This window comes from Rhododendron vialii, chromosome 10a (assembly GCF_030253575.1).
Source record: "Rhododendron vialii isolate Sample 1 chromosome 10a, ASM3025357v1".
In the NCBI taxonomy this organism is placed as follows: domain Eukaryota; kingdom Viridiplantae; phylum Streptophyta; class Magnoliopsida; order Ericales; family Ericaceae; genus Rhododendron; species Rhododendron vialii.
Window position 1 is genome coordinate 7037322 of NC_080566.1, and position 141495 is coordinate 7178816.

The 141495-nt window shown below is 38.2% G+C and overlaps 17 protein-coding genes, 2 long non-coding RNA genes and 1 other non-coding gene across 31 annotated transcripts in view; 11 read left to right on the forward strand and 9 right to left on the reverse strand.

Moving 5' to 3' along the window:
- The window catches only part of LOC131304565 (putative F-box protein At3g24700), a 13373-nt gene extending 7811 nt beyond the window's left edge, over positions 1–5562 (forward strand). The window contains exon 3 of the transcript XR_009192427.1: positions 4912–5562. The gene's annotated coding sequence lies outside the window, so the exon portion shown is untranslated. The remainder of the gene's footprint in view (positions 1–4911) is intronic.
- On the forward strand, positions 3516–4898 carry LOC131304566 (F-box/kelch-repeat protein At3g17530-like). Its single transcript, XM_058331836.1, has one exon. The coding sequence runs from the start codon at positions 3620–3622 to the stop codon at positions 4772–4774; it is 1155 nt and encodes a 384-aa protein (XP_058187819.1). The 5' UTR covers positions 3516–3619; the 3' UTR covers positions 4775–4898.
- Positions 5563–7538: 1976 nt separating the features above from the next.
- Positions 7539–10464, forward strand: LOC131304567 (putative F-box protein At3g16210). Of its 2 annotated transcripts, XR_009192428.1 has the most exons (3): positions 7539–7684; positions 8310–9822; positions 9940–10464. XR_009192428.1 is itself a non-coding variant. In XM_058331837.1 (2 exons), exon 2 carries the CDS (start codon positions 8326–8328, stop codon positions 9535–9537), a length of 1212 nt encoding a protein of 403 aa, XP_058187820.1. In that variant the 5' UTR covers positions 7539–7684; positions 8310–8325; the 3' UTR covers positions 9538–10464. The 2 variants fall into 2 exon arrangements, 1 of the variants encoding a protein (XP_058187820.1); XM_058331837.1 differs by having other exon boundaries at positions 8310–10464.
- Positions 10465–12602: 2138 nt separating this feature from the next.
- LOC131302822 (F-box protein At3g07870-like) lies at positions 12603–14636 on the reverse strand. The gene is made up of 2 exons (XM_058329616.1): positions 14630–14636; positions 12603–14065 (listed from the first exon to the last, which is right to left on the reverse strand). The coding sequence occupies exons 1-2, from the start codon at positions 14634–14636 to the stop codon at positions 12978–12980; spliced, it is 1095 nt and encodes a 364-aa protein (XP_058185599.1). The 3' UTR covers positions 12603–12977.
- Positions 14637–14713: 77 nt separating this feature from the next.
- LOC131302823 (uncharacterized) lies at positions 14714–15556 on the forward strand. Its single transcript, XM_058329617.1, has 2 exons — positions 14714–14803; positions 14966–15556. Exons 1-2 carry the CDS (start codon positions 14714–14716, stop codon positions 15554–15556), a joined length of 681 nt encoding a protein of 226 aa, XP_058185600.1.
- An 8504-nt stretch (positions 15557–24060) lies between these two features.
- On the forward strand, positions 24061–26377 carry LOC131304568 (putative F-box protein At3g24700). Its single transcript, XM_058331838.1, has 2 exons — positions 24061–24177; positions 24329–26377. The coding sequence occupies exon 2, from the start codon at positions 24364–24366 to the stop codon at positions 25531–25533; it is 1170 nt and encodes a 389-aa protein (XP_058187821.1). The 5' UTR covers positions 24061–24177; positions 24329–24363; the 3' UTR covers positions 25534–26377.
- A 1527-nt stretch (positions 26378–27904) lies between these two features.
- On the forward strand, positions 27905–29111 carry LOC131302824 (putative F-box/kelch-repeat protein At1g12870). The gene has a single exon (XM_058329618.1). It carries the CDS (start codon positions 28017–28019, stop codon positions 29109–29111), a length of 1095 nt encoding a protein of 364 aa, XP_058185601.1. The 5' UTR covers positions 27905–28016.
- A 6302-nt stretch (positions 29112–35413) lies between these two features.
- LOC131304569 (pentatricopeptide repeat-containing protein At3g02330, mitochondrial) lies at positions 35414–38535 on the reverse strand. The gene has a single exon (XM_058331839.1). The coding sequence runs from the start codon at positions 38378–38380 to the stop codon at positions 35711–35713; it is 2670 nt and encodes an 889-aa protein (XP_058187822.1). The 5' UTR covers positions 38381–38535; the 3' UTR covers positions 35414–35710.
- A 3500-nt stretch (positions 38536–42035) lies between these two features.
- Positions 42036–55498, reverse strand: LOC131304571 (uncharacterized). 4 transcript variants are annotated; one of them, XR_009192429.1, is made up of 4 exons: positions 54746–55494; positions 53478–53606; positions 52489–52565; positions 42036–42185 (listed from the first exon to the last, which is right to left on the reverse strand). It is a non-coding gene; the product is annotated as an uncharacterized LOC131304571 (long non-coding RNA). The 4 variants fall into 4 exon arrangements; XR_009192430.1 differs by having other exon boundaries at positions 55390–55491; XR_009192432.1 differs by lacking the exon at positions 42036–42185 and adding an exon at positions 44655–44781 and having other exon boundaries at positions 54746–55498.
- Positions 51130–52359, forward strand: LOC131304570 (basic leucine zipper 43-like). Its single transcript, XM_058331840.1, has one exon. The coding sequence runs from the start codon at positions 51634–51636 to the stop codon at positions 52225–52227; it is 594 nt and encodes a 197-aa protein (XP_058187823.1). The 5' UTR covers positions 51130–51633; the 3' UTR covers positions 52228–52359.
- A 3236-nt stretch (positions 55499–58734) lies between the features above and the next one.
- LOC131304572 (probable galacturonosyltransferase 9) lies at positions 58735–63126 on the forward strand. Of its 2 annotated transcripts, XM_058331842.1 has the most exons (5): positions 58746–59135; positions 60608–61852; positions 62304–62579; positions 62895–62912; positions 62944–63126. In XM_058331842.1, the coding sequence occupies exons 1-3, from the start codon at positions 58971–58973 to the stop codon at positions 62577–62579; spliced, it is 1686 nt and encodes a 561-aa protein (XP_058187825.1). In that variant the 5' UTR covers positions 58746–58970; the 3' UTR covers positions 62895–62912; positions 62944–63126. The 2 variants fall into 2 exon arrangements, with proteins under 2 accessions (XP_058187826.1, XP_058187825.1); XM_058331843.1 differs by having other exon boundaries at positions 58735–59135; positions 62304–63126.
- Positions 63127–68180: 5054 nt separating this feature from the next.
- Positions 68181–74764, forward strand: LOC131304573 (uncharacterized). Its single transcript, XM_058331844.1, has 5 exons — positions 68181–68397; positions 72492–72605; positions 73803–73882; positions 74132–74256; positions 74510–74764. The coding sequence occupies exons 1-5, from the start codon at positions 68345–68347 to the stop codon at positions 74579–74581; spliced, it is 444 nt and encodes a 147-aa protein (XP_058187827.1). The 5' UTR covers positions 68181–68344; the 3' UTR covers positions 74582–74764.
- Positions 74765–75553: 789 nt separating this feature from the next.
- On the reverse strand, positions 75554–80126 carry LOC131304574 (protein NSP-INTERACTING KINASE 1-like). The gene is made up of 11 exons (XM_058331845.1): positions 79755–80126; positions 79512–79644; positions 79313–79384; positions 79037–79180; positions 78842–78913; positions 78679–78738; positions 78479–78576; positions 78093–78242; positions 77636–77977; positions 76601–76980; positions 75554–76089 (listed from the first exon to the last, which is right to left on the reverse strand). The coding sequence occupies exons 1-11, from the start codon at positions 79855–79857 to the stop codon at positions 75769–75771; spliced, it is 1875 nt and encodes a 624-aa protein (XP_058187828.1). The 5' UTR covers positions 79858–80126; the 3' UTR covers positions 75554–75768.
- A 21525-nt stretch (positions 80127–101651) lies between these two features.
- Positions 101652–101759, reverse strand: LOC131305839 (small nucleolar RNA snoR100). The gene has a single exon (XR_009193396.1). It is a non-coding gene; the product is annotated as a small nucleolar RNA snoR100 (small nucleolar RNA).
- Positions 101760–110909: 9150 nt separating this feature from the next.
- Positions 110910–113307, reverse strand: LOC131304575 (pentatricopeptide repeat-containing protein At3g02490, mitochondrial-like). Its single transcript, XM_058331846.1, has one exon. It carries the CDS (start codon positions 113129–113131, stop codon positions 111218–111220), a length of 1914 nt encoding a protein of 637 aa, XP_058187829.1. The 5' UTR covers positions 113132–113307; the 3' UTR covers positions 110910–111217.
- Positions 113308–116591: 3284 nt separating this feature from the next.
- On the reverse strand, positions 116592–117867 carry LOC131304577 (late embryogenesis abundant protein 2-like). Its single transcript, XM_058331848.1, has 3 exons — positions 117489–117867; positions 117054–117122; positions 116592–116908 (listed from the first exon to the last, which is right to left on the reverse strand). The coding sequence occupies exons 1-3, from the start codon at positions 117543–117545 to the stop codon at positions 116834–116836; spliced, it is 201 nt and encodes a 66-aa protein (XP_058187831.1). The 5' UTR covers positions 117546–117867; the 3' UTR covers positions 116592–116833.
- Positions 117868–119646: 1779 nt separating this feature from the next.
- LOC131304576 (pentatricopeptide repeat-containing protein At5g38730) lies at positions 119647–123689 on the reverse strand. Its single transcript, XM_058331847.1, has 2 exons — positions 121297–123689; positions 119647–120010 (listed from the first exon to the last, which is right to left on the reverse strand). The coding sequence occupies exon 1, from the start codon at positions 123480–123482 to the stop codon at positions 121710–121712; it is 1773 nt and encodes a 590-aa protein (XP_058187830.1). The 5' UTR covers positions 123483–123689; the 3' UTR covers positions 119647–120010; positions 121297–121709.
- Positions 123690–125767: 2078 nt separating this feature from the next.
- Positions 125768–126555, forward strand: LOC131304579 (uncharacterized). Its single transcript, XR_009192434.1, has 2 exons — positions 125768–125978; positions 126014–126555. It is a non-coding gene; the product is annotated as an uncharacterized LOC131304579 (long non-coding RNA).
- Positions 126090–130114, reverse strand: LOC131304578 (S-adenosylmethionine decarboxylase proenzyme-like). Of its 2 annotated transcripts, XM_058331849.1 has the most exons (4): positions 129964–130114; positions 128869–128945; positions 127735–127886; positions 126090–127614 (listed from the first exon to the last, which is right to left on the reverse strand). In XM_058331849.1, exon 4 carries the CDS (start codon positions 127456–127458, stop codon positions 126376–126378), a length of 1083 nt encoding a protein of 360 aa, XP_058187832.1. In that variant the 5' UTR covers positions 127459–127614; positions 127735–127886; positions 128869–128945; positions 129964–130114; the 3' UTR covers positions 126090–126375. The 2 variants fall into 2 exon arrangements, with proteins under 2 accessions (XP_058187832.1, XP_058187833.1); XM_058331850.1 differs by lacking the exon at positions 128869–128945 and having other exon boundaries at positions 129964–130097.
- Positions 130115–136375: 6261 nt separating this feature from the next.
- Positions 136376–141495, forward strand: part of LOC131304580 (uncharacterized) — a 7430-nt gene continuing 2310 nt past the window's right edge. Inside the window, exons 1-4 of one of the 6 annotated variants that reach the window (XR_009192436.1) lie at positions 136376–138407; positions 138646–138699; positions 139714–139834; positions 141481–141495. The exon at positions 141481–141495 is cut by the window's right edge and continues 745 nt beyond it. Coding sequence is in view for 4 of the 6 variants with exons in the window: in XM_058331853.1 (XP_058187836.1) it covers positions 136829–136915; positions 138646–138699; positions 139714–139824; positions 141168–141224 (309 nt within the window). In the remaining 2 variants the exon portion in view is untranslated. Of the gene's footprint in view, positions 138700–139713; positions 139835–141167; positions 141225–141480 lie in introns of all 6 variants that reach the window. The other 5 variants (XM_058331852.1, XM_058331853.1, XM_058331854.1 and 2 more) reach the window with 5 other exon arrangements.

The following is a 141495-nucleotide window of genomic DNA, read 5'->3' on the forward strand; positions in this document are numbered from 1 at the left end:
ATTTCTACGGCTTGGGTATTTGACTATTTGGTGGTGAAGTGATTTTGTCGCTCTGGGCCATGGAAATTAGAAACCATGGAAGCAATTTCGTGGTCCAGATTTTTGAAATATTGCGTACGGGAGTTGTATCACCTTTGTGCAGGTTCGGAGATTGGTGGTGGTGCATGGTGGCGGCAAGAGGAAGATGAGAGTGCGTAGTGAGAAAATAAAGGGTAATTTTGAGATTTCGACCCTTGAAATGTCGAAGTCTTTTTTTTTTTTTAAATTTTTCTGAAGGCTCCAATGAGTAAGCCCACCTAACCAAGAGAAGAAATACCTGAGGCTAAAAGAAACCTCTCACAGTCTGACAATCTAGGCCAACAAATGTTTTACTTAACACTGATCTAAAAAGGAGAGAAGAGAACCTAATGACACATCACCTTGCGTTTCTTAGAAGCCAAGGCAGATTTCGCAGGCTTGATATACGTGTTTTAGGTGTTTTATTCTCTTAGTTAGGCGGGCTTATTACTCCGCCATTTTCTTGTTTTCTACTGTATTTGGGAACATGTATCGAGCACAGTATCTCTCTTTTAGATTTTTGTTAATTACCTACCTCGTGAAGGTATCTTAAGTTTTTGGTTAATTACCCATACGATGGATAAGCAAACGACTTGAGCCCGTAAGTAGTAACCAAAAAAATATAGATTCCCGTTCCATCATCAGCTACAGCTTCTAATCTAAGCGAATTCTAGAGAACATAAGATATTCTCTATTTTATCCTTTTCTAATAATAAGAATAAGAGATGTTTCTCGATAAATCCCTTTGCCCTCATTCTTCGAAGCAGGGATGGAGCCAAGCCGGGGCGGTCGCCCCTGCAAGAAGAAAAAGAAACATTACTATTATATGTCAAAAAGAAAAACTCCTATGAAAGTAAATAGGTTCGCCCCTGTGTAGAATTTTTAAAAATATATATAATTGTAACCTTTGAACTACGAGGATACCAACATTAATTACTAAAGGCCGGTAAAATATAACAAAAAATAAGACTATAGGGTTAATATTATAAATATTCATGTAATAAACTTTCACCTTTCGTTAGATGAGTTTAGTGTTTTACAGTTTTATTTATTTTTGTCCTAAAATCTCAATGGCACACCAAACCCTCTCTCTCTCTCTCTTGGCACAAACATCTCCAATTGTTAAGACTTCAAAGGCAATTTCGAGAATATAGAGACAGAGGAGAAGAGATTTTGAAAACCCTAAGTAATTTTGGTGAAATTTAAATTGTAGGTATGTCTTTCCCCAATTGTTGTTCTAGACTTCTCCTAAGCCGATTTATGTATTTATGTTATTTTGAGTTTTAATGTATTTACATGATTATGCATGTGTATTTATATATTTTTTTTCTTACATGCACGGTCGCCCCTGCTTGGTGAAATTCCTGGCTCCGTCCCTGCTTCAAAGTGTAGGCCTGTGATACCTATATAGGAGGTGTCGGCTACATAGGTGTCGGCCAATGTGTGTAACTTGCATTGTTTCTACGATACAGTACATGAAATACTGATTTTCCTTACCATAGATCAGTAGTGTTTTCTGCACAAGATGCACTACTATTTACTTAATTTGTGCATTGGTGTGTCGCACTGTAAATATAGGTCACAATTTTCGGGACCTAGATACCACAATATGGAAAAACCTGTCTCGCGACACTAAATTTAGCAACGCAAAGACTACTTCTAATTCTCTATTAGTACATTTAAATGATAAATATATAGCTAATCTGAAAAAACTTTCGAATTTATTTGAAGACAAACGCGTACGATGACATAACTACAGAGAAATTACTGTTTCTTTTCATTTTCATTAAGCTTCAATTTTTTTTTTTTGTGCAAAGAATAACAAAATTTTCTAAAATAAATGGCTTTAACTTAAGGTTATATGTCATCCAAAAGTTTGGAAAAAAATCGATTGGTGTAAAAAAATATATTTTGGCTAAAACTCTTACACAGTTTCTTAGTCAAACCATCTTTTTTCTCCAACCAAATTTTTTTCTGAACTTTTGGATCTTGTAAAACAAATTTGTGATTAAAATATTAAAAGTTTCATGGTATTAAAAAATTCTATGGTATAAAGAATATAGTTGCTAATCGAGGCCCGTCAAAATTACTCCTCTATTTTCAGAAAAGGACCTTACGGCTACATGATTTATCCATATGTTTTTTTTCCGATAATGATGTTTAAGATAGGATGTTCAAATAAAATTCAATTTAATTTATAAAGCAACAAAATCATAATTGGAAAAAAGGTAATGGGTTCCCAATACCTTCAATGAAACTAGAAATTTAAGTCTTTGAAAAAATAGGCAAAAAATTATACTTTATTTTCACAAGAAAATGAAGTAAAATTTTATTTTGTGAATTCTAGACTAGATAACTCAAATATCTTAATTAAATTACAACTTAAATTATATAGCGCAGAGAGAAACCTAGGGGAAGTACCTGCAATTGTTAGAAACCTCATGGGAGGTCAATAAAAGGGTAAAACTGTACATTCACGTGATCCGTTAACATTTGTTAGCCAACAAGTCTGACAGGGAAGGTAAGTGCAATTTTAGAAATATGAGGGGAGGTATTTGTCATTATCAAAAACCTCTGGGGAGGTAAGGGAAATTTACCATTTTTTTCTTACAATCTAAAGTGTTCATGTCAGCTTACTCCTCTCTCAATTGATTTTTGGAGATCAATCACATCATCCATTATTGTAAGCCGAATTGAAATCAAAGGAATGCCCATATGGATTTTCTAAGACTTTCTTAAGAATATTAACGAGAGGCCGAGGCACATATAATGCGTCTGCAAGTTGAATTCTTGGAAATTTTAGTTATCCGTTTTCAATTTGATATCCTTATTTTGTTTCACTATAACTAGACCAAATCCTTATTTTGTTTTACTAACTAGATTCACAAAAAAGCTACGTGCACAACATCTGTGCACAGACCCTTTTTTCTCTCGCCTCGGGTCGCACAAAGATAATCGGAGCCGCTCATTTTGTTCAAAATATGTCGTTTAAGGTCTCTGTAAAAAATGAGCTTCGTTTGATATCGTTAGAGGCGTTAACAAAACACCCAAAATCACTTCAGAATATTTTGAACAAAATAAGCGGCTCCGATCATCTTTGTAGGCGGGAGAAAAAGGGGTCTGTACATAGCTTGCTGTGCACGTAGCACATCTCTTAGATTCACAGGTCTTCTTTAATTTATTGTGGGTTTTTTCTGTTCAAGAAGAGTGATTTTTGAGTGCCGAGCGGATATATCCTACGTGTTATCCGTTCGGTGCATCCGAGCCGTCCGATATACTTTTGGACGGCTCGGATTGAAACTCTCTCTCTTCTCATCCTAACACTTTTTCGCTTTTATTTTCTCTCCAAATTTGAGTCGTTCAAATACGTTATAGACGACTCGGATGTAAGAGCGGGTACAACTCAGGACTGAAATTTTTTCCTTACGATGGTCTTTCTTGAACGGAAAATTTTTCAGTGCCGTGCGGGTAGGGGAAAAGTTGTTATCCGTAATCACTCCGTCTCAGATTTCTGTAATGTTATTCCAGCTAGAGGAACAGCGGTGTCTACCGCCACCATCAAATGGCGAACGGAAGGCTGCCTGAAGAGTTGCTCATCGAGATTCTGTGTAGGCTTCCGGTGAAATCCCTGCTTCGATCCAAATTCGTCTGCAAAAACTGGTACTCTCTTATCCACTCACTTATCCAAAACCCTAGCTTCATTTCTCTCCACGACAAACACTCCGCCAAAAACACCGACTACCTCCTCGTTAAGCGATCCCTCAATGGCGGCGTCGGCTTGTCCTTTGTCCCAAACGAAACCACAGTTGAGGATATTGATATATCTTCCACCGGTCTAGAGTCTCTAGACATTAGAGATCTCCAGCTATTGGGTCCTTGCAACGGCGTCGTTTGCCTCACTAAACGCTCGTTTAACTCGACCATGGTGATATGCAACCCCTCAATGAGAGAATTCAGGGTACTTCCTCGACCTTCCCAGAAAAAAGACTACGAAACTAATATGGGATTTGGGTTTGATCCCTCTACGAATGATTATAAAGTGGTTAAGTTCGGCTGTTTGGATCCATATTCTATAAATAATCCTTATTCCGAAACAGTTGAAATATACGATTTGAGTACAGATTGTTGGAGGGAAGTTGATGTGAACCCCAATAATATTGGATTCGATTTGGATTTCAATTTTTTCTCTTGCACATCGTGGAAAGGGGGTTGTTACTGGTACATTTCCTGCTCTGATGGTACTGATGCAATTATTGTCTTTCGGTTGACGGACGAGGTGTTCGATGAAATCCCTGCTCCTGAAGTCTGCTCGTTAGCCAATACCACGAAAAGGGTACTTTTCATTCTGGATGATTCCCTTGCCGTGGTTCATTATCCATCTGAGTGGTTACATCCATCGTTGTTAACAAGGGGGAAGTGCTTTGACGTATGGGTTATAGATGAGGGTGGGGTTGAGGTGTCTTGGACTAAAAAACTTACTATCGGACCTCTACAGGGGCCCGACTTTCCATTGGGATTTCGGCGAAATGGCGAGTTCCTCTGTGAGACCGGTGGTGGACAAATGATGTCCTATCACATTGATACCCAACACATTAAGGAATATCAAGTGTACGGTGATCCTCCCCCACAATGTCTACAAGTTATTGTATACACTGAGAGCTTGGTTTCAGTCAAGAGAAACAATATGCATGATGGACATAATGGTTTGAATATGTAACTCGATTAGGGCTTTCCTATCCTCTACAAATTAACTGGTGGTTAGTACATCATGGGGCATAAATTAGTATTTCCTATCCTCTATTGTCGAAGTCCTTTGGCGGTCGCTGCAATTTCCCTTGCTTAAAGACGAAAAAGATGGTAAATGAGTGGCTGCCATTAGCTGTTTAGAGGTCTTCTTGGCACTTGATTGTCTTCTACTCAAAAGGCATTGACAATGAAGGCTATTATGATGAAAACCAACTGATCTGTTTGTCTTGGCATATTCCACTGGTGGTTTTCTCTTGTACTTGCTTTGTTTTGATGCAGTCGCAGCTTGTAGTTGCTTAGTCTGTCGTTGCATTTGTAGTTGTGTTTGCAGCTTAGGGTCTGTTGTAGTTCTGTTTGTTTGGTTTTGTAGGTGTATGTTTGCTTGGCTTTTCAATGGAAATTATGTTACCAAAAAAAGAATGAAAGCTTATCTAACTCCATGCAGAGAAAGGGAAGGTTGGATTTTCCATGGCTTGGACACAGAATAGCCTCTCTTTCTTTCATTGTACCTGTAGTTTACTTTGGGTTTTCTTCATATTTTTCCATAATCAAGTTTGTTTGTACCCAAATTGGGTCTTGTATTGAGAAAAAACATTGAAGTGGTTGCTCATTCACAAGTCAATTTTTTGTGAGCATCTGATGCAATGCGGTCAGCTTATCAAAACTGGTCTGCGAGTTTCCTGTTTCTGCAGAAGGCGGATAGCCAAGAGAAGTTTGTCTTTGGATTTTTGCTGAGATGGGGTTATGATGCAAGATGTAGAAAGGAACTGTAGTTTACTTGGGTTTTCTTCAAGTTTCATGGCTTGGCCAGGGATAGCCTTTTTTGCTTAATTGTAATTTACTTGGTTTTCTCTATTACTATAATTCATAGTCAAGTTTGACCGTCTCCAAATTGGGTCGTAATCATAACTCTTACGTTGAGAATCACATTGAAGTGGTTTCTCATCCTGTCATTCACTACTCACAAGTCAATTTCCATGAGAATCTGATGCAGCGCACCCATCTTAGTACATCAGTCTGAGTTGATGCTGGTCAAAGTTTTTGAAGTCATTCAAGGTCATTAAGTTGATCGAAGAGTCTTTTTAAGTTTTTAAAGTCAAAAACATATTTCAATTAGTCTACGATCAAGTGTTTTTTTTTTTAATTTTTGTCTTGAAAATGCAAGTGTTTTTTCCTATCCTTGGAGATTTGTTTCAAGTGACCTATGAAGTAGTATTTGCTATCAATGAAATTGGTAGATGTGTGTTTGAATTAAAATGGATCTGGGGTGGGTGTTGTGCAGTGTGCCAACACGACGTCGTTTTGGCGCACTGTTGGGTTCTCCCTTTCAGCCCCATTTGGTTCCCCGCCTTTCTCTCTCAAATGGAAATAATTTTTGGAACCTTATAGAGCAGAAACTTAATTATGAGAGTTTTAAAGAAAAAAAAAATAATTATGACCCTTTAGAATATTATGATCAAAATACTAAAATATTCGTACCGATTTAAACAGATTGAAAATTGGAGCCCATTATTTTTTTGGAGTTGGTTCCCCCATGCAGGGGTCTCTTCTCTGGTTTTGGATAAATGGGAGCTCATCCAAGAGGGGAATTTCAGGATGTCGTCGGTGAAAAGAACTGCTAACTAGGTGGCCCATCATGTTACTGCGCTGGCGAGTGGCGGCCGAAGGAAGAATTCCTCCATGATGGTTTACTTTACCTCCTAATTGCTTGGCTTGCTTGTTGATTGTTGATGTAGTTTCTTCTTTGTAGCCTTTTTGGCAGTTTTCCCGGATCAGGAAAACAAAACTAGAATTTTCTTTTGTAATCCGAAAATAGTTATATGTTCCAACAACTATATTTAGTTCAATTACTGCTAGGTTTATTTTCTTCGTCGGGATCGTGTAACGCGAGATTTATTGCTGCAAATGTTGTTTGATGGTATTAGTAGGTGTCATTTTCCAAGAACTTACACAATCATGAGAGGATGCCAAAAGCTACTATTTCTTTGTCTCTTTCTTGTGGTCAATTACCTTAAGAGAAAATCTTTTATACGGAGCGTCCCTTGCACTCGTCCAAAAGTGTTTTGGACAGTCCGGATTGAAAACCACATCTCAGCTATTGATTGCGCTAATGGACAGCTGAGATTTTGCGGAACCGTGAATAAGTTCCTCTCTTAGCTTAAGCATGTGATTTGGTAAGTTGTATGACCATGAGAAAGATCACTGTGTACTCTTTCAGGTTGGAAAATATGTTCCAAGCTATTTCTATTTGGTTGTGCCCTTTCATGTTGAAAAATGTTTTAAGTTTTCAATTATAATCTTCGAAAAAGAATCCCACAGGTAGAGCACAACCAAATAATACCAAAACTTAAACTTAAAAAACAATTTTCGACACATAAAAAGTGTAATGATTTTTACTCCCTTTTTTATGACTGCACTCCATTTTTTGTACTTTATTGAAATTTTTATGTGTAATTTTTTCACTAAAAGACAAGCAGTAGAGTGCATTAACAAAAAAAAGAATGACAAAATCAGCAGCTTAAAAAATTCTAGTGCACTTTTGTTTAAAAACCTTTCAAACACGAGCACGAAAATTACAATATTCCACACTTGATATTTGACAGCTCTGATCCAAACACTTGATATTTGATCACCTTAAATACTCAATTATTTAGCTTTAGTCCCGACGTAGATGCGGTAGAATTCCCTACAGATAGTGATATATTGTGACGGGTCAAATGAGATTTGCCAGCGAACCAAACACATCCTTGATGGTTTAACTTTTAACATTCTCAACGACCGATCATGTGTTTAGAAATTCCCATTGAACAGTAATGTTTCGGCAGTTGGGCAATTTCGTCATTCTCAGTTTCTGACCATCATCGTTCTTCTCCCTCCTCTGGTATGAATTGCTCTCTCTCTCTCTCTCTCTCTCTCTCTCTCTCTCTCACAACTTCAATTTAGCTTTTGAAAATTTTGGGAAAGTAGAGGCATATCATTTGATCAATTTGGAGGCATATCATTTGATATATATTGAATTTAGTTGAATTTTTTCCCCCTTCGGATTTCAAGTACAACTTGCTGCCCACATATTTGATCTACTCAAGTTGGATTGTTCCATCTCTCTCGTCTTTCATATATCTACTCAACCAGGGTTCCGCCCCGATTTAATCCTGTCTGGAAAAATCGGAGACTAGTATGTGGTTATTCTGCTTCGAATTTTGGAAATTTATTTCTTTGTTTCGAATTTGATAATTCCATTTCGGAGTATGGGATTGTTGGATTGGCCTTATCGAAATCGGATCCAGTTTATTGACATGCCTAGTTTAACTATGTCTGAACTCATGTACATGTGTCTGAACTAGATTTACCTCTTCTACACCCCTCCTAGTTGGGGAAAAAGAAAAGGAGAAATGTTATCAATGTTACTTTCTAAATCCAGTTACATATCTCTGTCTAGAGTATATATCCGAATTTCCTATATCATATGATTCTTAACTCACCCTTCATCAACATTGATTCGACAGCAATCGGTCTTCTCTCATGACTTCGCAAAGGAACATCCATCTCTATACGCACCATCAAATGGTGATCGAAAAGCTGCCCGAAGATTTGCTCATGGAGATTCTGTGCAGGCTTCCGGTGAAGTCATTGCTTCGATCCAAGTCCGTCTGCAAAAACTGGTACTCTCTCATCCAAAACCCTAGCTTCATTTCCCTCCACCACAATCGTGCCACCTCTATCGCGGTCGCTGAAAACACCCACTGCCTCCTCATTAAGCGATCCCTCAACGGCGGCGATGGTGGCATTGTCTTGTCCTTTGTTCCCAATGAAACCCCGATTGAAGATATTGATATATCGTCCACTGGTCTAGATATTGAAGGTCTCCAACTTTTGGGTCCTTGTAACGGTGTTGTTTGTCTCACCAAACTTGGGTTTAACTCCACCATCGCGCTATGCAACCCTTCAATGAGAGAATTCAGGGTACTTCCTCAACCTTCTTATAAAAAAGACTACATAATCAACTTGGGATTTGGGTTTGACCCCTTTATGAATGAGTACAAGGTGGTTAAGTTTGGTTACCGGGATCCAGATTTTAGGACCCGGGGCATTGATGAAAGAGTTGAAATATACGACTTAAGTACAGATTCTTGGAGGGAAGTTGATGCAGTGTCCCCTGTTGAGTTCGGTTTCCGCTGCTGTTATGATTCTTGCACATCATGGAAAGGGGATTTTTACTGGTATGCGCACTGCTCCGGTGGGGATGGGGCAATTATTGTGTTTCGTATGACTGAGGAGGTGTTCGATGACATGCCCCTACCAGAAGTTTGCTTGTCAGACTATTCCTGCGAAAGGGAACTTTTCATTATGAATGATTCCCTTGCCCTGGTTCTTTATCCAACAGGGTGGACACCTCCATTGTTGCTTCCAATGGAGGATTTTTCATTGGAGAAGTGCTTTGACATATGGGTTATGGATGAACATGGTGGTGAGGTGTCTTGGACTAAAACATTTACTATCGGACCCCTCCAGGCACCCAACTTTGCGTTGGGATTCCGGCAAAATGGTGAGTTCCTTCTGGAGAGCGGCGGTGGACAGATGATGTCATATCACCTTGATACCCGACAAATAAAGGAGTATCAAGTGTACGGTCGTTCTCCTCCACAATGTTTACAAGTTCTTCCGTACACAGAGAGCTTGGTCTCAGTCAAGAGACACGATGTGCATGACGGACACGATGATTTCCATCTGTAACTTGATTATGGGCTTCCTATCCTCGTGATTAAGATGTTTTTGGTGCTGCACAACGGCCTTATAAAGCCTTCTAGCCGGTTGTCGCTGTTTACTTTCTGCAATAGAAAAATTAAGAAGGTAAATGACTGCATGGTTGCCATCAGCTATTGAGAGGTCTCCTTGATGCTTGACAGTATGCTACCCAAAGGCATTGAAAACAAATTGATATTTGTTTAGGACTGCGACTGCATGGAGAGAAAGGAGAGTTTGGATTTCCATTGCTTGGAACGTTGGACAAGGATAGTGGTTTATATTATACCTGTAGTTTACTTGGTTTCTTGGCTATGTTTCATAATCAAGTTAGTCTTTGTCTACAAATTTGGTATTTATCGTATTCCTGACTTAGCAACTCTTAATGTTTAGAAACAAGTGGTGGCTCACTAACCACTCACAAGTTGATTCCGTGAGAATCTGATGAATGCGAAAGTGGCCAAAGTGACCCGAAGCTCACCCCTGCCCCCAGTTCGTGCTAGGCGAGTTCGCAATGGGATGGATCAAGTAGTGTATTGGCTTGTCTTCCTCTGAATCGATTTCGTGGTTTGGTATTAAATCCCGTGTGAGCCAATATCATATCCTCCAAGTGCAAAGCCCTCAGTACTTGGTGGTTAGTAGCGCCCTGGGAACATCCTAATAGTAATCACCACGTATTTTTAGCGTGGTATGTGTTACCCACTCAAACAAATTCGGGCGGATTAAACTGAAAGTATTCTCTAGCCTTTATTAAGTTTTGTTAATGGGTCCAGTATAGTTTCTTGTAGTTTTATTTTCCTCTTGGGAATTGTGTAACATGAGATTTGTTTTGGGCTTCTGTTTGATTGTATTAATCGCAGCCATTCTTTAACTTTGTACATTGATGCGAGAATGCCAAATGCAATCTCTATTTTCATCTTGTGGTTCAATTCGTCTGCTGTGTCTTCTCCTCGATGCATTTCCACCTCTTATCGCCAATTAGCCAGTGAGGATTGACTTTTGTGCAAAAGGGTCACACAAATTTTTTCCACCAGCCGAATGTTGTGACAAGGCGATAATTTGGGTGCCAAAGTAGAAAGAAATGGATATTTGTTGGTACAAGTGTTTGTGGCTCTCGCAAACCTGTTCATGATCTAGACTAAATTATTTCCTTTGGATTTCAAGTACGACTTGCTGCTCACTAACTTGATCAACTCAGATTGCTTTTTTCCATTTCTATACTCCGCATTCGTAACGCCAACTAGGGTTTCACCACGATTAATCCTTGTCTCAAATGATCGGAGACTAGTGTGTGGTTCTGTTCTTCGTTTGTGGGAAATTTGATTATTTGTTGATTATTCTGCCTCATCAATCTCTCCTTCTCATACCTTTATATGTTCTAGTTTTAACTATGTTTGAACTGGCTAGACACATGAGTCATGTTTAGTATGATTTCAATCCTTTTAACTTTAAAGGGTAACTTCCATACTGATATAGCCATATGTTTGTATCTCTTTTACTCCCCTCCTAGTTGGAAAACAGTTTCTTGGGGAAACCTTTAAAGCTGCACATTTTCGAAGAAGGCAACTCAAACACCTGAACATCTTGTTCAATCCCCATTTTAGCTAATCTATCTGGAACTCGTTTCACTTCACGAAAGGTGTGTCCAATCGAAGTTTCAGTCTTTGCCATCATCTCTCTGCATTCCTCCACTGACACTTCATGGGGAGAGTTCGCTGGTGGGGCCAGCTTGATCATGTAGATAGCAGGAATTACTTCTTAGTTTATCAAATGATGTAAAATGGCTATGTTAGCTATTTTACCAAAGGAAAACTGAAAAAACAACTTACAACAGAAGAGGTATAAAGAGAGGTAAAATAGCTTTGAAAAATTGGTTAGGTATTAATACCTAACAACAGTTCATCAGGAATTTCATTTGTTTGATTATTTAATTCTCTTTATCTCCCTCTCCTTTCCCCCCCTCTCATATAATAGTAATAGGCTAAAGGAAAAGGTTGAAAAAATATGTATTTTAATAGAAAATAGGTTAAATAGATAGTATTGGTGTAGTGTTGAAAGAAATATGAGTAGGTAAAATAAAAAATGTGCACTGTTCACAAGTTATTTTTAACTAAGTATTGGTAAACTTGCTCTTAGTTCTCTATCTGTGGCCTGTGAAGCACTCTGTATCCTTGCGAGGAAACAAGAGTCTTCTTCAAGAGCTCCACACTTATGTGAATGTGTCCTTGGTCCGCAACTTCCGTAACCAGCTTCACAGCATCTACAGAGTCGGATTTGATGATACGTAGAGTACCACCATAATAGCTAATGATTGGCAAACATTTTAGAATCCACAAACCTCATGTTACGCATGCACATCCCCGGCAAAGAAATTGAAACTAGGAGAAATCATGTTGACCCCATACAGTACCACCCCAGTACTGATGGAAGTAGTACGAGGTATGTTTCCTAAAGGTTGACATCGTGTCTTCTTCCCATCTTGCTCTTCATCTTGAGCAAAATCATTAGAGATTATTTCGCAGCTATTAGTAACCACATGCTCAGACATCTTCAATAGTAGACAACTTTACTAATCATTTGGTCACCAATTCTTCGGTTTCCACACAGACTCCCCAACGGTGTCTGCATTATGCAGAAACAAGAAACTCTTACTGGCTTACTAAGATGATGCATCAGGTGCTCACAGAAATTTGCTTGTGAGTTGTGAATGAGCAGCCACTTGAATATGATTCTCAACACAAGAGTTATGATTAGGAACCAATTTGGAGACAAACAAACTTGACTCTGAAACATATTGAACAAAACCCGAGTAAACTAAAGGTACAATTAATCGAAAAGGCTATCTGTGTCCAAGTCATGAAACATATTGAAGAAAACCCAAGTAAACTACGGGTACAGTTTACATATTGCATCATTACCCCGTCTCAGCAAAAATCCGAAGACAAACTTCTCTGGGGTGTCTGCCTTCAGCCTTTTGCAGAAACAGGAAACGGCAACGCGCAAACATGTTTTGATAAGCTGACTCATTGCATCAGATGCTCACAAAAATTCACTTGTGAATGAGCAACCACTTCAATATTTTTCTCGATATAAGACCCACTTTGGATACATACAAATTTGTTTATGGAACATATGAAAAAAAGCCAACGTAAACTATATGAACAATGAAAAAGAGAGGGCTATCTGTTTCCTAAGCCATGGACAATCCAACCTACCCTTTCTCTTCAAGGAGTTGTAGGCCCGAAAGAATAGCTTTCATTGTCAATGCCTTTGCGTCGATATCTAAATAGCTGATGGGAACTGCTCACTTACCATCTTTGTCCTACGGAAATAAGGTAAATGGCAGAGACAGACCAAAGGACTCCAAAAGCCCCGGGTGCTGTACGAAATAAATGTCATTCGGCAGAGGATAGGAAAGGCCCATAATTGAGTTAAGGATGCAAGTCATCGTGTCCATCACGCTCATTGTGTCTCTTAACTGAAACCAAGCTCTCATTGTATAGAAGAACTTGTAAGCATCCTGGAGGCCAATGACCGTACACCTGATACTTTTTTATTTGTTGGGTATCAATGTGATATGACATCAACTGTCCCCGATCACCCTCAAAGAGGAACTCACCATTTAACCGAAATCCCAATGCAAAGTAAATCCCTTTTAGGGGTCCGATAGTAAATTTTTTAGTCCAAGACACCTCAACACCCTGTTCCTCCATAATCCAAATGTCAAAACACTTCTCCAAGTGCGATGAAAGTTCCCAACCGGATGTATAAAGAACTAGGGCAAGGGAATCATTTAGAACAAAAAGTCTCCTTTCCCTGGAATTGTCCAATGAGCAAACTTCTGGAACGGGAATTACATCAAACACCTCGTTGGACATACGAAACGCGATAATTTTCCGATCACCACTGGGGCCGCATGCGAACCAGTAAAAATCACCATTCCACGATGAGCAAGAAGAATATTTGAAATTGAGACCGAAACCAAAAGAGGAATCCAGGACAACTTTCCTCCAAGAATCTGTACTCAAGTCGTATATTTCAATAGTTTCATCGATACTAGAATATATATGACGAAATTCAAACTTAACCACTTTATAATCATTGGTATAGGGATCAAACCCAAATCCCAAATTGCTAAAATGATCAGTTTTGTAAGACGATTGAGGAAGCACCCTGAATTCTCTAATAGAAGGGTTACATAAGATAATGGTTTGGTTAAACGCGAGGCCGGAGAGACAAACGACGCCGTTGCAATGACCCAATAGTCGGAGCTCGTTATCCAGATCAGTGGAAGATATGACTATATCTTGGGTTGAGGTTTCGTTTGGGACCAAGGACAGGGTAATGCTGCCCTTGCCGCCGCCGTTGAGGGACCGCTTAACGAGGACACAGTCAGTGTTTTCGGCGGCGGCGCGATTGCAATGGAGGGAAACGAAACTAGGGTTTTGGATGAGAGCATACCAGTTTTTGCAGACTGACTTGAATCGAACAAGGGGCTTCACCGGAAAGGTGAAAGAGACTGCAAATATTACAAGAGGGAGAGGAAGACAGAGAGAGAGGTTGGTTTTTAGAGTGAGATGGCAAAATCAAAAATCTGCCTAAACAAAGAAAGACGCGTCCTTTATATAGAGGGCTCTACAGAATTCAAACAGTAAAATGAAATTATTACAACTTTAAAGTGAAAACTTTGCTGGGTACACACTGGGCCCCGTCAACACAAAAATCTCCACCGAAAGTTGAAAATCACTCCTTTATTGAGTGCCTTTGAAATTACTCCTTTATTGAGTGCCTTTGAAATTACTCCATAATTGAGTCTTCTGTTGATCTTTAGCACATCGGCATATTCTATTAGTTCAGAATTCTTTTTTCTTTCATTATCAGAACGAAATAGTCTTCTCATTATGAGATGATTGTGTTAGTGCTCACATAATCCATTTTATCATAATCCAACCTTTTTTTTATTTTTATTTAAATGAAAGAGAACATTCCTGATAGCACGTCTGTCAACGATTTACCGGAGCAAGGCCAAATCACCCTTTTCGGGTCCTCCTGGCCAGACAAATCCGAACGCGACTTGGGTGACCTCCCATGTTACCTTACATTTATTTAAAAGGCTTTATGATGATATCATGGCTTATGCTTACACTAACAGTCAAATTTAAGCCATATGAATGGCTCTGACGGTGTCGTTTGTCTCACCGAAGGCGGGTATCACTCCACCATTGCGTCGTGCAACCCTTCGATGAGAGAATTCAGGGTACTTCCTCAACCCTCTTATAAAAAGGCTATGTAGCTGCTTTGGGATTTGGGTTTGATCCCTCTACGGATGATTATAAAGTGGTTAAGTTTGGGTACAACAATCCACATACCATCACTGATGAGATTGACAAAACAATTGAAATATATGAGCTGAGTACAGATTCTTGGAGGGAATCATGTGAATTCCCAGATTCAGTTTGATTTGAATTTTGTTTGTTTATCTTTCGCATCGTGGAAAGAGGATTTCTATTGGTACATGTTCTGCCCCGATGGTGCTGATGCTATTCTTGTGTTTCGGATGACGGATGAAGTGTTCGATGCAAAGCCCTTGCCAGAAGTTTGCTCGTTAGACGATTCCATACGAAGTGAACTTTTCGTTCTGAATGATTCCCTTGCCCGGTTTCTTTGTCCATTGAAGTGGTCGGAATCATCATTTTCAGCATGGAATTTTTCGTTTTCTGTGCGGAATTGTCCATTGGAGAAGTGCTTTGACATTTGGGTTATGGATCAACAGGGTGTTGAGGTATCTTGGACCAAAAAATTTGCTATTGGACCTCTCCAGTGGCTTGAATATCCATTGGGATTTCGGCAAAATGGTGAGTTCCTCTTGGTGAGTGATGGTGGACAGATGATGTCGTACAACCTTGATACGCGGCGGATACAGGAGTATCAAGTGTACGGTCATTCTCCTTCACGATGTTTACAAGTTCTGCTATACACAGTGTTTGGTTTCAGTCAAGAGACACAATGAGTGTGATGGACATGATGATTTGCATGTTTAACTTGATTGTGGGCTTCTTATCCTCATGATTAAGTATATGTTTTGTGCTGCACAATGGATTTCTGAAGTGCTTTAGGCAGTCGTTGCCTTTCACTGGCTTTGAAAAGAAAAAGAAGGTAAATGAGTGGTTGCATTCGTCTATGGAAAGGTCTCCTTGACAGTCTTCTCCGCAAAGGCATTGATATTGAAAGCTACTTTTTCTGGGCCTGCATGTCCTGACGTCCATGGAGAGGAAAGGAAGGTTGGATTCCATGGTTTTCTTCAATATGTTTCATAATCAAGTTTGTTACACTTATGTTCAGAAAAAAACATATTGAAGTTGTTGCTCATTCACAACTCACAGGGCAATTTCTATTGCCGTACGTCTAATGAAGCTTCTCCTTCTTATGAAAACAAATGTTTCCATTTCCTGGTTTTTCCAAAGGTAGATCCAAGAGGAGTTCATCTTTGGATTATGTATTGAGCTGGGGTTAAGATGCTAGATATGGAATGAGGAATTGCATGTGTCACTTGCATGTGGTTACTCATAGCTGTGATTTCTATTGCCGTCTAATTATGATATTTTCTTAAATTACGTGAAAGTCAAAATAGGCGCAACAAATTGGGACGGAGGGAGTATAACCTCTCATGAATTTGCTCAATATGAGGAGAAAATTGGTAAGAAGTCACAATCTAAATCTTTAGAACCACACCTCATACTACCCTTCTATTGTACAGGTGATCACAAAACTATCCACTACTAGGGCCATGGTGTCACTAACATTTCTTTTATGAGGCCGTGTTTCTGTGTGTACCCTTTCAATGCGTTAAACTTAGAATTCGTGTTTGCAATTGGAATTCATGTTTATACACTGATGGTAGGATGCCAAATGCTGTTTCTTTTTCTTCTTCTTGTGGTCAATTAGCTTAGCATGTGTTTTGGGAAGTTGTCTGAATTGGAAACTGCAGATTCTGCAACCTAGCTTGAGACTCTTGAGGAACATCACTGTTTACTCTTTTAGGTTGGCTTAAAGCGAGCTAGTTGTTTCCTGCCTTAACACCAAGAGTTCTACTCACTCCACTTGGGTGCTAACTTGGTTTGAAATTCCAATGACTGCTTCGAGAGTTGATCTCTAATTCGATGGGAAATGTTATTTGTGTATGAGAGAATGTAATCAAGCTGGTTAAGTTTATTTTACCTTATGATAATATTTGTTTGACGAAACTAATAATGAATGGATATATAAAACTTATAATTTATTGGATATACTTTTTTACTGGTTTGCTAAAAATAATATCGCACACTTCTTGTGGTATTCTATATTTCATGCCTCATGTGGTCATTTATCAAGGACATGTTTAATTTGTGTCGTAAATGTTTTTAGTCAAACCACAACGGCTTTGGTTGGAACCTAAGGAAATGAAAGAAAAAATAAAAAAAAATTCTCTCCCCTTGTTTGGTTTAAAAAGAAAGTGAGAGGAAAATAAGAAAATCAAATTTTGAGCATAGTACATTTCCTCTATATTTTTCTCACTTTTCTTCTTAATCAAATTTTGGCAGGTTTATGAATTCAGGTTTATACCTGAACGGGGGCCTTGGGTGTCTGCCTCTTGTAGAAGCTGGAAATTCAATTTTTTTTTTTTTTTTGAACACAGACTAGCTAGTTTTGATAAAAAGATCAAATTTCATCCTATGCTCACGGGCAAATTGACTCTTGTGAATGATTAACTATTTCCATGTGTTTTCTCTACATCAGAGGGACAAATCCAATAGCAAAATTAAGACCAAAATTTGATATAAAAAAAAACTGACCATGAAACACTCTAAATAAGGTAACCTGATGATAGAAGAATACAGAAAACGGTTGTTCATCATGGAAACCATGAAATCCAACCTCTCATTGTCAATACATTTGAGTAAAAGACTTCGCCGCCACCTCTTTTCTTTTTGCAGTAAAGTAAATGGCAACGACCTACAAAATGACTTCAAAAGCCCATCATGCAGCACGCACAAAACATATGTTAAAATGATCGCAGAGTCGAAAATCTAATGATCGGCAACCCTTGTAGAATCCCACAAATCTCATTTTACACAATCCCTGCAAACAAATTAAAACTAGGACTATGGAGAAGCCCAAAATATATATATTAGTTGCAAAGACAGAATCTTGATTAATACAACAGTCAACAGGCACACTGTCACTGCTATTTCCAGATAAAACAAATGCTAGTGCAACAAATTCAAATAGTAGGATTTACCTCACCACATTACATCAAATGCTCACAATAATTGACTTGTGAATGAGCAACCGCTTCAATGTTTTTCTCAAATATATAAGACCCACTTCAGATACAAACTTAATTATGAAACACATAAAGAAAATCCAACGTAAACTACAGGTACAATGAGAAAAAGGAGAGATCCTATCCGTTTCCAAGCCTTGGAAAATCCAACCTTCCCTTCCTCTTCATGTAGTTGCAGGCCTGAAAAGAATAGCTTTCATTGTCAATGTCTTTGCGTGGATCTCTAAACAGCTGATGGGAACCACTCAATTACCATCTTTGTCCTACAAAAGTAAGGTAAATGGCAGCAACGGGACAAAGGACTTCAAAAGCCCTGCGTGCTTACGAAACACATGTCATTCGGTAGAAGATACGATAGCCCATAATCGAGTTAACTACGCAAATCATCGTGTCCATCACGCTAATTGTGTCTCTTGACTGAAACCAAGCTCTCAATGTATAGAAGAATTTTTAAACATTGTGGAGGACGATGACCGTACACCTGATACTCCTTTATTTGTTGGGTATCAATGTGATACGACATCAACTGTCCATGACTGTCCTCCAAGAGGAACTCACCATTTAACCGAAATCCCAAGGCAAAGTTCAAGCCCATGTAGGGGTCCGATAATAAATTTTTTAGTCCAAGACACCTCATCACCCTCTTCCTCCATAACCCAAATGTCCAAAGACTTCTCCAACAAAGGAAACCACAGCGGATGTAACCAACCCAATGGATAAATAACCACCGCAAGGGAGTCATTCAGAACGAAAAGTCTCCTTTCGCTGGAATTGTTCAACAAGCAAACTTCTGGAAGGGGAATTTCATTGAACACCTCGTTGGCCATACGAAACACAATAAGTGCAAAATCACCACCCTGATTCCACGCATACCAGTAAAAATCACCATTCCACGATGCGCAACAAGAATAACCGAAATTCAAACCGAACTCAAAAGAGGACTCCAACTCAACTCTCCTCCAAGAATCCGTACTCAAGTCGTAAATCTCAATAGTATCATTGATCTCAGTATCGGTAAAATCTGTATCTTGAAAGCCGAACTTAACCACTTTATAACCGTTGGTAGAGCGATCAAACCCAAATCCCAGAGTGCTAAAATGGACGTTTTTGTAAAAGAGGGCTGAGGGAGTACCCTGAATTCTCTAAGAGCATCTCCAATCCATCTCCATTTCTTTCAAAATAGAGTATGGATGTAACACATTGAGGGAAGATTTTGTAATTTATTCCATTTTTTCTTCACTTTTTGTACTTTTTGGGAGAATCTTTGAGGGACCCATTGTCTTTTTTAGAGTTTGGAGGAATTTTGTACTCCAAATTTATTTTTGATCCTCCTTTTTTGGAGGACCAAATTTACTTTTAGAGGACCAAACTCTAAAAAAGACGATGGGTCCCTCAAAAATTCTCTCAAAAACTACAAAAAGTGAAGAAAAAAAAGAATAAATTATAAAATCTCCCCTCAATGTGTCACATCCATCCTCTATTTTGGAGAAATAAAGGTGGGTTGGAGATGCTCTAATCGAAGGGTTGCATATGACAATGGTTGAGTTCAACGCGAGACAGGTGAGACAAACAACGCCATTGCAATGACCCAATAGTTGGAGTTTATTAATATCTATAAACCGGTGAAAGATACGTCTATATCTTCGGTTGGGGTTTCAATGGGGACCAGGGACAGGATAATGCCGCCGTTAAGGGATCGCTTAACGAGGACACAGTCGGTGTTTCTGGCGGCGGCGCGATTGCGGTGGAGGGAAATGAAACTAGGGTTTTGGATGAGGGCGTTCCAGTTTTTGCAGACGGATTTGGATCGAACAAGGGATTTCACCGGAAGCCTAGACAGGATCTCCGGCAGCAAGTCGTCGTGAAGACTTTTGTTTTCCATTTGTTGGCGTGATGAAATGATCTCCTGTCGCCACGAGGGTCAGGCTTTGGAGTCGGGGCTATGGACAATTTCATAAGTTTTACTATGTGCTAATTTTAATATCTCACTAACCTCTGTTGCTCTGTACAATATTGGCACAAAACTGTTACTCTATACAATATTGAAAAAAAAAAAAACGAACGCTTCATTTTATTTTTTCTCTTTATTTTTTATATGGTCCTACTAGGCTATCGTCCCGTTTGCTAACACTTACAAAAGTGTTTGTTAAATAGCTTTTTTTTATAGTTTGTAAAAAAAATATAATCTATTTGCTTGAATAAGCTGTCAAATGGAGTACCAGCTTTTTATAAATAAAATGCCTAGATTGTCCTTAAAAATTGAATAATAATAACTTACTCACTTTAGTATTTTTTTTGTCCATTCATGTTCTAACAACTTAAAATAAGCAAAAAGACTTCAAATTAGAGCATCCACAGTGGAATAAGCAAAATAAAAAATTATTAAAATTAGCAATGTTGGATCAAAAAAGTGCTCATATTGAAATAACCAAACCTAGCAATCTCTTAACAACGCATCAAATTTTGGCTCTTCAATAATCAAAGCTAGAAACATTTTGTCAATAACCAAATTTTATCTCTCAATCAAGTACACCAACATTACACAAAAACCTTCTCTTTCTCTCTCTCTCTCAACAATGTTTTCAAAAAATAATTTTAAAAAACTGTAACTTTCAGATTTTTTTTTCTGTTTTTTTCAGAAACTTTTTTTTTCACAAAAAAAAAATTTCAAAATTTTTAAAAACTATAAGTAAATAAAGTGTGTTTTTCAAAAAACTATTTTTGAAATTTCAAAACTCTTTTATAGAAAACTGTTTTTTACACAAAATCTGTTTTTAAAAAACTGTATTTATAGTTTTTAAAATTCAAAACTTTTTGTGTAAATATGATTCTTTCAAAATTTCTCAAAATTGTATTTACAGTTTTTAAGTAAACAAAGTGTGTTTTTTGAAAAATTGTTTTTTGTTTCGAGAAACTTTTTTTTTCAACTGTTTCTAATATAAACTGTTTTTTCCCCCTTCAAAAACTGCTTTTTCAAAAATATGCGTGAAATGGAGGAAAAAAGTTTGGAGGGCCCATTGGTTTTGATTATTGTAAAAAATTAACCAATCTTGGATTCGACATTGCTAACATTAGCAACCTCTAAATGGATAATCAAAATCTGATGTGGCATGTTTTGATTATTCACATTTGCTTATTCCACTGCTGATGCTCTAAGCAAATGTGAATAATCAAAACATGCCACATCAGATTTTGATTATCCATTTAGAGGTTGCTAAAGTTAGCAATGTCAAATCCCACATTGGTTATTTTTTGTCCATAATCAAAATCAATGGGTCCTCCAAAATTTTTCCCTTCATTTCATGCATATTTTTTGAAAAAGCGGTTTTTGAAGGAAAAAAAAAGCAGTTTATGTTAGAAACAGTTAAAAAAAAATTACACTTTGTTCACTTAAAAACTGTAAATACAATTTTGAGAAATTTTGAAAGAATTATATTTACACAAATAGTTTTGAAATTTTAAAAACTATAAATACAGTTTTTTAAAAACAGATATTGTGTAAAAAACAGTTTTCTATAAAAGAGTTTTGAAATTTCAAAAACAGATTTTTGAAAAACACATTTTATTTACTCATAGTTTATAAAATTTTTGAAAAAATTGTTTTTTGTAAAATAAAAAAGTTTCTGAAAAAAACAGGAAAAAAAAATCTAAAAGTTACAGTTTTTTTAAAATTATTTTTTGAAAACATTGTTGAGAGAGAGAGAGAATGGAAGAGAGAAGATTTTTGTGTAATGTTGGTGTACTTGATTGAGAGATAAAATTTGGTTATTGACAAAATATTGCTAGCTTTGATTATTGAAGAGCCAAAATTTGATGAGTTGTTAAGAAGTTGATAGGTTTGGTTATTCCAATGTGAACACTTTTTTGATTCAACATTGTTAACTTTAACAATTTTTTGTTTTGCTTATTCCACTGTGGATGCTCTTAGAGCTTAAAAAATCTATCTATTTTTGGTTAAATAAACTAGAAAAGCTAAATAAGTGATTATTCATAATTGGTATATTCAAATACCCTTCATTAGTTTTTTAAGTAAATAAGCTAAATAAGTTGGATTATAAGTGCTTGCAAACGGGGCATATGACCATATCAATATTCAAGTTATGTTTTGCTTCTCCTTTTTTAAAAACACATGAATACCCTTTTCTCTCTCCTAAATCTTGTTTAATTTTTTCAAGTATTATCTCTTCAATCTTCTCCATCCTAAAATATCAAAACATGTCCTAAAAAAACAATATTTTAAAAATCATACTACAATTGAGATTTTTTATACCAACAATAGAAATGTTATCAAAAGCTATGGGAAATTATGAAACGTTGTGAGTAATCTAAATGAGAGAGACCACTACTCATTAAAAACAAGTACTTCACAAGTTAGATAGACTTCGAATTTTAAACTTAAGACCTATTTAGACACGCCAAGTTTGCTAAAACAAGTTAGAGCCACAAAATACGAAAGATGATTTTTGTCAAAATCTCGAAGTCCGAAAACTCCCACCATTGAATGGCTTCACTAAAGTCACAATGTTCCATTCCTACAAACAATAGTACAATACACTATAATTTTTCTAGCAAAACAAAAAACAAAAAAAACAATTACACTATAATTCAACATAGAATGTGCATGGCTCAAGTCATAGATGAGAGACTTCACTTACCAAACAAGAGAAGCCTATATGCATCAAAAAGTGCCACAAAAAAGAGTTAAATGAATTTCTCCATCGATATAGATGGAATTCCATAGGACTTCTCAAGTTAAGAAATTGAGTTCTCAAGTTCAAGATGCGAAATCCAAATAACTAGTATAAATTTCGGAAACAACGCTACATTAATGAACTGTTTAGGGGTTATTTAGCTAAATAAGAAATTTGGATTATTTTTTTATTTAATTTTTTTTGTATTGTTAGTTTTTCGTCAATTTTTGGTCAATTATTGCTTTGTCATGACGAAAGATGAAAATAAGTCACTTATTTGCTTATTTTTATTTTTATTTAAAAAAAATTGAGTTTTGATTGTAAATTTTTTTATTTTTTAAATTCTTTTCATAATGACGAAGCAATAAATCAAAAAAAAAAATACTCCTATTAACAAAAAACTAACAAATGTAAAAAACAAAAGAAAATTGAATAAAGACAAGAAAATAATCCAACCAAAAAAAGCTAGTTTGAATAAGAAAAAGGGATGTGATTTTTTTTTATCAGCTAAAACGCCTTAAAGGCTTTCATTAATATCCAAAAAGAGATATGATTTTGGTACTTCACTTTTAATTTTGTTTTCTCACATGATCAAGATACAAAGTGTAATAACTTGGATCCTCAAGCATCACAATATTAGAAAGATCACAATCTATCTTTTATTCCAAAAACTTTACAATTTACAACTATCTCTAAAGTAAATAAACAATCAACCACTCTCGCAGCAACTCAGATAAGTTCGCACCACTGGCACCTAGCCCACTAACCAACATGCAAGCTGGAGTCCAAAAGACCCCAAGAGTGTGTGAGACATAATAACGCGTACAATATCAACACTAAGATAACTGCACAACATCAACCACCACGTATAACACCAATCACAAATATAACACATTCCACATAAATGAAACCACATATCCGGTCCTCCTCGGTATATAACGGGTGACGTACCACCTCACTAACCTCACCATAATCCATTGGCCAACTTGTCTTTTGGCATAACTTATTAGCTTAGTTACCCCGTCACATACCAAACAGTTCTACAATATATAGTCACTGCACATAATATAACCAACAAAAACCCAACATTAATATTGTACAAAAAATATATATCTCACACTCACTCTCAAATCGCCTTGCCATCATATATAATCTCACCTCATATTTCTCTTCAAAGAACGTATCTCATCAGAACAAGAACTCATGATCAATTGTTCCTCACAGCTCTGTGTCTAAAGCCCCTTAGTTTTTTTTCTCTCTCTTTTAATCCTTCCGATAGACCAGGTGTACCAACTCATAACTCTTCCCTGCCTAAACTTGACACATCCTCAATACATGCACACATGCACGTGTACTGCATCTAGAAAGTATATGAACATATAACAAAATTAATTTAACAAATACGACATAAACAATAATACTTCAAAAGATTTTTTTTTTTTTAACATGGAATATTACACAAAGTAAAATATAAATTATTAAAATTAGAAAGCCAAAATCAATTTCCAAAGAGAAAACCTCTAGCATTTCCAAATTGGAAAGTAATGTTGGGTTTGACACTTTCGGCTTTAGCCATTCTCTCAGTTTCTCAACATCGTTGATCACCTCTCACCTCTGGTATGAATTGAACCCCTCTCTCTCTCTCTCTCTCTCTCTCTCTCTCTCTCTCAACTTTGTTTCATCTTGCAAAAAATGGGAGAAATTAGAAAGCATGTGTAGCTGTATTCCTTCATGATTTATAGGGTAAATTCTTTTTGTTGGATTTCAGGTACGACTTGCTGCTCACTAATTTTCTCCACTCAAATGGTAATCGAAAAGCTGCCCGAAGCTCTGCTCATGGAGATTCTGTCCAGGCTTCCAGTGAAGCCATTGCTTCGATCCAAGTCCGTCTGCAAAGGCTGGTACTCTCTCATCCAAAACCCTAGCTTCATTTCCCTCCACCACAATCACGCCGCCTCTATGGCGGTCGCCGAAAACACCGACTGCCTCCTCGTTAAGCGATCCCTCAACGGCGGCTACGACGGCATCATCTTGTCCTTTGTCCCTAACGAAACCCCAATCGAGGATATTGATGTATCTTCCCTTGGTCTAGATATTCCAGGTCTCGAACTATTGGGTCCTTGTAACGGTGTCGTTTGTCTCACCGAAAGCGGGTATTACTCGACCATTGTGTTGTGCAACCCTTCGATGAGAGAATTCAGGGTACTTCCTCAACCCTCTTATAAAAAAGGCTATGTAGCTAATTTGGGATTTGGTTTTGATCCCTCTACGAATGATTATAAAGTGGTTAAGTTCGGATATTACAATCCACATATCCTCACCGATGAGAATGACGAAACAATGGAAATATATGAGCTGAGTACAGATTCTTGGAGGGAAGGTCGTGTGAATTCCCAGATTCAGTTTGGTTTGCATTTCGTTTGTTTATCTTTTGCGTCGTGTAAAGGGGATTTTTACTGGTACATGTTCTGCCCCGATGGAGATGATGCTATTATTGTGTTTTGGATGACGGACGAGGTGTTCGATGCAAAGCCCTTGCCGGAAGTTTGCTTGTTTGACGATTCCATAGGAAGTGAACTTTTCGTTCTGAATGATTCCCTTGCCCTGGTTCTTTATCCATCGGAGTGGACAGAACCATCGTCGTTTTCTGTGTGGCATTGTCCGATGGAGAAGTGCTTTGACATTTGGGTTATGGAGGAACAGGGTGTTGAGGTATCTTGGACTAAAAAATTTGCTATCGGACCTCTCCAGTGGCTTGAATATCCATTGGGATTTCGGCGAAATGGTGAGTTCCTCTTGGTGAGTGATGGTGTACAGATGATGTCTTACAACCCTGATACCCGGCGGATAAAGGAGTATCAAGTGTATGGTCATTCTCCTTCACGGTGTTTACAAGTTCTGCTATACACAGAGAGTTTGGTTTCAGTCAAGAGACACAATGAGCGTGATGGACATGATGATTTGCAGGTTTAACTTGATTGTGGGCTTACTATCCTCATGACTAATATATGTTTTGTGCTGCACAACGGACTTCTGAAGTGCTTTAGGCAGTCGTTGCCTTTCATCGTCTTTGAAAAGAAAAAAGAAGGTAAATGAGGGGTTGCATTCATCTGTGGAGAGGTCTCCTTGACACTCTTCTCCCCAAAGGCATTGATAGTGAAAGCTACTTTTTCCAGGCCTGCACATCCATTTCACACCGGTCAATTTTTATTACGGTCTAATGAAGTTTCTCCTACTTATGAAAACAAGTGTTTCCATTTCCTGGTTTTGCGAAAGGTAGATCCAAGAGGAGTTCATCTTTGGATTATGTACTGAGTTGGGGTTAAGATGCTAGATATGAAATGAGGAGTTGTATAGTTTTCTTGAAAGCGAAAGCAAGTGAGGTGTTGTGTCTGTTGCACGTGGTTACTCATTGCTGCGAAATATAACCTCTAATGAATTTGCTCAGATGAGGAGAAAGTTGGAAAGAAGTCACAATCTGAATCTTCAGAACCATACCTCATACTGCCTTCTATCATTCAGATGATCTTGAAACTGTCCACTACTAGGGCCATGGTGTCACTAACGTTTGTTTTATGAGGCTGTGTATCTGTTCATACTCTTTCAATGTAGTAAGCTAGAATTCGTCTTTGCAATTGGATAGTAGTTGTATGTTCCAACAACTTTTTTCGGTTTAGTTTAGTTTCTGCTAGGTTTGTTTTTGTTGTTGGGATCGTGTAACACGAGATTAATTGTTGCACTGTTGTATGGTATTGTGTGGCTCAGTGTGGTTCTCTTCAATATGTTTCATAACCAAGTTTGTTTGTTTGTTTCCCAATTGGGTCTTAATCTTACTCCTTGTTTTATTACACTTGTGTTGAGAAGAACATTGAAATTTGAAGTGGTTGCTCATTCACTACTCACAGGTCGATTTCCACGAGCATGTAATGAAACTTCTTTGTCTTCTGAAACCCGGTACTTGAATGTATTGCTTTTGCAGAAGGCAGACATCTAAGTGGAGTTCATCTTTGGATTCTTTACTGAGATGGCGTTACGATACAAGATAAGGAATTTGGAGTCGTACAGTCGCGTAGTTTTCATGAAGGTGTCTGTGCATGTGGTGGTTACTTATAGCTGCGAAATATAACTTGTGTTTTTTTCAGGACTGTGACCAAATGGGAATGAAGTCACATTGTCAAACCTCAGAAACCATACCTCATACTACCTTCCACAATCTAATATACCCATGAAACTTTCCACTGCTAGGGCCCGTGCAAATAGCAGTGTGTCTGTTCCTACTTTTTCAATGCATTAAACTAGGATTTGTCTTTGCAATTGGAATATAGTTTACGTTCCAAGAACTATCTTTAGTTTAACTTTTGCTAGGTGTATTTTCTTCATTGGGACCGCGTAACATGAAATTTTATTGATGCACTGTTTTTTTTTTATTTTATGGTATTATTAAATGACAAACAGATGCCATTTTTTAAACTTTGTACATTCATGGGAGCAGTGGAAGGATATGCCAGATGCTAATTCTTTTTTTATTCTTGTGATCGATTAGGTTATTATGTGTTCTACGAAGTTGTCGGAACAGGAGAGAATGCAGATTCTGTAACCTAGCTCGAGACTCTTTGAAGACAACGAGGGCATGGAGAGTTCATCTCTAATTTTGATACAAATAGGATGACAATTTTATCCGAACCCAACGGATGCTAGAATTTATCATCTACAATTAACAATTCAAAAGACAACTAGCCCCAAAACACACCTTGAACATTTTCAAGATCAGAAAACTTATTTAGGGAGGCTCCGTAAACTAAATTTTACAGCACCCTAATTTCGCGTGTCAGGAAAAGAACTCTTCACGCATTAATTGTCGAGATGGACGAGTGAGATTGTGGGTTGCTGTAAATAACTTATTCACGTCTTGGTGAATAAGTTTTTTTTTTTTAAACATTCTTAACCACTGACAATGTGGTTTGACTATTTCGCCTTCCATAATTCTTATACCAGAAATGCTAGGGACAAAGAAAATTTATCCTGAAAGTACCCCGAAAAGATCAACTAGTGGTTGAGATTCACTTTGATGTGTGTGACATAATCATCAAAGTGATTTTCAACCATTGATTGTTGTTTTCGGGGTACTTTCGGGGTAAGTTTTCTTTGTACCTAGAATGAGAGAGAAAGTGTTGGGTGAGAGGAGAGAGGGTTTAATCCGAGCCGTTCAAAAATATATCGGACGGCTCGGATGCGCCGAGTGGGTACAACGTAAGATATACCCGCTCGGCACGGAAAAATCACTCCTTATATAGATCCATCCTCGATCATCCATCTCCTCTGGTATGCGTAGACTAGAGACCCCCCCTCGATTTTCTTGTGAAGGAGTAGCAGTATTCATGCAAAAATATCGTTTTGGAAAAAGATCGACTCGGTCTTTTCCGTAAAAGATAATCTTGCAGAAATACCACGAGGGTATGGCTAGTGTAAACGAGCCGCCGGAAGATGTGCTGATCGATATCTTGTCTCGGCTTCCGGCAAGATCCATCCTCCGATTCAAATCTGTCTCCAAACGCTGGTACTCTCTCGTCCAAAATCCTATCTTCATCTCCCTCCACCGCACCCACGCCCGGTTCTTCTACTGTGTCTCCCAGGAACGCACCGTCGACCATAACCCCTGGTCCATGCATTTACTCCCCGACCAGACTTCAATTCATGACCTAGATCTCTCTTTCACCAGGCCCCACCTTGGCAAGGATTTCAGCCACCAAGGCTCTTGCAACGGCCTCATGTGTCTCTCCTTGAACTCCAATATCGTGATATGCAACCCTGCAACGAGAGAATTTAGGCTACTCCCTCAACCCCCTTGTCATTCGTGGCATACGAATTACCTCGGGTTTGCTTTTGACTCCAAAACCAATGACTATAAAGTAGTTAGAGTCGCCACTCTCCGGGAAACCAGGTGTGTTGATTATAGAATTCACATCTATTGCATGAGTGCAGATTCATGGGAAGAACTCTTCCTAATGGCGCTCAGCCACAACTTAGACGGTTATCATCATCATCCTTGCACATCGAAGGATGGGGTTTTCTATTGGTTGACTTCTTATGTTCATCCTCGTGACCGGATTGATGTCTTAAACACGGTTGAAGGATCGTTCAAACGAAGGTCCTTGCCCATCGACGTTGGTTCTGATTCGCAGATTAATCTTTGTCTTCTAAATGATTCTCTTGTCCTTATTGTGTCATTGTATAACAGCCGGCTAGGAGAGACTCAGTTTGACGTGTGGTTAATGGACGAATTAGGAGATCAGGAGTGTTGGACTAAAAAGTGCTCCATTGGGCCCATCTCAGGAAGTCCCATCTCAGGAAGTCAACGTGCATTTGGGTTCCAGCCAAATAATGAGGTTTTTATGACTGGATGTGACAATGGGCTGATTGTGTCGTACAACCATAGCACAGGGGACACAAAAAAATACAAACAGTTATGCAATTTGCCAGAACTAAGGTGTTTAAGACAAGTTTTTCAATACTCAGAGAGCTTAGTGTCGGTTAAGAGACGACTTGATTGAGTTTAACTTTAAACCGTAAGATTTGCTACTCTGCTTAAATTCCCTAACAAATGTATTCTTTAATTTGTTTTGGTTTTTAATTAGATTCCTATATTATTATTATCTTATGCAAGGTGGCTCTAGCAATCCTCTCGTTATGAGGCCTTTCTTTTATACATTCAGAAATTGGCAGGATATATATGTATATCTACATACACACATGATAGCGGCACACCCCACTTATAACTCATAAGTCTGTTAATTTCTTTTCACTTTCTTTTTTAGGGCCTGTGCAAATAGCAGTGTGTCTGTTCCTACTTTTTCAATGTATTAAACTAGGATTTGTCTTTGCAATTGGAATATAGTTATCAGTGTTCTAAACAAGCAATTAATCGGCGATTAAACGTTGGCGATGCCTATCTAATTGGATCCGACTAACGATTAATTGCTGATCACTAGTTAATATGCATCAATTAATCGCTTGAAGGTAGCCGACCGTCTGACTAGCGCCTTGCGACTCTTTTAGAACAATAATAGTTATATGTTCCAAGAACTATATTTAGTTTAACTCTGCTAGGTGTATTTTTATTCTTGCGATCAATTAGCTTAGCATGTGTTCCGACGAAGTCGTCGGAATCGTAGGAAATGCAGATTCTGTAACCTAGCTTGAGACTCTGAGGAAGATCACTTGTATGCCCTTTTTGAAGTTTCAGGTTGATAGGTGAGCTGGTTGTTTCCTACCTACTCATGGAGTTCTACTCGCTCCACTTGTGACTCTTGTCCTGGTGATACTGAGAATACAATGAGGGGATGGAGAGTTCATCTCCAATTTTGACGTAAATAAGGATGACAATTTTATCTGAAGCCGATGGATGCCTGAATCAATCTGTACTAATCGGGGCAATTTTTTATCTGATTTTTTATACGCATGTTGGATTTTGATTTCTTATTTGAAAAACAATCTGGCGGGTTTCCATTCGGGCTGAACCAACTCATTGCCATCCTTAGATGGAAATATGTGATTTTCTTTTTCTAAAGTAGATAAATCATTTTGACTAGTTCTTGAATATACTAGTATTTGTTTGCGGCTCTTCAATGTCTTCATTCTAGAAGTATATAATGAGAATTCAGAAAGTTAGGTGATTTTTAAATTCTGCATTCTCCAATTTATTCCTGATAATAATGCATTTTGGGTTTGGAACTTTGGCTTCCAACACCAAAAAGTAAAAAAAAAAATTGCAGAACTCAAAAAACAAAATTAAGTGGCCAAATAGAGTACTCTATAAATCCAAACACCCAAAATTTAGTCACATTTTGCATTTTTATATCACCACCTTTGTAGAAGGTTTTTGAATTCTGACTATATAGTTTCACTTAGTGGCAAAGTCAGGATTTTGACTACGGGGGCCAGCTTAAAAGATATATGTACTTATTATATCATAAGGTATTTGTTTTCCAATTTATTACATTTGTACATTGAAATAATTTTTTATGCTACTTTAATTGTCACGTGCTTATATTTTATTTATGAAAGAAATAAAAAAATGGGCTCACTAATATAAAATAATAGATTTTTTTATCAAATCGAACCAAAATTATGAAGATTATAAGTACTATACACGAATAATTATCCATAACATTCAAAATCAGGTGTATACAAAATAAAAATTTTAACACTTGGACGCTCGGGGAGACGGGGCCGGGGGTCGGCCCCCGGGCCCCAACATAGCTCCGCCCTTGGTTTGAATCACAAAATCATTTTGCACAATCTATTTTTCACATATCATCTCGACGCTCTTTATAATCCATGAATTTATAATCTACAATTAACAATTTAAAAGACAACAAGATCAAAAAAAATAAAAATTAATAGACAACTAGCCCCGAAACACATATTTTTAAGATCGAAAAGTCTAAGGAAACCAACTGAGCGCAACGACGGCATGTGGAGTTCACTCTGGCCCCGCACATCGGGACGGATCCAGAAATATAGTTTAATGGAGGTACTCGTTAATTATAATGGCGAGAGCTTATTTTTTTTAGTCAACCATAGCAAAATCATATAAAATTAACACATGCATTATTAACTACAAAAATTTATAACATTACTTTAAGTTTAATTAGGTGAAAATGAGCATAAAATCTCATACAAAATTTTTAAAATATAATATAAATGAACATCGACAAGTTTTAGAATAATCAAGCTAATTTTGTTGGTGACTTTATTTTAAAATATTTCTTCCAAACGGTTAAAAATAAAAAGAATCAAGAAAGAATAGCTCTAAATACACAAACATGCAGCTCGTAAAACAACAAATATAAATACATCGTATGATGGAATTCAGGCATAAAAGTATATTTTCGAGGTATATGCAAGTGCTTATGTTTATATACTAGCACACTTTCATAATTATGCTAATTAATTAAAAAATTTAATTTCGAATGGGGCATGTGCCCCGTGTGCCCCCGCTTCCGTCCCTACCCGCACCGATATTTATCGCGGGCGCGCTTAATTTTTTTAAATTATTAAACGGCTCGGATTCCGTGGGCGGAATGAGCCCCTCATGTCGTCAGTTTCCTCCCATCGTTTCCGTAGCAGAGTTCTTTTAGGATTTTAACCACTGATAATGTAGTTCGACTCCTTCGCCTTTCATAATTCTTTTATAGTTTGTCTACCCATTCTCTCTCTCTCTCTCTCTCTCTCTCTCTTCTTTTATAGTTTGTCAACCCATTCTCTCTCTCTCTCTCTCTCTCTCTCTCTCTCTCTCCTTGTGAATATAGGGGGCATTAGAAGCATGTTAGTAGTAGTATTCATGCAATTCTTTTATAGTTTGTCTACCCATTCTCTCTCTCTCTCTCTCTCTCTCTCTCTCTCTCTCTCTCTCTTGTGAATATAGGGGGCATTAGAAGCATGTTAGTAGCAGTATTCACGCAAAAAGATCGTTTTTGATGCTCCGCACCCCAAAAAGGGTTTTGGAAAAAGATCGACTCGGTCTTCTCCGTAAAAGAGAATCATGGAGAAATACCACGAGGGTATGGCTATTGCAAACGAGCCGCCGGATGACGTGCTGATCGACATCTTGTCTCGGCTTCCGGCGAAATCCATCCTCCGATTTAAATCCGTCTCCAAACACTGGTATTCTCTCGTCCAAAACCCTATCTTCATCTCTCTCCACCGCGCCCGCGCCCGGCTCTTCCACTGCGTCTCACTGGAACGCACTGTCGACAATAACCCCTGGTCCATGCATTTACTCCCAGACCAGACTTCAATTCATGACCTAGATCTCTCTTTCACCAAGCCCCACCTTAACAAGGATTTCAGCCACCAAGGCTCTTGTAACGGCCTCATGTGTCTCTCCTACAACTCCAATATTGTGATTTGCAACCCTGCCACGAGAGAATATAGGCTACTTCCTCAACCCCCTTGTCATACGTGGCATACGGATTACCTAGGGTTTGCTTTTGACTACGAAACCAACGATTATAGAGTGGTTAGAGTCGCCACCCCCCGTGAAACCATGCGCGTCGTTGGTCATAGAACCCACATCTACTGCATGAGTGCGGATTCGTGGAAAGAACTTGTCGTTGTGTCGCACAACCACGACTTCACCGGTTATCATCATCATCCTTGCACATCATTGGATGGGGTTTTCTACTGGTTGACTTCTAATCTTTGTCCTCATGGTTCCACTATTGATGCCTTAAACACGGTTGAAGGATCGTTTCAACGAAGATCCTTGCCCGGCAACGTTGGCTCTCATTCGTGGACTAATCTTTGTCTTCTGAATAATTCCCTTGCCCTTGTTGTACCATTGTATGACCACCGACTAGGAGAGAGGCAATTTGATGTGTGGTTAATAGACGAATATGAAGTTCAGGAGTGTTGGACCAAAAAGTACACTATTGGGCCCATCTTAGGAAGTCAGCGTCCATTTGGATTCCAGCCAAATAATGAGGTTCTTATGACTGGATGCAACAATGGGTTGATTGTGTCGTACAACCAAAGTACAGGGGACATAAAAGTATACAAACAGTTATGCAATTGGCCAGAACTAAGGTGTTCAACACAAGTTTTTCAATACTCAGAGAGCTTAGTGTCGGTTAAGAGACGACTTGATTGAACTTAACCAGGATGCTACTGCATAAACGTTTTCTAAAACAGAAGGGGAAGGTGTAAGGCATACCAATAAGTTTCTGGAAGTCATTCTTGTTAGTCTTCAACTCAAGCACCATGGAACTACGAAGCAGATCAATTTCCAGGTCTTTGACAAGGGACATAAATCCATTTTCAATTTTTCTTCTCTATTCTTGTGCTTTCTTCCTAAGTAAGTAATTTAATTTTGGGCTTCATAACTATTGTTCAACCCTGGTTTCAACTAATGTCGCGAAGGGGATGCATTTGGTTAAACTTTATACCGTAAGATTTGCTACTCTGCTTAGATTCCCTAAATGTATTCTTTAATTTGTTTTGTTATTTAGATTCCTATATTATTATCTTGTGCAAAGTGCGTGGCTCTAGCAATGCTCTCATTATGAGGCCTTTCTTTTATTTAATATACATAATTCATATTCTTTCGAGTACAATAATATTGGAATTAGGGATTTGGCAGTGATGCCATTATGTATGAACCGGAAGCCATGACTTTGCAAAGAGATCATTTTCCCCTGAGGCACTCCAAGCTTTTATAGTTTCGGGATGAAAACAACTGGATGAGATCAAAAGAGTTATGGGTGAATGTTTGATCCCTTTACAGCAGAAGAGCTTAATGGTAGACTTTCGTTTCATATATTCTTAGCACAGTTAGTCATGTAACAATTATTTGGAATCGGCTGCATGGATCTGCTTCCTGTTGTCGTCTTTCCTGCACAATTTTGTGACTACTTAAACTCATGATAGTTAGTCGATTTCGGTAGGTTTATGAATTCCGGTTTATAACTGAACGGGCCGGCATTGGTTTTCTGCCTCTTGTAGAAGCTGGAAATTCACAGACTAGTTATGATAAAAAGATCAAATTTCATTCCATGCCCACGGGCAAATTGATTCTTGTGAATGATCAAACATTTCCATGTGTTTCTCAACCTCAGGGGGACAAATCCAGTAACATAATTAAGAAGGAAATTCAATACAAAAAATTGACCATGAAACACATTAATTAAAGTAAGCTATAGACAGAAGAGTACAGAAAGGAGTTACATGTGCGAATCATCCTAGCAGTGATGCTTGTCTGTTGACTTGAAACTTTTTTTTTTTGAACAGCAAAGAAGAATTTAATTGATCTTTGAATTTAGCATGTACAAAGACTAAAGTAACTTGAACAAAATAGCATCACGACCGATAACAGACATCCCAACGAGGCTGGAATATAAGCTTCGGACAATCGTACGCCTTCTGTTCACTGAAGCTAAGCTCTCAATGGATGGAAAGGCTCGAAAATTTTGCTGGAGGAGGGCCATAAATTATCCATCAGAGATTGTAGAGAATGCAGATTCTGTAACCTACCTTGAGTCTCTGTGGAAGATCACTGTATGCCCTTTCTGAAGGTTAAGGTTGATAAGTAAGCTGGTTGTTACCTACCTACTCCTGGAGTTCTACTCGCTCCACTTGTGACTTGTGTCCTGAGAATAAGCTTCTGCAAGTTATTCTTGTTCGTCTTCAACTCAAGCACCATGGAACTACAAAGCAGATCAATTTCTAGGTCCTGGACAAGGGACATAAATCCATTTTCAATTAATTTTTCTTCTCTATACTTGTGCTTTCTTCCTAAGAGATGCATTTGGTTGAACTTTAAACCGTAAGATTTGCTACTCTGCTTTTGTTTTGGTATTTAGATTCCTATATTATTATCTTATGCAAAGTGGCTCTAGCATTCCTCTCATTATGAGGCCTTTCTTCTATTAATTTCTTTTCTTTTAGTTTACTCTCTCATTTCCACTTGCTAGCTTACATTTCTTTCTAATCAAACAGACCTAAAAAAAAGAAAGAAAGAAGATCATCTCCCACCTCATAGCACACCAAATAATGATCATCTCTCCCTTTATAAGATAGAATATATGTACGGACAATGAGAGGTTGGATTTCATGGCTTGCATGATGGACAGCCGTCTTCTGTATTCTTCTATCTACAACTTACTTTACTTATGTGTTTCATGGTGGTTGATAATTCACAAGAGTCGATTTGCCCATGAACATAGGATGAAATTTGATCTTTTTATCAAAACTACAAGAGGCAGACACCCAACGCCCCATTCAGTTATAAGCCTGAATTCATAAACCTGCTGAAATTGACTATCATGAGTTAAAGTAGTCACAAAATCGTAGGGGTAAGACAACAAGAGGAAGCACATCCATGTAGCCAATTCCAAATAATTGGGACATCACTGTCTGTGTTAAGCATATATGAAACGAAAGTCTACCATTAAGCTCTTCTGCTGTAAAGGGATCAAACATTCACCCATAACTCTTTTGATCTCATCCAGTTGTTTTCATCCCGAAACTATAAAAGCTTGAAATGCCTCAGGGGAAAATGATCTCTTTGCCAAATCAAGGCTTCCAGTTCACACATATTGGCATCACAGCCAAATCCCTAATTCCAAAATTATTGTACTCGAAAGAATATGAATTATGACGTACACGATATGAGCTCTTCTAGGTGCTCACCTTCTGTGTCCTCATCCATGAGCACAGAATCCGTATCAGGCACATAACCAGCCCATTTCATCTCAGCTAACAGCAGATCCAGATTCTCGTAGATCTGTTCGCGTCTCGGATGAGCTTTGTCCCCGACAAGAAACATGTGTAAGTTACTCTTTACCTCAATCCAGCTACAACCCGGCTCCTTCTTCATCCCACTACACTTCATCACTCTCCTCATTTTAGAAACCTGATCCCACATTCCTGCATCAGCGTAAATATTTGATAGAAGAATGTAAGCAGAAGAGTCATTTGGATCCAATTGCAATAGAGAATTCACAGCTTCTTCTGCCACCTCTACAGCGCCATGCATCTTGCAAACACTAAGCAGGGTTCTCCAAATAACATCATCAGCCTGAAAGGGCATTTCATGAATAAACCCCAATGCATGGCTAACTTGGCCTGACCTTCCTAATATATCCACAATACAAGAAAAATGCTCCAATTGAGGATCTAATCCAAAATCACTTGACATTGAGTAGAAGTAATGCAACCCTTTCTCAACTAGTCCCATATGTGCACAAGCTCGCAGGACTGAAACAAAAGTCGCATGGTTTGGTTTCACACCTTCAACTTGCATTTCGTCAAAAACCCTAAGCGCCTCTTCTCCAAGCCCGTGTTGAGCATAGCCACAGATTAGGGCATTCCACGTAACAAAATCCCTCTTTGGTGATTTATCAAACATGAGCCTGGAGTCTTGCATGTTTCCACACTTCGAATACATGTCAACAAGAGTGCTGGATATAAAAACATCCGATTGGAGTTCATGCTTGATAATTTGTGCATGGATTTGCTTCCCTAATCCGACAGTTGCCAGATTGGCACAAGTATCAAGAACTGTCGCATATGTGAAGCTATCTGGCTTAACTCCCATTTCTAACATCCGAGAAAAGAATTTCTGAGCTTCTTCGCTTTTCTCATCCGATGAAAACCCAGAGATCATTGCATTCCAAGAAACCATTGATTGTTGTTCTTCCATTCTGTCATGGAGCTTCTCTGCGTCTTCCAACTTTGCACACTTGCAATACATATCCACAATAGCACTTCCAACAAACAAATCAAACCCCATCCCAGATTTGATTACTCGGTTATGGACTTCCATTCCACAGTTCAGAGCCTGCCGACCTGCACAAGCTTTCAATACACTACCATAAGTGAAGTCATCAGGTTCCATTCCCCACCGGAGCATCCAAACAAATAGTGATAGCGTTGCCTCTTCGTATCCATTCTGCCCATAAGCTGCAATAATTGCATTCCATGAGACAGCATCTCGTATTTCCATCTCGTCAAACAGAAAATGAGCCTCCATCAAAGCTCCACATTTTCCGTACATATCCAAAATGGCATTTGCCACACAAACATCAGTCCAGAAAATACTCTTAATTGCTAATCCGTGTACTTGGATCCCCGCTAAATACCCTTTCATCATCGCACAAGCACTAAATGCACCAGATAGGCTTATGTCATCAAACCCAAAACCAGACTTCATTAGAAGCCGAAACACCTTTAATGCATCCAAGCCCTGATAACGTCGAGCATACCCAATAATCATAGCATTGTAAGATTGAAGATTATGAGTTGGCAACGAGTTAAATATCTTTCTAGCCTCAAGTAAACAGTCACATTTTGCATACATATCCAGAGTAGCAGTCCCTACTATAATATCAGATCGAAAACCAGCCTTTATTGCATGAGCATGCAATTGAGCTCCCAACCTTACTGCAGATAAGCCTGCACAGGATCTTAAAACACTAGCATAAGTAGATTGACTTACCCCAAATCCCTCCTGTTGCATCTCCTTGAATAGCTCTAAACCACCCACAAGCTCCTCATTTTGGACACAACCTGCAATTAAAGCACTCCAAGAAACGCAATTTCTTTCAGGCATCTCGCGGAAAAACTGTAACGACTCGCCCAACTTTCTACATTTAGCATACATATCTACTATTGCACTTCCACTTACCATATCAAGATCAAAACCCTTAGCGACCGCAAGCCCATGAACCTGAATCCCCACGTCATAGTTCTCTAAAGCCGAACAAGCTTTAAAGATCAAAGAAAAGGTTCTTCGGTCTGACTCTATACCTGCTCCCGTCATTTTAAAAAAAACATCAATCGACATTCGATGGTTACCATTCTGCACGTACCCCGAAATCAAGGAATTCCATGAGACCACATCCTTCTCTGGCATCGAGTCAAACGTCGATTGCGCTACTTCCATATTCCCACACCCTGCATAGCCGAATACCATCGCATTCCAAGAGACCGTGTCTCGTTCAGGCGTTTTGTCAAACACTTTGAGGGCGTAATCTAAACTGGAGCACTTTATGTACATCTGAATCAAACAGTTGGTAACGAAGATCGTGGGTTCGAACCCGGATACAATCATGCTAGCATGGGCTTGTTTTCCCGTATCGGCTGCTCTCCGATTCGAACATTCTTGGAACATGTGGGAAAAGGTTTTTCTCCTGTTGGGTGGCGTCTGGTTCTTTGTGATTGTGGAAAATGCACTGATGGGTAGAGTCTTGAATGGCGCCTTGGGTGAGAAAAAGAAGAGTCTTGTGAAGCGTAGGTGAGAGAGAAGTGGTGCCAGTGCCATTAGCCTTTGAAATCATGCTTTGGCGGGTTTATTTTGCCGTTAACAGCCGGTTTTTTTCCTTTTCAAACTCTCATTTCTGTAGTTGATTAGAAAGGGCAAACTTTGCTTACACCCCTGTGATTTGGTTGATGCGCGCATAAATTTTACTACAGTATATAGCACATAACTCCGCCATAATTTGTGGACTATGTGCACATTTAAGTTCTCCGTTAAACTTAGTAGGAAATTGAAGGTTTAGTTTCGTCGCTCATGAGATCGGCACTGTCGTAGTCCCTGCCGGAAAAATTAGTGTCTCCCGGAATTAGAGGATTTTGAATAATTGAAGGATTTAGAAATTTGTCTTTCTTAACTAATTTAGGTCTTGAGTTTGCAAAGATCTTGCTTGTCAATAGCAAGAATTGTGGTAAGAACATGGGAGGAAAGAGAGAAAAATGACATATGTAGACATTTAAAGATTCTTGGAGGGCACTTGTCAAAAAAAAAAAAAAATTTATTCTTGGAGGGCAATTTTGTCTTATAAAATAGCTTATACTCTTTATAGGCACCCGAGTTCCATTTTTATTGGGTGATGCTATTTGCAGCCCTTTATTTTCTCACATAGCCCATTACATTTCGATAAATGGTTGTTGAAAATCATAAATAACATTTCGGTAAATAGCTGTTGAAAACAAGGTTATATTTCAGTAACTACATATCGAAGCCGAACATACATTTTCGGTAAATAGCTGTTAAAAAAATATTATATTTCGGTAATTGGATGCTGAAAATATATCTCAATTTCGGTAACTAACTGTCGAGTATTTTTTAAAATTTTTAACGGGCTACGAAAGAAAATAAAGGGGTGCGAATAGCGGCGCCCTTTTTATTTAACTTTTGACGGAAAACTTAACTATACACATAGTACACAAACCACAGAAAAATTGTGTGCTACAAAATGAAGTCCAGGAAGTTTGCCCTAATTAAAACCCTCAACCATTGGGCTTAAAGTGGGCTGATTTCTTTGGATTCTCAATCTATATTTCAAAGCCGAAATGTGCAATGCAGATTAGCTACAATGCATTTATAGGAATCAGTCTCTTTTTTTCTTTCTCACTTTATTTTTTATCATAACAACCGTAACATTCCTAGTTAAAATCCAATTATTGATAAAATTGGTGTTATAAAGAAGACATATTAACACCTTCAAAATGAGGTTTATATTAAATCTATTTCATAAGTACCGGAGACAGGAATATATTTTTTTGAACTTTAAGATTGAAAAAGGACGAAATATTTGTGTATTTAGAGGACGAAGTAGAGCCTTGGGTGAAATTACGAAATTAATGATGTTCTCTGTATGCCCTCTTTGGAATAAGAGCTGTATTTTAGAGCTCTATTATAGAGACTTGGTTTGGAGATGGTCCTAAAATATGGTATAACTAGGTTTGTTGCTCATTGGACAAAGATTTAACATGTTGAGATAAATAAATTGTCAAAGATATTTAGATGAACATGGGCTCTCTATTCCTTCTACCTTTCATAACTGATAAGGATACAAATAATAAAAAGTAATACGGTCAAAAAAGTTGAGCAGGAAAATAAAAAAATTCAAAGATGGTAGTGAACAATATTAGTCTCAATTTTCAAGCAAATAACTCAAATAAGATAACTTTAAAATGCTAAAACGAGCTCATTTATTGAACTCAGGAAACTGGGCTCCTGTTACTTGAGTACATGATCACCAGTTAAAAAAGGGAAAATGTCATGAGAACCCCCGATGTTTCCCTCAAGTACAAATGCCCCCTCCACATTTGGAAAGTGATTTTTAACACCCTGAGATTTCCCTTAAGTACAAACTGGGCTCAAGCTCATTTATTGAATTTAGTGTGCATTTGGTGTACTCGAAATAACGTTACCCGTAGTTTTTTTGATGGTTAAAATGGGCATTTCATAAATTTTAACAATTGACTAACGGTTGAGTGTAATTGAAATGCAGCACCAAACCTTAGGGGGTTGAAAATCATTTCTCAAACGTGGAGGGAGCATTTGTACTAAAGAAAAACCTCGGCGGGTGTCAGGGATAATTACTCGTTAAAAAATTGCATATATGCTCGGGGGTAAGCTCCTCTCCATACCTCAATCCTCCGTATCCTCAAATCTCCTTTTTTCGAGCTTTACTCGAGGTCTGCAATAATGATACATATCATTCATCTCATAGATTTCGTAAGGAGAAGACAGTAATCTAACTTTTCCACTTTCCATTTTTTTCTTTTTTCTAAACAGGAAATTAAAAGTGCATAGTCCAATAATCCTCTAGCAAAACCCTCACTTCTACTTTCAACCTTAATTCAGTCTACGCTCCTGCTTTCAATCTTCGCCCCGTGAATTTTCTCCCTCTCACACATGCTCATTATGCGACTTGGAATAGATCACCCAAAAATACATGGAAAATGAAGAACCTAAAGTAGAAAGTTGTCATTTTCACCAATTGGAAGGGAAGGTCAGTGCCTCTGTCAGTGCACAGAGAGGCAATCAACTAAAGCACTTTATTTTTCCTATAGAAAGGTGTGACCTGACCATGGCATTGGCTCATATTAGCTGTTCCGAATCTCCCACAAAAACAGTCTCTTTCCTTTTGCACAGGAGGATATTTTTGAGGATTGTGTGGGGACTGAGAGATTATTGCTTCAATCATTTTGGAGTTGAAAATAAAAGTAGGGGATTATGGTGTGATGACTTATTTTCCTTTAAAAAAATTCGAGGTACAAAAAGGTTTATTAAAAAAACTTGTACTTCTTTACTAACCAGTTAATTCCTGTTTATATCATCATTATATAGGTACAAATAAACCTTACTAAAAAGTATACAACATTTGGAGGGTGTCAGGGGCCACCAGCTCCAGCAACCTTCGCCCCTGGATGAAACAAGAAAATCAGAAAGAAAATCGGAATTGAAAGAGCACTGAGAGAGGAAATATAACTCTTTTTAATTAGCAATATTACATGCATCATGGTGGAGTGTGAATCCGGCCGTCCAAAGTAATGTATTGCCGTATGTGTAATATTTTTATCGATCGCTTCACCTAAAAGGCTAACGTCTCTATATTGTTTCCATAATTAGATGTATATTCTTGCTATTCTTTTTGTCATACAAGGAAAAAGCCAAAGGTGGACAAAAAAAATAATCTCATTCTTTTCATCAAGATATTGTCACAATTAAAAAAATTTCCCAGGTCATGATATTTGATTCTCTCTTACTTTATTGTGACATGAAAGTCTGGTCTGTGAAAACTTGGATTGAGAGCAAGTGGATACGTTTGTGGTTGCTGCCAGGCATGGACAAGTGATGAAAATAATAAAGAGGACTCAGAATATAAGACACTAAAAACAAGAAGAACAAAGAAACAAAGAAGCACCAAAGGATTAACATTGTCTCAAGAAAGGGGCTGCCTATCACCTCCAAGCTAGTTTGAAAGGAAGCATCTTTATAGGGTTCCAATTCAGGAGATATGGTTTCCCTTTCCTTTCTTTTTTATTAGAATGACAAGAAATTGCATTATTAACAATGAAAATTACTGTGGGAATTAAAGAAATAAAACTTGCTGTTGCATTAACAAGAACACAAATCTATCCTGTCGCATACGAAAAAAAAAAAAAGCGGACTGAGCATGCGAACAGTCTGTCAAAATTGCCAACAAATGTACGTAAGATAGGTAGATGCGATGGGGAACGATGACAAAGCAACTCTCGCGATGGAAACTGCATGCGGCTTGAAAGTAAGAAGCTGCATACGGTGGTTTTGCTAGCGATGGATCGACAACTCCTCCCTACAAAAAGTCTTGCAAATAATCGACCGAGTACGTACCGAGGACGCAAGTAGATGACAGTGCGCATGCATCTACTTATCATTTCTCCGAAAAAATACTCAGGTCCATTGGATATGAAATGTATCAGATATGTATGCAATATTGTTAGTCAAATTAGACACCCTGATCCTTTAATTTTTTATGTCCGGAGAAAAATACGTTCGAATTTGGTTAGTTTCTCACACAGATAGAAGATGGAAATCCCATGTTTGCTAAATTCCGTCTAACTTTGGATCCCAATCCCAAGGATGCACATGCACCCCCGATACTCATACACGAGTTCATATTTACGGGAAGAGGTCATGAATTCCATTATATTAGTAATTATTAAGATAAGTTTGTCTCGTACGGTCAGGGGCGGACGCAAGGGGGTGCCTGGACCCTTGCATAACTCTAAATATTCCCACTGATTTTACTAGTTTTTTAAGTTAGTTTACAAAAGTTCTATAAAATCGACCCCTGCAAGTCTCTTGAGAGGGAAAAAAAGCTTCATAAAGTTTCTGTATATGTGAGAAACCCCCCTCCCCAGAAAATTTCGAGCTATCAACTATTTTTTGGTCATAGCTAGGTACAATTATTAAAGGGCGGTTAGGTATATGTACACAATCTCGTCTCCCTCTCAGAACTAGCTAGCTAGTATAAGTATATATTATGGATTCTTTTTTCTTTTTTTTTTTTGTCACTAGTGTAGAAATACATGCGATTCGAGCAGTACAAATCATGCGTCCGCCACTGGATATGGAAATTATTTGTTGGACCCACTGTATATGTAAGCATCCAATAATTTAGAGCTACTTATAAAGCATGTACTGCCCCCTCCTTTTTTTGTACCAATAAAGAACATTAGCCGCTGTCCCAAGGCCAACTTGCTAATGAGCATTAGCCAAACTCTGGCAAGAATCACTATCCCTTTTCCATGGCAATTTTTGAGTATCTCCAGGCAATATTTCAACCAGAATCAAGGTAGAAGAATTCCAGATGAATCATTCATGCCCGAGGGTCAGAAATATGTCAAAAAGATGAGAATAACGTTACCAGAATTCAATAGGGTTTGATTGTGAATTGAACGAACTTTGGGGGTGCAAACCCCTTTCAATTTCTTTACTACTCCCTCCGTCCCAATTTAATTATCCTTGGATAAAAAATTAATTATATCTTTAAATCAGTAATGAATTTTATATCCAATATAGATCTTATTTGATAGATCTCGATTAATTCTATAATACAATATTTTTCAAATCACATAAAACATTATAAATTACGATATATAATTAATTAAAAAGTAGCACAAACTCCCAAAAAATACAATTAAATTGGAACGGAGGGAGTACAAGGTATTGCTATACTTTGAGAGGGTTCTTTTTTTCTTTTTTTTCCACACAAAAAAAAAATCTGACTTCGATTGTCCCTTCAGATCCGGGAGTGCTGTAGTACACCCCCGTGTAGTGCATGTATAGAGCAGCACGCAGCCGTCAATTTCATCAATCAACGGTTCAGATCAAAAATCAATTAAGACCGAAAAACCGGTCATAATTAAAAATCATATCTCAACTATTCATTGTCAAGATCGATGGCGTGCCTTACAGGGCCTTGCACTACAGGATTTCCCAATTCTCGTCCCTGCACGCCTTTGCCACGCATGCTTGGAGAGTCTCTTATCCATCTCACAGATAGTTTCAAGTCTGGATAAAGAAAGAGGGTACTGAGAATAAAGAAGCTGACAACCAGCATGTAAAAGGCCCTGCTGGATCGCATGAATCGATGGCAGCTTATTGGAGAAAAAAAGAGAGGAAAGTCCACTTTGACCCCTTATGGTATGGGCCATGTGCGGATACACCCCCTATGGTTTAAAAGTGTGCACATAACCTCCTGTGGTTTTAAAATTGTGCGGATAGACCCCCTGCCGTCATGTTTTCCGTCCATATTAACGGAGGTGTATCTCACACGCCTCTAGAATGTAATCTTAGTCATTCATAATGTATTAAATAAACAATAGAATATCTCTGTAAAAATTCATCTTGATCAGGTATCAATAACCAGTGATCTAATTTGTGGTAAATTCAAATTGGAAAATTTAATTTCATAACAAAATTGATTCGACCATGAACTTTTCATTTTTTGATTGACTTGAATTTTGGCATAAATGTAGTATTTGTCAAACTCTACAATATCAACGGTTTGGATTCAATTTTTGGTATAAGGGATGGTGTGGTTAGATTTGAAAAAGAAAACGAATCAAGGGAGATGATGAGGGTATATTGGTCTTTTAAAGTTGTGTCCATTAAAATGGACGGAAAACATGACGGCAGGAGGTCTATCTGCACAATTTTAAAACCACAGGAGGTTATGTGCACACTTTTAAACCATAGGTGGTGTATCCGCACATGGCCCATACCACAGGGGGTCAAAGTGGACTTTCCTCGGAAAAAAAATTCGTGTATGTAGCTGATCCCAATTAACTGAAACTTAATGCTCGATCGGTTTGGTTTGTAATGGCCTCTATGCCCATTTAGATCCGTCACAGAAACTATGATCTCAGCAACCACATCAAGAGCTCCTGAAACGATGTTCTTAGCAACAAAATTCAAAAGAAAATCAAGAAATGTTTGGATGATAAGGATGATGTGTTCTATTTGCCCTCAAAAAGTCTTTAAAAGATTGCAATATCCTTAATCAAAAGGGGTTCGACTAATAAATGGGCATGAGCAAGCTAATAAGTGTTTGTCCTCTATCAAGTCGCTTGTTCGAATCCGCGGAAGCCAAACATTCCAAACCTTAGAGTCGCTGGAGGTTTGTCCGGTCATTACCTTCAGGATCCCAGAATCAATCGAGTTACGCGCAAGCTGGCCAGACAGCCGGTTATCAAAAAAGATGGTAGCAATTTGCTTTAAACAACGGCGGCACCTTTTGTTATCCACATTGTTAGTGGATCAAAGACCTCATTACAAGTACGTAAGCCACATTAATTAGCAATCGTGTTATTACCCTAAATTCCACCACCCACAACATGGTTTATAGTATTATGCATTGCACCAAAGATTTGGCATGATACCAGTATAATATATAACATAAAACAAAGACTGAAAAGATTGCACAAATAATGGAGGGAGTTAGTCTACCTAGGGTTTTTATTTTTTAATGTGTGAATTACAAAAAAGTGAAACAAAAGTAAGGTGATGAAGGAAGTGTAAGATGATCACGAGCTTATCCACAATAGACCAATCTCTTTGGATTTCTTGTGACCCTCATTATAGAACAAAAATAAGGTGATGAAAGATGTGTGGGATGATCAACAGGTTGGTCGAGCAGAAGCATGACACCAAGTGAAGGACTTGCTCCTGCAATCTCACAGGTTCGACCCGGCCTCACCATCAGCGGGGGGAAAAAATTGGCCAGACACCCAACTGTTGAGGGATTATAACTCCTGTATTGTTATAGTTTGAGTAACGTGAATCAATCTCTCGGTAGAAGTAGTTGGTTGAGACTGTCTACTCGATACATCTCTTAAGTCGAAAAACCAAACTACTTGTCGGAAGGTGAAACGAACCCCTCCGGAAAGAACCATTCAATCTCGTACCAAGGGCACGTACGTGATTCTTTTGTGTGCAAGACTTCTTCTTGCAGCCTTTCGTTCCGGATATACCAAATAATTACAGGCCTGATCCTGAGAAACGAGAATAGTTTCAAGGGCGAATGACATATACTTATATTTAACGACTGATTGATACGCAAGCTCACATGACATTTTTCTCATGTAAAAAATCATAAGATCCGGACACAGAAGAAAGACCAGTTGGCTAAAACTACAAAACAGTAGTTCGACAGGATACAAATATATAGGACACAACCCATAAAGAAGTATGCAGGTGTTGGACACAGAGCTGAATTGAGCTGAACATATTTGGGTTGGATAAAAATTTCATGTGCCTTTCCTTGTTAATTATTGGATCTATCTGAAGGGGAAAATGTTAAGAGGTCACCTTAGTGGGGTGCAGGAAATAGTCAGGTATGGTAAAGTGACTGTACCACAACATTTAACATTATTACGGTCCTCCATTAAAGAGCCTCATCATAAGCATGAGCTCAACTAAAGAGAGCCCCCATCATAGTCATTTGGAAGAGTGCGGAGAGATGAGTGTAGAGATCTAGTAGCTCAACCTGTGTGTGTGAGAGAGAGAGATGAAAAATCCTTTGGTGCTTCTGGAGATATTATCACATGGTGCTCCAATGAAGCTTATGGCCTAAGAACCACGCGTACGGGTATGTTGATACGGCAAAATCTAAAAAATGTTGGGTGCAAATGTATTTCTATAATTCGGTAATTTCGAACAATGTATTACACGTAATAATTACAATTTAAACGAAGACAAAAGCTAATGACCTAGGCAATCAGGAATCCATCATCAAACAATAGTTTGATGCAAAACTTAAGGTGAAAACTAGAGTTTGATCTCATAATACTAAAGAACCCATAGACTCAAAATCGTTATTTTACAATCGTGCTAAGCATAGAAAAACGAAGTCTTATCAACTTAGTTTCATTTCTGTGTTGGGTACGACTAGATATATGTTAGGTACTTTTGGGATACAAAAAAAGTCAAAGAGAAAAGTTTCGATAAGAGTTTCGTGTACCCGGCACGAATTTAGAAGTACCATGCAAAGTTCCGATACTCTTAATATTACGTGCACGAGTACACCAATGTTTTAAAAGTACCAATGCTTCAGAGCTCACGGCTTTATAGTGTTTGAGCTCGGCTTGTTTAAAACGAGCCTAAAACTCGAGCTCGGCTTGTTTCTGGACAAGCCAAGCCCAACTGAGCTAATTTACTTAACGAGTGGGGCCTATAAAACGAGCCGAACTTCTGCAAGCCGAGCCGAGCCGAACGTCCAAGTGTTTAGCTCGTAACATACGAGCCTACAACTCGAGCCCGAGTTCTGCTCGAGCCAAGCCACAAACTGCTCACGAACAGCTCGATTCTTTTGCAGTTCTACCGACATGTACGTATCTCAAAACGATTGTAATTGTGTACAGAGTGGAGGGTGAGATCGGGGGGCATATTTTGGTTGAGTTTGACAGGTAGGGCGGGGGTGAGGGTGCGGCCACCACGCGCGCTGGTTAGCGGGGGGCCCAGGGGCAAAATCTATCGTGCGCCTACCCTCTTTTCTGTTCGTATCAGAGCATATTTTCGTGGGGGGATGTTAAATCGGGTAGCCCTCCGTGCGTGACCCAGGCCGCTATTTTAGGGCAGTGTCCCAAAAAATTTGCAGATTCCCCCACTGGTCAGATTTATATCTTCCCAAATTGCCCATGCCATTGTCTTGGATTATCTGGAGTGGGTTGTGTTGGGAGGGTAGAATGGGAATTTGGGTAAGATGGGTATGATTGGGAAAAGATTCATAAGATATGAATGCCGGGTTAGGGTCTTAGGTGAAGTGAGTGACATCAATTCAATCATTGCCTTCACATCTGATGGGAGGGGTAATAATAATACAGCGGGGTGAATTCGGATCGTCCAAACCTCCGTAAATACGCAAGTTTTTTCTCCATATACATATACATATGCAAATACTAGTATAAAGTTCACTCAAACAAGGTAATTTTCTAAAAAAATTCCCCATTCTCCCAAAAAAAAATATCTATACTTTTTTTCGGTATTTTTTGCATTTTCATAAAAAAAATTAGTTTTTTTTCGTAATAGTTGAAATTAATTATTCGTCTCGACGAGAGGAACCAAAAAAAAAAAATCATACAAAACGAAAAAAAATACGTGTTTCATATTTCATCTTTAGCCAAAAAACAATGTTGGTTTTGGTAATTTTTTTATTTTTTAGACTCCTCTCGTGGAGACAATTGATTATTCTAAAAAAAACGTGAATCTAACAAAAATTCAGAAAATAAGAACAAAACCACCAAAATTAAAAAGTACCAAAAGTTTAAAGAGAATGGAGCTAAATCTTCTTGGAGATATTAATATGAAAACCCAAACCAAAAACTAGTTTACGAACCCAAAATTCAAAGACAGAAAAATGCTGATCAGAAAAAACTTTTTGTGAGCATTCTGAAAACAAATTCAAGAAGTCTTTTTCAAAGTTTGAGAGGACCAATACAAGAGGCCACATTCCATGGCATGTCTTTGCTCTCCCAGTGAGGTGTTGAGGCAAGTGAAGTCATCCTCCATTCCCCTGAATTTTTGGGTGTTGGGCGGGTATCACACACGTGGTATCCCGTCGGCAATTTCAACCGTCTAAACGTGTTTTGAATAGTCCGGATTTTAGAAAGAGAATAAATCTAGACCATTCAAAACATGTTTGGACAGTTGGGATCAACGACGGATACTGCCACATAGTACCTGCTCAGCACCCAAAAATTTCTCAAGAATATAGAACAAGAAAGATGCTCAATTCCAAGGAATGACTCTTTCTCCTTTTCTTACCCACTTATAAAGACCTGATGTCCAGACAATAGGGTCCCTAATATATTCTCAATATTATAACCACGAGTTTTGCATAAGAAATAGATCAACAGAGAATTATTAGGATGATATACTAATGAGCAGAATCTAATATGAAGCCAATTCAATTTGTGGACTTCAAATCCTGGCATAATATAAGAATTCTCCTCAGATTCTGGAAATGGAAAGAATTCCATGCAAGGAAGATTGCAAAGAAAAATAATACTAGAAAAAAGTGAGAATTTTATGTTGCCAGAGACATGGTAAAGAATCTTACTTATCGAACATTGATAATAAGGTCATATCTAGTCCAATGAGTTAGTTTGATTGGTTGGTAGGTTTGCTCCCCACACAATTGACTAGGGTTTGATTCTTGTGGTCAGGCTGCGAGAAAGTAATTTCTTGTGAATATCCTAGTCCCTGCGTGGATGGCCTGCCTTTGATCGGACCAGGAAGGATACACGTAGCTGGCCCAGACATTCCTGACCGTCGAAAAAAAAAGGGTCTTATCTGGGAATTCTCATTTTACCAGGTTTAGTGGGTGATACAAAAGCAATGTATATATACAAGTACAGTGCAGGATAAGGAGAGAGATATATACTGCTACATGAATACAACTACACTAAATCATTAACCACCTTTATACAATCCACCTTCAAATGGAAAAAGACTCTATTGGAAAGCAGAAAAGGAGAAAGAAAACAAGGGAAGAACAATTCAAAGACAAGAAATGAAAGAGAGGTCTATATCTGTCTCATGACATTGTTGACCATTGAGTCCACTCAACCTGACCCAAAATGAAGTAGGGTGAGAGCACTTGCCCCCATAGGATTCTGGTTCTGGATGCATTGCAAGGCTTCTTTTTTCATTAGTGGAAGACTGGATTTCAAACTACATCCATATTTCCACCCTCCCCATTCCCACCACCAGATAACAAGATTTTTTCCCATTTCTCAACACTCACTAGTACTGAGTTTTGAGGTCAAAACAAAAGCTAATCTTCTCATTTTTCTACTTTGGTTCAAGTTTTATATCAGTAGATTTTGACTAATTTGGTCAGCATTTGACATGAGTCCGTACTCGCATAAAAAATTACGAACGAACTTGTTCACGTATGGCAGTTTGAGTTTTGTGGTCAAAACTAGCTAATCTTCTCAATTTTCCCACTCTAATTCAAGGTTAGAATCAGCAGATTTTGACTAATTTAGTCAGCATTCAAGGTGAGTCCATTCTTCGTGTAAATATTTAACGGCGAGTTTAGAAACTTGAAATCATGTTATGCAGTTTCAGTTTTCCCCATCCTCTTGCTGATAGCTCATTCACATTTTGTCCAGTTAACCAAGATTTGCACTTGAGCTGCGATTAGTTATTTTTAACCACGAAATCATCTATAAGCTTAAGCAGATGCAGGGGTAAGTTGGATTATTTATTTCCTCAAAGCTATACACGTGCCAGTACTATAATTAGTCAGTCGATGCTGGGATTCAAACACAGGACGTCGTGATCTACTGCAGTGGATACCATGTTAAAACTTCTTGACACCAACCATGGAGAGGGATAAATTCGCTGATTTCCTCTTAGTGAAATGCATAGACGCGCTCTAGTAATGGAAACATTACATGGTAGAATATCACATCACTGCTTTTGCACTTCCCCCCATTTTTACCACTTAACAATCACAGTGGAAGGTGGTGATGTCTAAATATGAATGGACTTCCCTGCAGCAATGACTAAGATACCCCTCCCCACTATGACGTGGCATACTAATCCGTACCTAAATGATCCACAAGAAGGTACTTTTGGTTCCTAATAATCAGAAGGGTAAGAATCAAGTAGACTGTATTTAATTTTGCGATGGGTCTAATCTAAGTGGTGGTTGACTCATCAGTTCCTTATACAATCCATTCCACTTTCAGAAAGGCTTACCCTTCCCCAACCTTCTTCCCCCTCCTGTCGTACGTCACCAAACGTCGTTGGCTAAGGACATTTTTAATCTGCATATAGGATATTCAATTGGCCCGGCTTGACAATGGCACCACTCTTTGAGATTGACTAATGAAACCCCACACCAGTCGCCTGCTTTCTTTTTAAAACATTCCAACACCTAAATTATTACACTGCCCACCATATATTATCCTCCTTCTGATGTAAGCAATATTTGATCTCAAAATGATTATCAAACATGCAACTCATGAACATGTCCATGTATGTATATGCTTCTCCATGGACAAAACATGGCCTAAAATTGCATGCATGCATTAGCCATTGATGAACCACATAGAGCATGAACTATAAACCAGTACAGACTTGTCTGTTGCCTGTTTCATCTACACAAGGGTGTGAGGCAACAGGCAACTTCTGTGTACGTGTGCGTATGCTTCTTCATGGATAATGATATTATATTGAAGCGGACCTGCTAACCCTTAGGCTAACCACGTGGCTCAAAAGGTTAACCTCAAGTTAATAGTAGCTGGTGGGTCTTACCTTATAAACCACTTCATGTTTCCTATTTTTCCCGATGTGGGACATTTTGGGGTTCTCAAATCTCCCCATCTTATGATGCAACGTCCTCGTTGCATTGGACCTGCAAGCTTCCCTTGGTGGCCATGGTGTGGCACTTAGCTCTGTATAGCACATCAGTGTGCTCGTACCAGATTCTAAATGTACGCAAGTATGTATGAATGTAACCATTAACTACTAGTGCAAAGGGCATGAGTAACATACATGGAGGTGAGGCTACTAACGTACAAGCACAGTTCCTGCATCATATTCCACTGGTCTTATCTTTATGAAACTGCAGCTACCTATATTTTGAGAAGTGGGGCCATTCAACCTTTTTCCTTCCTATAAAATACCTCTTCTCTTGAAGCTTCCCTCCACCTGAAAAACCTCCAACTTTGTTCAACCTGATCCCTACCATATATCCCAATCCATACCACTCAACAAAGTTTAAAGCCATGCATCCCAATGATGCTGCTGAACTTCATTTTCTAGTTCCTTCTAACCCAAACCCATATCTACCTAATATTAATATGATGCAAAACAACACAGCAGCATTTCAGTTTAGCAGATCCTCTAATCCTCTATACCATCTCCAGACCACTCCTCAAGTCCAGGAATTCAACCCTCAGTCGACATGTTTCAGCAACAACTCAACTTCAGACGAAGCAGATGAACAAAACCTAAGCCTCATCAATGAGAGGAAGCAGAGAAGGATGATATCCAATAGAGAGTCTGCGCGCAGATCACGTATGCGCAAGCAGAAGCACCTGGACGAGCTCTGGTCGCAGGTTGTTTGGCTACGGAACGAGAATCACCAGCTCATAGATAAACTAAACCATTTCTCAGAAACCCATGACAAGATTGTCCAAGAGAACGCTCAGCTGAAAGAAGAAACCACTGGGCTTCGTCAGATGATCACTGACATGCAGCTCAATAGTCCTTACCCTAATTTGAGAGATTTGGAGGATATTAACTGCAACATGGCGTACCTCAGAACTGAATCCTCAAACCAGTCGGATACAAGTTCCTCGGGTGGTCTTCTTGGGTGATCTGAAGGCCAATGAATTTATTTATCCGTTTATATATTTTCTACGTCCATCCTATTTGCCTTGATAATAAGCTCTATGAGATTGAGAGAGAGACTGCAATAATATCGTTTTTGACTGTGCTCCTTATTTTAACTCAGATTATCATATCATATGTAGAAGTAACAGTCCTCTGTATGTTCTAGAATTAAGATCTCTCCATCAACCACATAAACATTCAGAAGAGATCACAAGTAAATAGAAGAAGACGACATTTGAACTGACCTGTCTGACCAGACTCCACCATGATCCTTCCAAAACTGATTGTATGAAGAAGTCCACCATCTTCCAGAAAGGAGTTCCTACACACAGCATAATTTAAAAACCAATAAAAAAAAGGAATGTGAACCAAGCACTATTCTCAAAATGCCTGAAACAAATTCAACCCATTATTTGGAAAGTACTGATTATGTCAGGGGATCTCAATGGGGGGGAGATATAAGTGGCATTATTTACGTGGAAAAGGGTAACAGGAGTAGAATGGTGGTGGGGTGGAGATGTTGGTTATTGTTCAAAACAGCTATAAGATTATAAAAGAACGTGTAAAGTTATCCACTACTATCCCTAGCACTGTTCCTGGCCTTCAGTTCCGAAGTTCCGAAATTTTGTAATTGATTGGTCTAGAAAACTCAGTGAGTTAGCAATTACTCACTGTACTGATATAGCAGGTAGTGAAGGTGTCTGACAGAGATCACCAGCAAAATTAACAAGAACTTCAAGCCCCTCTTTCACAAGACAAGGAGTACCTCAGGAGCCTTATCATCATTGTTTCTTTCCTTACCTTTGCTCCCTGCAAAGCTTTTACCTCTACTTTTTCCTAATGCTGATCGAATTCCAGAAATTCCACGTCTTGGTAATGTGCACTACTACTCTTGCTTTGCAAATATTTACAGAAAAGGGCTGTCTTTGCTTCTTATGTCAATTCAATACATTTTAGCATGTATGAGTTGCCATGATTTTGTGTTTCTTTTGTCCTCTCTTTTTCATGTTTATTATCATGTGGAACACATACCGACATGTCAGCCCCGCATGCATGTTCGTTTATTTCTGCTTTCTGTATTCTTCTTCTTCTTTCTCTCTATTTCATTCTTTTTGGTGGGTGCAAAAGCACCATCACCCAGGTAGGTCTCTTTTGTAACCAAACTTTATGACGATTACTGTTCCTGTAAAAAGAGCACATAATGTGATACACGTTTTCTAAAAAGTTGGCTTACCTTTGCTGCAATACTAGAGGAATCAAATCTGCATTCTTTACAAGTACTGATCTTCACTGCCTTCACCCCTGCTTACCCATGAGATGCTTGTTCACCTTGCCAATAAAAACCCTCACTATGCAAGGGACCCTGCCAAGTGCCAATAAAAACCTAATCCTCATAGTCAGAAGCAGTTCCAGTATGCAGACACACAGGAAATTATAATAAAGGCAAAGCACTCCTATTAAGTCACGTTGTGGCATTTTTCTGAGGGATTTTTGAGATTTGGAATTGTAAGGAAAAGTTATTCTTAAGAAAGTACATTGACAGTCCATGTCGAGAGGACATTTTAGTGAGCAACGAGAAGGCAAGCGAGAGTTTCATTCCCACAAACAATCAAGAGCCTTCATCCCTCGCCTATCCGCCCACAAAGTACAATTCAACAGATATGTAACACCGCATTTTAGCCTTAAAGAGGATAGAATTCATCTATTAGGTCAATAGCTTTGTATGACACGGTCTCATTAAAAGTTCAGATGCCTTATCCAAAATTCATCTATTAGGTCAATAGCTTGTGTTCACCCGCTAATGCGATTTGAAGTTCACCAAGCACCTGGTATACAAGTTACACTCTAAATGCATATTGGACTAATAGAATTCTTAAAATGGATCATTGAGTACGCAATACCCATTACAACAGAATTATTATTTTTAGAAGAGAAAAATAATGGTTTTGATAAGAGGGTGAGATACAAATTAGAGGATAAGTTTTGGCTGATCTCATCCAAAGCACCAACACAATAAGAAGGCTCTATTGGCTGGATACACAATAGTAAAAAGGCAGAGAATATTTAAGCTCAGAAAAAGGCAACTGAGTTCTATGTTTATGTAAACTGCATGCAAGATGCATACGATTGGTTTGATTGTGCTTAGTTTTCCTACATTAGGATTAAACTTCGCAACTAAGGACAGCCAAATAATTGGCTGCAAATCCTGCATTCTAAATTTCCATTTGTGCCTTTTCCTATCCTTTTTCTTCGCAAGTCCCTTTATAATAAGGATACCAATCATACTTATCAATCAACATCAACATCAGAACCCATGTTGTCCCCAATCATTGGGAGTATAAGCGGGGGAGGATTGGAACAGACCTAACCTTTGACAATATGCACAAAGTGGTTGTTCTCAGAATACCACTGAAACAGTGGCTGCTCTCAGAATACCAATCATACTTACCAAGAAAAAAAAAAAAAAAATTCCATTCATAGAACTGTTGTCATTTTACCAACCGGGGATGGTGATATGCGGCTGGTGCACAGCACAGTAGAAAAGACCAAGGCTAAAACTCCACAATATGAGGCTCCTCTCAGACATCCACGCCAACTCATGCAAATAGCCATATGACTTAAACATACAGCCTGTTGGTGCCTATGCCATATGTTGAAACCAAAACACAAGTAGAAAAAAACTACTAACAAATGTAATCCATCACAAACCGGTACCCAAATTTGTGTTTTCCAACGTATATCTAGCCTGAAATTACCCCGAAAAATACATGCGAGGCTCCTATCAGACGTCCTTGTAACGGGTGCAAATTGCCTCGCGACTAAAACATGCAATAAAAAATGCTACTCCCAACAAATGTCGAGGGATAGGGTACCAACCTGGTTGGAATGTTACCTTCTCATTGCGATGCCATTTTCTCTTGCTCCCTTTAATCGTTGTAACTTTTTACAATCGATTATTGCTTTTCGTTGTTAAAAAAAAAAAAAAAAAGCTAACATATGTAATCCCTCCCAGATCAAAATTTTCATTTTTCTAGCAGATTTATGGCTTACAAATACCCCCAAAAATGCATATTCTAAAATATAAATCGTTCAATAAAGGTCCAAGAAATAGAACCCAATGCATTAAACTGTGCGATAGATATAACCTTTAAACCGCACTATGCCCTTTATCAATTCAGGCCACAGAAGGCATTGTCTACACGCTGAATCTCAGCTAATAATTAAACAGATAGATACATTATGGATAAGACAGACATTATTGGATGCAGAAATCTTGCGTATGATTGAAAGAGACGTATCAACTTTTGATATACCTATAGAAACAAATGCGATTTCGTGCAAGTATCTTTGTTGGTAACGATTAAAAAAAAAAAAGTTTTGATACGTTTCTGGGGTTTGGTTTGGCCGAGTAGGCATGAGAAAGTCGTAAGTGTGTTTGTCCTACAAGAGGCCGGATGTTCAAATCGCTAAGCATTCGAAACCTTGGGGCGTTTGCCCAAGTGTTAAATCGAGGACTTCGGAATCAACCGAGATGCGTGTAAGCTTGCCCCGGAAACGAGGGAATTATGACAAATTCAAAAACTTACGCAACTAAGCAAATGTTGGGCATTTTTTTGGAAATCGAGGAGGCGTTGAAATCGAACCATGCTATTCGTGTATGTATTTTCTTTCTCGTAGTTTTCACCGGATTCTCAGCAACCAAACGGACGTCAATCGTTTGAAAATGTAACCTACCTGTGGGAAATTGGAATTTCGAAAATGGGAGAATTTTCGCGGTAACTCTTGGCCACGATTTTATTTGGCGATTTGAAGGTTCATTTCAGAACTGTTACTCCCTCCTCTCTATTTAAATATCACTGCGATTTTGCATATATTTTTAATGGTTTATATCTCGAAGGATATTGCTAAAAATATGTAATATGAATCATGTTTTATAGGTCTTAATTTTTTCTAAGACAATGATTTAAAAATATAAAACATAATATAGGTCGAGAGATATAAGCCGTTGAAAATACACGCAAAATCACAGTGAACATAGGGATGGAGTATTTTATTACTCCCTCCGTCCCTATTCTTTAGTGCTTTTTAGGAATTGATATCATTTTTTAATTGATTATATTTTGTAATCTATAATTTTTTTAGGTAATTTGAAAATATCGTTTAAAAAAGCTCAATAAAATCAATTAAACAATATTTATATTGCATATAAATTTTTTGTCCTGTTGCAATAAGACTGGAGACAAAAGAATAGAGACGAAAAGAGTATTGTTTTCATATAAAAAAAAATCAAGATGATCAAATATATGGATAAAATTGTTGGTAGAATCGCTTTTGACCAAAAAAAAAAAAATTACAAATTGGAAAAGTTCACCGTTGGCCTAGTGTTGTCCGCCCGCTGAAAAGTTTTTGGGTGCCGTAGGTGATCCGGACCGTCCAAACGTATTTTGAACGGTCTAAATTTGTTCTCTCACCCCCACCCCACCACTCTCTCTTCTTTTATTCTCTCTAAAATTCGAATAGCCCAAAATATGTTTGGACATTCAGATCGTCGATGAAGTACAAATCAATCGTATTCATGTTCTCTCTTTTATAAAGGGAAATGATTTTGACACTCTCTATTTTGTTAACGCAACTCAGCTACAAGTGTATTTTTGCACCAAAAATATACTTACAGAGAAGTGGCGTTAACAAAAAAAGGAATGACAAAATCAACAGCCTTTATAAATTACTCAAACAAACTATTTATAACATATTTCTCCTATGTATGGATATATCTTGTTACACGGTTATATGACTGTCATTTATCATTTTCCTTCTCGTATTACATCGAAAATCTTTATCCAAAAAGTCACAACTACAGTAAAATCTTAGCTAGAATGTTTAGAATTCAATTTTAGAAGGCTCTTTTGTGCTTCTCAATTAGGATTTTACCATAATAAAGTTTTTATTTAAATTAAAGCTTAAATTTAAACGTTTCATTCCAAATGAAGATTGGAAGCAGATCATCTCCTGTCTATGTTTTGGAATGGAGGAGACAGTCAAAATCTGTACTTGTCAATACTGCAAGTAATGGTTCGGATCTGCTTAATGACTATTCACCAAAAGAATTGAATTCTTTACGCGAAGAGTTTTTGAGCAGATCCGAACCATTAATTTTTTCAATATATGGTCTAGATTTTATTTGGACCGTTTGTTTCGATCCAAAACTTGAACTAGAAAGGATCCAATCCCACGACGATCTTACTCAAATTTGGATAAAAAAATATAAGTAACTGCTGAATATGCTCTCAGTTTTGCAGACCTTGCAAGAGTCACCCCCTTCTTTCAAAGTTTATTGTTTCTTATTTGTTGTCGTACCCCTATGGTTTCAATAATTTCACTAATAACTATTTGGTGTGATCTCTGACCTTTGACCTTTGTTTTCAGAGTAATATCGATCATTTAAGTCAAATATGGATTAATAATTGATCCTTCATTTTCTTGACGCATTTATGGTTGGAGAATCTTTCGTTTATAATGCATCTTAACTTGTGCTCGAGACACTTTATTGGCAGAACCGTTTTTTTAATGAGAAAATAGAAAGCACACTTTTTCTTGGAATACATTTTTCACTTAATCTTTTTCTTTCACTGCAAAGATCATTGAAATTTTGGAAGCACTTTTTCTTTCTTTGAAAAATGCAGAATCACTAAAAGTAAATTGTTTTGACTTTAGTTTCAGGATATATTTCTAAGACAATAATTTTTCTTTCTCGAATGAGGTGGTTTCGGATTATTTTGAAACCCAAATTTTGACACAAGAGTCCAAACAATTATTTTCTACCAATTAACGAAAATCGCTATTTACGAAGATCGATAAATTTAAAAATTCACCAAACTTTCTTGTAGATTTCTTTATTCCACAGTTATCATTTCTCCAATCTCATTTGATAACCAAATCCAGAAACATTTCGTAAATGTTTTTAAAAGATTCAATTTACGAAAATGATCACTTACAAATAAAAAACGTTACCTAGTTCTTCAAATTGCATTCACTTATGAATTAGTACATTATATAAAACGTTAAATATGTTTTGAAAAGTAGATATAAAACAAGAAACAATTAATGTGATTTAAAATCACTACTTTTTTGAAATATTGAAAATATTTAGAGGTTGTCATTTACAAATTGCTCTCCATCTGCTATTTTCGCTCATTTTTTAAATTTTTTTAATAAATTCAAAAAATTAATTGAAATATTAAAGTGTGTTTCACTAAACTTCACGGACCAAAACTCATCGATTTTCTAAGAAGTTCATTTTCCTCATATACATTAATTAAAATACTACTGGAGTAGTATCATTTAACGGAAATAACCAAAGTATCGTAATTAGTCCGAAAAAACGCATCTGATTAAAAAATAAATAAAGCTCGAAAAAAAAATTCAATTTAAAAAGTTGAAAAAGTGACGCAGCGCCGCAGCAATTAAAATTAAAAAAATTCCGCCGACGCGGGACGGATCACTCAGTCCGGTGACTCGTTCTCTCTCTCTCTCTCTCTCTCTCTCTCTCTGACTCTCTCCGACCCGTACCATTTCCAGATCCCCTCTCCAATCTCTCTCTCTCTCTCTCTCTCTCTCTCTCTCTCTCTCCTCTTTGTATCGTCAGAACGAAATCCCTCTATTCAATTTAACCGAGGAAAAAAGTGGGTCACTATTGGCAGTCATTAGATCTGGGTTTCCAAATCCAATGGCGGTTGCAGTCCGAGGCGGCCGTGGATCGTCGTCGTTCGCCGGCAGTGGCCTCCGCCACTTGTTATCGTACCGGATCTTCGTCTCCGCCATGTTCACTCTCCTCTTCCTCGCCACTCTCTCCGTCCTCCTCACTTCCCACCCCTCCTCGTACCACGACTCTGTACGTCTCCCTCTCTCTCTCTCTCTCTCTCTCTCTCTCTCTCTCTCTCTCTAAATATATATATACACACTAGACGCCGGGCACAAGCGACGCGTGCGCGAATCGCATTATGCGAAAGAGAGAAATTGGAAAATCGTCCATTGAGATTAATCCGTTATGGAATCGGAGATGTGAAAGGAGGAGTAGTAGTAAAGAGGCGTGAAAGAAAATTAGGACTGACAGTTTCATTTATTTAAAGTGGTATTTTAGGAAATTTGAAGTGCCAGCCTGCTTCATAACGGCGGTTAAACAGCTCGTAAGTTAGATTTTGGGTTGGGTCGATCGGTCCGCCTTTGGTGTGCACCTGTCGTCTCACTCCTACCAATTGAATGGTCCGGTGAAGTGTTGCGATGTCGTTCACCGAGAACACCAAGGAGGTGTTCCCTTTATAATTGTAATAGACAAGAAGGTTTTCACTTTGTAATAGTTACTCCATAAGAGATAATGGATGTACATATGTGCCTTTGTGTATCAGGAGGAGGATTTTCAAGACCTAGGAAAGGAAAGAGGAGAGAAATTGAAGTTTAAAATCCATTGGGAACGTTTGGTAATGTAATGATTCGAAGAGCTGATTATGTTTAGTTGGGATGTTAATTGTTAAGTATGAAAAAATGTGTCAAATTTATAGTTCCTTCATTATGGTAATTTTTCTGTCATACGTTAGAAGAATTTATACTATCCAAACCCCTTCCCAACCCCTTAACAAGGGTGTATTAACTTCCTCTCCAGAGGAATTGAACTCGCAACCTCACTGCACGTAAGTGTAGCTATGCACCGTTGGGCCAAGTGCCCCGGTTTCTTTACGGTGATTGAGAAGATGCGTTTTGTTAAAGTTACGTTACAGATTTGTGAAATCTGATATATGAGAAGAACGATTAAAACTGAGAAATGAGGAAAGACTTCCTTCTCTCTCTTTTTTTTAATTGGTGAAAGTCAGTAATGGTAGAATAGTTAGATTAACGCCTTGGAGGAGGAGTTGAACCCTTGACCTCCTTGCTTTGACAAACACATTTCTTTAGGACAGTTATATCCTTGAATAGGGTTAGAACTATCCAGATACTACAACCCAAGCCCATAAGAGCATAAACTATTTGAAAAATCTGAGTTGGCGAAAATGGATTACTTAAGGTCCATACTAAAATAATGAACCTTCAAATTCCTACTGATTTTTATTCATTTGGTGTGTTTGCACCCTGTCAAAGTAAGGTACCATTTCATATGTGGTTCGAAACTTATGCCCGAAATGTGGAATGTTATAGAGTCACGGTCCATATATGTTGACATTTTTCACTCGATTTTCTATCAGATTTACATATGTCACAATATTGCAGGAACTGTATTGAGATGGCAAATTGAAGTACTAGAATACGAACTACTTAAGGAAATTCTTAGAGGAGTCCAAATTAATTGTGGATGGTTTGTTGTTTGAATAGGTGATACCGACAACTGGAAATGCCTATGTTCAGCGGACATTTCTAGCTTTGAAGTCTGATCCAATCAAGACTAGATTAGATTTAATCTATAAGCAGGCAAGAGATCATGTTGCACTTGTGAATGCCTATGCGGCTTATGCGAGAAAGCTCAAGCTTGAGAGCTCTAAGCAGTTGCGGATGTTTGATGACTTGGCACAGAATATCTCAGAAATTATGTTGAAACCTAGTTATCGGGCATCATTGCTTGAGTCCAATGGGCCAGTGGATGAGGATGTATTGAGGCAGTTTGAGAAGGAGGTTAAGGAAAAAGTTAAGTTTGCAAGATTAATGATTTTGGAAGCAAAAGAATCTTATGATAACCAGTTAAAAATCCAGAAATTGAAGGATACAATATTTGCAGTTAATGAGTTGCTCATTAAGGCTAAGAAGAATGGTGCATTTGCTAGCCTAATTGCTGCCAAATCGACTCCAAAGAGTTTGCATTGTCTTGCAATGCGGCTCATGGAGGAGAGGATTGCGCACCCTGACAAGTATAGTGATGAGGAGCCTAAGCCTGAGTTTGAGGATCCGACTTTATACCATTATGCTATCTTTTCAGATAACGTCATTGCGGTATCTGTTGTAGTAAATTCAGCAATAAAGAATGCGGCAGAGCCATGGAAACATGTTTTCCACGTTGTTACTGATAGAATGAATCTAGCAGCAATGAAGGTTTGGTTTAGGAGGAGGCCCATTGAAGGGGGTCCAGGTGCTTATGTCGAGGTGAAATCAGTGGAGCATTTCCCATTTTTGAATTCCTCTTATGTGCCGGTGCTTCGGCAACTTGAATCTGTGAACATGCAGAAGTTTTACTTTGAGAACAGGGCGGAGAATGCCACTAAAGATGTGAATAACATGAAATTCAGGAACCCCAAGTACTTGTCCATGTTGAATCACCTCCGATTCTACTTGCCAGAAATGTACCCAAAGCTGCACCGGATACTTTTCCTCGACGATGATGTCGTGGTTCAGAAGGATTTAACGCCCTTGTGGAAAATCGATATGGATGGGAAAGTGAATGGGGCTGTTGAGACATGCTTTGGGTCATTCCACCGATATGGTCAGTATTTGAACTTCTCTCATCCTCTTATTAGGGAGAGGTTCAATCCCAAAGCTTGTGCCTGGGCTTTCGGAATGAATTTTTTTAACCTTGATGCTTGGAGGCGTGAGAAATGCACCGAGGAATATCATTATTGGCAGAACTTGGTAAGTGTTATCTTGCTTTCAGTTGTACTTATTTTATTTTCTGATCACTTGGATCCTAGACACAAGGGCGGAGCTGTGTATACCAGCACCACTTGACCCCAATGAACTTTCAATTCCTCCAAAGCCCCAACAGGGTTTATATGCATAATATGCCTATATTTTCCCCTCTAAACCAAAAAATTGCCCCAAACGGACAAACCCAAATAGACAGTCTCTAATTCATTACAATTTGGGGCAAAAAAATTGCTCCAACCCGGTTGGCTCAGCCCCCCAACTCTGTATGCTTATAGTTTTTGACCCAACTATCACAGAATCTGCCTGCCCCTGCCTTGACACCCATCAATAGGTTCCAACTGGGTGTCCTTTTGTTTTGTTGATATTTTGTACTAACTTTTAGAATTGCTGGGTCAAGTTCCCACCAACTTACTTTTTGGGTAAATTTCCTTATCAGAATGAGGATCGAACTTTGTGGAAATCGGGGACACTTCCGGCTGGCCTGATTGCCTTCTACTCAACAACAAAATTCTTGGACAAATCATGGCATGTCCTCGGACTTGGGTATAATCCTAGTGTTAGCATGGATCACATCAATAATGCCGCTGTCATCCATTTCAATGGAAACATGAAGCCTTGGCTGGACATTGCTTTGAACCAGTTCAAGCATCTCTGGACGAAATACGTTGATTATGAGATGGAATTCGTACAAGTGTGCAATTTTGGCCTCTAGGTGAGTACTTTTCTTACTACTACAAAATTGTAGGTAGCTTTTCGCAGGTGGTAAAGTATTTTTTTTTCAAACGAAGGTAATTTCAAACTCAAATTAATGAAAATGAAAAATATTTTTTCAATTTTTTTTGCACCGTTTAAAAGATCTCAATGAGATCTATCAAACAAGATCCACATTGGTAGGAAAATTATTTTTGAGCTTGAAATTACCTTCTTTTTCTAAAAGTTCTTTTTCTAAGAAACCGGAACACCCCCGCACGTCCTCCAAGATTGGGTTGCTGTCATTGTTCATTTTGGTTTACATGTATTTTTTCAGGGTTCTGCACATCCTGGTTAGATATAACTTTCAGAGCGAAGCTCTGGGCTGCTTTACTCATTCTTTCCACCATCCCCCGTCTATTGTTTTGGTTGTGAATGCATTAGTTCTAATATGTGACCAACCGTCGAGGTCTTGTATACATGAAGATGATTCTTTTGTATGAGATATTCTCTAAAGATGGATTTTGTGGCTCAGAAATGGCAATATCGCGTTGTTGATTCGATCCCCCTGATCCCGGTGTTGCACTTCCAAAAATTTTAGCTGCCATTCGCTTTTTCGTTTCTTTTTCTTTTGTCGCTGGGTGGCTTTCATTTTTCATTCTTTTCTGAATGTACCTCCATCATAACCATTGATGTCTACTTTTGAGACAGCATAAACTTTTTAGTACTGATGTTGGACATTGATTCTGTAGAGGTAGTTCGTTAAATAAGTGGCAGTGGTCTGTTTAGCATTTTTAAAAAACTAGTGTAATTCCGCGTGCTTCGCACACTGTTGTGTGCTCATTGGTGTAACTATTAACTGTTCATGTATGTAAGATAGTTTGGATTAGGATATTGTTATGGAAATAAAGAAGTCGTAAGAGTAAGTAATTGAATGAAAAATCATTTTAAAAAAGAAAAAAGAAGAAGATAGTATTTTTAAGCAATACAAAAGGAGTTCTTGTACGGAAAAAATAACATATAGAACACTATTTTGGAGTACCAAAATATTTTTAATTTTGTAGACTCAAATAATTAATTAAGACTATTGTTATTTCATAGATTATGCAAGTAATTTAATCCAACATATGCACTAAAACTGAAGAGAGTCACAAATAGTTCAACCTTGTTAAAAAAATGGATTATAAGGAACGGTATTTCTGATTCCATCAGGACAAATTAAACATTGCATAAACATAGATCAAAGAAATAGGTCTTTGGATTAAAATATAAATTCATTCTCAAACAATAGCAACAATAATCAAGATAATGTCATGGATTAGATTCTAAAACTATGCAAATAATGAGGCTTTTTCGTCTTTGTGTTTTGAAAAATAACTATAAAACCTTACCGCAAGAGAGCCTTTCTCCAAAAATATCGAAGAAAATTAGAGCTCGGTTTGCTAAGAGCACACAACAAACTATCAAGCATTGATGTTGAAAAAAAATAGAACCATAAAAGTAAAACAATTAGAAAATCCTAGAAAGAAGAGACCACTCAAAATACTTATGATTTGAAGTTCTAACAAAATCATAGTCTAGGGTTATGAAATCTAAGAGAATCTGACCACATAGTTGCTTCTTTCTTTGTGCGTAAGAATCTACGATTGAGAAATTGATGCGTCTATCTTCATTTGAATTACAGAGGGATCGATGAGAGACAGATCGAGGGAGATCTAGGAGGTTCGAGAAAAAGAGAGAGAGATAGATTTCTTTCTAATGGTTAGATTGAGAAGATGTATAAAGCTTTTTCTTCTTAACAAAGCAAAGAGGGACCTAAATACCTAAAATACCTATGAAATGCCTTTTCTTCTTGACTAAGCAAAAGGGAACCTATAATACCTCCGAAAAGCATTTTCTTATTGACTAAGTAAAGGAGGACCTTAAAAACCTAAAATACTCTCGAAAAAGCATTTTCTTCTTGACTGAGCAAAGTAAGACCTAAAATATCCCAAAAGTCTCTTCTTTTTGACTAAGCAAAGGAGGACCCAAAATATCTAAAATACCCTCGAAAAGCCTTTTCTTCTTGACTAAGCAAAGTATGACCTAAAATAACCTCAACTCAAAACGTCCAAAAAATATTTGAAAGACGAAATCTACAAGGGTAATTTTGTCTTTTAACTTGGTAGCTTGGCTTGCCTTAAATTAGGGAAAAGAAAGTTTTTTTTTTTTGCACTTTAAAAAAACAATATCCCTTAAATTAGGGAAAAGAAAGATTTTTAGATTTTTTTTTTGTACCTATAAAAAACAATATCCCTTAAATTAGGGAAAAGAAAGATTTTTTTTGTACCTCATTTTCTTCTTGACTAAGCAAAAGACCTAACACTGAAATGTCTAAAATACCCTCATATCTTAACTCCATCGTTGACAAACTATAAGGACAAATTGATAATTTCACATTGTGGCTTGGCTAGCCATCCTACATTCTTTTAGATCTTTCAAACAAGACGAAATGACGACCATATCCTTCAACTCAAACTACAAGCGTAATCCTACGAGGGGTAATTTCGTATTTTCACGGCGTGCCTTGGCTTACCATCTTATCTTCTTTTATTACAAGTGTATTGATTAAGGTCTGGAAAGCAAATAGGAAATGTTTGAAGCCTGTACTGCTGCATGTTATTGATAAGAGTAAATAAAAAAATTGAAACAATTACTTGGTGAGAAATGGTGCACAATTCATGGGGCGTGTTTGGAGATTGAAACTTCGAAGAAATTGAAATTTGCATTTGGAATTGTTCCAGTTTAAAAAACCAAAGGAAGAAACTGGAAACAGGGAACTAACTGTCCAGTGGGTCTAATGCCTAAATTAAAATCAGCGTAGGCACTAACTGGTTGGCTGTCTAGACCCTGCTTAGGCTTTATCCTGTCAGACTAGTTTGTTGCTAGATGCTAGGCGACCTTTTTCCGCTCAAGTGCCTTTTTTTCGCTAGTTTGTTGCTAGATGCTAGGCGACCTTTTTCCGCTCAAGTGCCTTTTTTTCGCTCAAGTGCCAAGCAATTTTTAAAACATTGCAAGAAACTCAGGCCCCGTAACGTATACAAGTACTTATTTTTTGTCTAATAATAAGGCATGTTCTATAAAAGAAAAATAAGTATTTATTTTTTAAAAAAATAATTTCAAATTCAAAAATTATGTGTTTACGTAAATAATTTTTCTATCAATATGTATCTTGTTTGATAAATCTCATTGAGATCTTTAATACGGTGTAAAAAAATTGAAAATTTATTTTTCATTTATATTATTTTTGAGCTTGAAAATGTGAATTAAGTACTTATTTGGACTTTGTGAAACAACCCTTATATTTTTTTTTAAATTCCAAAATAAGTACTTATAATATAATATAAGAAGGTTTCTGGAACCTACCTCAGTGTCACTGTTATGGCCATTGTAATGATTTTGCCAGGAAGCATTGCTGAACTATTCATGGGAAATAAGAGTTTTTTTCCTTTTCAAAAGAGCACAATGATTTCAAGAAAATTTACTAATGCGTCCAGTACAAAGCAAATTTACTAATGCGTCCAGTACAAAGCTTGTTGTTAGAGCAGAATTGTCGATTATGACTATTTTATTTTTGTTTAACATTTAAGTGCATGCATTTAGGCGATAATTAGTTTTGATGACAGTGCAAAGATTTTCAACTAGTATTTCATTGATAACATTAGTATAAGTTTTGAAATGTACTGTAATAAGAGCTAAGAAAGAATACCAAGTCAAATTGGAAGAGGATTCTCTCTGGTTCATGAAAATGAATTGATCCGTTCAGTTAACCCATTCGTCAATCCGTAGACCCAAGAAGGATCCACAATGGGCCAACTAAACTGTCCAGTCCCTGACCGGAGAAGAACGGACTTCTGTACATGTTAATTCTGATTCATAAATGAAGGGCTAGCCTAACTAGTCACTGGGATCATCCATATTCCTGATTTGGAGCTCGTGTTTATTTAAGACTTGTTAGCTTTAGCAGATAAAAAAATCGAAATCCTATACGTACCGACAAAAACATAGGGAAATCATATTGACGGCCGCACCGGGCTGTCTCCGGTCACCGGACGGCCGATCCGAGCCGTCCAAAAATTCTAAAAAAAAAAAACAAGGGACCCCACGCGGGAATCACCGACATCCGATGTATGTAGGATGTTTGATCTAAACACTTTTTTTATTTATATATATGTCGTGGGGCCCTCTTTTTTTTTTATAGAATTTTTGGACGGTTCGGATCGGCCGTCTGGTGGCCGGAGTCGGCCCGGCGCCGCCGTCGGTTCGATTTCCCTGCGTTTCGGTCGGTACATATAGCAGCACTCAAAAAAATTAATAGTACATGTTTAATTTATATAACAAAATCTCCCTCCGTCCCAGTTTATTTGTCCAATTTCGACATAGGTGTCTTTTAAAAAATTATCTATTTCTCACAGTCTATAATGTTTTACATAATTTCGAAAACATTATATTTTAGATCTAATTGAGATCTATCAAACAAGATCCATATTGCATATAAAAAATATTATAAATTAAAACATATAGACAATTTTGTAAGAGATCCTAAATAGTAAAAATGGACAAACAAATCGAGACGGATGAAGTATAAAGTAGGACAACGGATATTTGATTCTCTTGTTCATATAATTCAATTCGATGCTGATATATGATCGGAGAATTTTTATAGTAAGAGAGAGAATGAAAAACCAAAAACAAAACCCAAATTATTATTTTCCTTTTTTTTTATCGGCAAATTATTATATTCCTAAGGACATGACAACAATAAAACAAACAATAAAATATGAAAAAATATACACTCCCTCCATTCATTTTCAAGCGTCCAACTTCGTAAATACAACTTTTTAAGAATACATGTCATTACATTTTAAACATTCTTATTTTTCACAATTACACTCTATAGAAACATTATCGTTACTCTCTTTTCCACTAACTTTTCAAAAAAGAATATAATAAAAAAGACAAAATAGTAGTAATAAAAAATTCATCAACTTTTATTTACTATGGAGTAGTAACTTTTCAATTGGACATTTAGGCTCCGTTCAGCTAAATATGCCAATTGGTTTTTTTTTTTTTTTATCTTTATTCAAAAAAAAATTCAAATTTTTTTAGTTTTTCGTTAATTTTTTAGAAATTATTGCATCGTTATGACGAGAGAAATCTAAAAAGTAAAAAATTATGATTGAAATCCAATTTTTTTTAATAAAGACGAAAAATTTGGTTTATTTTTGTCTTTATTAAAAAAAATTAGGTTTCGATTGTTATTTTTTACTTTTAGATTCCTTTTGTCATAACGATGCAATAATTTCTAAAAAATTGACGAAAAACTCAAAAATATGAAAAGAATTTGAATAAAGACAAAAAAATAAACCAGTTAACTTATTTAACCGAACGGGACCTTATTAAGAAATATCCAAAATAGAATAGTGGACAATAATAAAGGGACGAGAGAGTAGACTTTTTGGACTACAAGTTTTTGGGTACAAATTGGAATCACGTGGTAATACCCAGCATCCATCCGAATTATTCAAATGTGTTTTGAACGGTTCAAATCGGAGCACACTCTCCCTTACTGAACCGAGTACCCTTCCTTTGCTAGGATCTGGGCTGACATCATATCGCCAAGGAGAACAGCACTGCACCTGCGACCAAACAGAACTTTCTCTCATTTATCCACCATCGATCTGATTCACCCTTCGAAGAAGAAGAAGAAGAAGGAGAGAGAGAGAGAGAGAGAGAGAGAGAGAAGATATGCTTCTGGCCGTACTGATCGCCAACTCCGAGGGCAACATCCTCGTCGAACGGTAACCCTACCAGACCTTTTACTCTTCATATTCTCGATTCGTATGGCGTTTTTTTTTTACTTTATTTCTTTTCTTTTCTGCTTTGTAATCCTTTGATGTTCTAAGTCTCCGATCTAATCGACTTAGGGTTTCTAAAAAATGCGCCCTTTTGGTAATTGAAGTTTGTTTTGCGGTAAGTAAGGTCAATTGAGTTGATTCATGTGTTTATCATCGTCCATTAATTACATTGGTTTTTCGGAAGAAATTCGATCCTTAATTTCGATGTTTTGAGTGCATGTATATGCGTAAAAAGATGAAGGGAAATGCTAAGATCACTCAAATTTGAGTGAGGGCTTCATTTGGTATGAAGTCAAACGGGCAAATCCAAATATAAAGCTTGCATTTGAGTAAGTGGTTCGTCTTGGCGCAGTTGTAAATTTGAGAGGGAAGAAATGAGCTTGTAAAGTTTGAGTAAAACTCTTGAGTTTCCCTTGATTTGAGTAAAACTCAATCTGCTATTGGTTTGAGTTGAAGGTTGGAGTGGGTTTTAGGTGGTTTTATTTAGAAGGAAATTGAGTAGGAGGTTGGAGAGGCTCTAAGCGTAACACAGTGGTGGTGGTTAAGGTCCAAGAAGCGTCTTGAAACATGTTGAAAGCATATATGTGTAAAAGTGCATTTGGCTATAGAAATTGTAAATTATGAAGTCCTCATGTTGTTTTTCTCAGTGGTGTAGGCTGATTGCTGGTAGATGTGGAATTTTACAATTGTAATTGAAGTTTTACTTTTTCTTCCTTGTATGGTGAAACAACCTCCCAAGTTCTAAATTGTTGAAAAGATATGTGGTTAAATTCATTATCCAGAAACATGTCACTCTTTATGTGATATCAATTTATCCAGCAACGGGAGTTAATGCCTAATCAAGAATGTTTATTTAAGATGGAAATTGGAACGATATTCATGTTTCCGAAAGTAGTCCTTTTGACTGAGCTCTTAGTTACATGAAGCGGGAGTGGGAGTGGGGGCGGGGACGGGGACGGGGGAGCGGATGATCACAGAAGTGTGGGAGCGCCATTGGGAGCGGTTAGGAAAAATTATTAAAATTATAAATATATTTTGGAATTTTATATTGTTAAATGTCAATAAAAAAATATTATTCTACCACATAAAATATTACTATTAAAATTATAAGTTTCTAGTTATATTTCAACATTTTTATTGTAGCGCATGATTGCACAATAGAGCTCTTGTGCATATTAAGTAGGCATAAAAGTTAAGGGCATTAATATGACTCTAGAAGGTTAATATCAGATGTGCTCACCAACAAGATCAAAACAACTTTAAAGGTATCAATTGCAACTTGAATTGTAAGTCTCTCAACAGTTTTTTGGGTGTAAGTTCCTGTATAGGTAAGGAACGAGTTCCCGTCGTCATTAGGATGGGTTTCTTGGAGTTTCCTTCGACGGGAACGCGGAAACGCGTTTCCGTCGAAGAAACGTGGGCATAGTTGAAGGTTCCTGCAACTAAGACTGAGCTGCTAAACTTAGTGTAAGAGTTATGATTTCACAATTGAATTGTAATAGTTCAAGAAAAAGAACTTTTTAAGTGTCTCAAAGAAGATGACACCTATTTTGTAGGAATACTAAAAATGAAGAACTATCTAATGAAACAAAATCTTTTATTATCAAGAATAGAATCCTATACATGCATTTACTTGTGAGTTGATTTAAACTCTTGTTCTATTAGAGCATCTCCAGCCTTGATCCAAATTTTTACCCAATTTGGGGTGAAAATTTGGGTAAAAACCCATTTTGGGTTAGGCTTACTCCAATGGCAAAACCCTATATTGACCCAATTCAATGGCATAGAGATAAATAAAAGAGAGGAGACAATCAATCCGGCAAACTCCGGTAAAGTTCAGCAGCTCCGACAAGGTAAAACCTTCTTCTTCGTCTGGATTTTCGTATAGAACTTGGATTGCTGCACCTTCATCTTCTCTGAGCCTCGATCGTTGCGCCTTCTTCTTCGTCTATAGTTTCTTCTTCTTCTCCGGCTAGGTACAACCTTCTTCTTGGCTAGGTCTACACTTTCTTTGTCTCTATCTCTCTCAAGAACAGTTGGAAAAAAAATGGGTTTGAGCCTATCTTGTCTCAGAATTGGGCAAAGAAATGGGTAAAACCCAAATATGGGAAAGGGTTTGGGTCATGACTGGAGGAGTTTTTGAGAGTTTTGCCCAAATTTTGGGTTTGGGTCTTAAAATGGGTCAAGGCTGGAGATGCTCTTAAGGAGTACTTTTGGGTCATTAAAATCATTAGCATTTAGCATAATCAGAGGAAAAAATAGATGTTTACATAATTGACACCTTTCATTTACTGTAAGATGATCATCTATATTGAACTACAAAGGCTAGTTATGTTAATATTTTAGTCCCAGTAATACACAACCTTCTTGGTACATTTTTCCATGGTTTTTTTTTTATTGAAATCAAGTTCTTAATGTTCAGTAGCAAAACATTTACTCCTACTTCTCTAAAAGTTTCCCTAATTGGAAGATGGCTTTGGTGGTGTGTTTAAACGAGGTAATTTTTGGTATCATTGGTGGTGAGCTAAGAAGCAAGGACACGGACACAAGAGACGGATATGACACGATACAGACACACAGATATGTGATTTTTTGAAAATGTAGGACACGGACACGTTGGGTATTCACAAACTCTAAGAACCTTGATTGACATGGGACTCAAAAATTTCTTAAAAAATAGGAGATGGGCACAGTTAGGCATCCTCAAGAAATATTTAGAAAACTTCTAAGTGAATTTAAATCTTTTTAGTCGTAAGAATTACTATTTTTCCTACTTTGTGTATAAGAGCGGTAGGCCAAAATTTGAAATCTTTGATGATCAAATGTTAGCAAGTGTCCAAGAAGTGCCAATCACATTTATTTCCTAGTCATTGGTATCAAAAAAGTGGCGGACAATTTGCAGATGGAGTGTCGGACACGTTTCCTAATTTAAGATTTCTATTCCTACTTTCCTAGTTATGGACACGATAAAAAGGGTATTGGATACGAGTCCGAGGAGTGTCGGTGTCCGCCACTTGTTGGACATGGATACGCCACGCCACCTTCTTTTAAGTGTTTGTGCTTCTTAGGTGGCGAGGGAAGTGGAGAGCTTTTCTTGGTATACTTAACCTTTCTGGTGAATGGTGATGAGGAGGAGGCTTTTGTGGTAGATTTGTCCAGATAGTGGGACCAGGTGTTCTGGAGTAATTATTCAGTGCCCCTGGGGCCTGCTACGTGGTGCCCTGGAACCTTTCAATACATACATTTACATGGAACCCACACACTTAGTCGTTGGACCCATGTAAATTTGTTGTATTGAATGGCCTTGGGGCACCATGTGTCAGTGCCCAATAATTTTTCGGTGTTGTGGGATATTCCCCTCAGGAGAAGTTTGTACGGTTGGAGATTGTTGTGTTTTCTTTTGCTTATGTTGTTAGATGGGCAGAACAAAACCGGAGAGGTTTCGGAGTCGAGAGCTGTCTTTGTATAGTATCCAATATCCATCAACTGAAAAGGACCTTTTTTTGGTGATCTTTTGTTTTAACGGCTATAAGGACCTGTGAAGCTCAACCTGAGGCAAATTTTGATGAATTCCGTAGAGATTATATCGGTGTAAGTAGCGTGTGTGGGCAAATTCTGTTGGTTTTGATTGCATGTTGCCCTTAGTTAGCCTCTCCTGTTGATGATCTTTGTAGTGAAGCTCTCATTTTCTTTTGAAAAGGAAACTAGTATTGAAACTGCAGACATCCTTTAGGTTTAAGTTGAAGTTTGTTAATTCCCCTTGTATCATTTCTTAATGTGTATTTGAGGCATCTTGAATGTTGTCATATCTTGAAAATTTTCGTTACATTTTATGCTTGGTTAAGAGCTATTGGGGACACTCCAAAACCTGTGTCTGACCACCTAACGTGGTGGGATGCTGTGGTTGATGAAAACATACTATACATAATCTTCCATATTGGAGAAACAATATAATCGCGCTTGTTGCATACGTGTTACTGGCATGACAATATTTTTTGTGGCTGAGCTATTGAGTTGAGATCCGCATTGTATTGCAGGTTCAATGGAGTTCCAGCTGAGGAACGTTTGCACTGGCGTTCTTTCCTAGTTAAGCTGGGAGCAGAGAACCTTAGAGGTGTTAAGAATGAAGAGCTTCTAGTTGCTTGCCACAAGTATGTAAAATCCCCTCTTTGGTTTGGATACATTTTCCGTTAAGGCGGTGCCAATGTCTTCCATATAATTGCTCTATGTTTTGTTGTAGATTAATTATGTGCTCTTTTCATTTTAACATTTTGGTTGGTTGATCAGAAGATACTGAAGGAGGATCAAAGAATAGCCTTTCAAGTGGTCTTAAAATTGTTCATCTCTACACTTGCCATTAAGTTGTCAACCTGTCAAAAAAAAAAAGAAAAAGTATATATATACATACACACACACAAAACTTCTAATAAGGGCGCCCTTACCGTATTACGGTAAAGACGTCCCTTTCCCGACCAATTTGCGATGATCCAAGCCGCTCAATGTGTTCAGAACGTGTGTGTGTATATATATATATATACATACATACACAAAACTTCTAATAAGGGCGCCCTTACCGTATTACGGTAAAGACGTCCCTTTCCCGACCAATTTGCGATGATCTGGGTCGCTCAATGTGTTCAGAACGTGATTTTAAGGGTACTCGCGAGAATTAGCAAAAAAAAAAGACCGAAAAGGGCTTGATCCGAGCCGTTTTTGTTTGTATTTTATCGAACGGTTCAAATAAAAACTGCTCAAATCAAGCCCTTTCTGGTCATTTTTTTTGCTGATTTTTCGCGGGTACCCTTGAAATCACGTTTTGAACACATTGAGCGGCTCGGATCATCAAAATTTGGTTGGGAAAGAGAAGAAAAGGGGAAGCCCTTACCGTAATACGGTAAGGGGATTACGGTAAGGGCGCCCTTATTAGAAGCTTACTCTGTGTGTGTGTGTGTCTATATATATATATATATATATTCCCTTCAAATTGTAGAAGTGCCACATGTACCAAGGACACTTGTGATTGTCTACTTTCCTTTTTCTGGCGACAGAAACGGAAGACATTGATTGTCTTTATCCATTGTTGGGTTATATCATGTAAAAATGGCGAATTCATGTATGTTCGTCTTCCACTTGTTTAGATGGCTTTGTCTCATAAAAATGGTGTTGCTTAAGAAACTTATGCCTCAAACTATTCACGGGCTGCAATGATGAACTCTAATTTTGAGGCATCATTTCCAACGTAATTGTGACCTGCACCGAAGAGGAAAAAATAGCTACTGAGAATTATCGTCTTAGCTTTATATGTTGGACCTTAGCTGCACATGTTTGATTGGTCTTTTCTTTTCCAGATCAGTTTATGTTGTCTACACGGTGCTTGGAGATGTAAGCATATTCCTTGTTGGCAAGGATGAGTATGATGAACTTGCATGTGAGTATATCTTGTATCTATTCTGTTCTTGTGATTATCTATTCTGTTCTTGTGATATGAAGTCCTTGGTGGTGGAGAAGAACCATCACCCCTTGCCAATTTTGTATGGAAGTGTTACGGTCTTTCTTTTTTGGCCCATAAGTGATATGATGAATACACCTCCTTGACTTCCATGTTTGCTGAGATATTGACTTCCATATCCTATTATGTACTGCGTTTTTATTTCTAATTTGGCTGGTCTGTTTTAAGTGTCAGAAGCAATTTTTGTTATAAACTTGGCCATAAGGGATGTATGTGGGAAACCCCCTACGGAACGCCTTTTCCTGGATAAGTATGGGAAGATCTGCCTTTGTCTGGATGAGATTGTATGGAAGGTAAGGGAATGAACCAACATTTTTTTATCAGTTCGTATTTTTTTGCTTGGGGCTAGGTATCGTAGCACTGACATCAATCCAAGGGTCATATATTTTTTACCAAGTTTCTAGAAATATTTTCATGAACTCTTCTTCTCAACAAATTCCCGGAAAACATTTTCTTCCTAAACAAATGGAGAGCATTATTGACATTTGATTTGCATTCTACTCTCAAGTTTTTTACGAGTCTGCTTCTCTCTATTTTTTCTGAAAGGGGTTGCTTGAGAACACGGACAAGGATAGAATCAAACGGCTGATTCGGATGAGACCTCCGACTGATGTGTGATGCAGAAGCACCTCACCCCATCTTTACGATTGTGTATCATTTTTGTATCTCATGGAAAGAGTTCCATTTTGTAACTCTTAACTAGATGCTCTTTTGTGGTCTTGGAGCTTTTATTTGGGATGATACTTTGTTCTTAATCTTGGTTGGAGGCATTGAACTCATTGAATTTTCTTTCAAGAACAATACTACGTGCAGAGACGCTCATGGATTCAAATGTGTTAAAAACCGTTCGATATATGTGAGAACCCATATGATGAAGCTCGCATGTGCATCGGCCGATTTTCAACACATTTGTGTCCAAATCTGTTTACCAATATACAGACTTTCTTATCCAAAAAATGCCACAATACTAATTTGCCCAATGAGATGAGAATCCTCCCACCCCACCTTTTTCTCATGATTTGTCAATTGAATCATGCTACACCTTTTTTTTATCGTAGGTCTCGATGTGTTTAATGTCTATGTAAAAAATCAAGTTGATTGAAGATCGGTAAAAACTTGGTCATTGATTTTTGTCACAAGTAAAATAGACACGTCTATTTCACTTTAGAAAATTATGATTTGTACAATTGGATACCGATGTCCAATGAATTGAATTTTGGCAAGGACGTTTGACACATCAAGGTTGTTCGTTTGGGGGACTCAAAATTCCTGCGCAAAGTCCCAAATAAATTTTTTCTATCTATATTTCTCCAATCATTACTCTTAAAAACCTCCCTCTAAATCCAAACCGAATAGGAGCATGAGACTTAGGAAATTAACCGTTAAAATCGTCAAATAGACGCATGATTTGTTCTATTTTGTGTCACATGAGGAATCATCGCATAAGAGATATCAACTGGGCTGTTGGAAGTTGAAGTAAGACAGCATAAAGCTAGCAAACCTTGAATCCTTGATTACATATTTCTTGGTAAAAAAGCTCTACACACCTCTTTTGGTTAAAGAAACTCAGATGCAGATTGCAAAGCAGAGTAATAAGAAACTCTCAATCTAGTCCATATCACTTATCAAAATCATGATATGTACAGTAAGAAAATGACAGCAAAGCCCTTTGGAGCTAAGATACACTGCTTCTATACAACAAACCAATTTCAAACTTTGGACTTCTGTAGACAAATACAAATATAAAAAGTTTCCTGCTTCCAAAATTCCTAGTTCTGTATAACTCTTGCAAAAACATGACTACTTCACCTTGGGCCAGAGAGTTCAATGGCTTGCACCAGTAGCGAAGAGTCATTAGTGAGGTCAGAGTATCGCTCAGAAGATGAGAGATCGTATGACTTGTACTTGGATGATTCAACTCTCTGTGAAGCTTCCCATCTCTCGGCTAGCCCATCGCCTTCAAGCATTCTAACCACTTCAGACATCTTAGGCCTTAGGCCCGGAAGGTATTGGGTGCACAAGAGAGCCACTTGGACCATTTCCTCAAGCTCAATCCGATCGTAGTTGTTCTTTAAGTCCTTATCGACAAGCGAATCTAGCTTCTTCTCTAGATGAATTTTCCTCACCTGCTATCACAACTAAATTAGTTTTTTTCCTCTCTACGAAAAATGGCGTTGAATTAGGTTTAAAATAATTAGCTTAGAAAAAGCATAGAAAAAGAACTTTTAAGTTGCTTTCTTCGAGCTTTTTAAGTTGAAAAGGGAAATAAGCTGAAAACCTACAAAATTGGGGCTAAACCACCTTGCAAATAGAAACTTTGAGCTAACTAAGCTGTAAAGTAGTGGGGAAAAAACCCTTAATACAGATAACTAGTGAACCTCAACAATGTTCATTGATAAATGAATGGTGGAACTAGTAATGGCTAGCTTATTTAGCCCAAAATAGCTAGCTTTAGGAAAACATTGAATATGAACAAAATAAGTTTTTCAAGCTAATTTAGATTTTGAAGCTGAAAACCACATAAAGTGAAAGTAAACACTCAGTAACCTATCCATCTGAAATGAAATTTGAGCTAAAGAAGCTGCACATAAGCACTTTATGACAACTGAATGACGAAACTAGTGCCACTGTACTTACCCAATCAAGCATTGCTCCTTTCTGGTTAGCCGCCTTTCCGAATTCTAGAGCTCTTTGACCTGTAATCAATTCAAGGAGGAGAATCCCAAACCCAAACACATCTGTTTTCTCAGAAGACTGTCCGGTGGAGAGATATTCAGGGGCTATGTGCCCCACAGTGCCCCTAACGGCTGTTGTCACGTGTGAATCCTGGTGATCCAAAAGCTTTGCCAACCCGAAATCTCCAACCACTGCCTCACAATACTCATCAAGCAATATATTTGCGGCCTTCACATCTCTGTGTATTATCTTTGGATCACACTGCTCATGGAGGTATAACAAGCCCCTTGCAGCTCCCAAAGCTATTCTCTTCCTAGTACCCCAATCCAATATAGGTTTTGCTGCCAAATCAGAAAACCAATTCCAATCAAGATACATGCGTTAATAGCCTAGACTTGAAATTCTAAGTGTTCAACACACAGATAAATTTCTTATGCTGTTGTGTTTATGGCTGAGTCATCATGCCCTAGGATGCAAAGCAGAAAAGTGGTAGCCAAAATAAAAGTGGGAAAGAAGGGAAAATGAGTGACAAATCTTCCTGTAGGGAGGAACACCAAAGGAAGGTTGAGGAAAGCATTCTCCACCTTGAACTCGCAAGAGACCAAGCGATGAAAATCTGTCACTTGGCAATGTGTATCACCTTACAAGCCTTCTAGAGCAAACAATGAATGGACAAGGATATTGATGTCTGGTCTTAACCCATTGTTGTAAATGTACTTATATGGTGCAAGTGGTGCTTTCTTTAAGCCGACTCTGTCTTGATGTGACGGCATTTTAGTTTTTTGTTATCTTGTTCTTCTGGCATAGCCTCTCGTGCTTGTGAGTGCTTTGTCCCTTCTAACCCAAGTTTGAAGTCGCTTTGTGAGATGTATGGATTGCTTCATCCATGTCTTTGTGCGCCCTTTGGGTTGTGTAGTGAAACTCATTGTACATTTTCCTCATTGTGGTATAATAAAGACTCACTCGTCAAGAAAAGTAAAAACAAAACACCCCTACCTTTCATACGTGAAGCGACACTGCCATTGGACATATAGGGGTAAACCAGAAGCCTTTCTGTGGCAGTCATGGAAAACCCGTAAAGCCTGAGGAGGTTTCGGTGCACTGCTAGGCTAATCATCTCAACCTCTGTTTGGAATTGTCTATCCCCTCCAGCAGCACTACCATCTTTGAGCCTCTTCACAGCCACGGCAGTCCCATCACGGAGATGTCCTTTGTAAACGTGCCCAAAACCGCCTTTTCCTAGTATGTTCTTGCTGCTGAAATTGTCTGTTGCAAGTTGGAGTTCCCTGAATTGGAACCTCCTCAAGTTTCCAAGGGAAACTTCTTCATGATGCCTATCTGAAATTCCAAAAGGGACATTGCATTAGTAGGAGAAAGGCTTTTCTAACCTAATTTCCAACATTGATAGCTATTTAGTCCTTTAATCAGCAGAAGTTGCTCAAACTTTACAAACCTTTAACGTCGAAAAACATATGCTTGTTTCGTCTTTGCCTCCACTGCAAAAGCAGCCCCAGCAGGAGGAGGAGGAAGCAGATGAACCCGAGTGTTACCCCTAAGGCGAGGGCGACTCTGTGACTTTTTGGTCTTCCCAAAGGCAAGGCACCTTCACAAAACTTGGAGAATTAGGTCAGAATAGGACAAGAGGATGGGGAAATGTAACTATCTTTATGACTAATGGAAACCAGTTGAGCTGAAAAGGTTATGAACCCAAACTAATTCCAAGGAAAAAACCGACGGCGATGCAAAAACCAAAGGCTAGGGAAACCTTTCAAAATAGAGTAAAGAGGACAAAAACTGAAAAGAACAAAGGGAAGTATGGAGAAGTTTTGAATTCCATACCTTCTGACCCATTCAATGGCATGGACATCGGCATCAATGCGGTTCCAAAGCACTCATTCTCAGAACCCGTTGGACAGATTAAAGGGTTTCCAACTATGCTGCAATAACAGAAGAAAAACGAGGGCGGAGAGGAGATCAGTAAGCCAGCTTCCTTTCCAGAGGGAGGGAGATGGACATGAAAATTATTAGGAAGTCCTCACCTGAATGTTTTAGCAGGCAATCTAGGTACATGACCACTCAAATTGTTGAAAGACAAGTCCCTACAATCAACAAAACCAAGAAATATCAAAACCATTCTTTTGATGGACCACTCTACAGATTAATAATGGATTGTAAACAATTCATGAAGTTCAAGAAACTTACAGAAAGACAAGGTTGGTCATGTTGGCCAATGACTCTGGAATAGCACCATAGAGACTGTTGTTGTTAAGCCTCCTAAATCCAGTCCCCAACAAAAAAAAAAAACCCACATCACTATTTTTTCTTTTAATAAATGGAAAATTGCTTCTGATTAAAATCTGATATTTTTTCGGAAGTTGAAAAAATTCGAACGCTTACAAGTACTGGAGACTTCTCAAGTTAGCCAAAGAAGATGGAACTTGGCAGCTGAAAAAGTTATTGGAAAGATCAAGTGTTTGGAGCTTTGATAGCCTTCCAATCTCTGGTGGAATTGGTCCTGTTATGTCATTGTTCTGTAATAGCCTACAAAAACCATCCCCATTAGAAATTAACCCAAATAGGGGAAAAAAAAAAAAAAAACTCCAATCTTGCAATTATATGAAAAAAGAAAAAGAAAAAGAGAGGCTATAAAATGTACAAATTTGGGTAACTTACACTATCTGGAGATTTGTTAAGTTGCCTATGCTTGGAGAAAGAGTACCAGATAAATTCTGGCTTGGAGTTCCCCTGCCAATAAACACTTATGTTAATAAATTCAAAAACAGTATGAACATATTTTCTAGGATTTTGAAACCTGATAGTCCTTGTTTGGATAGAAAGAAAAAATGGCTTCGGATTTTGAATTGGGACTTACAGGCCAATGACAAGACTCTCAGTAGAACAAGTGACCATAGTCCAACTACACGGATCAACAGCATTCCCATCCCAATTATCAAGAACACCATGAGGATCCTTTAAAGAAGCTTTTATACCCATTAATGCTTGCACTGAAAAGAACAAAAACCCAGATGAAAAAAAATCAAAATTTTTTCCATTTTTTCAGAAGCTGTAAAACACAGCCTTGGGGAAGAAAACCAAAAACAAGAGCAACTTTTACCTTCAAAGTTTACACCTTTAGGAGAAAGCATACAATTTGCAGAAGTCCAGACCCAGGAGAAGGTAAGAAACCAGAATCCAACCTCTGCTAATCTCTCTCTCATTTCCACTGGCTTGAAAAATTCACAGGAACAACAGAGGAACCCCAGATGCTTGAAACAGTTTTATTGTGATTGAGGAAGCAAGTTTGCAGATAAGGGCCCAAAAGGGTTTATTTTGCTCGACGTAATCTCCATATCAAAACCCACCACTAGCTTTCCATTCCTCCAGAATTTCATTCTGCAAAGACTGATGGCAGACCCGAGAAAAGAACGGTATTTGTATAGCAAAAGGTGAACTCGCATGCCTGTCACTGGGTCAGGGGTCACCAAAAGGAAAGAATATATTATTGCCTTGGTTTAACCAAATTTTACTACCAAAATTTCAAAGTTTGAAACAGTTACACTGAGAGGAAAAGGATTCACACTGGATTTTATAAAAGAAAAAAAAAATTGCCTTGCCTTGCCTTGCTTTGCTCCTCTCAACAAATTTATCTTCAAAATTTCTAACAGTTTCGTTATTCGTATTTTTTCGTCTATGTTGATTTTTTATCAATTTTTTTTTGTTAATTTTTTACTTTTGAATGTATATAATGTATCTTTATTTAAAGTAAAAAGTTGTTAAAATAGGAAATAAATTGACTAAAGACGAAAAAATATGCAAACCTATGCAACTTTTTTATATTGAAATTGACAAACAAACAAAGTAAAAAGTATTTTTCTTTGAAATACTAAAAAATACCCTTTGTTTTATGCACATTATCATACGGTTTTGCAGAAATAAAATGACTATTTTGTCCATTTGCGTAATGTAGTTAAGTTACACCCTAGAGGCAATTATTATCATGCATTTGCCTAGAAAGGATATATATGAGAATCTTCAATTCACACTCCTAGATTTTATTGGAAGAAGGAAAAGGGCCGAAATTTTTCACCAGGTTAGTCTTATTTGTTCATTTTTTCTGATACTCATAGTATTTAGATTAAGTTTACGCACATCGACTAATTTTTGAGGAATCAATTTCATTGTCCACTAGCAAGACTCAATCAAGATAATGCTACGGTATCCCAAGGAGGATACCGTATCCCCTCCTTATAACATAAATACTCGAAGGCATAACATTAACCATTCGAAGGCATAACATTTTACCACTTGAATGCATAATACTTTTAAAAAATGACACAACATTTTTAACATGATTAAATTGTTTTTTTTTTATGGTATCCCCGTCATAATATTAATCACTCAAAGGCATAAAATTAATCACTCAAACGCATAACATTAACCATTCGGGTACTATAAACTAGACCCACGCAAATTGATAGACTTGAAGCTTAAGAGAGAACAACCCGGTTAAGTGCGACACATTCACCGGTGAATGTGTTGGATCTATTGGGATTAGGTAACTCTTATTGTACGCTTGCGTATGGATGCATATGTATCATATAAGCATACAATATACTGTATTAGTTTGATTTCCAAGAGAGTACTCTTGGAGCACTACATCCCTGATCTTCTGATCTTGCTTGTTTTGCATTCAGTTTTAAAAGATCATTAATTCAAGCATGAACGATTGGAATAGGGCACTCTTTCTTTAATTGTTACTTTCAATCCATACAAGTTTTTATTCTTCGTAACGCCTACAGGTTGGCGGAATGATAATCGTTTGGCAATCAGGACTTCGGGAAGTTTTTTTATTTGGGGTTCAACTCTTACCCGTGTACTGTTAATTATTTATTGTGTTGAGCCAATTCATACGGGACAAATTAATTAGACCCGTTGGCTCTGCATTATCAAAAACACAGTCTCTAAATTACACATGTAGTAATGATTTTTGGAAATGGGGGACATTGTGGCAGAGGGGAATCCAACATTCCCTGAGTACTGCCATTCATTAAAACCCAAATCCAACATATTTAATAAGAAAGAATGTGAGAATATCGAGGCCAAGGAGTGATTTATGGTCGATGAGGTTTGGTGAGTGAGTGGGGGAGGATCTTTCTCTTGTAGGAGTATTTATTAGTACTGTATATTAGTCTGGTTGGTTAGTAGATTTATTCCCGACAGAATTGAATAGTATTTAAATTAGGATCAAATTGCAAGAAAGTAATTTCTTGTGCATTCTTTAGTCTCTGTATATATGGTCTGTCTTTGACAGAACTAAGGAGGAAATTAATCGATATCTGCGTTAGGTGGCCCTGACACCCATAACGGGGAAAAAAATAGTGATCCATCCGTCCTTTTTTAAGTGTTCCACTTCGTAAATCCAACTTTTTATGAAGGCATCATCATTACACTATGCTGTATAAGTTATAACTTTTCCTACTTACTCTCTATTGAAACATATTATTATATTTTTTCTCACTAATTTTTTAAAATGGAATCTTACTTTTAGTAACAAAATGAAAAATGTACCAACTTTTTATCCACTAACTTTACAAAATGAATACTTATAAAGAAACGATCCAAATTAAAATACTGGACTCTAAAAAATGGACGGAAGAGCAGGAGTGTATTTTCTTCATGTGCACAACTTTTTTGGGGATGATAATGAGTGTGGTTTTGCTTTATTGATTCCCCAATGCCACTTTCAGCCAAAGAATCCCACGCTTTTACCTTCCTTCAGCAGACAGTAATGCCCAAACAAACTTCTACTAAATTCCAAAAGAAAAGCAGAAACTACACTTACTCCCCCCCTTTACTTGAGCAACTTTTACGTACATTCTCTCGATTATGAAAGTGAACACTCGCACCCTGTGAACTATCATCCAAAGTGAGACCGTTTTAATATTTCAGTCGAAACGAAAGAAAACGTAAGTTGAACGCCTTTTACGAGATTTTCCTGCCTAGCTAGAACAAGAATCCAAATAGTCACGAACCACCTTCTAAACCAAAAATCGTATAATTAGATAATAAGTTTGTTCAACCTAGAAAATAGCCAATATTGGAGTAATATTTAGAAAAAAAGTTTTTAAAAAATTGCCTCCAATTATACAGTAGGCATTTAAAATATGCTTTAAGAGATGAAAAATTATACAAAGAAATCAAATTCATTTTTCGTTAGTTTTTTTTAAAATACTGATAGTCCCAGTTTATCTTATAGTTAAGGGGTGCCGGCGTCTAAATCTATAACTGGGAGAATAGATTCGAAAATTAGTTAAAATACAAGGGGTATGAGTCTAATTTTCCCGAAAGAAAAGGACAAACACTTTAAAATGCACAAGTTGCCTCCTTCACCCACACCCCCCTCTCTCTCACTCATATATCTCTATTTGAAAGTGTGGACTGTGGAATATATGCGGATTTAAAAAAAAAAAAGTGTGGAATATGCGACACCGACTCTAAAGAAGACCAGTCCCGGTTCTCTACCGGGTATCGTAAAGACCATTAGGGAGAGGTTTTGTAATTTATTCTAATTTTTCTTTAACTTTTTATACTTTATATAAGAATCTTGAAAATACTCATCGTCCTTTTGTAGAGATTTGATCTTCAAATTTACTTTTTTGTCGCTATATTTGAAGACGCAAAATATTGTTGTCTCTAAGTCTCTAAAAAGTCCAAGACACCTTGTATTACGAGAAGGGAAAAAAAGAAGGAGAAGAACCAATTACAAGCTTGTTATTATTATTATTATTATTTTTAGTAACGGAGGAAGAATTCTATGGGCAAAGCACTATATGGACTCGATTGTGCAACCCAAACTTCCGGGAGAGCTAGCGCGGCACATCAGTCAATGCCCTTCACTTACTGCAGGGTACTCACCCGGTGGAAAATTAAAACCTAGACTTTGAGAAGTATTCCTAAAGTCTATACATTCGCCTGAACCACTAGGGCATCCCCTGAATATGTGAAGAACCAACAAGCTTGTTTGCACACCTTTAAATATGAACATTATATGCGTTGATAGGGGGGAATTCATGTTCAAACTCCTCTCTTACCATTTGCACGTTTTTTTTTTTTGGTGTTCAGTGGCTTAAAGTTTAGACTTATTTTTGTATAGTAGTATCTACTACAACATCCTTCCAATTTGAATTTCCTAATTAACCAATTAGGACTAGCTCAGTTGGCCATGACTCTTACATCTCACTAGAAAGTCAGGAGTTTGTTTCTTCCCACCTGTGTGTGAGTGTATTTGTTGGGGTTATTTCTCCCCTTAACGGAGCTTGTAGTTGGGTTGAGTTTATAGTGATTGTGGTCCCTTTGATGGGCTTATTCATCCTGTTAGTTCAGTTGTTGGACTTAATTATCTCGTGGACTCTCACAATAGATGTAGTGTCTCGTGATTTGTCTTTTGTACTTCATAGATGATGTAATGATCTCTATTACCTATTGGCAAAAATAAAAAATAGTAAAATCCTAATTCTCAGTGAATTCTGGAGAATCAAAGCCCAGGCCTTGTTGATTTTGCCTCAGGAGTCGGGCCTGTCTCCTGCGTGTGGAAGGATACACAAAGTTAAAACGTGTCTTTTAGCCATTAATTACTGCAAAGCAAAGCACATTCTAGCCCCTACTTGATCGGCCGGTGGATTCGCTATCCACACAATTGATTAAAGTTCAATTTTTAGGGCCAAACCGCAAGAAAGTAAAATTTTCTTGCAAAATTTTCTAATTTTGGCGTGGATGATTTACCTTTGAACGGACTAGGGAAGAGATGAGTTGAGATACGCGTAAACTAACCCGGAAAAAAAGAAAGAAGCACATTCATACATATGTGACATGCAACCATTTAAAAAATGTGTATTAGGCTCCAATATTTATACCACATTTTCTGTATAATTTTGGAGGCTTCTACTTTGTACTCATTGATTAACTCAGCCCCAAAAAAACCCAAAGCCACAACAAAGGGTCTGATGAATCTAGTTTTGACCAGTCAAAATTCCTTGGTAACGTAATACTACCTCCCTCTCAAAATGTTTGTCCGGTCTGCCAAATGAGGACTCAAAAATAATACATTTCTTTCAAGAAAAAATTCAAACTTTTTTAATAAATTAAAAGAACTCATTGATATCTATTGATTTGTTGAAAAAAATTTAAGTTTTTCTTGCAAAAATTGTATTATTTTTACATTATCATTTTGCAGACCAGACAAACATTTCGGGACGGAAGGAGTACTTATTACTAAAAAATTAGTTGCAATGGGGGGACCCAGAACAACAAAATCCCAGAATAGATGAATGAGACAATTCTACCAGGATAAGCTACACTCGTATCCAAACAGCATCTGAAATCATGGGATTTAGATGGATGGCATGTAGAACCTACGTCGCATGATGAGCTAGCGGGAGCGTGAGTACGAAAACGTCATTTGAAAGTATTTTAGATTATTAAAATGCATGAGAGCGAGAATTGAGAGTAGAAATATTAGCGAAAGCGACGGATCCTATAGAATTATATTATAGCTTGAATAGAATCCAATGAAGCCCAAGAGCCAAATCATGTTGTGAGCACACGCGCATACATACCCAAAAAAGTGAAAGGAGAAGAAGAACAGAGTGCTCTAACCTTTACTTATGCAAAATGAAAAAAGAAAAGAAAAAGAGTCTCTTTCTTCATCACATCACTGCCCAAAAAAGAAGAAGGAAGGCTTCCCACTCAGTGGTGTTTGGGACCATTTTAAGCTTAGACCTAGATACATAGAACCCAGTATATGGTTCCAGGCTTCCAGCCTTTGATTTTTCTTCCTTAAAGCTAGGGCAAATAATGGTGAAAATTAACAAACATCCATGTGTAGATTAGGTTATATATGGAGTGCTTGAACACCACACATTACATTCTCTGTCCGATTCCATATGACACTATTAGGGTACTTATTTTTGCCTAGACTAGGTACACGTATATCTTTTTTATTCAGTAACTAGTTTTTTTTTTTAATTTTTTTATTATAAGAACACATGTACAGATAGGTTATTATTCTCCGTGTATGTCAGGGAGCATTGCCTGGCAGCATCACACAATCAAATTGTTGGGAATCTTATCGTACCTACGTCCCAACCAATGACTATAGAGATCACTTGAAGCTACGCATTGAGCGAAGAAATCCAAGAACTTACCCATTGATCCTAACACTCAGAGGTATTAATCAGGATCGGTTTGGTGTGACCTTAAGAGAATACAATGGACGATACAAAGTTGTTCTGGGTTCACACATTTTCATCACTCGTAACTACTTGTGCTTGTGTATACCTTACAGTATTTCAATTTGTTAACAAGTCAAACCAGGTGCAAAAACTTCTCGATTTACATCATGATGCGGTCAGTAGAACGTCTTGCCTCTATTTTTACGGAGAGTCTGATTCTCTTGATTTAAACACATACCGAAATATAAACTAGCCAACCCCATGTTTTTTGCATGTGATATATATTCCCCATTAATTATAAAGTTAATGAGAATCCAAAATTGACGTGATACTTACTATCTATTATGAAGTAGCCACACAGGTCAAGAAGTTGGTTTGCAAAAGCATTATTGTCTTTCTAGTAGGATCCCAAATGGACCCATATTTGCACCCAAAATTAATGAGTCGAAAATAATCGCACACACTCTTGCACTTATTGATCAAGTTTGAATGGTTGAAGATAGAGGCAGAGAGCCACAAGCGCATGTACTTCAACTTCTACCACTCTTCCAAACACATGGCTAACATCATCACATGATATATACTTTGGTTTGCCATTTGCACCTAAAGATTGAGACCTTACATGGCCATAGATAGAAAAACAAACTTTAGACAGTTACCTGACCCCATTGTTTGTCTCCATCTCAGACGAGTAACTAGCCAACCTGGAAAGCCTCTCCCCTTCCCCACTCCCAGTACTGGAGTATAAATTTTGGGATAACTCAGGGTATTCGGCCAGCTTACTCGCGCTTCGACTAATTTTGGGGGTCCAATCTCATAGCCCACCTGCGGGGAGCCCAGTTAAAGCTAGAGCAAAGGTCCGTGTGGACTGTCCCCAGAGGAGTTGATAGCACCTAGGAGGTTTCGAATCTAAGACCTTAGAAAAAAGCAAAACTCTAAGTCTCAGAGCTGCTTGTCCACCGACCCAACCCGGCAACCCCTACGATATATATAATAGTACCAAAGTTCGTCGAGCGATTTTTCAGCAGGACCTCCCCTACAGACTACAATATCCTCACCATTAGTTCAATTCCTGTACTGGATTGAATTAGCAACTTGAAGTTGTTTATCCTCCACCACCATTGCCTTTTAATTTAGATCAAGTTTGGCACCATTTGGCTAGTTGAGAGGAATTGGACTAAACTTGTTGCATTGAAGTTGCGTTATATCTTTCAATTTGTTTGTTTGTTACGGGAAAAGACATCAGACTTACGTACCCATTTTCATTCAGAATAGCCATTTTATTATAATAGCTTGGTCTCCAACCGAACAGGCCAATCTGGGAAATTCAATCTCACCATCCACTAGCTTAGGCATTTCGAATAGCCTTTACCGCCACTGAATTTGCTGCCATATCCCCCCATATGGGATATTGTGGTAGTAGCGTGAACCAAGTTCTACTCTCCTATTCCGCTACGAAATATTGGACACGTAGTGACTATAGTCCAACTATCAAACACAACCAAGTTTTTTTTTTTTTTTTAAATGTTCTTAAGTTCCTACCGATTCATCAGACCTTATCAAACACGTTTATTTTTGCTCGGCAAAAGACATCATTGTTAGTTGTAGTTAGTGAGATTTGAACCCATGTTAAATGCATGAGAATACATGGTGCCTAGCACTTGGCTACCACTTCACTTGCCCATTGAACGCGTTACTAATGCTACCACGTGGGATCCGGAGTTTGGTCTAATAAGTGTTCATCGTACGTACCTTCCGATTGTTCAATTGAAGGTTACAATCTGGGTGTTGTAAAAAACATCTTAATGATCTTTGGATATTATTCATAATGGTTGTATAGATTCTGTGGAGGGATGTTTGAGATGCTTTTCAAGGGACTACCAGCAGCATCATTTCATGCTTGCTTAAAGGAGAGTGCGCTTTAGCCCCGAGGATTATTTTGGTTGGTTGATCGGTTTGTTCTCTGCACAATTGATCAAGGTTTGTTTTTTGGGATCAGGCCGCAAAAAAGTAATTTATTGTGAATAATTTTCTAGTTCCGGCGTGAATAGCCTAACTTTGACTGAATTGGAGAGGTGTAGTTGAGGTACGCGTAAGCTAATCCCAACACATTTACCTTCAAAAAAGAAAAAAAAAAGAAAAAGAAGAGGAGTGCTTTTGGCCCCTCGTTAGGAGCTTTGAATTAGTTCTCTTTTTACCATAAAGCAACATTAAAAAAAGCAACATAATCATGTCTTGTCGTTAAAGAAGAGTCAATTGCACAATATCAGGTAAAATGGGGCCCTACATTTTCACTAATGGAACGTTGTCGTAGAGTGCTTTTGGCCCCTCTCGAGAGTAAACGAGCCGGATAGAGCTCAGCTCATTCGAAAAAAACTCGGCTCGATTAAAGAGGCTCGTTTAGTAAATGACTAAACTCGACTCGTTAAGGGCTCAGCTCATTAAGACTTGAACTTAAATTTTTTGTTCGTTTACTAAACGAGCCGAGCTCTATCTCGACAAAACTCGACTCAGCTCGTTTGCACCCCTCAATTCAAAAAGTGGTTTTCTTTATTAGGTTCTGGACACATCTATTTTTCCTCCTGTTTTTTAAACGTTGGAGGCGGGATGGAGCAAATCTCGCCCGTGACAAGAAATCCTCATATATTCTGAGGGGGAAAACACGAATATGGTCGAATGGCGAAATTTCTCCATGCCAAGAAAATAATGCGAGTTTGATTTCCCCTGTCCGTTCTGGAGAGAGAATATACCGTTTTCCTCTTTGGTCTAGTTGAACATACTTTTAAAGCTCGTTAAGTTTTTCAAGCCAAACACGAACTACCGACGACTTATTTCTACAAGCTTACAGCCTTAATTATTCATATTGAAGTACTACTAATATAGAGGCTGAGATGTGATTTTTATAGCAGTTATCGGACTCCTTTTTTAGGATGAAACGCGAGCAAATATCAATCATACTAAAAACAAAAAACATACCAGGTGGGGTGTTTGCGAAAAATTATGCTGGCAGATTTTTAGATTCTAAATTCTAAAAATCAGTTTAGAATATTTGTCAAAAATTCTACGACCTCCGTCCCAATTTAACAGTTCTTTTTTGGAGTTCGTGTCAATTTTTAATTAATTATATCTTGTAATTTATAATGTTTTATGTTATTTTGAAAACATTGTATTATAGAAAAAATTGAAATCTATCAAACAAGATATACATTGGATATAAAATTCATTACCGATTTAAGGATATAACTAATTTTTTATCCGGTTAGAATAGAACGAGGGATTATTAAATTAGGATAGAGGGAGTACAAAACTGATTTTTAGAATCTAAAGATTCTGAGAGCCTGAAACAAGAAAGAAATTCACAAAAATCCAAAGCTTAGATTAGGTAGCTCCTGGGATTATACAACACAAATTCTCAAAAAACAGGAAATTTTTTTTTCTAATCTCGCAACTGCAAAAAAACATGTTTCTCAACTTTAACTGAAATCCGAAATCTAAAATTTGCTGCAGAATCTAAAGATAAAACTTAAAATTTGTATCCACAGCTATTGCAAACATGCCCAACGAGGAATACAGTAGCAACACATATGGATAACTTGAAGTTGTGATTTTGTTCTCTGTGGCTGGTAGATAAGGCTTAAGATGGGCAGCAAACAGTCCGACTATGGTACACAATTGGTGTACGTGGAATGTGCACCGGGTTGTGGGAGACCCATCTTGGGATTCTACACAAATGACCGGAGTCGTTAAATTTGTTTAAAACATTTTTTCAATTAACTCAGTCGAATATCAGTAAGAGCTTGATCAGTTTGTTCAATTTTCTGTCAAGCAATTTAACACAAAATGATTAAGCCCTCATCGACATCTGATTGAGCTGATTTTTTTATTGAAAAATCCTTAAAAAAACATCTTAAAACAATAAAGCAGCTTGATCATTTGTGGGGACTCCGAAATGGGTCCCACTGTATATACTTTGTGTACACCAATGGGGTATCCATAGTTTTATTTGGCTATCAATTGGACGGTTTTTGTTGGAACAGGAGATGTTGCCAAGCGGGGGTGCTTGGCAAAAGTGCCGAGTGGCCGATCCGGCTGTTCAACACAACACAGATGGCTCGGATCTAATCCGAGCCCATAAAAATCTGAACCATCTGTTGCTCGAATTAAGATCCGAGCCGTCCCTCGCTTGGCAGCATCTCCGGGTTCAGTTTTTGTTGGTCCCACACCTTGTGCATTCAAATTCGAACTCTCTTTTTTTTCAATAGAGGGTGCAGAGTAACAGGCTACTAATCATCACGAGATGATTGGCATTTTGTCATATTGGTTGGACCAGCATTTGCTGTCCTTTTGTCTCTCACCTACAATTCTGAATACCTCAGGAATTCATTATACTATCAAACAGAAGGCTCCAACTGAGATTTCCACACATCATTCAGAAAACTGTATACAGATGGAACCCCGGAGAGAGACAAGAAAGCTTGCAAGGATTGTCTTGTTTGGTCACGCTCATCACGCTCTGCTCTGCGATATGTCGTTTTCAGTTCCTCGCGCCAGCTATACAATTGGCACCACAGAACCCCCCGCGCCCACTCCTGCACCCCAACTTAAATTTCATATGGACACCGAGTTAGCAGCGACAAGAAGGATCATACGAAAAGCTACAGAAAGAAGTGTCCGTGTCATGTCGTTTTCGCTATTTGTCCGTAGAAGTATTTACGAACGATGATATATCTACAACCCATATAATTCAGTACAAGCCAAGGCATAATGCATTATCTTTAATGGAATGCTGAATGAACCCTTCAAGCCTCGGTAACCCCTGCTTTTTTAAGCTCCTATCTACCATATTCTGGGCTTTTTCCCTACTAGAACATGGTAACAAAGCTACGAAAAAGGAGGCAGGTTTAATCGACATTAAACATATAAGCGCTTACACTAGCCAAGAATTAAGCAATCATAACAAGACAACTTCATAGCACGGTGACTAGAAAGAGATTGTATTTAAGTGCAACAGATGCTTTCTTGAGTTCTGCAGTTTAAGTCTGCTACAAGCAAATGGAATGATAAAAAGATGCTTCCCAACTTCCTGCGTCTATAGCTCGTACAAATCCTTCATTCAGCAAAACAGACTGAAAGGTTTGTGGAATCCTGAACATGCATAAACAGAGCAAAATGTTTTGCCATGATGGCCATGCCCAATTCAAAGACGACAAATGTGTAGCCTCCATCATCAGAAATAAATGAATAAACAAGTGAATGAATTCGTAGATATAGAACAATTTAACTTACGACACTTAACAAGTTAAATGAACATGATAAAGCTGGAGTAGCGGACTTGGTTTAATCTACTCATTTTATTAGGCCCCTATAGGCAAGTAACACCTTCGCGCATCTAGACAACAACTGAATAAATAAACCTAATTTCTGAACCTAATGAAATTTATGGCCTCCTAAACAACGCAACCCTGAAGAAAGCATAGTTGACCAACCGCTGCAATAAATCAAAGGTAACAACAGATTATCACTATTTTCGGTGGATGTAAGTGTAGGTTTATTCAACAGGATCAGTTTTGACAAGGCAACTACTTGCAGCCAAACATTCGCAGGTACATACATTATAAGACCACTAATGCAGATGCAGGCTTCATATTATATAGAATAGAGCGTAACCTTTGGATTCAATATTTTCCAACAATGACCATTCCTCGAGTAGAAAATTGGTGAGATTCTCGGTTTGGTGTGCAGAATAACACGAGGACTATATGAAGGAAATATTGGGAGCATGAAAATCAGCAATGAAACATGGCCGGTAAACAGTTTAGTTTCTGAAGTACATCACCAAGTTAATAGCCCCAAGGCATGAAGATGAAAAGGTGTGATAACTAAAATAGGAACTTTCTTTTTCTTATTTTCCCCGTAGAAAGAAGCATGATAGCATGGATTCACCTTCTATGGAGGTTCCAAAAGCAGAATAGAAGTAACCAAAACAGGATCGATATTCGTTCCCCCAAAAATATCCCATTCCAAATGCCAAGGAAAATAATCGTAAAACTCAAACAGTCAAAATTTCTAATGCTTTGGAAAGGAATACCCATAACTTTAACATAAACCTAGGCTATTTTGAAGTCCAAAGACTCCAAACAATTGCCCACAAGATCCTAATGACAATAAAAGAACGAAAATAACAATCTCCGAATTCTTATCAGTCTATAAAATTTTCAGTCCCAGCTCTTATGCACGTCAACAAAATGTAACAAAGGAGCAATAGTATACAAATGGATCTTTAACCATAAATTGAAAAAAGTCAGAAACAACTCAAAGGCGAACAAAGTGATTATCTCTTTTAGTTTGCCTAGGCCTAATTGTGATGAACTACACACAAAGGGCCAGCCTCACTTAAACATGCCAGTCCCAACCTGGATGAAGACAGGACTTGATTCAGGTCTTTGGTACCACTGCCAAGAGACTATATTCAGCCCAGATCGTTATTCTACTCGAAGAATAGCAAAGCTTCAGTGACTGCCTATCCAAACCACCCTCAACTTGTACCAATCCACAACTTCAGTGGTCATTTTCCTTCTAAATGCCACAGATAAATAATCTACTATTCAGATTTCGTCCACCTCATTTTCGAAAACTATTTTCCAAACGTATCATGCAATCCAACACCCTCACCAAACCCAGAGTAAGACAGCTCACAGTGTTGTATAATCAGGTATCTTCAACCCATCATTTTTTATCCTTTACCCAGCAGGTCTCCTCAATCCATGACACGGATAATCTCGATATAGCTCAGTTCCAGATTTCATATGGCTTTTTTCCTCAGTATGACCGCTAATTTCTCACACCGACTTACTCTTGTCTCACCATCTAACATATCATAAAAGCCAACATTTTGGCCTCCTTGTCCGAGATTTTAAGCGAATGAACTCTCAACATTATATTAATTACTAACCAACCCTCCTACTACCATCTTACATATCCTAAAGCCAACATTTGGTCTCCTTCTCCCCAGATTTTAAGCGAATGAACTCTCAACATTATCTTAATTACTAAACAACGTTACCAACCCTCTTACAACCAAAATCTCCTAAGAACCAGAAATCCATGACCTTGGGCTGCATATATCCTTTCTTCTCATTATTCTCATTATTCCAATCACACCTAGACCCCTGAGCAAAATAAGTCTACCTAAAATGTCGAGCAACAAATCAAATTATTACGTACTCAACTTCGCACTTTACCCTACCTGCCCCAACAGGAAAGACATGGCTGCGCAAATATGGGTGAGGCACTGGGTAAGCGTAAGAGAAGTGAGGTTTTTTTGGTTTACTGCACGTAAAAGAGGGAAAAAATCTACTACTACATTCATAAGATTAGATGAACGGCAGGGATTAAAAGTATAGGTTCTTTAACAGTATCGGTTCGGTTCGTCTCGGTTGGAATTTTCACAAAACCAAACTTATCATTTTTTCTGAAAATCAAAACTGAACCGGACCCAAACCAAAACTGACCGAATTGACTACAAAATGCTCAGTTCGGTTTATCGGTTAAGATTTTCATCCCTAACGCAAAGGCTTCAACTGTTTCTTGTTGATCATATCAACCACTAGCTTGCATCCATTGCGCATGTTCTTATCAATATGCTACATCAATGACACAGCAGAACTTACACGTGCTTGTAGCAAACTAGATAAAGCACTTGAAAATTCATTTGCACACCTTGAAATCGACAAGGAAAAGAGATAAAACTCAATAATTTTATTGATTATGCCCATATGCTTCATCCTTATTAACAGTATAAGCTCAACTAGAAAAATAATAGAATCTTGCTAAGCAAGAAAAACAAGGAACCTAAGGCCCCGTTCCGCTAAGGAAAATAAATACTTATTTTATTTTTCAAATAAGTACTTATTTTTTGAATTAAAGGCGATGTATTGTGACATGTCTCATAAAGCGGAAAATAAGTACTTAACAAACAAAAACTCTAGCAGGACGAAGCCTAAGAAACAAAGATAAAAGACTAACAAAAAAATAGTTACTACTCATTATTAACTAATAGAAACATGCCAAAACAAATGGCGCAAAGTAAATGTTTCCTAAACCAAGTTATTACTAAAATGAAGTTTTTCACCATATCTTTTGAAAGCAATCTGAAGCTTCATCAAGGCGACCAACAATGCAAAGCCCTTGAGCTAAAGATGCCCTTCATTTTGTAAATTCAAATTAGACCCAAAGATCTCCCTGTTAGGAGTAGTATTTCATAAACTCCCTTCTTCCTTTCCCCCTCACTGCGAAGCTGAAAGGCAATTTTACTCCTCAGCGCATCACTAGGTACGAAACCACCTTCCTCCAATGCTTTCAAAATCATACTGCATTCCCCAAGCCTACCACGACGAATTAAGCAATGGAGAAATTCGTATTTATCCAACTCAAAATCCTTCAACGCATTCCCGCCTTGTGTAAAAGCCTTGATAACTCTGCGAAACAAATTCATGTCCACCTCCGAATTTGGAAATCCTGTACACAGCACTACTTCCCTCAAAAGCGTGGAACAATGCTTGATTGAGGGCTTACAATCGGCACCGCCCATCGCAAACTCATACAAATCAACACAATCCTCTATCGCCCCTGCCGTGCGAGGTAAATCATCATACAACTCCCGCGACATCCCAAAACCAGCGCCCCTCATTTCATCCACCAACCTCCAAAACTCTGTGCCATCCCAACTCCAATCACGCACATTCCCCAGAACCCTAAGCATAGCATTATAAGTCCTCTCATCATGCTCAAACAAATTGCTTCCCTGGAGCCACCGGAAGAACCTCATTGCCTCCACCTCATTCCTCGATGCTCCTAACTCTCTCAAGATCATCGAAACCAACTCACTCGAGTACGAAACATACTGTACAAACAAGTCGCGCAAACGCTCTTCGACCCAATCTCCCCACTCCTTTTGCCGAATCACCTCACAAACCAGCGCACACGCTATCTCGTCCAACGACGCCTTGCTGCTCTCTGTGTCCGAAACGTAACGGAAGAACCTCCGAGCCGCATCGGGGTTCGCGGCGAGATGCTTCAAAACCCTCTCCACCAAATCCTGGGTAATGACGACGTCGTTGGAATCCTATTCCAGCTTGAACTCGTCGCCGGTAGATGATTTGAAAATGATCTCGGCTGTACCGGTGACGGGATTCGACGAGTCTTTGCGTTCGGACGGGTTTTGTTCATGTTGTTTTTGTGGGGACGAAGAAGGGAAGGGACGGTGGAAACTAGGGTATTGAAAGAGGAGAAGAGTGGAGGAGTGGGGTGGTGGAATAGGGTGGAGGAGAGAGAGGGGTGTGGGAAGGAGGAGGTGTTTGGAGCGAGAGGGGGAGCGGAGGAGGAGACGCCATGTATGAGATCTCATGGTTTTTGAGGATTTAGGAAATGGGGTTTGGAGCACCTCCGATTATTACCCATTTTTTCACCTAAATTTGGGTTATAAACATCTCTGATGCTTAATCAATATTTTTATCAAAATCTATTATTGAATACTACATTTATAATTAATGAGTGACACACTTATTATTGATGAAAATAAAAAGAGGTTTAAAAAAATAGGCATGGATAGTAAAATGGGCAAGGATTAAACATTTCTGGGCCATCCAACACACTTTTTGATGGACTCGGATGCACTGCTCGGGTACCACGTGGTACCTACCCGACATCCAAAAATTTCTCCTCTGGATTTAGGGATGGCAATCTCAGCCGACCCGTTCGAACCCGTCCCGTTCCCCACCCCGAAAATCCCTGAACTTTGGGGATTCGTTTGGGGATTGGGTAGGGTATGGGGAATTTTTTTAAAAAAATTCGGGGATCGGGTAGGAGACGGGGATAGGTCTGTCCCCTCCCCGAACCCTACCCGTCCCCGTTCCCCGTTCGTTACCCGCCCTGCCCCGTCTCCGAATCTCCGAAATATATATATTTATATATAAAAAGTGATAAATATGGCCGTTCCTGATACCTTACTTTATTTTATTTTGTTGGCTTTTCTAAAGCTTTGTTGGCTCCTAACTTCCTGGCCAACCGACAACCGTTACTAGTACTGTTTCCTCAGCCCTTTTCCCTGGAAAAAAAATACAAAACAATCCAAGTTCTTTCGGCTTTCACATGCTAGTATATGCTGTTAGGTGCTGAAATTGTGAAATACAGGTGCCCAAATTCCGAATCCCCGTTTTGGATCTCTGTTCTCCGTTTGGATCGGGGATGGAGGAAAAAAACAAATCCCCATTAGGGATCGGGTCGGGGATGGGGATGTGGTAGGGGGTAATGGGTAGGGGGTGGAGGTAGTAAACCCCGTCCCCGATCCGTCCCCATTGCCATCCTTATCTGGATTGAAGGATTTGGAGAGCAAATGATATTTGCAATAAGTGATAATGACGAGAAAGAGATAGATATATAAATCTATCAAGAACCGTGTAGGAAGTAAAATTGATTTTGTCACTCTCTTTTTCGCTAACATCACTCCCATTCTCTCTCAAAACAAATTACCTAAAAAAGACACAAAGGGAGAGTGATATTAGAGAAAAAGGGGGTGATCCAAATTTTTTCTAAAAACTTGTAAAAGAATAAAGTCAATTTAATTTTTTCACTTTGGGCTCCATTGGATGGGATGAGTTTTGGGAGTATTTAGGGAAGTGATAAGATAGTAGCAACTTTATTAGCACCACACCCACTTACACACACTTAGACTTGCATGAGTGGTGTATCCCGTACACAGTGTGTGGTGTGTGCGGGACTCATCACTCATGTGAGTGTAGGTGTGTATTTGGATGTAGTATTAGAATTATTCTAGTTTCCACAACCCATTGTAGGTCCTATCGTGCTTTATTGCAATTGTAACGCCCCGATTTTTCAAGAAATTTCAGAAGCATTAACCCTAAAATACATTGAATTTTATAAACTACTAGACCTCTATTTGTCGTTATACAAAATTTACATTAAAAATAAATACAAAAAGAATCTGACATTTTTATTTAAACATCTTCAGAGCGACTCTAGTCTTGATACAGATTCCAAGAATACTCAGTCTCCGCTCTTGGTATTTCCTCCTGTCTCAAACAGCTCCACCATTTAACCCTGCATCCTCTGGCAAATTGGTCGCCAAAGCAACTGATTTACCAGGATACAAACGTATCCGTGAGTGACAATTCACCCAGTAGAATAATCCCAATCCTACCAACCCCTTATACTACAATTAACAGTTCAACAATATAACAATTGATAATATATAGAAGATACAGAATAATAACACATTATCCTTTTCTTTACTATCCATTAACTTATATGAAATCTAAGGATCTTCTCCACAAGATCCTTTCCTCCCACATCCACTAACTACAACCGTCTCATGGGTCCACCATTCCTCTTGTTTGTCCTGCACCAGGGCCCTAGGTGAGCGCACCTAAGTTATGTACCTAGCATGTTCTCACTTAAGACCATAACAGGAGGATCGAGTCATCCCATGACGCATCGTACATTAGGGTCGGACATCCACTACCCCACGTTAACTATAACCGTCTCATGGGACCTATTTTCTTTCCCAAGAGAAACTTTCCATGAAGTATCATACATTAACGTCACAACATTTCTCAACACTGGGCCCCATTGGTTACCCATTTCAACATAGGGCCCCATTGGTTACCCTTGCTATCACCATAGCTCAAATCACAATTCACACACTCACACTTCTAACACTTTACCAATTTTCCTTTACTAAACATCGTCTACATGAGTCACTACTCGTAACTACCCAATGAACCTAAGTCCAATCTAGCACGTGCGACATGATTTATCAATAACAAGATAACGCATACAAATGATACATTTCAATGACATAACAAAATATAACAATTGATACGTGCAAGTAATTAAACACATAAGGGTTTTGGATTGGGCCGGTGCCTTTCGGATTATTATGTTTTTATTGAACAAGTATATATTCTTATTAACTTTGAGGATTTCCATTAGTATTTTCGTAACGGTTATCTAGTATACCATACATCTTAAGGGTTCATTGTACAAATTAATGAACTTAGAGTTTAAAAAAAAAATAATAATAATAATTGGAGTTTATAATCACTAACTAGATCTGTTAGAGTCTAAGTTTAAAGTATGTGTTACTAAAACTTTTGATCGCCTATAGTCCTAAAGTAATTTTACTTATTCTGTTACCTAACTCATTTTTTTTTTGTTAGTAATGGTCCACAATTCACTCATATATAAAAATAAAATAAAATAAATTGGTAACTAGTAGGATTATATTTTACTACGTTAGTTTCATGTACACTGTTTTGCTTAGTAAGTAAATCCACTCTCCATTAACATAAGTTCACATTAATTAAACTACTTAGCTATGTGTCTTTATTATGTTAAGTTAATATTAGTCTTATCTACTACTACTATTATTATTATTATTATTTTCAAATCTGATATTAGCATTTATTCTATCATATACTTTATTATGATCATTAGTTTACCTAAAGTAATATTTACTTATTTTGTTCAGAGTACAAGGTAAATGATCATATGCATATATCCATAACGTCCAGGAGCTTGATTTCACATTTTGAGTTCAAACAATTGAATATCAAACATATTTGGGGATAAATCAGCAAGCATACAAATTTCAGGGTTTATAATGTAATAACAGTGCAAGATTTCAAAACAAACAAACACATGCAGTATACGAAACAAAAGAAAAACAGAGCATAGCGTCTGATCTTTTCGTTTTCAGCATGGACGTCAATTTCCGTCACTTCTAAGTATTATAACTAACACATAGGAGTAAAAATATACTTACAAAAAAATAGGAAAACGATTATTCTACCTCGGTTCCGGCCGAAAAATTTGTTAACGAGTTTCGGATGACTTCGGAAAAATCGGAGTAGACAATGGACCAACAGGACACCGGGGCTGACTAGGGATTGGTTCAGAGGTGTTTGGGATCGTGCTAGAGTTAGTGAAGTGCATATTTGTGTTCGAATGAGTACAGAACCCACGTCGTATTTTCTCTCCAGACCGCCATTGTTGGACCTTGAAAAGTTTCTTTCTCCTTCTCTTCTTCTCTGGATTTTCAGTGTGTATGGTGTGTTTGTAATATGATTTTTTTTTGAGAGCAGAGAGGGTATTATGAGAGAGTGGAGGGAGAGGAGGGAAGGTGGGCAAGTATTGGAGTAAATGGGGAAGGTAGGAGATAATGATGGATGCTGAAATTAAGGAGCAAGAGGAAGACGTGGTTCGGCCAAAGGGTGTGAGAGAGAGAGAGGGAAAATTAGCTGGGAAAGGGAGAGGATAAACCAAAATCCTTATTTCTAGGAAAAGATACATATACATATATAGTCGTAGGTATATCAATTAAATTATCAGGACAAGATAATTATTAAACTAATTAGTTTAACTAAATTAATACAATTCGGAAGAGCAATATAAATTTTATTTGAAGAATTTTGGGCCAAAATTAGGGTCGTTACAGCAATAGTATTAGCATTTCATCTTGTAGGACCCGTAAAATAGTATATTTGTGCAAAAAAAAAAAATAGTTTAATCGAATATCGATATATATATATATGTAAAAAAAATTGAATTTTGTTTTGTAAAATAGACGGTTATGGACAGTTTAATTTTAAAGAATTAAACCGTCTATTTTATAAACCAAAATTCAACTTTTGATATCCATATCGATGTCCGATAAAGATGAATTTTTTTGCGTGGTATACCACCATGCGGGTTCTAACATATGAACGGTTCGAATTATCGTAATAAATCTACGATAGGACCCACAAATTAGGGGTTTACACCAAAGGTGAAAAGAATTTAATCTCAAGAAGATAATAGACGAGATTCTCACCACTTGTTTGGATAGATTGGTGAAAAATGTCATTATGAGAGTTAATTTCACGACGTGTGCGTTAGCACCACTTCAGTCCCTGATGTACAACAAAACTCCCTAATTTTTTAAGCTAGTACTATATATGTCTGGAAAATCCCCTAAAGAACCAAGTTATTATTGACTTCTTGGTCACACGAACAAAATTAAACAACTTAGGTACAATAATTTCGTCCTCCCCCCCCCCCCCCCCCCCCCCCCCTTCAATTGAGCAATTATAGCACTAGACAGGACTTTATTCATGTCTTTGGTTTAGTACCACTGCCAAGAGACAGCCCAGATAATTATTCTACTTATTCAGGTCTTTCTTTTCTACCTCACATTTTCGAAAACCATTCTCCAAACGTATGATGCAATTGAACACCCGCACCAAATTAACCCAGAGTAAGCCAGCTCACGGTGTTGTATAATCAGGTATCATTTGGGAAATTCTACTTTCGATCCATTGTAAATCAAAAGCATATTGATGCTAGATATCAATGGATGCGGGATACACTTGATATGAAGTTGTTGCAACTCGAGAAAATACATACGGATGATAATCCTTCGGATAGGATGACTAAGGCTTTATCTAAGGACAAGCATGAGAAATTTTGAACTTTGTCAGGTTTGGTCGATCCTTCCACATAAGTCGGGAAGGGGGAGATTGTTGGCTTTCACTCCTTATGTTAAATTAGTGGAAGCCCAATATTTTGTTAGTCCAATTGTGTTTGGCCCAATAACAATTCTTTCCTTCGTGATTTACTTACTTGTGGAAAATTCCGCATATTTTTCCCAACAATATTTTCAACCCATCATTTTGTATCCTTTACCCAGCAGCATGTCTCCTCAATCCATGATACGGATAATCTCGATTGATATATATTAGCTCAATTCCAGATTTCATATGGCTTTTTTCCTCAGTATGACCACCAACTTCTCATTAAGACTTAACTCTTGTCTCACCATCTTACATATCCTCATTGGATGCTGGGAGCGTGCTGCACAGTTACGTGTTTTGCATCATCCTGGATCCTGGATGCTGGGAGCACGCTGCGCAGCTACGTGCTGTGCAGCGTGCTGCACGGCTACCGGTGCCGCCTTGCCTGGCATCGGCCCGATGATCGGAGACGTCCACTGCGTAGAGCTCGTCGAGTACTACAAGTATACCAAAAATCAACCCGATCAAATATCGTTAAATACTTCATCGGAATACATATAACATGGAAAAAAATGAATCCTAATGGATACAAAACACTGGATCAAAACCACTGAATCCATTCTTTTCGAATTATATGTGTTCCAATGAGGTATTTAACGATATTTGATCGGATTGATTTTTGGTACACTTGTAGTACTCAACGAGCTCTACGCAGTGGACGTCTCCGATCATCGGGCCGATGCCGGCAAGGCGGCACCGGCTGCCGCGTAGCAAGCTGCACAGCACGTTGCTGTGCAGCACGCTCCAAGCATCCATCCTCATTCCAATCACACCCAGACCCCACCCCTGAGCAAAATAAAACACCAAGCACCAAATTATCAAATGATTACGTACTCAACTTCCCACTTTACCCTACCTGACCCAACAGGATAGACATTGGTCATAGTGAGTCGTAAATTACGGATTTTGCAGACTCTGTTAAGACCAATTCATGTCCTGTGAAACACCTCTTTTGCTCTACAATTCAGAATCTTCAATCCCTCATTAATTACAACAATAACAAAACTCATCTAGTCCCCAATCATTGAGGGTATGAGCAGGAGATAATTAGAGACACACCTAACTTTTGGCAATATGTGCACAAATTGGCTGCTCTCAGAATACCACCGAAATTATGGCCCCCCTAAACCTCCAATAACCGAGGAGCTACAGAGATGTTTTGCTACAGAACAATGCCCCCAAATCAAAACCGAAAAGCATCAGAGAAGATAATCCTAGAGACCCAAATCAATTTCTGTGCTCATTAACATGCTTCCTTCATTCATAGTCTAGAGCATCAGACTAATGAGCACGAATTCAACAGGTTAAACAATGTGACTCAAATCATACTGCACTATCAGAAGGGGCTTTGCTTTAAGAGCCACTCACCGACCAGCTAGGAAAAATATGGAAACTTGATAAAGAGCAGCAAGTTACAGAAAATAGCTCCAGTTCTCCACAGAATTGCATGCAATGTGACCTGTACCTCAATATGGCTATCAAACCAAGGGAAAAGAGAAAATAATAGTGGCGAAATTAACTATTTTATCATGCAATGCTAACGACAGAAAAAATAGCGATGGATTGCAATTCAATAGATCCTAAAATTATATACGTAGCAATCCATAATTTTTACGACTCAAGATGTCTCTACCAACCGTTGTTGGAGAAATTATGGTCATGAAAACTAATGAAAGCTGACTTGTTGGAAGTCTAACTGGAACCAGCAGTATTACAATTCACAGTCCCTCAAACCACATGCTTCAAAGCCAGCCCAAACCAGTGCTCAAGAAGTCCCTGATAGTTGTATGACAACCCAAAAATCCTGGGACCTGAGGAACAGTTCAAACTACAGTGGGAGGACAAAAAACAGCATAGGCGTTGAAGGTCCAAATGGGAAATGTGTTCAAAACTGTTCGATACATGTGAGAACTCATATAATGAAGGTCCCATGTGCATCGGTCGATTCCAAACACATTTGTGTCCGAATCTGTGTACCATTAATATACAGATACTTTCTTATTAGAAAACGCCACGATGCTAATTTGCCCAAAGAGATGAGAATCCTCCCACCCCACCCTTGTTCTCATGATTTGTCAATTGAATTATGGTACACCTAAGGCCCAAAAAACAAAAAATAAAATTATGGTACACCTTTTTTTTTTTAGTGGGTCTCGATGTGTTTAATGTCTATGCAAAAAATTAAGTTAATTGGAGATCAGTAAAAAATTGGTCAATGATTTTTGTCACAAGTAAAATACACCATTAGAATTTCGTTCAACTGGATACCGATGTCCAATGAAATTGAATTTTGGCAAGGACGTTAAACACATCGAGACTTACGAAATTAACTGTTAAGATCGTCAAATAGACGGATGATCAGTTCTATTTTGTGTCGCATGAGGGATAATCACATAAGAGGATCTTAGCTGGGGGTGTTGGAAGTTGAAGTAAGACAGCATAGAGCTAGCAAACCTTGATTACATATTTCTTTGTAAAAAAAAAAACTCTACACACCTCTTTTGGTTAAAGAAACTCCGTTGCAGATTGAGTAAAAAGAACCTTAATCAGGGTATCATATTCAATTATTCACCTTTTTCACACTTCTGTCTTACTGATTAACTAATGGATAACAAGAGTACTAGTAATGTATCATCATGCATGAACCGAATATGTGGGAGGAGATTTACGAGTTAAGATTGTGTCTCTCTTTAAATGTTATATATATTTCATTTGTTGCATGTGTTCATCATTTCGTTAAGTGAATTCAAGGATTGTGGTGTTGTGATCAAGTAATTCTGTATAGACCATCGATGACGCCACTCAATGCTCATTTGAAATTGGATCTTTCAATTGTTATTGGCCTTCATATGATTCAAACTTTGTTTTCGTAAAATAGAATGGCTTCCACAGACACTTTGAAGGTTTTTTGTTAAGAAAAGTTTTTAGTTGTCAATGCAGAATATGTTGATCAAAGCTAGAAAAGATGCAGTTAACAATGTTGGAGATGAAGTTGTTCAACATGCAACAGTCGTGCTTCGTAAACCATTGGGAGTTTTTATTGAATCGATAGGTACTTCTCTCTCTCTCTCTCTCTCTCTCTCTCTCTCTCTCTACATTAGTGTCTAACTAGAACATCTACTTAATTGTTACGTTGCCAATATTGGGACCTTCATCTACTATTTTCCTAATTGGCTTTGTTTTTCTTCGCCTTTTCCTCCTATTATCATCAAGCCCAACAACAAAACAATTTTGCAAAAAGGAAGTGAAATCGGGAAGATGTACCAAACAAATTAACTGATGAACTAATCTTTTTGGTTCATAGATGTAGGTATTTGTCATCAATTACTCTAAGGGCTTTAGAAAGTTAGAGTTATTTTTGCCAAATTGTTTGAGTTGACTAGTCTAGCCAATGCGAAGGGAACTTTCTCTTATCGATTATACGTGCTAATAGAGGTTCAGAGGTTTTCAATTCCCATTGTGATATTTTACTGAGCGCGCGGTTACTAATTGTTTGTCTAACCTAACTCCAAGAGATTTTCATTACTTTGTCTGAAGGTTTGAGGAAGGCTTGAGTAGTCAAGGCAGCGGCAATCAAATACTGTGTGTGGTGAACAAGGAGTCGGTAAGTAGTTCTTAGAACGATTTGTGAGGATTCAGAATCGTAAGGTAAGATAACTTGTAACCACACAAGTTAACTATAGTATTTGATTCCTTCTCGTGGTTTTTATCCGTTTTTGGGATTTTTGGTGTTCATCGTACTTCATTTCAATTCCTTACTTTTGCTAGTCGATTGATTGAAGTAGTAGCAAAGTAAGAATTTCATTGTTAATACGAAAATACATGTTGTTCAGACCCGTCAATTGGTAATCCTGCCGATTACTAATCCTGCATTCGCCATTGATCATGTGCATTGGAGTGCATCGACTATTGAGTACTGAATGAAGAAAGATCAGCAGGGACACCCTTTATAATCAATCACTCATCAGAAATTCTACAGATTATTCACTCCGACTCGAATCACATTTGCATGATCAAAGTTTCCCCTTCAAACCAGAAGGGGCTTTGATGTAAAGAGCAGCAAGTTATAGAGACAAACCAGTGGAACACGCCATGTAATCGAACGATGATGGGATTATTACACGAGTCTGCGCGTTTGGACAGGTTTTTTTGCGTTTCCTCCATTGCTTTCAAAATCTTATTGCGTCTACGATGATTTAAGCCTTCGAGAACGTCATCCATATCCAAATGCATCAACGCATTCCCACCTTCTGTATAAACCTTGAGAACTCTATGAAATAAATTCATGTCTACCTCCGAATTTGGAAGTCCTGTGACCCACCACTACTCTGTGCAAGAGCTCGAAACAATCTTGAATTGAGGGCTTAAGGGCACCGCCCATCGCAAACTCATACATATCAATATCATCCTCTATTGCCCACTTCACCAACCAAGTCCGAGCATTATCATAACACTCCTCCGACATCCCAAAACCAGTGCCCCTCATTTCATTCGCCACCCTCCAAAACGTCTCGATGGGAAAACCAAGATTTTTCAGTACCCAATATTTATGGCTGCAAAGTAAAGTTGATTTTCCTTCTCCAAAATGACTAATAAAACAGGAATAGGTAAAGAAAATTCACGCCAAAAACACTCTCAAGAAATGTCAGTGTGTCACACTACAGCAACCACAGAAAATGCGATACAAGGCACAGAATCTGAATGCGAAGCATCAACAGAAGCGGTGGCAATCGCAGCGTCAGACTCCATCGTAAAGAAGAGATCCAAAATATCAGCATGGTTACAAATATAACCGCGGGCATTTAGAAACAAGATTGAGCGCTTCATTAGGCCTTGCAGCCTTAAGGTATGCTTCAAAGACGCGAACAAATACAGCAGTAGATGGAAACCTCGGCAGTTCCAATCTTTGATAGGTAATCAAAGTTGGAAAACCATAAAGTTTCATACAACCCAAAAGATTCAAAGCTTCTTTCAAACCTCCCTGAACCAAAACCTTGCTTGCGGGTAACTTGGACGTAGAATGCGAAGGCTTCAACTGTTTCTCGTTGATCATATCAACCACTAGCTTGCAGGGATCCATTGCCCTGTTCTTATCGCAGTATGCATTAACCGACACCAGCATTTCAAAAAACATAAGGTTATACTATTCTAGGATTTGTTTCTTGACTAGATCAAAGTTCGGACCAAAAGGATTCATACTTTCACCGCATACTACATCATCTTTTATGCAACCTTGGTATAATGGAGTTTATGCATCTTCTAATGATTTTGCGAATTACTCGTATCTCCTTTCTTGAAGTGATGCTTGAATCTCTATTACCAATGTCTTCCCACAATATACCAGACCTTGAATCTCTGTAACCAATGTTTCCCTAACTTCTGTGCTAGTATGTTCAAACCGATAACTAATGGAATTTTCCCGAAGTGATGCTAGAAGACAATAAGCATTCTATTTTATGACCAACCATACTTAGTGGTGAACAATTTTGGGGAATCTCCTCCCTCATTACGTTACAACAATTATGGCCCCAACTTGAGCAGATTCATTTACACCTTATAGTTGGAACCACCCATGAAACATTATGCAATCATTTATGAAGCACCAAAAAAACAAGCTAAATAAACTTTGCCGATGCAAAGAGACAAGTTTTGAGAGAGCATTACCTTAAAGGTGATTAATCAATCTGAAGAACCTAAAACAGAGAATCACAAGGCCAAAGAATTTGTTGAAGTTGTCAGTTTTTGGCACTTGCAATAGGCATTAAGCATTCTGAATTTCTGATAATGGCACAGAGTGAGAGAGATTACCAGGTCTTCACTTCCTTGTGCTTGACACTTATAAGCTCGTAGTTAGATTGTAAAAGCTAGTAACTCCATTCAACTTCTAGGAACTTTAAACAAAATAAATCTCAGAGTTTAGTAAAACCAACCCCACAACAATGCGACAATTACCGAACTAAAAAACACTAAAGAAGGCATCCAGTTGCCTATACAGAACTTTAGCACTCATTTTGTTAGCTATATGAGCAACACTTTTAGATAATGCAAATCCCAAAACGGCAAAATATGAAGCCATCCAGTTCCCTATACAGATTAAAGTGACAAAAAACTTGATCAAGAGGAACCCAATATATCATGTTTGACATTCTATTGAAAGGAACTAGAGCAAAACACTCTCAACGGGTCAAGGTATCGATTCTTCTCCGGGAAATTATAATTTACTCTAAGCACATAATGAAATTCAAGCCGTATATACAGATTTATACGAACCAGGAGTTTATTTAGGGCTGGATAAGAGAACTAGGGTTTACACTTTGGGCCTAATTTCTGGAAACAATAGAGGGTTTTCGAATCTAGTTTCTTTTCTAGAAAAAGTAAGCAACCAAGTTGTCGTATTTGTCCCATGCTGTTACCACTCGTGGGTTCTTTGAAATTGGGCTTAATTTTTGGAAACTTCTCTCGCTCGCAAACGGGGAGACCGGTGGGGGTTACATCTCGTTTTCCTGTGTCACGACACACCCACACAAACAGAGGAGAAGGAGGAGAGAGGGAGACAAAGTTTTTCATCGAGAGAGAGAGACAGAGAGAGAGACCTTGTTTGTGTCCAGCGCCTTTCTCGATGGTGTGAAACTGATCTTGGGCCTGAAGATCTCCTCGCCCGCCGTCGCCGGGAGAAGCTTGATCGAAACCTTATTTCTAGGGTTTCAGCCGACGACGATGAAGATCTATTTACGCCTTTGATTTTGGAGCGCCTCTGATTTTGGGGGAAGATTGAAATTTTCAGAAGGGGGGTGCGATTTAGGGCGCGAAGTAAAAAAAATTTTGGAACACTATTGTATCCTTCAATGAACGCTATAGAATTTTAGGCGCCAGTTTTCCTTTGCTTCTCATCACTGAACGCTATAATTGGTTTCCTTTCATAGCATTCCTAAAAAAACGCTATTGCATAATGCTATTATAGGTCATATTTGTTGTAGTGTATCACAATACTTGCGTAGTTGCGTCCAGAGTCTTTCAATCAATCACTCATCAGAAATTATACAGGTTATTCAATCCGACTCGAATCACATTGGGCATGATCAAAGTTTCCCCTTCAAACCTGAAAGGGGCTTTGCTGTGAAGAGCAGCAAGTTATAGAGACACACAAAAGGCACTAGTTCTTCACAGAGTTGCATGCAATATGAACTGTAAGGTGGTATGGCTATCAAACCCGGGGAGAACAGAAAACGATGGTGGCACAATGAACTGTTTTATCAATGCAGCGCCTAGATTTCAATTCGCTGGATCCTAAAATCATATAAGTAGCAATCCACAATACTTAACAACTCGAGATGTCTCTGCCAACCGATGTTGTAGAAATTATGTTGATGAAAACTAACTAAAGATCACTTGTTGCAAGTCTAATCGGAACAATCAGACCTCAAGAAGTCCCTGATAGTTTCATAACAACCCAAAAATTCCTGGGACCTGCGGAACAGTTCAAACCAAGGTAGCAAGAGAAAAACTAAATGTAGGCACTGAAGCAGCATAAACAATGAAATATCAGCAAGACAAAGGAGACAACTGTCAAGGGGAAAAGCGAAATTTTTCAGTACCTGGCTTTACAGGTGGTGTTTAGGTTAAACAATCATACTCTAGAACATGTTTCAACTTCTAAAGCTTTAGCCTAATGAAAATCAAACCTCTAGCATAGGTGTGACAACATCAAGAACACCCTGCTCATTTCCTTGTATCCTATCACAAGTCAAAAAAACAAAAAATTCACCAACTGCTTGAGATACCACACACAACAAAGGAGAAAACTGTCAAGGGGAATAGCAAGATTTTTCAGTACCCGGTATTTATGGCTGCAAAGTAAAGTTGATTTTCCTTCTTCAAAAAGACTAATAAAACAGGAAAAGATAAAGAAGATTCATGCTAAAATCTCTAAAGAAATGTCACACTACAGAAACCACAGCAAATGTGATACAAGGCAGAGTCTGAATACTAAGCAGCAACACAAACAGTGGCAACCGTAGCGTCAAACTTCATTGTAAAGAAGAGATCCAAAATTATCAGCATTACAAATACACAGCAGGCATTAAGAAAGGAGATTGTGTGCTTCATTATGCCTTCCAGCCTTGACGTATGCTTCAAAGACGCGAACAAAAACAGCAGTAGATGGAAACCTCTTAACTCCAGAAACAAGTTAGCTCCATCAGCAGTTCCAGTCTTTGATAGGTAATCAATGAATGGATCCAAGAAAGGCGGAAAACCATCAACTTTCATACAACCCAAAAGATTCAAACCTTCTTTCAAACCACCCCGAACCAATACCTTGCTTGTGATTAATTTGTACGTAGAATGCAAAGGCTTCAACTGTTTCTTGTTGATCATATACAACCACTAGCTTGCAGGCATCCATTGACCTGTTCTTATTGCAATATGCATTAAATGACAATTCAAATGCGTAGCCAACAAAAGAGACACCCTCTGTTAAAACCATGATTGAAACCACTCGGAAGCTTCATCAAGACGGCCCGCAACACAATGGCCATCAACTAAAGATGTCCATGCTTTCTAATTTGAACTAGTCCCACAGGCTTCCATATTATCCACAAACTCACTTCCTTCTTTGCCGATAAAAAATAATAATAATAAGAAAACTTGCTCCTTCCGTTTCCCCCTTACTAGTAAGCTGAAAGGCAATTTTACTCCGCAATGAATCACTCACTAGTTTAGAAACCACCTTCCACCATTGCTCTCAAGACTTGTTGCATTCCCCAAGTCTACCAGAACTGCATCCAGATTCAAATCGTCAACAAATCCCACCTTCTGTAAAAGCCTTGATAACTTTAAGAAATAAATACATGTATAGCTCCATACTAACCACCACTTTCCTCAAAAGAAAGGTACAATCTTGAATTGAGTGCTCGTTGACACCACCCATTGTAAACTCATAAAAATCAACAGCATCCTTCATCATCCTCCTCTCAACAAACTATGTTTCCTTCGCCATCTCAAAGCCAGCGCCCCTCATTTTATCCGCCACCCTCCAAAACTTCTCAAGGCAATCCTTTCTCCCCCAAACCCTAACCATAGGATCAGAAGTCCCCTCACCATGCTCAAACAAATTGCTTTCCTAAATCCACCGGAAAAAATACCACCGCATTTTCGGCTCCAATCCAAGATTCCCCAAAACCATTGAAACCAACTTACTCAAATACGAAACCTTCAATTCGTGCAAACTCTTTTCAACCTCATCTCCTCACACACTTCTCCCATAATCACCTTACAAATCTGCAAACACACCTTCTCAACCGAATCATCGATCGATCCATAAGCATATAGCTCTTTCATACCCTACACTCTTTCTAACCTTGTTTCTCAAATCTTTCCAAAGCCCTAACACCTGCACCCTTCTTAACTCCGTACCCTTTCTTCTTCATAACCTCAACAAATCCCAAAACTCCTTCACATATACCTTTGAATCAAGTATACCCGGCATCCAATTATACGATTTGGAGTTCAACCGCTTGCTCTCCCTCTCCGAACCGTAATCGAAAAACAACCGACCCTCAACAGGGGCTGAACCTAGACTCTGCAAAAACCTAACCACCAAATCGTGAATAATAACGATGTGACTGAAATTACATTGCACGATCAGGGTTCCCTCTTCAACATAGAAGGGGCTTTGCTTTAAGAGTCACCCAATGACCAGGAAAAATCTGAAAACTTGATAAAGAGCAAGTCATAGAGAAAAAGGCTCTGGTTTTCCACAGCATGCAAGCAATATGACCTGTACGACTGTACCTCAATATGGCCATCAAACCCAGGGAAAACAGAAAATGATGGTGGCAAAATTAACTGTTTTACCAATGCAATGCAAATGACAGAAAAATAGCAAGGAATGGCAATTCGTTAGATCCTAAAATTACATGCGCAGCAATACAATTTTACGACTCAAGATGTGTGTCCCAACCATTGTTGGAGAAATTATGGTCATGAAAACTAATTACCGCTGACTGAAGTCTAACTGGAAGTCTGGAACCAGCAGTTCTACAGTTCACAATCCCTCAAAACACATGCTTCAAAGCTAGCCCAAACAAAAGCTCAAGAAATCCCTGATAGTTGTATGACAAACCAAAAATCATGGGACCAGAAAAACATTTCAAACTAAAGCAGCAGGAAACAACAATAAACGTAGGCATTGAAGTTGCAATGTTGGACCAGTCACCACAAAACCAAGTGAAGAATTTGGCCAGAGAAGGAGGCAGCATTAGTAATGGAGAATAACTGTATAAGTAAGGTGTCTGACAAAAACGCATTAGAAGTCAATTCATGATTTTACAAAATCTGTTCCGGTCAAAGAATCATACTAGACTATGGTTTGGCGTTTAAAGCTTCAACCTATTGAAAATCAAACCTTTAGCATAGTTCTGACAACATTAAAGACTCAGATTAATCAACACTCTGCTCATTTCCTTGTATCCTATCACAAGTCTACTAATTCACAAACTGCTCGAGATATCACAGACAACACAGGAGAAAACTGTCAATGGGAAAACCGAAACTTTTCAATACCCCTAACTTTATGGTTGCAAAGCAAAGTTGATTTACCTCCAACAAATTGACTAATGTAACAGGGGAAAAAGATAAGAAAATTGATACTAAAGCCTTTGAAGAAATATCACACTACCGCAACCTCAAAAACTCTGCTACAAAGGTACAGAGTCTAAATTCTAAGCAGCAACACATGTGGTAGCAGCCGCAGCTTCAGACCTCATGGTAAAGAAGAGATCCAAAATATCAGCATGGTTACGAATATACGGCGGACATTTAGAAAGGAGATTGTGCGCTTCGTTATGCCTTCCAGCCTTGAGGTATGCTTCAAAGACGCGAAGAAATACAGCCGTAGATGGAACCCTCTTAACAGTCATCCCTTCCAGAAACAACCTAGCTTCATCAGCAGTTCCGGTCTTTGATAGGTAATCGATGAATGGATCCAAGAAAGGCGGAAAACCATCAACTTTCATAAAACCCAAAAGCTCCAAAGCTTCTTTCAAACCTCCCTGAACCAATACCTTGCTAGTGAGTAACTTGTACGTAGAATGTGAAGGCTTCAACTGTTTCTCATTGATCATATCAATCACTAGCTTGCAGGCATCCATTGCCCTATTCTTATTGCAGTATGCATTAACCAACAATTCTTCCGCATAGGCAACACAAGGGCCGCCCTCTTTTTCAACCATCTTTTGAAAGCAATCCGAAGCTTCATCAAGGTGACCGGCAACACAATGCCCTTCAACTAAAGATGCCCATATTTTGTTATTTGAACTAGACCCAAAAGCTTCCATAGTATCCACAAACTCATTTGCTTCTTCCTTTTCCCCCTTGCTACTAAGCTGGAAGGCAATTTTACTCCTCAATGTATCACTAGGTAAGAAACCGCCTTCCTCCATAGCTTTCAAGATCTTATTGCATTCTCCAAGTCTACCAACACTAGTCAAGGACTTAAGAACTGCATCCACATTCGAATCCGTCAGCACATTCCCGCCTTCTGTAAAAGCCTGGATAACTTTCAGAACTAATTCCATGTCCAGCTCCTTATTAACCACCACTTTCCTCAAAAGAAAGGTGAAATCTTGAATTGAGGGCTTGTTGGCACCACCCATCGCAAACTCATACAAATCAACAGCATCCTTTATCATCTTCCTCTTAACAAACTGCCCCAAAACCTCAATATACGTCTCCCTCGCCATCTCAAAACCAGCGCCCCTCATTTCATCCACCAACCTCCAAAACTTCTCAACACAATCCTCTCTCCCCAAAACCCTAACCATAGCATTATAACTGCCCTCATCATGCTCAAACAAATTGCTTTCCTGAATCCACCGAAAGAATATCAGCGCCTTATTCGGCTCCGATCCAAGACTCCCCAAAACCATCGAAACCAACTCACTCGAATACGAAACATTCAATTCGCGCAAACACTTCTCAACCTCACCTCCCCACACTTCTCCCCTAACCACCTTACAAACCGGCGAACACACCTTCTCAACCGAATCATCGACCGACCCACTCGCGTATATCTCTCTCAAACCCTCCACATCACTACCTAACCCTTCTCTCTCGAATCTCTTCAATGCCCTAACACTTGCGCCCTTCTTCACTCCGTACCCTTTCCTCTTCATAACCTCAACCAAATCCCAAAAGTCCTTCACACACCCATTTGAACCAAGTATACCCAGCATCCAGTTATACGATTTTGAGCTCAACCGCTCGCTCTCCCTCTCCGAAACGTACCCGAAAAACCTCCAAGCCGCATCGGGTGCCAAACCCAGACTCTGCAAAACCCTAACCACCAAATCGTGGGTGATAACGATGTTGTTGGAGTCCAATTCGAGCTTGATCTCGTCGCTGGTTGACGACTTGGAGAAGATATCGGTCAAAACGACGACGTGGTCGGAGTCTTTGGGTTCGATTGCGAGTTCGGAAGAAGAGAAGGGGCGAAAGCTAGGGTTGTGGAAGAGGGGAGTGGAGAGGTGGCGAGGGGGAAGGGGGTGGGAGAGAGGGGGGGGGGTGGGGGGGTGGAGGTTTTTGGAGCGAGAGTGGAAGCGGAGGAGGAGGAGGAGACGCCATGGATGAGGTCTCATGGTTTTTTCGGAATCAGAAATGGGGATCAGGGTTAGGGTTTGTGGGGAGGAGAGAGAGAGAGAGAGAGAGAGGAGAGGAGGGTGTGGTGAAGATGGGGAAGGAGGTTTTTAGGGTTTTGGACGGTGGGTAGTTTACACTGTTGGAGTCCAGCGGGCAGGGGGAGTGTGGACAGTGAAACTTGTGTTGCTATTGCCAGATGAAATAAAATACGGATAGCCAAAAATGTCGCGGACGCAGACATCCGTCCACAGTTCCGGGCACAGACGTGTTTTAAATTAGTTGATGTGTGGGGACTTTTGTTTAGCGTGCATGATCTCCGTGCATCGCTTGGTTTCGCAACTAGTATCGTTTGTATTTTCGATTTCATGGTTTCGCAAGTAGTAACTTTATTTGGATCCATGCAGACACCTATGTCCATAACATTTCAAAGTGATGTACGTACACTAGCATAATTTGTTCACCCGCCTAGTACGACTCATTTTTGTGTTGAGCTCACACCACGTCTCAACTTAGTTTGCTTATTGAGTATCTCCAATGGTGGAATCTTATTTACGTAGTTATTTGTGCAATAAAGAAAAATGGTTCAACAATAGGCCGGGTCGATTTGTGCTGGATTCAAATATTCAATCGGTAGTCTAAAATCTGGAACTGAAGTTCTAAATTTAGACAAAACGTTATTTGAAGATACTACCAATATATAGAATTCAGTTGATTAATTAATTTTTTTTTTTTTTTTTTGAATGAGATTAGTTAAAGAATCAAGTTTTAAAAATGAGTGGCTTCTCCAGAGAATGGAAGCCGGAAAGGGAGAGTCGGGTGGGTCCGCTGGCCCCTTCCCCGCCTTCCCCCTTCTTTTGGCCCCCTCCCTCACCCACTTCCTTCCTCCTCACCCCCTCAATTCTCCATCTTCGGCCTCTCTCCTCTGTTTCTCCTTTTCCTTCTCTGCTCACCTAGCTCAAGGTTGTGAGTTGGTTGAGACTATTTCTTTTGGGAGTTGAAATTTTCCACTTTTTCCTCATTTTTGGACTCAGGAATCAGATATGAGGTTCTAGATCTGATTTTTCTTGGGATCAGCGTACCAGCGACGAAGACGGCGTCTGCCTCCAATTTGCGACGGGAAGAGTTTGAGTTGGAGCGGCAGGTCATTCAGGAGGGCTTGCTCCATGTTCATACCTGGCCTCTCAACTTCGGCCTCTCCAACCCCTCCTCACGAGTGTGTTCGACGGGTCCGGCTCCGGCGTTGTAGTTCCATGCGGGTTTTTTTTTCTGTTTTCCCTGTTTTTTGTTTTTATTTTCTTTTGTTAATTTTGTATTTTAGGACCAGTAGTGTTCCCTTATTGTTCTGTGTATGTTTTAGCTGGGTTTGATATAATATTGGGATGATTTGATTTGCTCGAAGAAAAAAAAATGAGTGGCTTTAATCATCAAAATGAGATCCAATATGAGCTCTACAAAAGGTGGGTAATGCTGACTCATCCCAGTTGGTTTGACAGGTGAAGTGCCGAAGGGGAACATAATTTTACAGGTAATCTCATCAGACTACTAATCTGAGATTAATGATGTAGTAATATTTTCTTGTAGTAATATTTTCTTGTAGTAATTCTTATTCTTTCGTGGGACTTCGAATCATATCCGCGTGATACAAATTTCAACAAAAAACTATGGGTACATCATTTGGTACACCAAATGTTATGGAATTTATTTCGGGGTCTCAAATTGGAGTCGTTCAATTTGTTTAAAATATTTTCAAGAAAATTCATGTTAAAATACAACTCGTACAGGTATCGACAAAGGCTTAGTCGATATTTGTTCCTGAATTTGCATTAAGAAAAATTGAATGAATTGATTAAGCCGTCACTGATCTTTGAATGAGGTAATTTTTTTTGTAGTAATTCTTAAAATAATGTCTTAGACAAATTGAACAACTCAAATGATTAGTGTGGGATCCCGAAATTGGTCCCGGCCAATTTGTTGTACATTTGGTACACATCAACTATCATACTTTTTTTGCTTTACAAAAAAAAAAAAAAATTTACTTTTTTCGGGCTCTACAAATTGGGTGCTAGTCCGCTAAGCTAAAAATTCTCTCAAATTCGGCAAATGTCAATTCCTCCGTCATTTTGGCAAAACATGGGTGCGACACCTTTGCCATTTTCTTGGCAAAATGACACTATTCATTGCCTAAAAATGAGAATGGCAATGACAAAATGGCATTCATAGGTGAGGATGCTATAAAGAAACCACTTTCTATCGATGAAGCCAATTCTAAACTGGCATGCAATAGCAAGAAATTCATGTAAACTTTAAGTATTTGGGAAAATGACAGCCTATGACGTGTTTTGATAATTAATACTCGTCAATGACATTTTCAACATTGACAAATATTCTTAGCTTATTCTTGACAGATATTAATTATTAAAACACGTCCTAGGCCGTCATTTTCCCTAAGTATTTAGGTGGTGTTTGGGTCAAGATTTTGTAAAACAAAAAACTAAAATTAGGAGATTTTGCTTAAGGAATTTAAGGCATGTCCCTTCTCTCCCTATAACTTCTCTAGGGGAAAAAAAAATCTTCAGAAATCCTTGATATTGAACCCGGCCTTAGTTATTCCCTGTTTGGTGGGCTGGGAACTTGGAAGCTATAATAGATATTGATAAACCAAAAGCCAAAGGGTGTTCTGGATAATTAGCTTGTTTAAGCTTCTTTTTTTTTTTTGATCCGTGTTTAAGCTATTTGAATAATCATAAATAAGCAGAAGCTTAAGAATAGCAGAAAATCTTAATTTGAAAAAGGCTAAAAAATACAAGAGAAGAGTTTTAGGGAGGAGATTTTTCAAGAGAGGATTAAAAGTTTATCCTATGGTTTACTTTAAGAGAAAGGAGGCCAACTGTTTAATAAGCTGCTGCTAATTTGTTGATAATTCATGTATTTTTCGGGTTATTTACGGAACAAATCCAATCAAGTTAGAGTCGAAATCAATAATTTTTTCTGATAAATCCGTCACTTTTTCGGAAGAACCGCCCCTTTTACACATGCTAAAACTAGAATTGATGTTGATACAGTGGATTATTATTTATATTTTTTATAAGTTGATACAATGTATTGGATGCACTAATCTAAATATTGGATCACATAAGCTCGTTTATAGACCGGATTCAATCTAATCCAACATAGCATGGTCAAAAGAGGTGAAAAATGGACCCATTTGAGTTGAAATGGTGGACTTTTAGTGCAACAAAAACTGGAATAATTTTCAGAATTTTCAGTTCATTTTCATCTTTGTTAGTTGAGTATAGGACTACTGGTGAATTCCCTTTGATTAGAGAGATAAAAGCATAATGTCCAATTTATATTTCCATTAATGCATCTTATATCTAAATATTGTAACAATTTCCCTATGATAATTTCAAACTTGATTTTATCACTATAAGAGCAGCAAGGAAAGACAAACCAAAAAAATTCTCATCAAATATCATCTCATTACTTCTGTAACAAAAACTCCATTTATGAAGGGAGAACTCAAAGAGAGATCTCTAGGGTTTGTTCAAAAGACAAACATGACACAACTTGGCTGCATCTCCAAAAGAGGAGCATAAATAATCTGCCGAACCCAAAAAAGCTAGAAAGGAAATCACTAATTGATTCAAAAAAAAATAGCTAAGGGGTTATTGAAAAGCGACGATCCATCATCATTGAGGCCTTCAGTTGTTCATCCCAGTTGCATTCTTGGCTGTATCAGCAGCATCCTGCGCTTTAGCTTTCGCTTGCTCACCGGCCTACGCAAGAAATTTTCACGATCAAAATCACACATATCATCCTACACAAACCTCAGAGGTGTTGCTGGAATTTTCTTAATCGCCGGAACCAATCATCTTGTAAGTAAATCAATATTGAAGCAACGTTAGAATACAGATTTTGTACCTGCTGCATGTTTTCTTTGGCAGACTGGGCAGCATTGCTGGCCTTATCCATCATCTGGTTTCCCTTCTCCTGGATTAATATAGATAGACAAAAAAAACATCATCTTTTGTTTATTGGCAAACTTTAAGAACTTCGTAAATAAAAGATGATGAGATTACAAAGGTTCCATTACAACTGATTTGAAAAAACACAAGATGATGTTCAGAATAAGACTAAAAACACTAATAAAGATCATTGAACGCTACTTGCACCGAAAAGCACAAATAAAAAGGAATGCGTGGCTCAAAATTCATTCTGTTATTGTTGGCCACGAAACACCAGATTTGGATCTAAGCCTTAAGGTTCGAGTTTATGCATACTGTTCTATACAAGTCAGAGCATTTGCGAAATACTGAAACTTTTGTAATCTATAGACGTAGGAAAAGTGAAGCTCACCTCGGTCTGGCCCTTGGCCTGGCCAGCTTGGTTACTTGCCTTCTGGGAGCTGTCCATCTTCTTCAAATGCTTTGTGTAAGACAAAAAATGCAAGTATTGTTCAAAGAAATGCAAGAATTGTTCAAAGAATGAATCCTGAATATGGAGACCTCACAGTTCCCTCAGATTTATAGATCTTGAAAACCATACATTGCTTGACACATGTAACAGCAATTTTGACAGATGTTTTCTCTTGCTGAAAGTCAGGTTTTTGATCTGTTGGAGATGGGAGTATGTTATGGAGATCCAGTATTTACTGGGTCAGTTTGTTCCATTCAAAGGTAGTGAGATTTAAGAGGAGCGTTTGAACAGTTCTGCTATAGTGCTATCCAATGGAGTACACACCTATCCTGAAAAAAAAAGGGGGAACACTGTTGGTGAAACTTTGGCAAGGCCAAAAAAGAATAATTTGATGAATTCAGAGCTTATTTGACTCAAATTTCCGCAAAAACTCTAGAAATCACTTAGATCGTATCCTTTTCAAAATTCATCTGAGGCACCATTTGCTATCACGGAGAGCATCTCCAACCTTGTTATCAAATATGGGAATGTCAGATTTTTTTTGAAGGCTTATGTGGCAAATTGGCAATATGACATATTAGATTTGACATCTCTAACATACACACTCCAACCCATATGCTAAATTTGATATTCAAATACATTTTCACTTTAATCAACCTTTTAAATTTTATTGCATTAAGTTTTGGGAGTAGAATAAGGAAAGAAGATATTTGACATCACATGCGAGTAGATGCAAATAACACCTACGTGATTGATATCTTGGTTGGAGTTGATTCATGTGTCAATTCATCCACTTGCTATGATGCACCGACACGGACACCGACACGGACACCGACACCGAAACCGACACCAGGACACGGGAATTCTAAAAAAATGGGGACACGGACACGGCAGGGGACACGCCACGTGTATATTTATTTATTTATATATATAAATAAATAAATAATTATAGTTTAGCACCCAGAAATTTAAAATATATATAATTTGGTCCCAAATTTTTTTTAAAAAAATTACAGTTTGACCCCGAAATTTTTCAAAAATTCCAGTTTGGCCCCCAAAATTTAAAAAAAATTACAGTTTGACCCCTGCCGTGTCCCCATCGGTGTCCCCGCCGTGTCCCCAGCGGTGTCCCGCCGTGTCCCCAGCCGTGTCCCCCTCAAAATTTAATATTAAAATATGAGACACGCCACGTGGCGTGTCCCGTACGTATCTCCGAGGTGTCCCGCGGTGTCCCCGTGTCCCCGTGTCCTGACACTGCGATACTTCGACCTTTAGAGGTGTTGGTGCTTCAAGGTCCACTTGACATGCCATGTCAAATTTGGCATCCATGGTTGGAGATGCTCTTTATAAGTTAGATTTTCTGATCATATATTTTCTGATTATTTGCGTAAGTAATTTAATATAAGTTGCAAACATATTTAGCATAGTTGTAAATAAGTTTGAATTAAAGTTCAAATTGTTTGGTTAAAAAGGTTAATAGAATACTTATTATTACCAACTGACTGTCCAAGTTGTCCTTCATGATTATATACAGGTACTTTGCAAAATCACGAAACTTTTTTTCCATCCATAGATTTGCCAGCTTTAAATAAGTAAAAAGGCTACAAATCAGAGTTTAAAATAATCTCACTTTTGTTAGTCAAATAAGTTGAAAAGGCAAAATAAGTAATTATCAAAATTGCTAACAAACACTCTTCATTAGCTTTCTTTAAGCACATAAGTTAAATAAGTCAACTTATAAATGCCAACAAACATGGTCTAACAGTGGTGTTAAAGCCAGCAGTACATTGCTTGTTTCACACGGTTTTCTCCCCGCAGGCATTTTTATCTTTTACTATCTATAATTTGTTCCACCAACAAACTGAGTTGTGAAAATATCAACGCTCTTCGTTTCGAAATGACGGTCCTCACAAGATACTAATGGTTCTAGTACAACTGATTGCGCAAAGCCTGTATCCATTGAGCATAATTAGTTCATTATACTACGCATTTTGTTAAAATTTACGAATCAGATTGAAGTTCAAATTTAGTACAGGAGGGCCAGTGTCCCCCTTTTTCTCTTTAAGCATGCTAGAGTTAATTCTGTGAGCCCTTCAGATATCATTCATCAATAAGTTATTGTATGTCATCGCCTAAGATGAGCAATTGTATGTCATGGCACTAGGAAAGATAAGCTAAAGTAAGTAATACCACTGCCACCAACCTCCCACATGGGACTGGAAAACAAACGTCACCTTTTCAGTGTGATTTTGTGTCGCAAAAAACTTTCCCTAGTGCAATTTTTGTCCCTTCTGCCAATCTGAGTTTAAGACAGCGGCAAACTAGTTAAAATGTGAGAAGACGAAACCATTGTAAGGAACAGGCACCTAAAATGCTTATGCATCTGCTTCCGCTTCTCTTAGCCTTCATCACGTTCTCCAGTTCAGCAGCTCGGCACAAAGCTTCTATTCACTTTGCCATACCTAAAGAAAAACATCATAAAAAGCCTGAATATCAGAAAACTAATCCATCCCGAATTCATGCATAGAAAGAAAGCTCTTGTTCTATCTCAACTAAGAATAAAATTGGAGGTTTATATCTCATTTGGAGTTCATAAACTGAGAAATACACAACATGAAGCGTGTTGTACTTTCACGGTCTCAACAATAACATCATTCTGAAATGGCAGAATTTTTATATGTAAATAAAAGCAACTGAAATAAATTCCGAACAAGTAGAATCCCTAGTTCTATCCTTCTATACTAACTGTGAGGATAATTTACCTTCGTCAGTACCTAAATTATATGCTCAAACGTGTATGCAAATGTACTATGAGATAAGTGCACATGTAGAAAAAAAATTTTAAAAAAAATCTCAGATCAGTACATGACTAATCCAGTTACTAGGACCCAAAGCCAAACAACACTGGTGAACAAGCTCCAAGCTACTCAATATAATAGCTAACCATGAGATCCCTAATTCAAAGCGTCATTCTCCAGTTGCATGTGCAGGCTTATCCAAGTCATATCGATTTTGCTTCCATTGGAAGAAATCCTTTAGGACCCCTTGCTCCATAAAACAGAAAAATATAGAAAGACAAAAACTCATCAAAGGGAAATGGGTAAAGCAGCAACAGAGAAACAAAAATAGCAGTAGTGCTAGTATGTTTCATGACACGTCCAGGACTCAAAATATATGAAAGCACATATTCTCATTGGCTTCACTTTGTTAAAGCAACAAGTAATCTCAAATTCTATTACCAGAAGTGAGAAGTGCAGAAGGGAAAAAAATGCACCCATAACCTTGAGGTTAAGGGACAAGTTTAATGACCAAACCAACGGCCAGAAGTGTGATTCAAATATTCATTACCTCAGAAACAAAAAGTAAGAAAAAAACTGCTGGGATGAAGAATAAGGAGATTTACAGTTGCTCTATCTGTGCCCCTCCTAATCGTTTCCTTCAACACAACAAACTAGGATGAGTTTTGGATTTTTAATTATCTGGTCAGATCTAGTCAGATCATGGTAACAAATTTTCCAATCCATCATGGGGAAATGTAAGTACTTACGCTAGCATAAAATCGATATTCAAATACCGTACTTCAAGAAACTTGGTCTACTGAAAAGGAACACAACACAAATTAGCATTTTGAATTTTCCAAAAACACTCGGTATAAATGCATTCAAAACAACATGAAGATGCCAACTCCAGAAACTCCACTATTTTATGCATTATATAACATGTAACGTTACATAAGCACAGTGCTTACCTGCATTTTCAAAGAAGAGATACTTGAATTCTAGGGTTCTGGCACTGGCGAGGAAAATGTCCCCAAAGCTGAGGTAAGATGGTTCCATAGTCTCAAGAAGAGCAATAATGCTACCACGTGACTCTAGAAATATATAGGCCCATTATTTATCATTGAGGCTTTAATGCAGCCTTTCATTGCGGGAGACATGGCTGTCGCTATTACATGAGGATGCAATGAGCCATCCAATTTTAGGCTGCCCACACTCGTCTATGCAAGAGATTCTAGCATGAAACCATAAGGCCATTGTCCATGGTACAAGTTCATGTACGGCTAACCGCATATTTTGCAAAACCATCCACTTGTGACTAATGTTACATCGCCGCACGTCTAGAAACAGTTTTTCTCTCAAGCTTTAGAGTGTCATAGACTTCCTACGAGTGTAATTTCAAATGCTGTAGATATATTTGAATACTTTTCGAAATAAGGCCTCTTTCAACCGCACGACCCCAAAAGATATCTAAGATGCCCTTGTCATCAGCATAAGAAGCACTGAAACTTCGATAAAGCTTGAGAGTTATCATTAACCGCCTCCTATACATTTCATCTAACAGATCCGAAGCAACAGTTACTTCCCCCGTTTTCAGATAAGCGTATGCTAGACTAGTATACACAACACTATCTCCTAATATTCCCTTTCCTTGCATAAGAATGAAAATCCGTTGAGCAAAATGAACCTTCTCTCTCTTACATAGCCTTCTTATTAGTGCCCTGTAAACTGAGATGTCAACGCAAAGACCTTTTCTCAAAAACTCTTCGAGCAGTCTTACAATTGCCTCTTCATTGTCTTGATTGCAGTATCCATCCACAAGCCAAGAATATATACAATAACTTGCAGAAAATCCTGCATCAAGCATTTCAAATAACAAATCTTTACCGCTGTCCATCTCCTTTGCCTTGCAAAACCCATGAATCAATGCCTTGTAAGTAAAATTATCAGGTTTCAATCCAGCCTCCAACATCTTACGTCTTACTCTCAATGCAGACTTCAAATCTCCTATCTTGCAGTAAGCATTAATCAATGTGTTACACGTGATATTATCTGGTTCAATCTTCTTTTCATTCATCTCATTTAAGAGTTTATTTGCATCCCTTATTCTACCTTGTGCACATAACTTGCGGAGAATCGAATTATAAGTGACAACACCAGGATACAATCCTTTAGTCTCCATTTCCGCACGCAATCGTACAGCTTCATCCATGTCATTCACTCTGCAATACCCATCAATTAGGGTAGTGTATGTCACATGATTAGGGACAGCACCTTTAATATCCTTAAAAAGCCTTGAAGCCTCTCTCATTCTACCTTCTCTACAATACCCATAAATAAGAGAATTATACGTCACAATATCGGGACACACTCCCCCTTGTTCCATTCTATCTTGAATTGACAAAGATTGATAGTGCATACCCTTCTTGCAATACAAAGAGATCAACGTGTTATAAGTGAAAAGATCCGGAAACATACCCGCAAGCTCCATTTCACTCAACAACTGTTCTGCCTTTTCAACATCTCCAGACTTGCAACAAGCATGGATCAACACGTTGAACACATGCATATTAGCCACAACCCCGATTTTCACCATTTTCTTGTATATTTTCCACACCATATCAGTCAACCCATCCTTCACCAATGAATTCAAAAGCACAGTACAAGCATGCAAATGAGGCTTAAACCCATTAACTCTCATGTGTTCAAACACTTGAATTGCATTTTGGGTCATCTTCAAATTAGCGTAAACTATCACCAACCAGCTCAAAACTTGCGAGTTCGAATCTGGGTCATCACCATTTCCCGTAAGCGAATTCAAAACCGTTGGAGACGACAGGAAATCCCGTAAAGCAATCTTTTCAAGCATGTTTTGTGCAGTTTTGTAGTGTTTTTGCTTAGTGAGGATGTGAATCATAGCCCAAGAAGACTGTAGAGAGTGCTTGTAACTTGGAATTGATTCAACCCACTTGAAAAATGACCAAGAAAGAGAGGACCCATCTAAGGGAAGGCACAGAAGTACTTGGTTAATGATTGTTGAGGTGAGACTAGACCCAATTTTGGGCTTCAAAAGATTGTCCCAGTGTCCCTTCACAACAATTGCACACACGATTTTGACAAATTGGGTTTCATTGGTTAGAGAAACTAAGCTAGCCATCGAGTATGTTATGAACTGTCCAAGCCTAATTGGAAGGAACAAAATTCACTTTACCTGGTTTCAGAAATGCTGTTTGTTCCAAGAAAGCTTGAAAATTCGAACAAGAAGAAGGGTTGCTAAAACCCTAATTCGTGTTATCACCAGAGGAGGGGACCGGGGAGACAACTTGAACTCCGAGGGTTCAGAAAAATTGGCTTGAATGTTACTTTTACCGTGGTGGAGTGGGTTAATTACTCCGGGCGCAAATATCGCAAAAATAAAAGATTAATTTTTTTTAAAACTCTCAATGATGTCACTTGAAACTTTGAAAAATTTATTACTATTTCAAAATGCTTCTGATTTTGTCACTCTTTTTTTTGTTAACGTCATTCTCCTGCAAAAGTATTTTTGCATCAAAAATACACTTGCAGGGAGTAAAAAAGAGAGTTGCAAAATCATTTTCCTTTCAAAAAATGTTGCCCAACCCAATTTATATTTAATTGGTTGGTGGTTTGAAGTCCACTATGTTATATATTTTACTGTATAATGAAAGTTTATGTTATAATTAATTGGATAGTATGGGTATTTTTTTTATTTCATAGTATATAAAATGATAGTAGCGCTAAATCTGAAACAGTACTCGGTATCTAATATCGTACCAGTAAATCAGTATCCATGCCGGTATGGTATTCAAAACTTTGGTAGCCATAATACGTGAAAGTCATGGGTGATTGTTTGTATTTAGGCCTATTTTGGCAAAAATAAGATATGTTGCTTTTTTTATATTCAAAATTTTCCCCATTTGTTAGTTATGCGTCAAATTTTTATGAATTGTTGATCGTCTCAATTAGAGGAATTGAAAAGGTAAAAAAATCATGATCGAAACTCATAATTTTTCGAATAAAGACAAAAATAAGCCAATTTTTTTTTTCCCCATGGTAGGCCTTACCCATGGCAAAAGTACGAACTTTGAAGTCAGGTCGGGTCGGGTGGAAATTTAAACTAGTGCTGCTCAAACACAAACTTGGGGCATTTTATTTTTTTAATGGCAATTTTTTTTTTCCCAGTCAACAATTGCAACGCTCAAGTGTTCCTCTTTTGGTGTATAAAAGAAATTGAAAAAAAAGTAATAGTATAAAATAACTTTATTTTTTTTACTAGAATAAATCAAAATTATTTCAATTTTCAGAGATTTCTCTTCCGATTATAAATATAATAATAATCATGCCATGTAAATACAATATTAGTAAAATATTTGCAAAAGCATCTCGTGCCAAATTTGGAAAAAGCCTTTTAAATGTAAATCTATGACCTATTAATAAACTGGTCTTCAACAAAGAACAAAGATGAGAGCCAGTTTTGAATTACAAATTGGTTGAAAAAGAGAAAGAGAGCCTTCTTATTGAAAAGGATGTTTATCACTAACAAAGGTGAGATTTAGTGAAGGTACACCCCGAGAATCCAAAACACAAGGAACGAACTTGTTGTTTTGCAAGATCTCCAGAGTTTCCTGTTACGTTGTTGAGACGGCTCATATTTTCTTACTTAACAAGCCTTTGTTTCTTTTGTGTCTTCACCGGTTACTGATCGCAAGCAACGCCCTTTTTGATGCTCGACGATGTAGCATACACTGCACAGAGAGTGCTTAAGACAGCTTTGTAAATCTATTAAATTGTTCACATCATTAGGCACGCTTCTCTTTTCCCTTCAAAAAACGAAGAGGAAGGAAGCAGTGAAGGCAAGGCTGGAGTGGAAGCGAAACCTAGCTCATTAGCAAATGAGCACAAATCCAAAGGATAAACCAGAACCGCCAATTGACGAAATCGGTTAAAACCAAGAGCCCGTTTCAAAACGAAAAAAAAGTCATTATTTTTTAAAAAGACAATTTCAAGCTCAAAAATTATGGACTTATTGAAATATAAAAATATGCAATATAGATCTTGTTTGAAAGATCTCATCGAGATCTTTTATACGATGCAAAAAAAAAAATTATAAAATTATTTTTCATGTATATTATTTTTGAATTTGAAAATGTGAAATAAGCTGCTTATTTCTTAAGAAGGCTTCTGGAACGGAGCCTAATGATCAAACAAGAAAACTATTCCTTACTCCGTTACAGTACCACAATTCCTCGATACGAGCTGTAGAGTTTGGAAACAAAATTGCAGTAAGGAACACAAATACTTTTTAAACAAGCTTGGTAACCTACCTACATCGAGAAGGGCATCAAAAACCTGCAATGGACAATGTCAAGCCGACAAGTCCTCCTTAGGCACTAGGCAATGGTCCAAATGCCTGATTAGACAACTGGCTAGTCGGCACCTAGGTGCCCTTTATCCGCCCGGCTAGCTCATAGTGATTTTCACAACATTGGCCATTTCATATTGCCCCAAAAACTATGAGTTCACGAACAGTCAAATCAGCTCAGAGCTAACATCATGATTCATGAAGCCAAAGCAACATAGTAGCAAGCCCCATTTACACCTAGAGAACTACCAGTTATGAACAAATATACAGGTGCTCTGCACTAGCTGTGTCAATATAATATACAGGTGCTCTGCACTAGCTGTGTCAATATCACACAATAGCTTCTGCTCCCAGAAAAAGAGCGCTTTCAATAAATAACAGTATGATAAGCGAACAATAGTATAACCACCTCGGGAAATAAGTTGATGGTTCAACACCTTAAAGCCATCAGAAAAGCCATTACAGATCCAAGACCAGATTCCACAACTGTCGTCCACGAATAAAGACGACTAGGGCACCAACACCCAATAAAGAAATAACGGACTAATGGGGGCCTAATGGAGCGACAAAAATACCATTTATTGTGCTCCGACTCATGAAAGAAAAGACAATAACAAACAAATTCAAGCAAAAAATGGAGAAAGACAACAATATTTCTGATTCATTTCTACTTCTTCTCAACTTTCTCGTCTTCGTCGCTCTCACTCCAACAGCTATGCAGAGTTGACCTAGGAGATCCACAGCCACCATACTTGGTAAAGCTGTAGTAAACAACAGACCCTCCTTTTCCAAGCACCTCATGACTCTTCTCTCCACAGAAATATCCCTTCAAATCCAGATCCACACCAGAACCAAGTTCTTTGCCAGCATCAGAGCTCAAAGCAATAGAAAACTCATTCGGCTGGAAGCAAGCCAACACCCTCTCAATCAAGTTGTTCAAATTCACAACCTTCAAATCATATCCCACTGCTTCAAAACTAGCGTAACTGAATCCATCTTCCGGGGTGACATGAATTGTGGAAACTGCGCTCCCCTCAATAGCATTCATGGAGTAGCCACAAGGATCGAATTCAAAGTCGCAAATATTAGAGTTGGGAAGAATCTTCCTGATCCCAGAGTTATCAGTCATTGAAGTAGCAGAGCTTCCGTCGGTCTTGTAAAAGACAGATGCCTTATCCTTGTCCAAAGTGGTCATACACATTTCGAGAGTGTAAACTGGGTCCAAATCATTGGTGGATTCAGCCGAAGCAGCGTAGACATGCCATTTCTGTGGTTCATCATCACCACCCATCACGTAAGCCTTGCTACCAAACCCAAGCCTTCCAAAATGGCTATCGAGGACGGATACTTCTTCAGAGAAGTTGCGATGAGGAAAAGGCTGGGCCCCAGGACAGATAAAGCTTCCACGAGTGTACCTCACAGATTTCACAGAAAGGGAGAGCATATCGGCAAACTTCAAGATGGATGGGATAGAGAGTAGCAGTTTTGTAGTCCCGCAAGTTTTGATGATGATTTTGTAAGCGTACACAAACAGGCTAGATTCAGAAAGGACATAAGAGTCAACTTCATCATTTGACAGTGAGCTGACAATGGTGCATTCAGCAAGAGTTAAAAATTCATCCAATTGCGATTTGGATAAAGAGCGGAGGCCCCTGCCTCCAGGGTCAGAAAAGATCCCAGGTTCAATGAACGATATCTCAAGTCTCTTTTCATATCCTTCAAATCCAATAGCAGAAACTGACAAGGCCATCTTGCCTTAAGGGAAAGAGACGCTGTTGCAAAGTGAGACGAGAGGAAGACGAGCAAAGTAGAAAAGCAACAAAAACAAATGTAGAAATATTGAGGACTTGGCCACTTTTGGCAGTTATTCTCGATTTGGTGAATCTCAGGATGGCTTGCGCGCGCACTGCAAAACATTCCAACCGTAGGATGGAGGTAGCATTTTAGAACATAGGAACAAAGAATTATTTATTGCGCATCAAGTTACACGATGCTGTATGATACAAAAGTTAGAAGTTGAACTTACGTTGGAATAAGCAGCAGATCTGAACTTCTTGATTCCACCAGCGGGTCGAACGTCTTCAATGCTGTAACCTAGGGGAGCTTCATAAAACAAGGATTTACTACTGCTAGACTTCTTTTTCCCACCTTTAGTCTCCATTAGATCATTCAATCCTCCTGCACAAAAAAAAAACCAAACCAAACTCATTACCAACTGCAAAGAGTGTATGCCTCAAAACAGTATAACATCAGATCAAGATATGATGAAAGAATTATGTTATTTATTTCACCATGTCCGTGTACAAGCAATTCAGTAGCACAACATGAAGAAGAAAAAAAAACATCTCAACAGATGAATTTGAATTATCCCCAAGCAGTTTTTTAGAACTATACCCAAATGATGCTTTACAAGAAAGTGCAAGGCACGTTTTTGAGCGCCACTGTTGCACACAACTAGCAGTATTTGAGAAAAAGATTAGCCCAAAAAACTCATCGGGTATACTCCTTTAGCAAGAAACAGGCACATATCCAAAATCCAAATGATTACATGACCTTAGAAACTTGATCAGCAAACGAATAGCAAGAAACTCATCAGGTATACATCCTCATTTAAATGTACCAAAGGAGATTCATCTCCAAAAAGAGGAACATCAATTGGCTCTTGGTTACATACATTGAATGGCACAAAAACAATAAATTTTCTCATCCGAAAGGCCCAAAAAACTAATTGGTTGACAGATGAGACGTATACAAAAAACTGGAAAAATAAAATTGATAGACTGAACAGCAGAACAACATTATAATTAACCCCAATGTTTCGAGGAAAAAAAACTAACAGCAAAGAACCCATAAAGTAGAAGGTAAAAAGCTAATTATGTGCGAAGAAATATGTTCCCCAGCACTAATAGAAGCAGTGTATCAAATTTATGCAAGCTTCATGAAGAAATACAGATCTAGGTAAACTGAGCCCTTCTTGTATGTACCTCATTTTAATGTTATAAAGATACTGATCCCTATCAGATATGAAAGTTATGACCCATGAGGATAACACATAATCAAAGACATACAAAGTAGAAAGTATCTGGACATATCCCTCGAAAGAAATATCCGAAATCATGAAAAAGAAGGTAGAAACGCAGAACAGAAACACCGTACTTACAAATAATAAAATTATCACAGAAATCCAATGGGAAGGAAAGAACCCACTTCGAGCTTCAATCAATCAACCCTAGAAATCTGAAAGAAACACAAAACCATCCATCAGCACACAAAACCAAGATAACTCAAAACAACAAACAACCATGAGCGACCATATAGATATCATATCTGGGACATGTGATTCACGATCCAAACGAAAAGGAATCGGAAACAATAACCATATACATCCACGAATCTAAACATACATTGTTGAACTAAAAACCTAAACCAACATAGATAAGAAATTGATAAAAAAACCAAAACATAGGGAAGGTAGAAACGATCAAGATACTTATTCTAAGAAACTGAAAACATGTCACGAACAAAAATCAGGATAGATACAGATTATCTGAAACTATTCAAGACGACATAAATCTCCATGGTACCACACGATTAGGCCTCAAGCAATGCTACAAACACAGGTTCGTGCACAGATTCGGACACACGTGGGTCTCACACGGTAAATACGGGCCCACTCACATCGGACAGTCCTGGACACATCTATCACCGAATCCATGCACTCGGGTCTGTGTCCGTCTCTCATAATTTCTTTATGCCTCATGTCAGTATGTCACCTCGTGAATAGAGGTAGCGCAGATTATAATACTTCCATTGTGGCTTCATTATGGAGTATATTTTTTTCCTCTGTAATTTGCTCATTTTCATTGCCCCTTTGGTTGGAGGGGATTTCATGAGTAAAGAAAAAGAAAGGATAATGATTTCTTATCCAATAACTCATTTGGATTGAGCATTTTGGTGAGAAATGGAGAAAAAAAGTACAAAAAAGAAACATTTTGATTGGGCACTGCCCCTTCTCACCCAATTTCACCATTTTCTCACCAAATCTCACCAAAAAATAGTGAGATTGGGTGAGAAAAGGTTCCCCTTTCTTATCCATCCAAAGGGTCAATGAATTTCTCACTCTTCCCCACCAAAAAAGAAAATCACAATCACACAGCTATATACATGTATAAATACATACGAGGAAGGTAGAAACGAGATCCAAACAAGATCCGCGAAAACCAGAACGAGGTGCAAGGAGGATTAGTGGCCTTACATGATTCTCGATCTGATCCTGCGGCGATGAAAACAATAACCCTAGTTTCTCTTTTTCTCTTTGTTTTAGTTGAGTAATTTATTTCGGAATCGCAATGAGTGAGAGAGAGAGAGAGAGAGTTTTGCTTTGGGTGTTGAGCGGTTGAGCGAGTGGGGGGTTGGTTCGAATATATAGAGGGCGTGGTTGGGGAAGGGATTGCCATGCGTTCTGGAGATATTCACGGGATTGCCACGGCCCTTAGCTGTGAAACAGGCCCGTACTTTCTCGGAAAATTATTGGCCACTCATTCTTCCGTTTCTTACGGGATTCCTTTCCTCGGATAATTCGTGGCTGTGAGGATTACCGGGCCCACCGGCCGGGAAAACTTACTATTAGTCGGGGCCACGTGCCAACCACACATCTTCCCAATTTTTGAAACAGAGGACATCACTGTTCACCTCTTCCCAACCGTTGGAACGAAAAACTCGAGTCACTTGGGAGTAATAAAATTTGAAGTGGTTACTTTTTTTTTTCCTCAAAGTAGGATCTTTTTTTTTGGGGGGTCCGAGGTGGGGTAGGATTGTAAACGAGTCGAGCAAAGTCAAATTTTATTATGTATATATTTGCTCGGATAAGGTCAAGGTTCAAGTTTTTTTTTTTTTTTTCCTGTTATTTGAATAAATCATACTTTTAATACCAACCGCACATAAGGAGACTTTAGTTTTCGATTTCCGCTTGTTTTACATCCCGAATTTCTTTACTTATGTAGTAAAAAAATTTAGGATCTTAAACTAACTTTTTACGTTAGTTTAACATTCCGGATGGTTTTATCAAGATTTCGGATTATTTTGCCATAATTTCTGTATTTGTCATGATTTTGTCATGATTTATGCGTATTTGTCATGATTAAAAGTATTTTAGATATTACTCCATTTAAATTCAAAATGTCGACTTAAGTATTCAAACCTAGTAAGATAAGCACCTAAATAAATCTACGAAACATGATGACTAATTAATTTCTTCTATCCAAATACTACCATATGAGTAAATAAATGAGGTTGCAAAGACCTTTTATTTAAATAAATAACATATATCAAGGGCACATATAAAATTCGCGTCAACTCTCCAAAATCTAGGTGTGGCATTGTTTTTTTTTTTTTTCTCTTTCATTAAATCTAATGTAGGGGGACTTGGGAAAGGGTGTATATGGGTGCTTATAGAAATCGAATTCAGCTAGGAAAGCATCAACTGTACTCCACTCCACTTGCAATGTCAGCATTGCTTGGCCGGCGAATAATTATTACTCCTTTCGGCCTCTCAATTTTTTGCTACCAAAATTCATCACCTTTACCCGTCAACATTCAAGAAACGTCACGTATTATTATCAAATAAACGCATTTGCTTTTCAGAATACTACAGTAGTACTAAAAGACCAGTCTACCCATACAGACAAAAGGGTACAGATTGTGCACAGATTTTTTGTGGGTCCCATACAAATGATCCGAGCCGTTCATTAAATGTAAAACACTTTTTCAAGGGTCTCTATGAAAAATCAGCTCAATCCGATACATATAAGTTTTCGACCTTATTATTTAACTTTTCATTGAGATTTTGAGAAAGTGAAAAGTTAAATAATTGGATCAAGCACCTATAAGTATCGTATTAAGCTGATTTTTCTTAAAAACCCTTGAAAAACTGTTTTACATTTAATGAACGGCTTGGATGGTTTGTGTAGAATCCGTAGTGGGCCCCGCAAAAAATTTTGTGCACAATCTGTGCATGTAATATCTGTGTGGACAGATTTTCTGGTACTAAAATAAGTAAATAATGCAGTTGAAACGAATCTGTTCCCACTATGCATTAAAAAAAAAAAATCTTTCAATATCTCTATTATAAAACAGAAGGGTGTGGGGACAAATTGTTGGAAAGGCTTAGATTCATTTGATCCAAAGGCTGTAGTGCATCCTCCCACTTCCCGGTTAAGTACCCATGGTTTTCACCTAAATCACATAACTGTCATCCCCTTCCAATCGGGATGCGTAGTGCCGCAGACACGAGTTAGCACTAGTACTCTAATAATTAATCACGTGCTATCCCTATCCGAGGATAAGAACACCATGTCAACTGGAAATCGGGATTAGTAGTGGATGATAAGTCAACATGTGTAAGATGATATGATATTCCTTTTCTCATACATCAATTGTGAAATGAAAGTAAAAGAAGTGCAGAAACGATATGGGTACGGATTTGGGACTGCACTCTCGTACAGATCTGTTTTGGATCCGTCCCAAGTTTTAAAAAAATGATTGAAGCTGCTCATTTTTTTATTTAAAGTATTTTTTTTTCAAGATTCTTGTAGGAAATCAGCTCAATCAAATTATAAATTCAGATGTTCATGATACGTCCAATTTGCTTCATAATTCAGGCCTGAATCCAGGTCTAGAGTTTGACGTAATATAATAATGCTCTTACCAGTATCTGATTGGCCTGATCTTTCATAAAGCCTCCAAAAAAATATTTTAAAAAAAATGAACGATTTCGATTATATATATGAGACCTGAGACGGGTTCAAAACGAACGTGCAGGTATAGGTTCCAGCGCTGGTGGAGCTTACTTGAAATTATTCATTAAATTACATTGATCGCAGCAATATTCATTTCTTTTGAAATCGACAAAAAGAAAGGTTGGCATGTTACCATCACTATGCAATTTACATGGAAAAAAGTCTCCAAATCACAGTAAAGGCCTGGTGAGGTGAGAAGCAGATCAATTTAGGTAGTACAATTGATGGACAAGAATCTGATTCTTGGTGTTTTAAATTCTGTGGTCCAAAACGATTCCATCTTATCGGATGAGTAGACGCCACCTTCCCAACTTAAAGATCTCGCACTGGTTTTAAATGAGCTCCGTTGATGGATTGGTCTCCCGAAATTAGTCGAAGTGTATGTAAATTGGTTCGAACACTTGATCATTAAAAAAAGACCGTGTTTGATGGCTGGTATCAGTCACTTTACTGTTTGTTTTTTTTTCGATCAAAAAATTTTGAGTGATTTTTTTTTTTGCGGATAAAAAAAATCACTAAAAGTTTTTTGATCGAAAAAAAAACAGTAAAGTGACGTATGTACATTGTTTATGAAATTATGTAATGCAATAAAAAGTCCCGGGGTGAATGAGACAATCAATTAAAAATTAACTTAACCACAAGTTCAAACTTCAAAGACCAACAATGTTTCATACAAAGCAATTCAAATCAACAATTAAAGTAAATTACAATAAAAATAAAGAACAAGAACACGAGATATACATGGAAACTACTTAGGTCAGCATACCTTAAACATAAAATCACGGCCTAATCTTCTCAATTTTTCATAAATCAAAAGAATCAACAAGAAGACTACAAGTAAGGAATTACCAATTTTTACCCCAAGTCACACCTAACTCCTCTTCTTGCCTAACACCTAGTGCCCCTTCTTGACTCCACGGTCTCCTCAAGCAAAACCACCTCGATCTCAACTCTAGAATGACTCTAGTATCATTCGGCCATGTAGATTCATAGGCATGAAGGTATAGATATGATAAAAATGAAGATTTTCAAATAAAAATAATCAATCTAGAGTGTATTAATGGAGTGTGGGAGAATAATAACTTGATTGACCAACAAAAATGACCAAACATTAAGTTTAAATAATTTAAATGCATAAAGCACACAATAAAACTAAGGAGGGATGATGTTTCTCTCTCTAGAAAAAAATTTGATGCAAGGTCTACCTAAAAGTGAGAAAAATACGTTTATATATGCTCAAGCAAGCGCTTCATAACTAAGGAGGCGCCAAGGTAGCGCTCTGCGCGTGTTTGAAGCTCTTGCTTAGTGCTTGCTAACAATATAAGCTCAAGCAAGCGCTTCATGACCAAGGAAGCGCCAAGGTAGCGCATCTCTCTGAATCTCAGCATACCACTTGTGCCTTGAGAAAAAATTCTTTCCACTTCAACCTTAGGTACACTAAAAATCTTTGAAATAAAATGCAATGTGAAATGCAAATGACATGATTAATCTACCTTTTATTTATTTATTAATCTACCTTTGTTGAATGAATTCAAAGCATTTCCTTACACATAGGCTTCCCACCGAAACTTAATCTACCGGGCAGAGTGTCCAGACTCGACAAACACAAGGACCACCTCCCAAACCCAAAATGGACAAAAATAAAATATAGACTCCAATGGTTTGTCAGATTCCGAAAATCACCCACAAATTAACATTATATTAATTCCGTTCACTCCAACAAAAAACAAACTAATACTACTATTGTGGAGAATTTTTCAGTGCCGGGTGGGCACGGGCCACGTGGTGCCGAGCATCATCTCGGCCGTCCAAACGTGTTTTGGACGGCCCAGATCTGTTTGGATAATTTTTAAGTGTAAAATACCAAAACACCCCCTCAAACCCAAACAGATCTGGCCTGTCCAAAATACGTTTCGATGACCGAGATGCATGCTCGGCACCACGTGGCCCGTGTCCACCGACACTGAAAAACTTCTCATTGTTTTAACAATTTCTACATCGATTCCGTTTCCGGAGTAACTTTAAGCATGAGACCAAATTTACCAACTTTAAACATGAGACCAAATTTCTACATCGATTCCTTCTCATTATTAGCTATTAACCCCCTTTAACCTAGTATAACACGTGCCAAACGAGACCTAAAACTTTTTTTTTTTTTTAACCACGGAAAGAGAGAAGAATTTATTAACGAAGAAACTGGTCAAAGGACCGAACATCATCCAATGCAAGATTAGCTAGCCAACGGGGGACAGAAAACCACCCCCCCCCCCCCCCCCCCCCCCCCCCAAACCAAGTTTTATAGTCTAATCCCTAATAGGGAATGCTTAACCAACAAATGGACTATTCTATTACAAGAACGATTAACATGCACGAAAGTACAAGAGGAAAATAAAGGCAAAAGAACTAAGCAATCCAAGAGAATAGAACTACAATCCGCAAAAGATTTTTCTGCTTGAGTAAGTGCTTGAACAACTTGGAAAGAATCACCCTCCACAACAATCTTTGAAAGGCCTCTATTAGCTGCAAAGACCAAAACTTTTCGAAAGGCCATGGCCTCAACAGCTCTTGGGCATGGTGCAACATTTTGGCAGGAAGGGCCATTCTTAGAAAGGGCTGGAGATGGAACGCGGGGATGGTTCTTCCATTATGTTTGGCGCGATCCCTGGCTTCCGAGGTCTCTCTCTTTTAAAATGCTAAGTCCTCCCCCACCAGCCGCTTCCCCCCTTAGTCACATTCACCATGTCTCGGATCTTATCGATAGCACTTCCCATAGCTGAAATGTTTCATTGCTTAAGGAGCTTTTTTTGGAATATGATGATGTGGAGTCAATCCTCTTGATTCCAATCGGTTCACAAGGCTGCGGATATAGGGGTTTATGGTACTCTACAAAGCAATGGGTCCTTTTTGGTAAAGTTGGCTTATCGTTTGGCAAAAAAAAGCAACCTTCCACGACAGTCTCGAGAACGCGGTGAGTCGAGTTCTGGTATTCCTTTTGACTCATTCATGTCATGTGAATTTACTTTTTCACCCTTTCATAAGTTCACTTTTTTATACATTAAGAAACAATAAAGTAAATTTACATTAAATAAAGACAAAAAAAAAAGTGTATATAGTAAAATGAGGGGGGTAGAAATCAATCCCTTTAGAGCATCTCCAGCCTTGACCCATTTTAAGACTCAAATTTAAAAATGGGGTCAAAAATTACAAAAATTTCTCTCCAATTTTTGACCCAAACCCTTCTTCATTTTGGGTTTTACCCATTTTTTTGCCCAAATCTGAGACAATTTTTGCCTTAACTCATTTCTCCAACGGCTAGTTAGAGAGAGAGAGAAAGAGGGAGATGCGTAAAATTTGGGTCTGATGGTTGGAGATGTGTCTACCAAAATGAGTTTTTACCCAAAATTTAATTCAAATTTGAGGAAAAATATGGGTGAAGGCTGGAGATGCTCTTAATTTCGAGTCCTGCTACATACACAGCAGATCTGTGCACAGATTTTGTTGTGGGGCCCACCACAAGTCCCACACAAATCATCCGAGCCGTTCATTAAATGTAAAACATTTTTTCAAGGGTCCCCGTAAAAAATAAGCTCAATCCGATACCAATAGGTGCTTCATCCAACCATTTAACTTTTCATTCAGATTTTCGGATAATGAAAAGTTATATGGTTGGATCGAGCACCTATAGGTATTGGATTGAGCTTATTTTATATGGGGACATTTGAAAAAATGTTTTACATTTAATGAACGGCTCGGATGATTTGTGTGGGACCCGTGGTGGGCCCCACAACAAAATCTGTGCACAATCTGTGCACAGATCTGCTGTGTGTGTAGACTTTCTGCTTAATTTCCTTCTCTATTCCTTCTTATTATAATCACATTCTCTTCTTTTCCCAAGTTCCAAACAGAGCATAAGTGAACCCTAACTATATATATATATTGCTGCGGCCTCTAATCGCCCTAGAAGGGGGAAGCTGAATGGTAGAACTGCCAGAGAGAAGAGAGTTGTCGGCCCAGGAAGATTGAATCGGCGGAGCGGCGGCGGCGACAGGAGAACGCGTGTGGACACGAAAATACTGATGAAAAGGGGAAAACGATCATGATGTTTATTACCCCTTTCCAATCGCTTAAATATAGTTTTCAATCTGAATCCTTCTCTCTGTTGCCGCTGCCGCCGCTCTCTCTCTCTCTCTCTCTCACACACACACACACACAGACAATCATCTACTCTCTCTCTCTCTCTGTTCCGTTCCGCAATCGCTCCCCCGGACCCCGTGATGTTCACCTCTGAGGGTTCAATCTCTCTCCCTCACTTGAGATTCTTCAATGACCCTGCTGCGTAAATTTGAGCTTGAATCTGAACGACACACACAGTTTAGTACTGAACCATTCGTGCTCAACTTTGCCCCAGAGGCTGGTGTGTGGTTCTTGCTCAACCTTGCTCCAGGGCATTCGATGTCTTCCCCTCTCACACAGTTTCTTTTGTTTTTTTGTTTGCGTTAGCTCTATGTGGAATTATTTTTTCCCCCGATTTCAGAATCTGAAGTACTGAGATGGAATTCTGGAGTTTTATTACCGACTTTGATTTTCTTTCGGTTGGACTCCCCCCCCACCCCACACCACCCAAAAAAAAAAAAAAGAAAAAGAAAAAGAAAAAGAAAAAAGGAGAACTTTAAAAATCAAGAGTTATTAGATTTTTGTTAGTTCAAATTAACAGAAGTCATTGATACTTACTACTAGTAGTAAGTAGCAGCAAAAAACTTTGATTTTTGTTTGTAAAAGATTTTAAGGTTCTCGTAGTGGACCAGACAATCTCTTTGGGATGGAGTTAGTATATAGTTTGAAATTGCCAGGAAGTGTATTTGAAAATCTAATTGCTACTAAATAGCGGTGAACATGGACCGGATTGGTTCGGTTTCATAGCAAACCAAGAACCAAATCAATACCTACAAATTGAGAATTTGGAGAGCCAAACCATTCCATAAAATCCACTGAACCAAACCTTGTTTTAGTTAAGTTTCTTTGCTATGTGTGACTGCTGCAATGTTATAGGCTGTTAGAAAAGTTTGTATAGCAATTTCAGTTTTCTCTTGCCCCGATTGTGTGGTGAGTCATGAGACACACATCTGCATGTTTGAAGTTATTTGTTATGGTGACTCTACTAGAGGGATTCCCAGGCAAGTTGGTAGTCTAGATTTCTTCACTGTCAGAGCCTTAAAAAAATTACAACTGATGTTGAAGCAGGGTAGGGGACAATACAGGAAGGAGTCCCTGAACAACCTGATGAACCATGCTAATTCCTGAATCTAATGAATAGCCTGTTGTTTGCACCTAATTTCACGAAGGGAAATCATAAATTATGAAGCTACGGCGCGGGGCATGGCTTTAGTGATTTTAATTGTTGTCAAGCCTGCAGGATTATGGAAAATATGTTGGGAGGTAAAAATAGGACTTGTGAATGACTCAATGCAAATGAATTAGTGGCGAAGGAAGCTGGAGAACTTAATCTGATGTAGTGAGAAGCGGGAGAACTTAATCCGACGCATGTGAGAAGTTGGGCGAAGCCTTTTGTTAGCTTCCATCAGAGAAATGAGAAATCTTATGGGGATCATCAAATGCTGCTTTAACTTGTCCTAATAGTCAACCAATGTAAATGTACTAAAAAATCTGCAAGAAGTCTGCTCTCACAATATAAGGATGGTTTCTCTCAGGGGAATCTTTTAATATTGGAATTGGAGCTTCATTTGAGGTGCTATATGTATGAGTTGAAGTATTTTCGTTCTCTCTAGGCCAGCTTCTCTGTTGAATTTGATGTCGCCTCTATTGGAAGGTCTTGGGGAATCTATCTTTCTCCATGTGTTTTGGTCTTTTGACTGAGGGTGATGCAGAGATTGTCGGGTGTTAGGTGAGATGTTTGTTCTTGGGTTTGTAGAAGTGTTGGGTCTTCTTCATTGTTTCTTAGGTTGCTTTCTTTGTTGGTGACCAATTTCAACTGTAGATGATTGTTATGCGTAATTGTGCATGAGCTTGAAGTGGATAACATGCTAATTCTTTCCTAACTCACAATGATAGTACCCCGAGATCGTGTGGCTGATGTCCACATGTAAAAAGAACTTGGGACATTTATCTGTTTCTGTGCGCAGGTTGATATTGCTGCTGGAGGATGGCATTCTACTGCCCTGACGAATGATGGAGAGGTATTTCCTTCCTTCTAATTCCGAAGAGATTTCGGTAATAGTAATTGCAATGTCGTTGTACTTGTACTTCACTCCTTCGTTAGGTATCTGAACACTTTTGTCAATAGTAGAACACTTGCCTAAAACCCAAAACCTTTTACCCTACCATATCTTCAATATGGGCACCCAGCAATACATCATTATTTGTGTTCGAAATCGAGTAGTGGCCTAGGATCTACAATGTCTCCTTGGCAGCTAAAAGTAGTATATCCAATTATTACTCATTGATATTTTTCTTTGTTTTCACCTGTCGTTTTTTCTACTAGCGTTTAAGGTGTATTATTCCAAATAGTTGAGGAACCTTTATGACATGGAAGAGTTGTTTTGGATTTTTGTATGTGATTCCCCTTCACTTCAAGAAGCAGACATGGTTTACTTGTCTGGTAAACTATAGGATTATGTCATATATGTTTCTTCAAGATATGAAAGTTTGAAATATGAAATAACCTTTTAAAACTTTGAAATCTATATGGAAAATTTTATTTCTGTTTGTTTGCTGAAGGTTCTGCGGTTAAACTCAACAAGCTAACCTTAAGGTTGTGGGTTCGAAATCTGATGACAGTTGTTTGGTGCATATAAGGTCAATTTATAGGTTGGTGCTTGATCTAACCCTCCGTGTCCCCTTAATGGGGACAAATTGGGTGAAATTCTTTCATTGGAATAAGCAAAGTAGAATGAACTCATCGACCCTCATAGATGAGGCTTTTGAAAAGAAATAGGAGTAATACTTTAATTCACTCCTTATTGGTCATGATTTGCATGTGAAGAATGGTTTGGTCAAAACAAATCAGATTGCAACTGCGGGCGGATTCATTGAAATTTGTTAGTTGCATCCCTAGAACTCTGAGTGTGGTGTTCTCCGTCATCCAGGGATTTGAAAGGAAAAGATGAAATGGCAATTGTTCTTGTCTCGCTATTATATGATGTCTGCTTTTTGTAGGGGACACGGTTTTCATTTTTTGGTCTTCATTGCAGGTATATGGTTGGGGTAGAGGAGAACATGGGAGGCTTGGATTTGGAAATGATAAGAGCAGTATAATGGTGCCTCAGATGGTTCAACTTCTCGTAGAGGAAGATATTATTCAGGTACATATACGTTCTCTACTAGGATCAGTGAACGTGTTTGTCTTCTCCCGCATGTGATGGTACAAATGTATTGTTTAGGATGTTTTCTAATTGTGGAAAAGAATCATCGTGATTCTAGTCATGCCAATGGTGATTGAGTTGGGAATGGAGTCGTTGCTTAGATCTTAAAATTATTGCATGTGGTTTGCAGAAATTGGTTTCGCTGCGGTTTGATATGGATTTACTTTTATTTTCCCTGTTCTCTTTTTGCTTTTGAATATAGTTCTTGTGCCTGGTGAAGGAGTTGGGATGAACAATCAGCCCTTGTTCATGTTTTAGAACTGGCCCCCTACTCCTTGCTTCTAGGGGCACTGATCGCTCTATAGTTCACGAACTGCAGTTTTTTGGAATATCATTTTGCACAGGGCTTTCATTTGAATTTACTTTTTTTTGGGTGAGATGCAATATCTATTAAGCTCGAACAAACAAAATCCAAGGCCTAAGCCATTACAAAGCCGGACCCAACTAGCTACAAAGACCTATAGGCCCTTGTTGGAGCAAATACCAAAAGAAAAGTCAAATATGGGATTCCAGATTGAGAGAATGATGTCGGAATACTAATAAGATCAGAAAGGTATTTGAAGAGTTAGAAGTACTAATGAACAGAGCAATTCACTTTGATTCAAAAATTCTAGATTCATTTTATTCTCCAGGCGCACTGCCCTTTCCCTCAGGAGCGAGCAAGACTATCTTGGTGAATCCCTTCACTCTCCAAAAAACGAGATAGATTCCACTTGACCTCCATCTGCTTTTTTTTTTCCCGCTTGAAGCTATCTCACAATTTGGATTCAACTGATTTTCCCCGTATTTTTCATTAAACTAACTCACTTATGGCAGTTTCTCCGTGGGATTGGATGAAGTACATAGAGTTGGGCCAGAATAGCCAAAGAACTAAGATAAAAAACAAATCCGGAGTCCAGACGGCTTGTGCTGGTTGGAAGTAAGAAAAGGGATTCTAGAAAGCAAAGTGAAAGGAATGGCGGAACTACCGAGCAGAGTCAAAAATACAAAACAAAGACACAGACTAAACTGAAAAAATTCTAGGGGGAATCCATTCTTAACTAGAAGGAAGTCCTATTTAACTCATTCTTACTTTTTCAGTATTAGGAAAGGATAGATGAATGTTCTTTCGGCAATTTTTGGGCCAGAGCAGAAGAAGCCTACATCCCTATTGAAAGGTGTTCGTTCCGTACCATGCTACACCAAAAGAGAACGAAACCCACTACTTTGAACATTCAATCACCTGAGTTCTTAAATTTTTCACATTTTGATGCTTATTACTGCTATTTTTATTCGTGATATAGGTGTCCTGTGGGGGTACCCATTCAGTTGCATTGACACGTGATGGCCGCATGTTTTTGGTAAGCGCTGGGACTTCATGTTTTACATTTCATGATAGCTGCAAGTTGAAATAAATAAGATGGACAGCTCACCACATGGTCACTGAAACAAAATTGTGACAATACAAGCATGGGTTCGGTACCAACAACTTTTTATCTGGACCTTGCTTTTTGTGTTTTTCTAGTAAATCTTGGTATCACCAAAGAAACTCTTTTGCTTTTTTCTTACGGTATTCCTAATTGACTGATAAGATTTGGTGTTGACGGTTTGGCCGAGGTGACCATGGGAGTA

What these genes read in the sequence shown, in the direction of transcription:
- LOC131304566 (XM_058331836.1), top strand. Translation starts at nt 3,620, where the DNA reads ATGGCGAACGGAAGGCTGCCTGAAGAGTTGCTCATCGAGATTCTGTGT.
- LOC131304567 (XM_058331837.1), top strand. Translation starts at nt 8,326, where the DNA reads ATGACTTCGCAAAGGAACATCCATCTCTATACGCACCATCAAATGGTG.
- LOC131302823 (XM_058329617.1), top strand. Translation starts at nt 14,714, where the DNA reads ATGAATGGCTCTGACGGTGTCGTTTGTCTCACCGAAGGCGGGTATCAC. An exon ending in CTTCGATGAGAGAATTCAGG is followed by an intron (nt 14,804 to 14,965) that starts GTACTTCCTCAA and finishes AGCTGAGTACAG; the next exon opens with ATTCTTGGAGGGAATCATGT.
- LOC131304568 (XM_058331838.1), top strand. Translation starts at nt 24,364, where the DNA reads ATGGTAATCGAAAAGCTGCCCGAAGCTCTGCTCATGGAGATTCTGTCC.
- LOC131302824 (XM_058329618.1), top strand. Translation starts at nt 28,017, where the DNA reads ATGGCTAGTGTAAACGAGCCGCCGGAAGATGTGCTGATCGATATCTTG.
- LOC131304569 (XM_058331839.1), bottom strand. Translation starts at nt 38,380, where the DNA reads ATGGCACTGGCACCACTTCTCTCTCACCTACGCTTCACAAGACTCTTC.
- LOC131304570 (XM_058331840.1), top strand. Translation starts at nt 51,634, where the DNA reads ATGCATCCCAATGATGCTGCTGAACTTCATTTTCTAGTTCCTTCTAAC.
- LOC131304572 (XM_058331843.1), top strand. Translation starts at nt 58,971, where the DNA reads ATGGCGGTTGCAGTCCGAGGCGGCCGTGGATCGTCGTCGTTCGCCGGC. An exon ending in CCTCCTCGTACCACGACTCT is followed by an intron (nt 59,136 to 60,607) that starts GTACGTCTCCCT and finishes TTGTTTGAATAG; the next exon opens with GTGATACCGACAACTGGAAA. An exon ending in ATCATTATTGGCAGAACTTG is followed by an intron (nt 61,853 to 62,303) that starts GTAAGTGTTATC and finishes TTTCCTTATCAG; the next exon opens with AATGAGGATCGAACTTTGTG.
- LOC131304573 (XM_058331844.1), top strand. Translation starts at nt 68,345, where the DNA reads ATGCTTCTGGCCGTACTGATCGCCAACTCCGAGGGCAACATCCTCGTC. An exon ending in GGCAACATCCTCGTCGAACG is followed by an intron (nt 68,398 to 72,491) that starts GTAACCCTACCA and finishes ATTGTATTGCAG; the next exon opens with GTTCAATGGAGTTCCAGCTG. An exon ending in TGGATGAGATTGTATGGAAG is followed by an intron (nt 74,257 to 74,509) that starts GTAAGGGAATGA and finishes TTTTTCTGAAAG; the next exon opens with GGGTTGCTTGAGAACACGGA.
- LOC131304574 (XM_058331845.1), bottom strand. Translation starts at nt 79,857, where the DNA reads ATGAGAGAGAGATTAGCAGAGGTTGGATTCTGGTTTCTTACCTTCTCC. An exon ending in TAAAGGTGTAAACTTTGAAG is followed by an intron (nt 79,645 to 79,754) that starts GTAAAAGTTGCT and finishes TGTTCTTTTCAG; the next exon opens with TGCAAGCATTAATGGGTATA. An exon ending in GCCATTGAATGGGTCAGAAG is followed by an intron (nt 78,243 to 78,478) that starts GTATGGAATTCA and finishes AGTTTTGTGAAG; the next exon opens with GTGCCTTGCCTTTGGGAAGA.
- LOC131304575 (XM_058331846.1), bottom strand. Translation starts at nt 113,131, where the DNA reads ATGAGACCTCATCCATGGCGTCTCCTCCTCCTCCTCCGCTTCCACTCT.
- LOC131304577 (XM_058331848.1), bottom strand. Translation starts at nt 117,545, where the DNA reads ATGGACAGCTCCCAGAAGGCAAGTAACCAAGCTGGCCAGGCCAAGGGC. An exon ending in AGGCCAAGGGCCAGACCGAG is followed by an intron (nt 117,123 to 117,488) that starts GTGAGCTTCACT and finishes ATATTAATCCAG; the next exon opens with GAGAAGGGAAACCAGATGAT. An exon ending in CCAAAGAAAACATGCAGCAG is followed by an intron (nt 116,909 to 117,053) that starts GTACAAAATCTG and finishes TTTCTTGCGTAG; the next exon opens with GCCGGTGAGCAAGCGAAAGC.
- LOC131304576 (XM_058331847.1), bottom strand. Translation starts at nt 123,482, where the DNA reads ATGGCTAGCTTAGTTTCTCTAACCAATGAAACCCAATTTGTCAAAATC.
- LOC131304578 (XM_058331849.1), bottom strand. Translation starts at nt 127,458, where the DNA reads ATGGCCTTGTCAGTTTCTGCTATTGGATTTGAAGGATATGAAAAGAGA.